The 144,179-nt window shown below is 45.1% G+C and overlaps 3 protein-coding genes and 1 pseudogene across 15 annotated transcripts in view; 1 reads left to right on the top strand and 3 right to left on the bottom strand.

The window, feature by feature from the left end:
• Nucleotides 1-21,636: 21,636 nt before the first annotated feature.
• TEKT3 (tektin 3) lies at nt 21,637-84,438 on the bottom strand. Of its 10 annotated transcripts, XM_085880385.1 has the most exons (13): nt 84,304-84,438; nt 78,955-79,022; nt 78,741-78,864; nt 77,617-77,755; nt 73,770-73,930; nt 73,608-73,661; nt 68,238-68,483; nt 66,438-66,521; nt 66,239-66,309; nt 65,988-66,128; nt 61,080-61,302; nt 57,544-57,698; nt 21,637-22,042 (listed from the first exon to the last, which is right to left on the bottom strand). In XM_085880385.1, exons 5-13 carry the CDS (start codon nt 73,839-73,841, stop codon nt 21,826-21,828), a joined length of 1,263 nt encoding a protein of 420 aa, XP_085736511.1. In that variant the 5' UTR covers nt 73,842-73,930; nt 77,617-77,755; nt 78,741-78,864; nt 78,955-79,022; nt 84,304-84,438; the 3' UTR covers nt 21,637-21,825. The 10 variants fall into 10 exon arrangements, 9 of the variants coding, with proteins under 9 accessions (XP_085736511.1, XP_085736519.1, XP_085736490.1 ...); XM_085880393.1 differs by lacking the exon at nt 77,617-77,755; XM_085880364.1 differs by having other exon boundaries at nt 73,608-73,930; nt 77,617-77,679.
• On the bottom strand, nt 32,919-33,059 carry LOC147034306 (signal recognition particle RNA; annotated as a pseudogene).
• Nucleotides 84,349-86,515, top strand: LOC147034307 (uncharacterized). The gene has a single exon (XM_085880418.1). It carries the CDS (start codon nt 84,349-84,351, stop codon nt 85,453-85,455), a length of 1,107 nt encoding a protein of 368 aa, XP_085736544.1. The 3' UTR covers nt 85,456-86,515.
• Nucleotides 86,516-108,141: 21,626 nt separating this feature from the next.
• The window catches only part of SART3 (spliceosome associated factor 3, U4/U6 recycling protein), a 103,680-nt gene continuing 67,642 nt past the window's right edge, over nt 108,142-144,179 (bottom strand). For 2 of the 4 annotated variants that reach the window (XM_085880456.1, XM_085880429.1), the window contains exons 3-20: nt 126,370-126,489; nt 126,088-126,272; nt 125,901-125,997; nt 125,619-125,743; nt 124,738-124,893; nt 124,256-124,394; nt 122,862-122,969; nt 122,616-122,687; nt 122,401-122,450; nt 122,105-122,217; nt 120,668-120,780; nt 119,204-119,280; nt 115,281-115,413; nt 113,849-113,995; nt 113,450-113,742; nt 109,157-109,309; nt 108,737-108,888; nt 108,142-108,507 (exon numbers count right to left, since the gene is read on the bottom strand). In XM_085880456.1, coding sequence (XP_085736582.1) covers nt 108,318-108,507; nt 108,737-108,888; nt 109,157-109,309; nt 113,450-113,742; nt 113,849-113,995; nt 115,281-115,413; nt 119,204-119,280; nt 120,668-120,780; nt 122,105-122,217; nt 122,401-122,450; nt 122,616-122,687; nt 122,862-122,969; nt 124,256-124,394; nt 124,738-124,893; nt 125,619-125,743; nt 125,901-125,997; nt 126,088-126,272; nt 126,370-126,489 — 2,423 coding nt within the window. In that variant the 3' untranslated portion in view covers nt 108,142-108,317. Of the gene's footprint in view, nt 108,508-108,736; nt 108,889-109,156; nt 109,310-113,449; nt 113,743-113,848; nt 113,996-115,280; nt 115,414-119,203; nt 119,281-120,667; nt 120,781-122,104; nt 122,218-122,400; nt 122,451-122,615; nt 122,688-122,861; nt 122,970-124,255; nt 124,395-124,737; nt 124,894-125,618; nt 125,744-125,900; nt 125,998-126,087; nt 126,273-126,369; nt 126,490-138,853; nt 138,933-144,179 lie in introns of those variants that run through there. The other 2 variants (XM_085880446.1, XM_085880438.1) reach the window with 2 other exon arrangements.

The following is a 144,179-nucleotide window of genomic DNA, read 5'->3' on the forward strand; positions in this document are numbered from 1 at the left end:
ATTTGAGGGGCATCCCACACCCCTTGTGGGCAGAGCCATGCCCACTTGAACTTTTTATTTATTTTCTCGATTTATTTCTCGCAATTTCATTTCCCAGAAGCTGTGCGTAATGTCCATAAGTACAACATATAAAAAATCCAATTTGATTTGGTCAATTTTGACAGAAGAGATAGGTTTTTACGGTAGGGCTTCCTCTAAAGCTTCCACTAACTCAATTGTACCTATCGTGGCATTAATAATGCCCACGAACCATCGTCGCCTCCTGGCTTGTTATTAGTATTATTTTTATTAATATTATTCCGGAATCGTTTTGCTCTATTATTTACTTTTAATTTTTTTGTTCTCCAAAACCACTTAACCGATAGACGTGAAACTTACTCAAAAATGCTCGCTGATTGACTGAATATCCATGCGAAATAAACTTTGATAACTACAACATCATTGGTCACATGGTTTGGCAGCCATATTGGACTTTAGTGATATCCTTTAAAAAAATCTTCTTCTCTCAAACTGCCCAACCAAACGAACAGATCGACACAAAACTTTAAGTATGTCATTGAATACCCATGTGGATTAAAGTTTGATCACTAAAATGTCATCGGTCATGTGGATTTGGCAGCTATATTGCATTGAAAGGAAAAAAATTAACGTGTTTTTTTTTTCTGCCAGACCACATGACTGATGATGTCATCGTTCTAAAATTATGTTCCAAACAGGAAGTTGATCATATTTGTAAAGTATCACATCGATAGGTTAAGCGGTTTCAGAGAGAAATTTAGAAATATTTACCTTGAAACCAATGTGGCTGCCACACAACGTGACCAATGACATTTTAGCGATGAAAACTTTGATCTCCACGCCGAGTCGATGACATACTTAGTTTAGCATTCATAGGTTAAGCATGTTGCAGCTTGGGCCCTGTTCTTTATAACTTTAACTTTATAACTGCTAGCAGTTGTAAAGCGCTCTTCCAGTTAAATATTATTATTAAAGTACTAATTATTTACATCGTATTACTTATTAATTAATTTATTGTTGTTATTAGCATTGTTAATGTCACAATATTAATGAGTATAAGTAAAGCATTACTGTAGTTATTAGTATTACTTGTAACAAGCGTCCACAACCATCTTTGACCATGTTGTGGAACATCAGCCGAGCCCTCACTTTTTTTTTTCCACCCTAACTTTTTCACCTTCATTCGCTTTTAAATTCGTTTTCTCCATAACCGCTTGAGCGATTGACACAAAACATTCAACATAGGAGCACTCACGAATGTTTTACAACATCCCCCATCCCTCATGGATGTTTTACAACAAAGTTACATGATGATTGGACGGAAAATGTGGTCAGCGTTCCAAAACGTCTGCTTTCTGCAGGCATGGGATGCAGGATGTTTAACCAATCAGGAATAAACGGCTTTGACTTCACTTCACTTGGTCTCAGCCAAATTGTTACTAATATTATCAATACTAGTGCATGCCTGTAGTTGCTAACCAAGAAAAAAAAAAAAAAACTTTCAAATCGCATGCCAGAAACAACAACCACACAGGACGTTCCTTCGCTCTCACGTGCCCGTACGTGCAAAAAAAAAAAAAAAAAAAATATATATATATATATATATATATATATATATATATATATATATATATATATATATATATATATATATATATATATATTTTAAACCGCTTGCCAGAAACAACCACAGGCCGTTTTTTCGCTCTTGCGTGACAATACGTGCATGTCCATATGTGCATGGCCGTACGTGCAAAAAAAATATGTATATATATATATATGTACTTTAAAACCGCTTGCCAGAAACAACGACAGGCCGTTCCTTCACTCTCGCGTGACAGTACATGCGTGGCCATATGCGCGTGGCCGTACGTGCATGCCCGTACGCGCAAAAAAAACCCAAAAACTTTCAAACAACCACACAGGCCGTTCCTTCGCTCTCGTAAACGACGACTGGATTGGGGCAGTGTGTTTATCTATAAATGTGCATAAGAAATCGAGAAATTATTAGAATACAGTAAGTAATCACTATCCAGAAGTAGTGCGTGCCCGTACGTAAATGTTCACATCATTCCACAAATTATCGCTTTCATTGAAGTAACAACTGCTGTGATACTTACACACAGAGTTAATTAAAATCCAAATTAAAATCAAGTTTACCTCCGTCTTTGCAAGCCATGACATTCGCTGCCATTGACCATTGGCATTGCCACTCCAATGCCATGGTGAGGCGACAGGGTAGGATTTGTAGGAGACCTGAAAGTACAATATCATTAGGTATTCCATGTTTGAATTGTTTTAGTTTGAAAATAGTTAAAAAAAAATAGTTTGCAAAGCATACCACCAAATTGAGATGTATTTCGTTGGCAAGAATGTTGAGTAGAGCTGAATTCCTTAACACTCCCAAAGGCCACACCCTTTTGACAATTGGAAACAAAAAAAAGTTGTGCACTTTTTTTGATAAATTATTTTCGGAACAATTTTTCTTCAATAAATAAATAATAATAAAAATTGTCTACATGTACACACCTTTATCTCGTTAACACCTCTTCAAAAAACAACATTGCTGAGGAAACGGCGCTTCTTCTTTGTTTCCTCGTCCAGGTCAAGAATGTGGAGGCTGCTGGATCTGCCAACGTTTTGATAAATTATTAGTTTTAATGGCCAATTATTCAATTAGCGCCAACGTATTTTGCCTTTTCGCAAGGAAAAACACAAAGAGAAGAGAAAAATCCCGTAATGGCGGCTGAGGTTCTCTTCCTCATCGGCCACTCCTACGCAGCAATGTGTCCTGTCATTGGTTGGTAAATAAATGGCCGCAGCAACGTGTCCTGTGATTGGTTGGTAAATAAATGGCCATAACTTGGGAAGCACTTGTCCGATTAATATCAAACCTTGAAAAGGCACATCCTCAGGTCACCAGCATTATAGCTGACAAGTTTCAATTAGATCGGACCAGTGGTTGTCGAGAAACAGTGGACACGCAACGCACGCACGCACACACGCACGCACGCACGCACACTGCTGGAATTATAGATAGATGATGGCTTTAACTACATTGCTCTTTTGCTTGCTGGTATATTATTGTTATTACGGTTATAATTGTTGTCTTTATAAAACAGGACTGTATTGTTATTTACCTCCACCCACTGAAATTGGACAGAGGGATATGTTTTCACCCGTCTGTTTATATGTGTGCAAGATATCTCAAAAAGTTGCGAGTGGATTCGGAGGAAATTTTGTGGGCAGGTTGGTTGATTGACAAAGACGAATCAATTAGATTTTGGTGAAGATCCAGATCCCGATCCGGCTACTAGAATTTTAAGTGATTCTTCACCATTCAGAGATGGGGTTAAAATCTAGACATGCCACGATATCTCAAAAAGTTGTGGACGGATTCAAACAAAACTTGGTGGACACGTTGGGTATGTGACAAGGAAGAATCGATTCAATTTTGGTGAAGATCCAGATTCAGATCCGGATCCGATAAATTTTTTTTAAGTGATTCTTCACCATTGAGAGATTGAGTTAAACCGTTATCTCAAAAAGTTGTGGACAGATTCAGATGAAACTCGGTGGACATATTGGGTGTGTGACCACAACAAATCGATTCGATTTTGGTGAAGATCCAGATCCGGATCTGGAGCCGATAATTTTTCAAGTGATTTTTCACCATTGAGCGGTAGGGCCATAAACGAAATATAGCACGATATTTCAAAAATTTATTGGGCCTGATATGTTCGTGTGGGTCAGGCATGCTCCATGCTCCATGCTCCATGTGGCGGAGGTATGCACTCCACCGAGTGCCCTTCCAGTTACATACTGTGGTTACTCAATACTGATGGAGGATCACCATATGGCATGCCATGCGACCGACCACCAGGGAGTTATAGACCAGGAAAGCTGTTAATGAATAAGCAAAGTTGTCAAACATTGGTAAGAGCACTCAATGTCTGGGAGGACGCTGATTCAAACCCTGGCTGAGTCATACCAAAGACTTAAGAAATGGTACATGCTGCTTTCTTGCTTGGAGTTCAGCATTTAAAAGGATAGAGCATGGACAATTCCCTTCGGTTGGCATCCATGGGGAGGAGGAAATTCCTCCTGAGGAAATGCCCCACTAAGTGCCATGAGAAAGGCGGTGCCATTGTTGTGACGTCGCTGGTACCCAGATTGCCCTGAGAAGTGACGGCATTTCCACTAAGTCAGTGGCTGTGTGTGTCTCGTCTCAGTCGTTTGTCATGTCTTGTGTATTTGTCTGTATATCAAGCCTAGTGTTGGCTTAGTGGTTAAGGTGGCGGCTTGGGATCCGAGGGCCCTGAGTTCAAGCCCCGTTGGCTGCTGAATTAAAATACAACAGGAGGTTGACTCAGCCTGTCATCCTTCCGAGGTCGGCAAAATGAGCACCAGTGTATGGGTAAGAGGGACACTGCATCAGCGGCATAGCCACGTCCCAACCAATTAGGCAACCAGCAGCCAAAGGCTGCACTCGATAGAGGGAGTCTGTATGTCCATGGGTGTGAGATGTGTGTGGCAGCTCCACTACGAGCCTGTATACTGGAGGCTCAGGTAGGAAATTTGATACTGTCAAAAAGATCTATATATATATATATATATATATATATATATATATATATATATATATATACATATACATACATATATATGTATACATGAGGTGTGTTCAAAAAAGTATCCAACCTTCATTTTTCGTGCGTAAACAAATGAAGCTCGGGAGGTGTGGTTTGGTGCACGTTTGTAGGCGATCCTAATTCGTATGCGTTAATATTTTCCTGCCTGCAGAGCTGTCAGTCGCCGATGAGTGAGGAAGTGGAAGTGAGCGCCGTCGGATTTTCGTTTTTGACAAAATGACGGATCACTGTGGTCTCATCGCCAGTGATCACTGTGTTGAATAAGATGGGATCGCTGTTCACAGTCTCCAGCATGTCCTGTGCGATCTCCAAACGGAGTTGCTTCTGCTCGATCGTTAGCAGCTTTGGCACGAACTTCGCTGAGATTCTCCTTAAGCCCAAATCCTCAGTCACAATGGAATGAACGGATCCAATGCTGACGCCCGCCTCGTCTGCAAGTTCTCTGATAGTGATTCGACGATCCTGCATCAGCAGGGTCCTCACTTGGTCAATGACGATCTCATTTTGGGATGTTGAGGGCCGACCACAACGTGCTTCACTTTCCACTGATGTGCGACCATCTTTGAAGCGGTTGTACCACTCATTTATCTGTGTGGTGCCCATTTCTTCATTTCTGAAGGCCTGTTGAACCTTGCGGATCATTTCCACTTGGGAATCGCCAAGCTTTACACAAAATTTGATGCAGTGGCATTGTTCAAGTTTTTCCGTCATTTTGTCAAAAACGAAAATCCGACGGCGCTCACTTACACTTCCTCACTCATCGGCGGTCTGTCGGCGACTGACAGCATCTGCAGGCGGGAAAATATTCACGCATACGAATTAGGATCACCTACAAACGTGCACCAAACCACACCTCCCGAGCTTCATTTGTTTACGCACGAAAAATTAAGGTTGGATACTTTTTGAACACACCTCGTGTGTGTGTGTGTGTGTGTGTGTGTGTGTATATATATATATATATATATATATATATATATATATATATATATATATATATATATATATATATATATATATATATATATATATATATATATATATACATACATATATATATACATATACATATATATATATATACATATATATATATATATACATATATATATATATACATATACATATATATATACATATACATATATATATATATATACATATACATATATATATATATATATATATATATATATATATATACATATATATATATATATACATACATATATATATATATATACATACATATATATATATATATATATACATACATATATATACATACATACACAGTAGACTAGGTGTAAGTCGTCAGCATCGGGACCGAGAAAAAAGTGATGACTTAGACATGCGACGACTTACGCGGATGCAAACATTCATGATGACTGTGGGGTGAAGGATGAAGTCGCGCGTGGCCTGGACACGTACGTGTGAGAAGTCGCAACAATCTCTAAGCCGGCTATTGTACCAAAAGGGAAACACAATCCTCAGGGCATAGGTGGGGGTTCATTGGTTAGTTGGAAAGTGATCAAGCTAAGATGGAATTCATGAATGACTTTATCAAAAGTAAAGATAATGAACAACTGTAAGACAACTCGTATACCATCGGTGATAGTATATGCCCATCGACAAATGTGGAATGAATGGCTGTTAGAATTCATTCATTGGAATGAATGTAGAATGAGTTATCATATGGAATGAAACCTCATATACCATCGACAAATTACATGACACACAGTCATCGTGATGACGACCACTCAATACATATGTGAAAGTGAGTGTGGTGATGTACAAAACAAGCCAATATAAAACCATGATCAGACTTCAACACTAAGCTCGATCGATCCTTTACTCCTTCGCCAGAGACTGCATTGTGCAGCCTGTCTACCTCTTCAGATGCATGTGGGACGGCACGCTGACTGAGCTGAACACAGCGCAGTTATAAATAGCCCGCGCATCACGATTCCATGAAATCGGGCTTCTCACGAGGCAGCAGTTCCGTGTGACGAGTTAGGCGTGGTAATTTACTTGAGTTTGCATTACGCGGGAACGGACAACATCTGACGACTTAGACGAAGTGACGACTTAGAGATGACGACTTACAGACTTTATTCAAAGTCTGTAAGTCGATTTAACATTAGATAAATTTGGGACTTTTTGATGCTGCCGACTTAGGCAAAGTGACGAGTTACACGCTGCCGACCTACGCCTCATTATATATATATATATATATATATATATATATATATATATATATATATATATATATATATATATGTATATACGATAGTCAAAAAAAAAACCTGTATAAAATTAGTAATTTTTTTTAATTGTAAACAGTGTGGAGGCTCAGGTATGAGCTGGAACACAGAATAGACCAGGATGTAAGAAAACCAGAGAGTTGGTGTCAAAGCCACCCAATGCTCGCCTGTTTATACATTTATCGTTTTAAAAAGACTAGTCTAATAATATTTTTTGTAAAGCATTGCAGTGAAGTCTGATCCAAATAATTTTAAAGCAATATATGTATTTGTATATTGTAATCAGTAAAAAAAGTGTGGTAGATCGGGAACATTAACATTAAAAAAACATTTTGTCAAAAACGGGAAAAAAAAAAAACATTAGAAAGGAAAAAAAAAAAAACTTTAACGTTGATGTGCTACATAAAAGTTAAGTTCAAAACAGGTCAAAAATTTAAAACATTTGAAATTATTTAATTTCAACTTCACTACATCAATAATATACCCCAAAGGAACCTCCATGTCAAATATCAGCATCCTAGTACACATAGTAAATGAATGGCAAGTTTCTAAATAACTTGCACCAAAAACTTTAACATTTTCATGCTCATGCTGACGCTGGGGGTATTGCTATAGCTCTTTGTTCTTCGAACAGGCGAGCTAACAAAAGGAACAGGTGAAAGAGAGTGAGGAAACACACCAACAGCAGGGATGAGGAACAAAATAGAGGGAGACTTGGAGAAATGAGGTCTAGTGGAGGACACGGTGGGGGGACAAGATGGATACAGTCGTAAACTCTGAACCACAGAAATGGAAAGAAAAACTGGAAAAAATGGAGAGAGGTAGTCTTGGGTGGGAGAGGGTGTTAGTGTGGGTAAAAAGATCATGGTTGTGGTCTGTGGGTGGGGGAAGATCTGATATGGTGGAGAAAAGCTGTCTTGAAGACCTAGAGGAAAGAAAGCTTTCATCTGCAGCTTGATGGAGTACTGCTGTCCCCTCTGGGCTGGCTCCCTCCCTCACATCTTGCTCACCTTGACACTGTGGAAACCAAGGCCTTAAGACTTCCGGTTCTGGATTTGGAGAATCGGCAGGGTCTTTCAGGTCTCTCTGCGAGTCGTTATCTGTCCCGTTTTAACTGTTTATTTTCTCACCTACATGTTTACTGTGTGTTCCGAGTTCGGTTTTGTTTCAAAAATCGTGCTATTTTGTGAGTTTTCGTCGACCTCGTCTTACCGGGTTCCTTGAGGCCTACCCACATCCTTCCCCTCTCAGTGTACGATCGTTTTTATTTCTATTCTCTCCCGATTACCTTCAATTCCTATTTTCCCAACGTCCCCCATCCCTCTGAACTAAACACTCTGTTTCTTGTCTTAAATCTAAAACAAAAAACAACAAAAAAAGAAACTACCTTTCTCCTTGCATTCACACGAGTCCAAATCCTCCTCCTCCTCCTCCTCCTCCTCCTCCTCCTCCTCCTCCTCCTTCTCCTTCTCCTTCTTCTTCTTCTTCTTCTCCTTCTTCTTCTTCTTCTTCTCCTCCTTCTGGCACACCATCTTTATTGTACTTGAACTGACCCTCTCTCGCCATTACCTTCACAATTTCTTCCTACAACCTTCCATTCCCGAATGTTACCTGTTCTTCAAAAATGCATCAAAAATTAATAATCTTCCTTGTATCCTTTCGATCTATACACCTCCATTCACCACGGGTCTGTCTCCACCCTCTTCCTGATATTTTTCATCAACCCAGCAGCTCCACACAACGTTTACCATTCCAAATTCACCACACACCTCCACGATTTTACTTCAACCTTCCCTTTTCCGAATGTCATGCAATCCTTAGTTTAAATAAATAAATAAATAAATTCACGTTTTACTATACACCTCCCAAAGTCACGTGCTTCTCCCGTAACCATGTGATCTGTTTACACCACTTGCGTTTTCCGATCCAAATTCACCATTCACCTCACAATTTTTTTTCTACAACCTTTCCATGACCTAATCTGTTGAAAACTCTCTCAACCAATAATAATAATAATAATAATAATAATAATAATAATAATAAAAACTATCTCTTATAATGATTCATCTTCATCTTTCACACGTGTGGTACACATAACTGTATCATAATTCACTACTCTTCCACTATTTCAACAAACTGCTCTCATTTCGACCTTTCCCTCATACCTTGCCTAAAAAAATCCAACTGTTACAGCGTTTCTTCTCTCCATTCTCTGAATTCGCCTTTATTGCCTCCATCAAGAAACGTGTTAAATCGCATCTATAACCTAAAAATTAAAAAACCCCAGTTTACTATGAGTGTTCACTTTCCATCAACCATTCTTTATTTCCAAATTCAGTGCCAACTCACTCCTCTCACCCCTCACTCTCAAGGCAACCATCACACTCTTCTCCCTCCAAACTTCCCTCTCACCTCTCTCAAAAACTCCCCCCTCACCTTTCTCCCTTAACTCTCCCCACTCACCTTTCTCCCACCATTCACCCCCCTCACTCACCCTTCACAAAGTTGCCCCCCCTCCTCTCATCCACAAAGCTGCCTCCTTCCACTGCCCTCTCACCTCCATCTCATCACTCCACCTCCTCAAATCCTCAACTGCCTTCTGCCCTTTTCTTGTCCCCCCTCTCCCCCAGCACCACAGAGCCTTTTCTCCTCCTCATCCAGTCCCCTCCCTGAGCTATTCTGCAATCCCACACACTCTTTCAACAACACTCAACTAACACACAACTCAACTTCCGGTTCCGGTTTTGAGCGGCAAGAGGTCTCCTTCGGGGCTCCCTGCTGACATTCTCAAAGTTAAGTTCCGGTTGTTATTTGTCCCGTTTTAACTGTTTAATTTTCTCACCTACATGTTAATGTGTGTTCCTAGTTCGGTTTTGTTTCAAAAATCGTGCTATTTTGTGAATATTTATGTCGACGTTCTTACTTGGTGTTTGAGGCCTCGTCCTAGGCTTGAGGCCTACCGGTTCCACTCGGTGTTCGATCGTTTTTTTTTGTTTGTTTGTTTTTTGTCCCCATTACCTTCAATTTCTATCCTCCCCATTACCTTCAATTTTCATCCTCCCCACTTTCCAAACATCCCCCATTCTCCCAACTAATCTCTTTCTTATCTCAAAAAAAAAAAAAAAAAATATATATATATATATATATATATATATATATATATATATATATATATATATATATATATATATATATATATATATACGCAACAACAACAACAACAACACGCTCACCTTCTCCCGATTCTGCTACTTCTTCTTCCTCTTAACTTCCTCCTCGTCTTCCTCGATTTCTTTTTTTACACTTCCATGACCTAATCTGTTGAACTCTCTCATACATTAATATTAACAACAAAAACGATCTTATAATGCTTCATCTTCCTCTCTCACACATGTGGTACTCTTTACTGTTTCACAATGCACTTCTCTTCTGCTATTTTAACAGACTGCTCTCATTTCGACCTCTCCTTCATTCCTTGCCTAAAAATCCAACTATTACAGCGCTTCTTCTCTCCATGCTCTGAATTCGCCTTCATTGCATCCATCAAGAATTGTGTTAAATCGCATCTCTGACCTAAAACTTTTAAAAACCACAGTTTGCCATGGATGCTCGCTTTCCATCAACCATTCTTTTTTCCAACTTCAGTGCCAACTCACCCCCTCACCCCTCACTCTCACTCTCAAAGCAACCATCCCACTCTTCTCCCTCCAAGCCTCCCTCTCACCTCTTTCAAAAATTCCCCCTCACCTTTCTCCCACCTTTCATCCCCCTCACTCTTCCTTCTCTAAGTTGCCCCCCTCTCATCCACCAACCTGCCTCCCTCCACTGCCCTCTCACCTCCATCTCTTCACTCCACCTCCTCAAATCCTCAACTGCCATCTTCCTTGTCTCTTGTCCCCCCTCTCTCCCAGCACCACAGAGCCTTTTCTCCTCCTCATTCGGCCCCCTCCCCTCGCTATTCTGCAATACCCCACACTCCTTCAGCAACCCTCCTTACCTCCCCCCTCGTCCCTCGTCCTACCCTCCCCCGCCCCTCCACCTCCTGCACCCAAAGCCTCCTCCCCTACCTCTTCATTAAAAGTGTGGACCTCAAATATCCGGGGCCTTCGCTCAAACCTTTCAGATCTTTCCATGCAGGTTGCCACTGACAAACCAGACATTATCTGCCTAACAGAAACTTTCCTCTCCCAAGACGTGTCTGACTCCCAAGTATCTCTCCCTGGTTACTCCCTCTTACGGTATGACAGACCTGAGCCTCGTCCTGGTGGAGGTGTTGCTCTCTTCATCAAAGACTCTATTCCTCACTCTCCCTGCACTGCTCTCACTCCCCCACACCCCCAGGAATACCTCTGGCTTCGGCTTCCCCTCCACTCCCACCTCATGTTTATATGTGTACTGTACCGCCCACCGAACAGTGATGACTCCATCTACACCTCACTCTCCGAAAACATGGACCATCTTCTATCTTCTCATCCAAACTCTCTCTTCCTCTTATGTGGCGACTTCAATTGTCATCACGCCAGTTGGCTAGGTGTGGGTACCTCTCTCACCTGCCATGGTACCTCAGCAAAAGCTTTCTGTGACTCATTGGGACTGACTCAATCGGTCAACTTCCCGACCCGGATCTCAACCAATGGTACTCCATCTCTTCTGGATCTGATTTTGACAAATTTCCCTGACAATATCTGCTGCTCTTCCTTCGCTCCAATTGGTTCTTCTGACCACGTCCTTGTTAAAGTGGACATCTCTCTGGCTGTTATCAGAGAACCACCTCACCGCCGTCGAGTCTGGCATTTCACTCAAGCCGACTGGCAGGGTCTCCGAGCAGCCATCAAACTTACAGACTGGTCTCCTATCACTACTTTCTCAAACATCAACTCATCCTGGGAATTCCTTCAAAGAAACTTGCTCTCCCTCATGCACAGATTTATCCCCTCTCGTGTTCAGTTGTCTTACCCTTCCTCCCGCCCTTGGTTTACTGAAGCTTGTGGCGAGGCAGTTGTCCTGAAACAACTTGCCTTTGCCTCATGGAAAGCAAACCCAACTGAGGGCAATCTCAGTTCTTTCCACAAAGCTCGGAACAAGTGTGTATCTACCCTCAGGAGAGCCAGAAAACAACATCTTTCTCATCTCAAGTCTGAACTCTCAAACCTCTCTCCCTCCTCAAAATCCTGGTGGCGTTTAATCAAATCTGTTTCTGGTGTATGTTCCCCCTCCATCCCCTCCCTTACCTCAAATGGCCGCACTGCTGATTCCACACGTGATAAAGCTGAATGTCTAAACTCGGTGTTTGCAGCTAAATCTTGTGTCCCAAACCCATCACTATCTCTACCCACTTTACCCAGTCGCACCCAACTGTCCCTGGACTCTGTATCCTTTTCTCCTGACAAGGTGGAGAGCTTGCTTTCAAACCTCGAGTCAGATTCTGCAACCGGTCCAGACGGCATCAGCCCACGTGTCCTCAAAGCCTGCTCTTCTGCTCTTGCTCACCCTCTCTCTGTTCTATTCACCCTCTCATTTGCCCAAGGTCATCTGCCATCTGCTTGGAAATCTGCTAACATCACTGCCCTGCATAAAAAGGTGCAAAAACAGATCCCTGTAACTACAGACCAATCAGCCTTCTCCCAATCATCAGCAAGGTTATGGAATCCATCATGGCTGCAGACATGAAATCCTTCCTCTTCTCCAATGGCTTGATTTCCAATCATCAATTTGGTTTCAGACCAGGTCACTCTACCCTGGATATGCTGCTACTGCTCTCCCATCAATGGATGGAGGTCCTCAATGCCAGATAGGAAATCCGAGCCGTATCCCTGGACATATCACGTGCTTTTGACACAGTCTGGCACCTTGCACTACTCACCAAACTCTCTTCCCATGGTATTCAAGGCCATCTCCACTCATGACTCGCAGACTTCCTCTCCTGTCGCAGTCAACGTGTGGCCCTAAATGGAGTTCTTTCATCCCCTCTTCCTGTGCAGGCTGGAGTTCCTCAAGGTAGCGTTCTGGGCCCTGTTCTTTTTCTGGTTTTCATCAATGATCTCTCGGACTCTCTGGAAAATCCTCTATATCTCTTTGCCGATGACTCCACCCTCTGCCGTACCATCTGTCATCCCTCAGACCGGCAAGCAGCAGCTTCTTCGCTCACTGCAGATCTGGATAAAATCACAAACTGGTCCAACACGTGGAACATGTCTTTCAATCCACACAAATCTCACACTCTCACTATGTCTCTTCGAAAGGACCGTTTACAAAACCCCAGCATCCACTTTCTCAACAATCCTCTGGAAGAAGTCTTTTCTTTCAAGCTTCTGGGTCTCACTATCTGCCATGACCTTTCCTGGGAAAGTCACATTTCCAACCTTGCCTCAAAAGCCAGTCGCCGACTGGGAATCCTCTGTCGTGCAAAGTCCTTCCTCGGCCCTCTTGAGCTCCTGACTACTTACAAAGCTTTTGTCCGTAGCCTGATGGAGTACTGCTCTCCCCTCTGGGCTGGTGCTCCTGCCTCCCACCTTTCTCGACTTCACGCTGTCGAAACCAGGGCTTTTAAGATCATTGGCATCTCCCGCAATGAAGCTGAGTCTTTGGGCCTCTCACTCAATCACCGCAGGTTGGTCGGTGGTCTTTCTGTCTTCTACCGACTCCTCTCCAGCCTTGCCCCCCTGCTCTCTCTGCGATTTGTCCCAACCACATTTCCACAGGGCGCTCAAGGTCCGCCAACAACCCCCTTCTGGTAAAACTACCAAAATCACGAATCACTGCTCATCTTCACTCTTTCATTCCTCTTTTTTCCCGCCTTTGGAATAAACTTCCTCACTCTATTCTTTCCCATTCTTCCCTCCAGGCTTTCAAAACAGCTGTTCACCACCACCTCTTATCTTCCCCCATCCAAATCCTCGATCTTTTCTACCCCCGATAATCCACCCAAGCCCACTTCCTTCAATTCCCCTGCTTTCCTTCCTGAAAGTCCCTGTAATGTCCATCTTCTCCTCGCCATGTTCCCCGTCCCATCCCCATCCCTCTCCCTTCCACAGTTCACCTGTGTCTGTTCCCCAATGTTTTGTCCCTTCCACTCCCGCCCCTCTTGTCTCATGCCTCCTTGCTGTGAGTTGTGTGTTCGCTCTCATACGAGCCTCGACCAAGGTATACAAAAAAAAAAAAAAAAAAAAACACTCCTTACCTCCCCCCCCCTCCTCCCCCCTCCTACCCTCCCCCTCTCTCCCACCCCCTGCACCCAAAGCCTCCTCCCCGACCTCTTCATTAACAGTGTGGACCTCAAATATCTGGGGCCTTCGCTCAAACCTTTCAGATCTTTCCATGCAGGTTGCCACTGACAAACCAGACTTAATCTGCCTAACACAAACTTTCCTCTCCCAAGACGTGTCTGACTCCCAAGTATCTCTCCCTGGTTACTCCCTCCTCCAGTATGACAGACTTGAGCCTCATCCTGGTGGAGGAGTTGCTCTCTTCATCAAAGACTCTATTCCTCACTCTCCATGCACTGCCCTCCCTCCCCCAGGAATACCTCTGGCTATGGCTTCCCTCCACTCCCACCTCATGTTTATATGTGTACTGTACCGTCCACCTTACAGTGATAACTCCATCTACACCTCACCATCAGAAAACATGGACCATCTTCTATCTTCTCATCCAAACTCTCTCTTCCTCACATGTGGTGACTTCAATTATCACCATGCCAGTTTGCTAGGTGTGGGTACCTCTCTCACCTGTCATGGCACTTCAGTGAAAGCTTTCTGCGACTCATTAGGACCGACTCAATCGGTCAACTTGCCGACCCGGATCTCAACCAATGGTACTCCATCTCTTCTGGATCTGATTTTGACAAATTTCCCTGAAAATATCTGCTGTTCTCCCTCCGCTCCAATCGGTTCATCTGACCACATGCTTGACAAAGTGGACATCTCTGTGGCTGTTATCAAAGAACCACCTCACCGCCGTCGAGTCTGGCATTTCACTCAAGCCGACTGGCAGGGTCTCCAAGCAGCCATCAAATGTCTAGACTGGTCTCCTATCGCTACTTTCTCCAACATCAACCCGTCCTGGGAATTCTTTCAAAGAAACTTGCTCTCCCTCATGCACAGATTTATCCCCTCTCGTGTTCAGTTGTCCTACCCTTCCTCCCGCCCTTGGTTCACTGAAGCTTGTGGTGAGGCAGTTGTCCTGAAACAACTTGCCTTTGCCTCATGGAAAACAAACCCAACTGAGGGCAATCTCAGTTCCTTCCATAAAGCTCGGAACAAGTGTGTATCTACCCTCAGGAGAGCCAGAAAACAACATCTTTCCAATCTCAAGTGTGAACTCTCAAACCTCTCTCCCTCCTTCTGGTGGAGTCTAATCAAATCTGTTTCTGGTGTATGTTCCCCCTCCATCCCTCCCTTACCTCAAATGGCCGCACTGCTGATACCACATGTGAAAAAACTGAATGTCTAAACTCAGTGTTTGCAGCTAAATCTTGTGTCCAAAACCCATCACTTTCTGTACCCACCTTACCCATTCGCACCCAACTGTCCCTGGACTCTGTGTCCTTTTATCCTGACAAGGTGGAGAGCTTGCTGTCAAACCTCGACTCAGATTCTGGAACCGGTCCAGACGGCATCAGCCCATGTGTCCTAAAAACCTGCTCTTCTGCTCTTGCTCACCCTCTCTCTGTTCTATTCACCCTTTCATTTGCTCAAGGTCATCTGCCATCTGCTTGGAAATCTGCAAACATTACTGCCCTGCATAAAAAGGTGCAAAAACAGATCCCTGCAACTACAGACCAATCAGCCTTCTCCCAATCATCAGCAAGGTTATGGAATCCATCATCACTTCAGACATTAAATCCTTCCTCTTCTCCAATGGCTTGATTTCCAATCATCAATTTGGTTTCAGACCAGGTCACTCTAACCTGGATATGCTGCTTCTGCTCTCCCAACAATGGATGGAGATCCTCAATGCCAGACAGAAAATCCGAGCCGTATCCCTCGACATATCGTGGGCTTTGACACGGTCTGGCACCCTGCACTACTCACCAAACTCTCTTCCCATGGTATTCAAGGCCATCTCCACTCATGGTTTACAGAGTTCTTCTGTCGCAGTCAACGTGTGGCCCAAAATGGAGTTCTTTCATCCCCTCTTCCTGTCCAGCCTGGACTTCTTCAAGGCAGCGTTCTGGGCCCTGTTCTTTTTCTGGGTTTCATCAATGACTCTCCGACTCTCTGGAAAATCCTCTATATCTCTTTACTGATGACTCCACCCTCTGCCGTACCATCAGTCATCCCTCAGACTGACAAGCAGCAGCTTCTTCGCTCACTGCAGATCTGGGTAAAATCACAAACTGGTCCAACACGTGGAACACGTCTTTCAATCCGGACAAATCTCACTATGTCTCTCCGAAAGGACCATTTGGCAACCCCCCCACCCCCCAACAACCCTCTGGAAGAACTCCTTTCTCTCAAGCTTCTGGGTCTCACTATTTGCCATGATCTTTCCTGGGAAAGTCACATTTCCAACCTTGCCTCCAAAGCCAGTCGCCGACTGGGAATCCTCCGTCGTGCAAAGTCCTTCCTCGGTCCACCTGAGCTGCTGACCACATACAAAGCTTTAGTCCGCAGCCTGATGGAGTACTGCTCTCCCCTCTGGGCTGGTGCTCCTACCTCCCACCTTTCTCGGCTTCACACTGTGGAAACTAAGGCATTTCGGATCATTGGTATCTCCCACGATGAGGCTGAGTCTTTGGCTCTCTCACTGCAGGCAGGTCAGTGGTCTTTCTGTCTACCATCGCCTCTCCGGTCTCGCACCCCCTGCTGTGTCTGCAATTTGTTCCCACCATATTTCTGCAGGGCTGTTAGCTGTTAGGGTGAGACATGCGGGATTTTGACACGGTTTTTTGACAGGGCTTTTGACACGGTTGTCCGCCAACAACCCCCTTCTGGTAAAACTACCAAAATCACGAATCACTGCTCACCTTCACTCTTTCATTCTCCTTTTTCCCTACCTTTGGAATAAACTCCCTCACTCTGTTCAATCCCATTCTTCCCTCCAGGCCTTCAAAACAGCTGTTCACCACCACCTCTTATCGTCCCCCATCCAAATCCTCGATCTTTTCTACCCCCGTTAATCCACCCCAAGCCCACTTCCTTCAAATTCCCTGCTTTCCTTCCTGAAAGTCCCTGTAATATCCATCTTTTATACCCCAGATGCCAGAGATTGGGAGCTTTGGAGGCCAACTGAACAGTGTGGTTTGTCCAAGAAATATCATGGCTGATAGTGAGGCCCAAAAGTTTGAGAGACTGAACTACTTCAAAAGGATTGTTCAAAAAAAATAGATGGGAGGGTTCACCAAACAGTGCTTTCGGAGAGATGGAGTGAGGGTGTGAGATTTGTCAGGATTGAAAGACATATTCCAAGTGTTTGACCAGTTTGTGATTTTGTCCAGGTCTGAGAGAAGGGAAGGGGCTGGAGCCTGCTGATCTGAAGGATGAGGGATGTCACAGCAGAGGGTGGAGTCATCAGCAAAGAAATAAAGGAGGTTTTCCAGAGAAGGAGAGATCATTTCTGAAGATCAGGAATAGAACTAGACCCAGACTACTGCCTTGGGGCACTTCAGCCTTGACAGGGAGAGGGGATGAAAGGATTCCGTTGAGAGCCACACGTTGTCTATGGGAGTGGAGGAAGTCACGAATCCAAGAGTGGAGTTGGCCTTGGATTTCATCGGCAGACAGTTTGGAGAGTAAGGCAGGATGCCAGACTGTATCAAAAGCTCAAGATATGTCCAGAGAGACAGCCCTGATCTCATGTCTGACATTGAGGGACTCCATCATTGTTGTCAAAGTAGAAGCAACATGTCCAAAGTAAAGAGGCCCAAATGCAAATTGATGGTCTGAGATCAGGCTATTGTTAAAAAGGAAGGATTTGATGTCAGCTGCGATAATGGATTCCATGACCTTGCTGATGATTGCAAGTCGACTGATAGGTTTGTAGTTAAGGGGATCCATTTTTGCACCTTGTTCATGAAATGCAGTGATATCGGCTGGCTTCCAAGCAGATGGAAGATGACCTTAGGCAATTGATAGGGTGAGTTGACCTCGGGTAAATGATAATATTTGACCAGGGTTCCAACTCAGAGGCCTACCCTTTGTTAAATATTACATTTTAACATCATATTGTAAACCAGACAGTTGGCTTAACCCCCGATTCTAAAGGACCCGTCACTTTTCTTATGAAGACCACTTTAGGCAAGTTGGTCTGGCATTTGATCAGTCATAGGTCCAACGGTGGGAAACTCATATTGGCCCAAGGACATTTTGCTCATCAGCACAACCTTTACCCACCAGAAGTTTTGTGTATTAACAACCAATTAAATCTATTAAATTACCCAATTATGTCTTGTTATCTGACAATGGCACATTTCGTATGGTGTCCCAGGCCTAGCATGGTTCGGAAAGACACCATGCAATGAAAACCCTGCTTGGTCCATACGCAATGCGAGTCACAGAAACAAAGTTCCATCCACTCCGCAGAAGGAACCCATTAGGCCTAAATTATGACACTTGATGATTTAACAGTCATGATTATACATCAATGCAGAGTATGTGCCATCTCTGCTGTGTAACCCAAATTACGTTGTCCTGTCTCGATGCATAAAAGGACCCATGCATGCGTCTATGATTGCGTGCATGTGAGTTCCAGACCTCTCTGTACCTTTAGACCCCTTGACACCCTGAAGACCCCTTAAGATCCGAAGACCGTTTATAATCTTAAGACCCCTTAATACCCATAAAACCCCCCAAGACCATTAAGACTCCTAAGAGCTACACAACCCCTAAGACCCACTAGACACCAATACCGTTAAGACCCCAGAGACACTTTAAGACCCCATAAAACCATAAGACCCTTTAGACCCCCAAGGGCCTTAAGACCTCCAATACCCAAAGACCCTTAAGACAACAAGACTAAGACATTTAAGAACCCATAAGACCCATCAGACCCCCTTCATATTTAAAACCCTTTCGACCTTTATACCCTTTCGGTCCCTTGACTCCCTTTTGACCCCTTAGACCTGAATACTGTTTAGACCCCTTATACCTTTCAGACATGTCAGGCAGTTTGGACTGTTGACCATTTCGAGCATTAGACCATTTAGACCTTTTTTACATGTTTGAGAGATTAGACCCTTTCAACCCCAACAACTATTGGAACATACTTTTTCGAACTTTAGACCATCTAGAACCTTTTAGGTGCACACCCCCCAAAAATCTATCGTCTTCTTGAAAAGCACAGACTATATCCTTTTTTTTTCCAACAAGTAATGTGCAAACTCGACCCACCCAAGGGTGGCTACCGGCTACTCTGCTCGTGTCGATTAACCTAATTGATTGTGACTCCTCATCGGAGACGCTTTAATTAATGTACTCCACATTCGACTATCCAGCTCATTTGCACACCGTATCGGCCTCCTGTCCACCTTAATGGCCAACACGTCAACAATTATATAATGTTACCCATCAAGGGTTCTTCTTTCGAACCGTATGGTCACATAATGTTCGTTTAATCGAGTGAGTGCCAAATGGTGTTGGTTAAAATATCGCGGAATTTCATCGGATTCCCACATTCCAATTGCCCGACGCTGCGGAGCGGAAACGATTTCTTGTTGTAGATGCGTCATAAACGTAGTGATGCATAGTGACGTCATAAACGGTTCGACGGAAACACAATAGGGTGGACATCGAGCGTCCCTTTGTATATAGAGAATCGCTTGTTTGAAAAGGCGAAGCAAACTGCCATCTCATGGCCATCGATGTGGAATTGACAAGAGCTTTGACACTTTCTTGGGCTCGACGTGACTGTGTACCGGTTTGTTGACCAAGTTAAAAAAATTTGTTTTCGTTCAACATATCTCGTTTTATCTCCATCGCTCGATAAACCGAGCTGTTCAGCTTTCTGGGCCGGCAGGATGGCGTCCAGCGATCGATGTGTACTCTGCATGGGTTCGAGTCCCGATGTAGCTATAAGCAATCACCGTGGTGTTTGGCATGCTGGGCGAGGCATGGATGTGCGGACGCCGTCCTTCGGGAGAACGTTAGACAGGACAACTCGTTGACTTGCAACGTCGTTGTTTCGTGGATGCCAAAGATCTCCCGGTGGTTGCTCGCGAAGAGTAAGGCAGCTATCGCCGGCACCCTGAATAAAGTACAAATTCCTGCTCCGACTGACTGTTGGGAAGGTAGGTAATGGCAAACCATCCAGTATAACCACAACCAAGAAACTGCTTTGGCAGCACCTGCTCTCTCTCTCTCTAGACAATGATAATTAGGATCACATCTTTGCCCACTGGGTATCTGGATAGCACTCATACTCGCAATTGGCAATAAAAATCTTCCACGAGATACTAACGTTCGAAGCAAGGCTCGTCTGGGAGCACGGAGCTCTCTGTGGATTCATTCAACGGGTCACGATTTTGTCCTGTGAGCATGTCGTGGTACATGTGGTATGGTAGGGCAGGTTAGGTCTCAAACCAAACCGTGAGCTTTCAAGGAGCTCAGCACGGCGAGTCATGATCACGGAGGATCCAGGCGTCGTATGAACCATGTACGTGTTCACATGTGGGAGAAAAATGAACAATGCACGCAGTCACATGTGGGTCACACGCATGGACCACGCATGTGATGAGAAGCTGATGATGGAACAGAAAAATGCACTTCTGTAGCATCGGGGGTTTAAATCGCTGTGGTTTCAAATCCTGAATATGAATCTTCTTCGGGTTTGTGGTGAGTTGGAAAAAATAAAGCATTTTAACCATTTCTCTGTTCATGCTTCAGTTGGACGAAAGGAAAGCGAAACTCCTCCGATGTCATTCATCCCAGCTCAGACATCTATGTCACCGAGGAAATATGATTTGGTATGGACCAGGCTCCCATCGTGTGTACAGGGTAAATTGACATTAGAGGATGTAACTCAGAGCAAATGTTATTACGCACAGCTTAATCAAGTCATTGGCATCTTGTCAGTGGCCTGGGGTGGCTTGGTAGGGGGAGGGGGATGAGGGATGGAGGAGGAGGTGATGTGGAAGGGGGGGAGGGTGTTGGTGTGTCTACAGTGTTGAAAGGCAAATTATTTTCAGGGTTATTATAATTTTAGAACAGCGAGTTTTGGCATTTTCACACCAACTTTTGCTCGAAAATATTTCAAACAGGTGTTTATCCCCCACTCTCTCTACCCCCTCCCCCACTCCCCATTTCAATTCAAATTCTTGCACCATGATTCTCACTCATCCCACACACCCAGTCCCTTTCAGAACACTCGTCTCCCTCTCCCACCATACCCATTACAACCCTCCTCCATCCTCCCCATCCCTTGTCTGGGAACCATTCATTGTGTGTTCTCTCTCTCTCTCTCTCTCTCTCTGCAAATGCAGAAACAGAAATGGTAAGGAATTGCCTTTAGAAAATGGACACCTGAAGGACGAGGCGGTGCAACAAGTGGAAGCAGCCATTGCGGTCATGCGTATTGATCAGGGGATGTGATGAATAGTCATGGTGATGGTTTTATACGGGAGCATCCTTGCGGCTGGTTGCACATCACAAGCTAATCGGTGCAGCTCCCGGTAAGCTGGCTGTCAACCTGCTCTGCAATCCTTCCCAAGATAGCTGACGGGATACTGGCCAATATATTTTACTCTGTCGCTCTTCCCTTCAAATCAAAACTTTGCACCGTGAAGTCATTTAATCCATGGTATTATCTCACATCAGGGCTGCACAGCTCAACAGAATGCACACTATTATTTATTAAAGCCTCTTATTGTAGTGTGAGGTAGTGAAGGTGTCAGGCTGTAGGTCATAGCAAAGTATGGGATGTGGTACAGGGATTCTGATTGCTGTCCGTGGTGTGTCGCTCTAAGGGTGGCCTTCAAGGGCTTGGCAGCTCGGATAGCTCCGCCGAAGGCCCATGCAGCGTTCCCGGTCGATGAACAGCGAATTGGCCTTGACCATGAGGTCACGTTCAAGGCTCGTCTTCGTACGGACTAGTTGAGCTAAAGTCTCTTCAGTACGCTTGAGGTCGTACTCCAGGCGATGCACCGTCCCCTGGATTTCTTGAACCTCGTTCATCAGCCTGGATGAGTAGTCGGGGGGGGGGGGGGGAGGAGAACACAGTGGACATCATCATCTGGGTGTTCATCAACATCTATCCAACAGAACAAGTCGATTAAATAAATAATTTATTACAGTCATGGATTTTCCTTTGGAAGGATCATCTTTCTGAAGTCTGCACCAAAGTGCCCTACAATGTAGTGCCCATACTTGGCACTACGATTTCACAGAAGTTCAACCCTGAATCAAATAGCTTAAACGAGGTAACCATCCCTCCGCCAACACGACCCATTATATTGTTATACACCTGTGTTCGTGGCTTGTCTTCACAATTATTTTACTCTTGAAGAATTTCATTCACTTGCTTGCTACAAAGATGTCTCAACTGCATTATTCAGTGTGATTCCGAGTTGCATCGTCCCTTAAGGCTTCTCCAAATATTGTGAAAATAAGCTTCTAGAACAACCTGGTGCAAACTCGGAGGTTGCATCCTGTAGCTTAACTCAAATGTGAAGCTTCTGAAGACAATACTGTCCTATACGCTGGCTAATAAGCCATGATTTCATCCTGTCAGCTGGATTAGGGGCCATTATGTCATCCTGTTGGCTGGATTAAGGATCATGATGTCACCTGCAGATTAGAAGTGGGTTGAAGTTTTGGATCGTCCCTCATCCCTACCCCCTTTCATGGAGTAAGCCTTACACATTTCTTTTCCTCCCAACCCCCTTTCCCTTATCTCCCCTTTCCTTTCCACTTGATCCCCACTCCTTCCTCTATTATCCTTGCTGCAAGACATGGTACCTTCCTCAAATATATTATTCTCAATTTTACAATCCCCACCCATTTCTTTTTGCATGAGTAATATATAGACGACCCTTTTTCCCATGAAACTGGCACATCGTGATGTTATGCTGTGAGGCATCTTGGGGAAGGTGACGATGAGGCAGAAGGACAGCGATATGGCAGGCAATCAGGGTGGCCAGGGCTTCCAACTCTGGGAAATGTCCAGAAATTTCTTTCAAAGGATTTTAAAATTTCCACAGGGAGATTGTTCTCCTGGAATGAGACAGCTGATGGAGAAAGGGCAAGAGACTCCTGGGGAGGAATTGCCGAGGCCGTCGCTACGAAGTGCATTGGTGGCTCTCATTGTCCATTACCTTGTGAGGGGCTAGCAGAATAACTTAGAGGTAGGTACACTCATCTCTCAGCTGTATAACGTAGGTGTGAATCCCAACCCAGGTACAAGTTGGCACCCTGGTGTTTTGCATGCAGGGCAAGGCATCAATGTGTGCGCCGTCCCTCGGATGGATGTTAAGCTGGGCGTCCTGTCTGCCGGCATTAGTTGGTTGACGTTAAAGGTTCCACGGTGTCCTTTGCGAAGAATAGGCGAGGTATCACCAGCACCCTGAACAAATTACAAATTCCTCCTCGAACTTACACGGGGCACTGCATCAGCAGCACAACCGAGCAAGCAACAAATCATGCTACCCACAGCCATGCACTGCATACGAACAAAAGAATAAGAAGAAGATTGCTTTGTGAAATTAATCTCACCACCACCGAGCACGAGTATTCATTCATTTCTGATGTATTTGTGCACTCGGTTTTCAGTGAGTTATTGCAACTTGACTAAGTTAATCAATTATATCCGTTTCTTCAATTCCTGGATATATTGTGAACAATTTTGGGAACAAATGGGTTTGAGTAACCAGGATACAATCAGTGCTCGGGCACCATATTTGTTGGTAAGCTGAACAACCGAGAAATGGTAAACAAGACCGAACAAGGCCAAATAATCGGCGTAACCTTCCATTGCAACAAGTCAGAATAACAAGATAAACGTGCTCGATTGTCGAGCTACCATGCTAATGTTGTCAAGGAAGTGAGCACAACCAATATGGCGGCACGGCATTATGGAATAGCTCTGAAAACCCTCTATACATAACAGCATTAAAATAATTTGTACTGTTGGAAGCTCATCATACAAAATGGCCGCCCATATATGATGAAGCGTCAACCCGACTCTTACTATCACAATGTACAGTATTATTGTCTACTAGTACGTGCCCGTACGTGCGTGGCCGTACGTGCAAAAAAAAAAACTTTCAAACCGCGTGCCAGAAACAACCACACAGGCCGTTCCTTCGCTCTTGCGTGCCCGTATGTGCGTGGCCGTACATGCGTGCCCCGTACGTGCAAACCAAAAAAAATAAACCAATGTCACCCTGGTGACCACGTGTGACTTCTTTAAGGTCACACTGAGGTGAACAGAGCTGCTATCCACCAGGAGCGACTCCTTGAGGAATATCTGCCTACGAGAGATTCCGATGAGAATCGTTCTACAGAGTAACCATGAAAAATATGCTTTTGCCTCATAACGTCACCAAATGATGTCATAATGTCTCAAGCTTGACATATCTAGAAAACACTCATCGAGGTGTTCAATTTGAGGTATGACACGATATGGTTCCTAAAACTTGAAAATTTGACCTTGGGGTTAAATATGTTTGACCTCAGGCGCTAACCATGAAGGTCAAGGCCAATCGCCACCAAAAATTAATCAGCTGAGCGCCAGACCATGAACTATATTCCCATGAAGTTTGAAGACGATCCAATCAAAATTACTCAAAAAATAAGGGTTTCGTCGACTCCCCTGATTTGTGATAAAGTGACCTTGACCTTCGACCTTGACCGTCAAAATTTTGTGCGCTGATAGGGACCTCTATCGTCCTCTGATATGCGAAGTTACAAAAATTTCCAATGATAACTGTGCTCTGCAGAATTTTTTTTATATGTGATTACAGACAAACAAACAAACAAAAAAAACAAAAAATAAAAAAACATACAAGCTGACTAACATATCTTGCAAAAACTTCATTTTGGCAAGATAAAAAAAGTTTCAAACAACCACACAGGCCGTTCCTTCGCTCTCGTAAACGACACCTGGATTGGGGCATTGTGTTTATCTATAAATGCACATAAGAAATCGAGAAATTATTAGAATACAGTAAGTCATCACTATCCAGAAGCGGTGTGCGCCGTACAGAATGTTCACATGCATTCCACTAATTATCGCTTGCATTGAAGTAACAACTGCTGTGATACTTACACACACAGAGTTAATTAAAATCCAAATTAAAATCAAGTTTACCTCCCTGTCTTTGCTTGCCTTGACATTCGCTGCCATTGACCATTGCCACTCCGATGCCACGGTAACTAAATGGCGCCCTTTCCCCATCAGCCACGCCTACGCAGCAACGAGTCTTGTCATTGTCAGGTCAGGTCAGGTATGGGAGCATGTGCCAGAACAGCACGTCGCTGCGTCCACTTTCCGCCGGTACTCCAGGGGCCTCCGTCTGGCCATCCCCCAGGCAGATGCCAGGCCCATCCCCATCTCCTTGAGATGATGGTCAACCTGTTGCAACCATGAGGCACGTGGTCGACCCACTGGCCTCCTCCACTCATGAGACTCCCTCGCTGAGAGAATCTGGTGAGCAGGATCAGAGTCAGTAAAACGAGCCACATGTCCATACAGCCGCAACTGACGCTCACGGACCATGCAGGTAACAAATCTCATCCGAGTCTCTCTCAGCAACCGCTCGTTGGACACAAAATCCGACCAGCGATAGCCAAGGATTCTCCGAAGAGACCTGGTACCAAAGGAATTAAGTCTCCGTCTCAGATCCTTGGTCAGAGTCCAAGTCTCACACCCATAGAGCAAGACTGGAAGTACCAAGGACCTGAAGACTCGGACTTTCGTCCTCCCGCACAGGTACCGGCAGCGCCACACCCCATGATCCAGTGAATCCATGACTCCCCAGGCCCGACCCAGACGTCTATTGACCTCTGACTCACAGCCAGCAGAGACATGAATATCACTGCCAAGGTAAGTGAATCTCTCCACGACCTCAACATCCTCACCACAAACAGACACAGACAGGACAGCAGCATCCAAGATGTCACCGAAAGCCTGGATCTTAGTTTTTACCCAAGAAACCCGTAATGCCAACGGCTCCGACTCCTCATTCAGCACCTCGAGGGCCCCCAAGAGGATGTCTAAAGTCTCTGCAAAGATGACTGCATCATCTGCAAAGTCAAGGTCCGAGATCTTGACATTCCCAAATGACGCACTGCAACTTGATCTCTCCGACATCCTCCCTAAAATCCAGTCCATACAAGTGCTGAAAAGTGTGGGGGCAAGTACACATCCCTGACGAACTCCAGTAACAACTGGAAATAAGTCAGAGGTGGTACCACCACACTTCACAGCACTCTCAGTACCAGAGTAGAGTTCAGACATCAGATAGATCAGTTTTGGTGGCACCCCACGAAGACCAAGAATCCTCCAGAGGACATCCCGATTCACTGAATCGAACGCTTAACAGAGATCAACATAGGCTGCAAGCAGCCCCTGCCGAAACTCTCGTCTGCGTTCGTTGAGGACACGAAGTGCAAGGATACGGTCAATCGTTGACCTCTTTGGTGTAAAGCCTGACTGCTCTGGACGCTGGTGCCCAAGCAGATGGTGGCGAACCCTATCGAGAATTATCCGAGCAAAGACCTTGCCCGGCACTGAGAGCAGCGTCACCCCTCGATAGTTGTTGCAGTCTTGGCGATCACCCTTCCCTTTCCAGAGAGGGACAACAAGGCCCCTCTTCCAGTCAGTTGGGATGATGCCTGTGTTCCAGGCAGAGCACAAAACTGCATGCAACGACACGAGTGCAGCATTTCCACCAGCCTTGAGAAGTTCGGCATGGATGCCACAGATCCCTGGAGCTTTGCCCCGTTTCAACTGGTTCACCGCAGCCCGTGTTTCCACAAGCGTAGGTGGACCACAGTTGATTCGAGGGTCAGCAACAGGGATTGTAACACTCTTGACGTCCAACTCGACATTTGGGGGATCAGCCTGGTACAACCGCTCAAAGTAACCGGCCCAGCGGGCCTTCACTTCAGACTCCTCTGTCAAGAGCCAACCACTCTCTGCTCGAACTGTAGTGCTCCGAGGGATGGGCTTGGATGAACGCAATGCGCGAATTCCCCTGTAAGTGGGACGAGAATCACCTGTACACAGGTGATGCTCTACCCCCTCACAGATTCCTCGCACATAGGCCTCCTTGTCCACCCTCAGTGCACGTACAGTTTTACGCCTCAGCTCCCTGAACAGCTCAGCTCTGCCATTCAGCCTGGCCCTGCGACTCTGGTCAATGGTATCCAGTGTCCCTTGAGAGACAAAATTCTTCTTTGCCCTGCGGTGAGCTCCAAGGCATCCACCGGCAACATCAAGGACGGTGGTCTTGAAGGCGCTCCACAACTCTTCAGGACCCCCCAAAGTACCCAGACCCCCCAAGTGTCCACTCAGCCTGTTCGCAAACTCCTCAGCTACTCTCTCATCCCTGAGCTTGGCAACATCCAGTCTCAGCTGGGATGGTACCATTCTCCAGGATTTAAGGTGCAGCTTTAGAGTTGCTACAACAAGCCTGTGGTCAGTATTGAGGAACTGAGCACTCTGGTAGACCCTGCAGTTCTGGATCATCCTCCAACGACCGTCAATGAGGACATGGTCAATCTCCTTTGCCACACCGCCAGCGTTGGAATACCAAGTCCAGCGATGAGCTTGTGGGCGCTGAAACCATGAACCAGCCACCCTAAGTCCATGACTTCTTGCAAAGTCAAGGAACTTAGTGCTATTCTGGTTCATAGTTCCTGACCCATGGGGACCAACATACACCTCATAACTGTCCCTATCAGTTCCAGTCGATGCATTGAAATCCCCCAAGACTAGAAGTGTATCTCGTCTGGGGCACTGATCAACCACAGACTCGAGTGTGGCGTAGAATGCATCCTTCACGGTGAGATCACTCGCCTCAGTCGGAGCATAAACAGAGACCAGGGAAATGACACCTAAGGAGTGACGAATCCTTAATCTCATAATACGCTCGTTGACCGGTGTTACCTCAATTATCATTGGGGTCAGCTTATTGGACACAGCTACAGCAACTCCTTGGGTATGGTTACCATCAGAGCGACCAGACCAATAGTAGGTGTAACCACCCACCATTATCTCGCCGCAATCTTGTCTCCGAACCTCAGAGAGAGCTGCAATCCCGATGTCCAAACGCTTGAGCTCAGATGATAACAGAGACAGGTGATCATCCTCTCTTAGGGATAGGACATTCCAGGCACCCACCCGAAGGGACCGCCTCAGGTTAACCCAAGGAGACCGCCGTCTGGTGGACGACACCTCAGCACCACTCCGACACACTCTCCCGCAATCTGACCCAGGGATGTTACCCCGTGGTTTCCCTCCTATCAAAGATTGGGGGTCCCGAAGGCTTTGCCCCAATCCCGTCATCCGGTGAGCTGCCCTACGAAGGGAAGCTGCACAGGAGGTACTCCCACGGAGTGGGTTTTCAGATTTTTTTGCGTTTTTGCGTTTTGCGGAATGAAGGGTTTTACGGTGGCCGGAGTGCAAATCCTGCCACCAACCTCCTAATAAGAAGTGACCCAACTGCAGGAGGATGTCCGCAGACACAGTTGGGCACTAGATATGGATGGCCGTTGACTCACAAGGAGCTCCTCCGCCCTTTGACAGGTTTTGTTTTTAATCCTGCTGGGTGTCCATATCCAAACACCCTCCTCACCAGAAAACCTGGTGGGGGAGACGGTTTAGTCGCCGACAACCCGACCATGGAACAGGTTAGTACAGGTTTACATGGTACCTGTAGCAGGTCACAGATTGAACCTGACCTGACACCTCCCTGTCTTTGCTTGCCTTGACATTCGCTGCCATTGACCATTGCCACTCCGACGCCACGGTAACTAAATGGCGCCCTTTCCCCATCAGCCACGCCTACGCAGCAACGAGTCTTGTCATTGGTTTGGTAAATAAATGGCCGCAGCAACGTGTCTTGTCATTGGTTTGGTAAATAAATGGCCATAACTTGGGAAGCACTTGTTTGATTAATATCAAACCTTGAAAAGGCACATCCACAGGACCCCAGCAATATTCCTGGCAAGTTTCAATTACATCGGACCAGTGGTTGTCGAGAAACAGTGGTCGCACGCACGCACGCACGCACGCACGCACGCACGCACGCACGCACGCACGCACGCACGCACGCACGCACGCACGCACGCACGCACACACACACACACACACACACACACACACACACACACAGTTTGCTGGAATTATAGATAGATGAGGTCCTGCTCAATGCGTGCCTGTACTCAACATGAAGTTCTTCTCGGAATAAATCGGTATCATCGTATCGAGCAAGGTTGCGATTCTCACGGTGAGCCTGCTCTAGTCTCGCACGGTGTACGTCCTGATGGTGCAGGGCATCCCTTACTTGCCGGTCTTCTCGCTGGTGAGGGATTTCTTCTGCACGACGCCTTGCCTCGTGTTCAGTGTTGTCTGCCAAGCGAGCAGCTCGTTCTTCATCCGTTTCAGTTGCACAACGCCTTGTCACACGCATAGCGTCACGTGTCAAGCGAGCAGCTCGTGCTTCGTCAGATTCCATTGCGCGTGCACGACGCGCAGCTTTGTTCCTTCATTCTCGTAAAAGACGACTGTATTGGGGCATTGTGTTTATCTCTTTATAATTAATCGAGAATTTATCGAGAAAATCGAGAAAGGACAGAAATCGAGAAAGTAAAGAAATTGAGAAAGTACAGAATACAGTAAGTCGAGAAATCGAGAAAAAAAATCGAGAAAGAATACAGTAAGTCGTCACTATCCGGAAGTACGGAAGTTAAGTCCTCACTGTTTCGGAAGTTCGCATATCGCAGTTACGATTATTTGCAATTTAGTTTTAATGGCCAATTATTCAATGAGCGCCAACGTATTTTGCCTCTTCGCAATGTCGTCGCAAGGAAAAACACAAAAGCCTGTATCTCACTGGGCTGCGAAAGCTCGCGACAAAATGCGAACGGGATTCTCCAAAATGTCTGGAAACGTTCGCGGTGGTTCTCAATTTCCTCGCGTGCGTTGCAGGACGTCGCTCTGGTGTCGCTGGAATTTTGAACATGTTCAAAAAATTCGTGCGACAAATTTTATCTCAAAATAGTCAGAGTCATCGCGGCTGTCTCGAACCGGTCTCGAACCCTTCTCAATTTAGTTTCCGTGAGTCAGAAGGTGCGACAAATGTGACATGCAATGTAATGTAGATAGATTTACAATAGTTCAATCCAGATACGACTAAAAACAAACAAACAAAAAAGTCATAGTCCATATTGTAAAACCAGCATTGTCTGTCCTCTTTCTCTCCTGTTCTGAGTAATGGCCTTCAATGCAAACTTTTCACCTTCCCTTCATTCCTAAATCACGTCACACATACTTTTACATAAATTAGGTCACACAAAATATGGTCACACCCACAAGCCCCTATCAAGGCAGATGAACAATTGGGTCACACACAATGTTTGTGGGTGCAACGTTGACAAGTAACAGAACACTTTGAACAATCAGGCTTGGTCAGCATTCTCCTGTAATCCCACCATCCTGTTCTGCCAGGGCACAGCTCCCACACTATTGTAGTACTCAGTCAGGTACTCTCTTACTCGTTTCCCAACTGACAATATGATTGCTGGAAGGGAGAGGCCTCATATATATATATATATATATATATATATATATATATATATATATATATATATATATATATATATATATATATATATATATATATATATATATATATATATATATATATAGTCCCGATTTCTCAATTGTCACGCACAGTTGTCGTGCGACTGTTGCACGACATTTGCGCGATGGTCACATGACCGTAGTGTGACCGTCGCGTGAAAGTTGCATGTGCCAAAAAAATCTCAGTTTTGTCACCTGAACGTCGCGCGAATGTTGTGCGACATGTATGTGAACTCCAGGCGAAGTTCATCCCAAATTTCGCCGGGAGTTTGTGGGACATTCGTGCGATATTCGTGAGACATAGGCAAATGTGTTTTAGGATAAATTCAGTGCGACTCCAAATGAAAATTATTGCTGCTTTATCGCAATTTGGTGTCTCCACCTAGTCGCGAGCTGTCGCAGCCCAGTGAGATACAGGCTAAAGAGAAGAGAAGCCGTGGTTGAACGTGCAAAAAAAAAAAAAAAATCCAAACCGCGTGCCACAAAAAACCACACAGGCCACGCCTACGCAGCAACGTGTCCTGTCATTGGTAACTAAGGCGCCCTTTCCCCATCGGCCACGCCTACGCAGCAACGTGTCCTGTTATTGCTTTGGTAAATAAATGGCCATAAACTTGGGAACCACTTGTCCGATGAATATCAAACCTTGAAAAGGCACATACTCAGGTCCCCAGCAATAAAGCTGGCAAGTTTCAATTAGATCGGACCAGTGGTTGTCGAGAAACAGCGGTCACAGACACACAGACACACAGACACACACAGAGATTGCTGGAATTATAGATAGATAATAGTTTGAATAAAAATAATTATATGAAAGAAACTGAGCTTCAGAGAGAATTTTTAGTTATATATTATATTACAATCGATTTTACATACCCCATCGCACAGAGTATTACATTTACAGGGTGCCTCATCATCGACTACACGCATGACCAATACCATTTACACACACAAATGATGCGCCACTTCAAATAATTGCCTGACCAATGAATTATGACAGCTGAAGAAGAGCTTTGCCTCTTGTCTGGAACCTTCAAATCAAAAAGGCATTTGTGATGATCATGAATATTTAATTAGAATAAGTGACAGGTGATGTTCATACAAATAAAGTGCGGAAAAAACACCGGTCGAGGTGTGTTATGAATGGGTTTGTGACCGAAACGCTGAGATTTATTCACAGCAAGTTGAAGCACACCTACGAGCCGGTGGTGTGTGAGTTGTGCATCGAACCCTTTCATAACCGGACACGGTGGTGTGATGGTGAGAGCGTTCACTCAGAGTCTGAGGTCGACAGTTCGAACCCGACCCCGGCCGAGTCACACCAGAGACTTTAAAAATGGTCCGTGCTGCTTCCTTACTTGACGCTCAGCGCTTATAAAGGATAGAGCATGGACAAACAACTAGAGGTTAGCAATTATAGAGCAGACTTTGATGGGCCTCATGGCCTTCTCCCGTGTTTGGGAATATATATATATCAATCAATCAATCAATCAATCAATCAATATGTCCCCCTCATTTATGACGATGGGTGACACTGGAGCTATCTGTGCTGTCTCTCGTGCTGCTGGGCTGCCGTTGCAGCAACAGCAGCCTCTGCAATTAATGCACCCTTTCTAATAGCTGCTCTCCAGCTTTGCCTTATTTGTGTCAATTCATGCCAGTTCCCCTCAATATTGAAGATATTTCAGTCTTCCTTGATGACATCCTTCCAACGTCGACAGGACCTGCCACATGGGCGAGTTCCAGTGGCTAGTTCACAAAAAAGTACTCTCTTTGGGAGACAATGGTCTGGCATATGGCACATGTAACCCAGCCATCTCAGTCTTGACATCTTCACCATCATGCTTATGGTTGCTATATTGGAATGGGCTAGGACTTCCATATTGGTGATCTTTTGCCACCAGCGAATGTGCATGATGTGGCATAAGCATCTCTGGTGGAACATCTCCAGCTGGTGTAGGTGTTTATTTCGGGTAGCCCAGGTCTAGCTACCATACAGCAGTATTGCCAAGATGACACGGCGGTATACAATCGATTTAGTGTTGAGGGAAAGACCTGAACGACGCCACACTCCACTTTGGAGTGAATAGAACATGTATGTTGCACTGGCTAATGTTCGTCTTTCGGCTGCTCCCGTTAGGGGTCGCCACAGCGGATCATCCGTTATGATCCGCATACTGATTTGGCACAGGTTTTACGCCGGATGCCCTTCCTGACGCAACCCTGGTCGCCTCTTACGACACAGGGATATGGATTGGGTTTCGCCATGATTCCGGGCTGCCCTACACCCTCTCATAGCGCGGCCCAGTGCAGAGCACCCGTCCTCAAGCGATCCTCCAACCCAAGCCTCCGAGTAGCCGGATTACAGGCGCACGCCACTACGCCCGGTATGTTGCACTGGCTAATCTCTTCTTGATTTCACGATCCAGGTTTCCATCACTGGTGACCATGCTTCCCAAGTACACAAACTTGTCCATTATTTTGAATGGGGTGTCTCCAAGAATAATAGGTATCACGCCAGCCAATTGTGATGTTGGTGTAGTATCTCTGTTTTTTCTTTACTGATTGCCAGTCCCCACCCTGGGCATCAATAATTTTCTGCAATTCCTCCACCTTCGTACAGGCGAATGCAGCATCATCTGCATAAAGGAGTTCTCCGATGATGTCTCGCAGAGACTTTCTATTTCTTAGCCTATGCAAGCTAAACAGGTTGCCATCCAACTGGTAATGAATACCAAACCCATAGTCAGCCAAATTCTCAAGTGCCATTCCAATCACGTAGTTGAATACGATGGTGAAGCAGGCGGGAGTTAGAATGCAGCCTTGGCAGAAACCTGTCACGATGTCAAACTTTGAAGCTGTTTCACCATTGATGGATACCTTTGCTTGCATACCCACATGGAAGCTGTGAATCAAGTTGATGAGTATTGATGGAACACCACTTTTTTCCAGCAATCTCCATGCAAGGTCTCAGTCTACTGAATCAAAGGCCTTAACGAGATGAATGAAAACAAGGTGCAAGTCCTGCCTCTGCTCCCTACATTTTTCTTGGAGTTGTCTCAAAACAAACATCATATCAAATGTAGACTGACCTAAGCGGAATCCACTTTTGGTCTTTGGAAGGAGCTTTTCTTTTAGGGGCTTTAGGTGATTGAGTACCACTCTGGCAAGAACCTTTCCAGCAACCGAGAGCAGGGTAATACCTCTGTAGCTTCCACATGTAAAAAAAACACCTCTTTTTATACAAGGTAATGATGGTGCTATCTTTCCATTCCTGAGGAACACATTCACTTTGCAAGATAAACTGAATGAGGTGATGGAGACTTGTGAATAGGGCAGGTCCACCGTTCTTCAGGACCTCGGGTGGAATGACATCTACTCCTGGGGCTTTCCCATTGGCGATCTGCTGGATGGCTTTAACTACCTCATAAACATCTGGATCTACTGCCAGTTCATATTGGATGGGTCTCTGTGGGACCCAAATGATGACTGACCTGTCAACATCTCTGTGTTGATTAAGTAAGGTCATAAAATGTTCTTCCCAGTGGTTGAGAATGTCTTCTCATTGGGTCAGGCAGTCGCCGGTGGTAGAGTTTATGGGTTGAAGCCCAAGAGGTTTCCTCTTTGATTGGAACTCGATGGCTTTGAAGAAGTTTTGAGAGTCATGCTTCCCTGAAAATTCATTTATTTATTTGGCCTTGTTTCTCTACCACTGATTCTGCATTCTTCTGATTCTGCATTCAGCACAGCATATACTGTAGCTGTGCTGTATATCATGGTTTTAAAGGATTCCCATTGTTCAGTGTAGTTACATGTCAAGTTTTTTGGGAGAGCCTCACTTAGAGTTGAAGAAAGTTTTTGCTGCTTGGCTGATGATTGCAGTAGAGCCACATCAAGACGTGGGCTGCATGGTTTTAAATGCTACCTGGTTGAGCGATGGACTCTAAGCTTGTGGTCTGTCCAATAGTCAGCACTTATACGGACTTAGCAATCATTGACGACAGTCACATAATGTCTCCTTATGATGATGTAATCAATCATGCGCCCTACTTTTGTACATATATATATATATATATATATATATTGTTACGAATTTGGAAACCATGCGCACTCAACATTCAGGTCCCAAAATTAGTTATGCCGGTAAGTACGTGTGAGACAGGTCCCTTCCTTTTGTCTAGTGGGAGAGTCGAATATGTGCGTTGCGATGTTTTTTTATAGTTAGGTTATTACATCTCACCACCTGCCCATCAAGCTCCATCACCACCGTTGGCTACTCGTACCTCGACTTGCCGAGAGGGGGGGGGGCCTCGCGGGCCCAGTCCTCAGCTTCCACGAACATTCCACACGCAATCGTGGCTTCACCACCATCCACCTTCCTCAAACACGCATGGAGGGGAGGGGCGGCTTTCTCCGGGCATGGCCGAAATTCCGCCCAGGAAGGCTGTGCCTGTAGGATCCTGGCCAATTAGGGACGGACTGCGAGATGATTCTCGCCAAGGCCCCACCCCGTGTGGGAGGAGATATTGTTGCGAATCTGGAAGCCAGGAGCACTCAACATACAGGTCCTATAGAACAGTTATATCGGAAAGTATGTGTTTTTAGTTAGGGTCCCATCCCTCGTTTAATGGGTGAATAAATGTACATGCGCTGTGAGTAATTTTAATAGTTCGGATTTTTACATCACTCACAACTACGGCTACTACATCTCCAACTACAACAACAATGCCATCTTCGCTCTCACAGCGACAACCCTCTGCTCCCGGCATGCTCCACGCGCTCGCTGGAATGTGGACGTGTTTGGAATTTGTTTGGGGATGGAATTCCATTCCCAAATATGGTGATGAACCGATTCGCTTGGCTGCGCGCCAAGTAAGGGAATGCGTCGTGTCCCACCCAACGATAAGCGGACTGAATTCCATTCCCAAATATGGTCATGAACCGGTTCGCTTGGCCACGCGCCCGAGAGGGGGCCCCGCCTGAGAAAGCCGCGCCCGAGAGCGATAAAAGGAATGGAGAGGAAATATTCGGGGGGATCTGCTCGAGCGAGAGAGGAAGAATTCACGCCCGTTCAAAACGCATCTCTCGAGGCTGGGCGAAAGGCATCTCGTCGCTGGCGTGCTCTGGTTCCTGGGTCATCTCGTCTTGTGGCCGGCGTGGTCTGCGTCTGGCTGCCCTGGTTCCTTCTTGGCCGACTGGTGCTCTGGGAAGGTGCGGACGTCGAGCCACGCGGCGCGGCCAGGTAGCCTGCGACTTTCTCGTCCTTCAGCTCGACTTCCCTCCGAGCTGAAGGGATAATAAAGACCATTTTGGGTCTGTTTCTTTGGGTGTGCGTCTGTGTTTGGGCCCGTCTGTAAGTTGGAATTGTTTAAGTGCTCTTTGCTGTACATACTCACTTCTCTATTAGTCGTGATAACTCTGCTTCTTGCGTGCTCCCCCATTTCCCCCATTATAAATAAATACATTTGTTAAATGTATCAGTTTGTTGCTGTGTTTCTTCCATTGGCTTAGCATGGCACTTGTTGGTGAAATATAAAGGCTGTTTGCCGCTGTAAATGTACATTTGGACCGACGGAACTTCGGCAACCGTCCGCTCGGATTGCGCGTGGGTCGGACACGCTAACGGCTCGACTCGTACGAGGGCCGTTGAGGGTGTGAATACTCGGTAACTCGCCACATGGATCTCTAGGTATTTTGAAGATTGGAAAATAACCCTTTAGCACGTGGTGGAATTATTGACGATTCACGGTCCGGTAAGGGACCCGTACCTGTGGGAGTTTTCCAAAAGGTAGGATCTAGATTCCAGGTGTTCGGTAGAGTCGACCCTGCCGCTCCACCTAGCGGTCGTGCTCGCAGCCGATACCCCGGTCCGCAACAATATATCCCCAAGCACGCTCTGAGAGGGTGTGGAGATCTGGAGTTCCTGAGCGATTTCGAGTTGGTTGACGGTGGTTGGGCTAGAAGGGGAGTGAACCGGCCTATTCGTGGAGCCTTGGTGGGTCCCGTCCGTGACCCTGATCTCCGCCCCGGAGCTCCGATTGCTCCAGGCGGCTGCCGCCACGAGCCACGAGTCCCACACGTGCGACTGGGACCAGGCCGACGCCCTGTGGCAGGTGCTGCATTACTGAGTACTCCCTTCCCTCTGACGACCAGGTACAAGCCGAACTCTGACCCCCAGCTCGTCTCACTCATCGGCTGGAGGGTCGAATAAAGAACCTTTGGTTTTCTTTTCATTTGTATGTGCGTGTGTGTGTCTGAGTGTGTTGGGCCTGTCTTGTAAGTAGAACTGCCTAAGTGTTTTTGCTCATTGTAAATACGAGCATTGAATATTCGCTTTAAGTCTCGTTTCTCGTGTCTTTTATTTACTGTTAATAAATTTATTAGAAATGTTCCCAGTCCGTTTATGTCCCTTCTTGTATTGGTCCAGCATGGTTCGTATCCGAGTTGAGACGGGGTTTCATCCACGGTAATCGGTGCATCGTAGCCGGAACGTCCTGGGCAGGCCCGCTCGACTGCATCAGAGCCGGAGTTGGTAGGTGGAAGTTGATACTCTACTATAGGTGGTAGAGTGATCCGGTTCGGCCAGACGTTCCGAGGGCGTGAATCCCCGGTAGCCAAGACTGCGTGGTTACTTAGGTATATTGGATCTGGACAATTAACCCTATGCCACGGGGTCGAGATATTGGTGTTTCATGGTCGATTAATCGACCCGCCAGCTTCGGAGTTATCCGGAGTGACGGCCTATAATTCTGGAGAGACCGGTGGGAGACGGCGTAAACTTCCCCACCGAGCGGTCATTCTCGCCAACGACCCCAGGCCCACAACAAATTGGTAGTCAGGAGTGGGACCACGAACTCCATGCCTCCACAAGAAATTTACAGGGTTCGAATCCACAACAAATTGGTGTCAGGAGCGGGGTACGAACCCCTCCGCCTCCATAGAAAATTTACGGGACTCGGACCAGGGGTGTACTTGACAACCCCCCCCCTTCCCTCCAAATTAAGAGCAGTAAAATTTTATTTTCTTCTCAGCACGGACCATGGCAGACCAAGACGGGCTGGTACAGGTGGGGTCTAATACAATGTTAAAAGAATCCATGGCTCAGGTCGACACCTTGCAGGAAGACCCTCCCCTGCAATTAAACCCAGAGGTTGCATTGGGGGCAGCAGCGGCGGTGCATGAGACTCCGCCAAAGCCATTTGACTTGAGCCAGTTGATGGCGATGTTAACACAAATGAATGCAAATGCGCAAAACATGAAAAACGAAATGAATGGAAATATGCAAACACCGAGAGGTGATTCGCAGAGCATGGGGATACACTTGCAAACCCAAATGAAGGCAGGCCAGGAGGAAATGAAGGCGGAGCTGGCAAAGGTGAAGGGTGAAGTGCAGACCATGGGTCGGAATTTTGCAAATAAGATCAGGACGGAACATGGAGGAACGACCGAGTCGAGGGGGAGTGTAACGGCTGTTCAGACCGCGATGGAGACGGGTAAGGTCGAGGGGCTGAGTGACGCCGTAATAATTAAGGGAGAAATGTGTAAACCCGGACAGGGGATGACGGAATTAACAGAGACACGAAGGGAGATAAATCAGGTAAAAGAGATGCAGAAATTAGAGGAGGTAAAGGACGAGTTACACGAAATTAAAGAGGAGCACACACAAGTAGAACTGGTAAGGGACATTGGGATTGAGCGGGTGGAATGTGTTGAGACCCAATGGGAGGGTCAGGTTAACCGCCCACAGGAACGAGGGGAGACGGTATGCTCCCTCGAGGCAGGCCGTGACCAGGTGAGTCCGGTAAGGTCGTGCGAGGTCGAGTGGGTGCATGGTGCGAATGAGCACATGCCAAGCTTGGGGGGTATAGAAACCCCGGGATCTTTTGGGCTATCATGAGCCCCTGATGTGAATGTCCCAGAGTGTGTGTTGAAATGTGTGCAGAATGCGAATGACATGGCATGTGAGAAGATGGGACGCTGACCGATCCAGACGGGAGACGTGGGTTGTGTAACGGACGGGAACGGTGAGCCTAATGGGCCGCACGGAATTGTTTTGGAAACCATGCCGGCTCCGCGGGATGCTGCGTGCGAGGTCCATTCCGTGTTTTGCGGGCGGCCCAAGCGCGCACGACTCTGTGGTCAGGAGCCGGCGTTGAAACTTCCTGTGATTGGTACGAAACCACCACGTGGACGGCTAAAATGGCGGCAATGGTGTGAATTTGGAAAGCACGTGGCCCCATGTGACCACATGCACGGTGGCCGACGTGACGCACGGAGCAAGTCCCGGGAACGTCACGGCAAGCTTCGCAGAGTCCGTGTGCGAGTGACGTCATCAGCGGGGACCGCGCGGCACGAAGGCCACATGAGCAACACGTGGATTGCATGGGGAACACCGCGAAAGCGAGCGGTTGATGCGATCGACGGGGCGACATTACGCTTTCGATTATAAATTATCGCCCAAACGGAAGGGACGTGCGAACTGCAGACCACCGCCCTGGCGAAGCAAGGTTCGGAGGGCCTTGCTCCGAGTACACGATGTCTGGCCAGGATGTAGCAAACGTCCTTGGCTTGGGCAAAGGAGCACTAGTTAGTGGATGGGTTTAGCGTTAGATAGACCAGCCTCATGGGGCATGAGCAGTCCTCCATGGGGCCTGGTGGGATCAGATAGAGGCAATTTAGGATATAATTTAGAATGAATTGGAGACATGGACAGACATGGAACGAGAAGTGGGGACGTAGCTTAGTAATATAATTAAATGGAACGTGCATTAGAATAAGGGATGACGGGGAGCATGAATTAGTGAGGGGAACGTAGTTGTTAGAGTGTGATGTGAAGAATAAAAATAAAACCAAGAAGAAAGATAAATAAATACACAGGGGTCAATACAATACCTTCGTCAAACGAAGTTTGCGAAGGTAAACATGATGAATGAATGTGGGTCAGCGGGCCCGAGTGTGAATGGAGTGAATATGGAATGCATGGTGCGAACGAATGATTGGGGGGAGGAGTGAATCCCACCAAAGGGAACCTGGGGTTAGTGTAACATTAGTTAGCAGGTTAGCTAAATTAACCAAACGGATGTCGTTTTGCTGTTGGTGTGAACGAAGGCACGAAACCTTTTTGTAGGATGCAGGAGTCTATTGACCGGCTGGTCAAATTAATAACGAACACCAACACAGGCGACGGGAATCGTGGTTGCTAGAACCGATAGTTTAAAGAGACAGGCGTGTCGAAAAGCCCCGGGGATAGATTAACGTTTAATAAAATGCTAGGGGAGATAGAAAACGTGTACCCCTTCGCACCATCCATCCCTTCGCTGTTCATAGGCCGCTGGACTCACCTTGGAAAATTGCTGAAATCTGTGAGAGTTATTCTGAGGCTACATTGGGCCTCGAGACAGATTCACTTGTCTCTTCCTCAATCCCCTCAAAAGGGATCTTGGGGATTTGGAATAGACAGTTTGGACAGGTTAGCCGAACAAAGACAATAGGGGGGTTAGGCACACGCGTAATTATAAAATTATAAACAAATAAAAAAGTACATTTTTTTTTGTTGCAAGCTAATGGGGGTGGGTATGGACAAGGACAGGCATGGGCGATAGGTTGGGGGGAGACCGTAGGGTAGGTCCGAGCCCGTCGTCGGACTGGCCAGCGCCACCACACTCCCTCCACAACCTCACGAGACCACGCCTAAGCTGGCCAGCTTCATGTGCCGACCTGTTGCACCTTACCTGGTCTGCATTTTGTCATGCCTTTTCTGCCTTTGCCTTGACTCCGTTTGCCATACCTGCCATTTCTTTGTTTGCATTTCCATGTCACCACCTCACCATGTGCTCCAGGACCATCTTTGAAAGTGTTTGCAAGGACTGCCCTGCAGGCAGCCGCATTATCGGGGACTGCATTTGCACATCCCGTACATCCATCTCCTTGTTGTTACATAGAAGGTCAGTTCAAATGGCTTGTGAAATGGTGTATGGCCTGCCATGTTAGGGCGAGTTGCCTTCAGCAGCCAGGAATGAAATGGAAAAAAAAAATAAAGAGAAAAAATAATTCAGCGACAAACAAGGGACCATTGAAGGCCCTGAAGACGCCCGATCGTCGATTGCCTGCTGTGCATTCATCCACAAATGTTGCCTTTGTTGTGTTTTCTCTCCTCAAATCACAGGTCCTGAGCCATGGGTAGTGTAAATTGAAGAAATGTATATAATCCTAACCCACCTGTTGTTTGTTTAGCGCCGACAAAGTAGTTCAGTTGTCTGAATGAGTCAGTTAGTTTAATTACGCAATGCACTAGGTTATTTATTTTTGGGACATTATTCAAAATGTCGCACTCAGGGATCCTGAGGTTAAACGTACGAGGGGAAACCTCCACCTGCATGCCACACGGATGTTAACGACTCGGGTCGAGTCTAGCAAAAGGGAGGGGGGTGGTGTTACGGTTCTAGGAACCGTATGCATACAACATACAGGTGTCTCAAGTCAGTTATTCCATTAAGTATATGTGTCGACAGATCCCTTCCTTGTGTTTAGTGGGAAATTAAAGGGGTGTGTTGCGATGTTTTTTTAGTTAGATTAATAAATCTTTATATCCTCACTCCATTTCATTGCAAAGGCAAATATATGACAACCCACGGTACCATCTGCCTGCTTCTGTTGCCCCTCCTCTCGCTTGCTACCGCGTGTTCACCTACTCGCCTAACCGGCGACTCGCTGTCCGAGGAAAAATCCTCTTACAGTAGTTCCTTTTTGGCGAGTCCGCACGTGTGGAGGGGGTGGGCTTCCCGGTATGGCCGAACCATACCCAGAAAGGGCGGACCCATGGAAGCCCCGTCCAATCAAGGCAGACAGTGACGTCAGCTTCACCAAGGCCCTCCCCGCTGAGGGAGATGGATAAATTACGACACCATCCTCAGGGTGGAGTGCTTGGAGTTCGGAGAGTTCGTGAAGTGCTGAGACAGTTCGTTCTGTGCTAGAGTCTTGAGTTCTTTGGGGGTCTGAAAAAGAAGCGAAACTGCAACAGACGCTTAGAAGCCCGAATCCTGTCCCAGACCAGGATCGTTTAAAGAAAGATCTGTGGAGGATCCAAGGAGTTCTTTGGGGGTCGTTCGTTGAGAGTGAGAGACCCAAAGACTCAGCCTCATCGCGAGAGATACCCAATGATCCTGGCTGGCTTGGATTCCACACACACACACACACACACACACACACACACACACACACACACACACACACACACACACACACACACACACACACACACACACACACACACACACACACACACACACACACACAAACTCCACACGTGCGGCTGTGGGCCGAGCTGCATGACCATTGTTAGGTGCCGCACCACGGAGCATCCCTTTCCCCGGAACTCAGGTACTGAGAACTGTGACCTCAACTCCCTCCCTCCCTGGCTACAAAAGTCCTTTGCCTTCAACTGGGTTTATTTTGTCCGAGTGTGTGTGTGTGTGTGTGTGTCTGAGTGTGTGGTGTCGTCCATTAAGTAGAACTGTATAAGTTATTCGAACCTTGTAAATCTTGCCTGTATTATTCTTGCGACAAGTCTGCTCTGTGTCTGCATATTCAGTTGCTGTAAAATTGTCACACTACATCTTTCTCTCGTCTTTCCCTGCATAACACCCCCAATAAACCTGTTACCTGTACCACATAACTTTCCTCGCTTTATTGTAAATAAATTATTATTAGAAATGTTCCCAGTTCGTTTTCGTCTCTTCCTTCATTGGTCCAGCATGGTTCGGATCTGAGTTTAGCCGGGTCTTTATCCCCGATAATCTGTTCATCCTAGCCGGTACGTTCTTGGTGGGTCCGCTCGGCTGCATCCGAACCGGAAAGGTAGTTGGTAGTTGGTAGAGTGATCCGGTTCAGGCAAGACGTACTGAGGGCGTGGTTTCTTGGTAGACGACACCGCGTGGTTAATTAGGTAAATTGGTTCTCGACAAAAAGACCCTACGCTACACGATGGAGGTATTGGCGTCCACGGTCGGTTCAGGATCCGCCGCCTCACGGAGTTATCCGTGAGCGACGGCCTGCAATTCCGGGAGTCTGGTAGGAGATGACGTAACTTCCCCCACCTAGCAGTCGTTCTCGCCACCGGTCCCCGGCCCGCAACAATATATATATATATATATATATATATATATATATATATATATATATATATATATATATATATATATATATATATATATATATATATATATATACATACATACATATACATAATCTTGAACAGTACACTAACATGGATAAGGTCAGCAAAACATGTTCTGCCTTCACAGATAGTATTCCTACACACCACACTAAATCACCGCCACCACAAGGTAATTCCTCACCACACTGAACAACTATGGTGTACACTGTACAGGGTACCCCCTCACCACACTGCAGTAACTTTGGGTACCTCTTCATTACATGGCAATGCCATGGTATTTCTACACACCACACTAAACTACCACATGATACCTCCTCACCACACTGCACCACCACAAGGTACCTTCTGACCACACTGTACAACCACAAGGTACCTCCTCACCATACTGAACCACTGCAGTCCACAGGGTACCCCCTCACCACAATGTACCACCACAGAGTAACTCTTTACCACACTGCAGTAACTTCGCATACCTCCTCATCACATGGCAGTACCACAGTAACCTTCCTCACCAGACGGAATAACCAATGTGCCTCCTCACTACACGGATGCAATACAATGCATCTCATCCCATGGCAGCACCACAGTGGACCTCCTCACCACAAGGGGGCACTACATTGTCTCTCCATGCAATATGTACATTATAATATCCTTATTTATGGTACGAGTACGTGCCCGTACGTGCATGGCCGTACGTGCAAAAAAATAAATTAATTAATAAATAAATAATAAACTTTCAAACCACGAGCCAGAAACAACAACCACTCAGGCCGTTCCTTCGCTCTCACGTGCCCGTACGTGCGTGGCCATACGTGTAAACCAGAAAAAAAACTTTCAAATTGTGAGCCAGAAACAACCACACAGGCCGTTCCTTCGCTCGTGCGTGCCTGTACGTGCGTGGCCATACGTGTAAACCAGAAAAAAAACTTTCAAATTGTGAGCCAGAAACAACCACACAGGCCGTTCCTTCGCTCGTGCGTGCAAGTACGTGCAAGCCCCCCCAAAAAACAAACAAACAAAAAACTTTCAAACCGCGAGCCAGAAACAACCACACAGGCCTTTCCTTCGCTCTCGTAAACGACGACTGGATTGGGGCATTGTGTTTATCTATAAATGCGCATAAGAAATCGAGAAATTATTAGAATACAGTAAGTCATCACTATGCGGAAGTGGTGTGTGCCCGTACGGAATGTTCACATCATTCCACAAATTATCGCTTGCATTGAAGTAACTGCTGTGATACTTACACACAGAGTTAATTAAAATCCAAATTAAAATCAAGTTTACCTCCCTGTCTTTGCTTGCCATGACATCCACTGCCAGTGACCATTGCCACTCCTTCCCCACGGTAACTAAGGCACCGATCGATCCCCATCGTAACCGGCATGGCACGTGACGTCATCGTCGGCCGGCCTACGCAGCAACGTGTCCTGTCATTGGTTGGTAAATAAATGGCCATAACTTGGGAAGCACTTGTCCGATTAATAACAAACCTTGAAAAGGCACATCCTCAGGTCCCCAGCAATATACCTGGCAAGTTTCAATTAGATCGGACCAGCGGTTGTCGAGAAACAGCACGCACACACACACACACACACACACACACACACACACACACACACACACACACACACACACACACACACACACACACACACACACACACACACACACACACACACACACACACACACACACACACACACACACACACACACACACACACACACACACTGCTGGAATTATAGATAGATAATATAGGCACACCTGTCCGTTTCGTATACTGTATTGCCTTCAACAGGATAAACAAGAAAGAGCAATCAGAGATTACAGACCCTCGCCAGGACTTGTTTTGCATGGTGCGTTTTGTGCGGCAAATGGAAGGATGTACTAAATGAAAGTCGTTGATTGCAAATGAAAGGTCTAAATGGTCAAGTTGAAAACGTGTAAAGGTCAATGGTCTAAAAAGTTGTGAAGGTCAAATGGTCTGAAGGTCCAAAGGTGGACGATCTGAAAAGGTCTAAATGGGTCTAAAAGAGTTAAAATGGTCGAGATGGTCTAAAGGGTCTTAAAAGGTCAAAGGGGTCTTAGCCTTTCAGGTGTAATTTAATGTCGAAAGGGTCAGAACTGTCTGAAGGGGTCTAAAGGGTCTTAAAACGTCTAAAAAGGGTCTAAAGGTCAAAGGGGTCTACAGCGTATTAAAAAGTCTGAAATGTATGAATGACTAAAGGAAAGAAAGGAGTCGAAGGGTCTCCGGGGTTCTCAAGGGTCGAAACGGTCTTTGAGGTGTCAGGGTTCGAAAGGATGTAACGGGATCTGTCGGGTCTTAAGGGTCTAAGGGGTCGACAGGGTTTTAAGGGTCAAAGAGTTCTTAAGGGTAGTAGAGGTCTATAGGTTTTAACAGGGGTCTTTGGGGTCTACAGGGCCTTAAAGAGTGTGGTATGGTCCTAAAATGGCCTGAGGGGTCTAAAGTGTTTTAGGGGTCTTAAAGGGTGTCAGGGTTACAAAAGGTCTTAGGGTTATAAATGGTCGAACATGTCTTGGGTTATAAATGGTTGAAAGGGTCTTAGGGTCTAAAGGGTCTTGGAGGGTCTAAGAGGTCTCAATACTCTTAAGAGTCTTAGGGGTCCAAAGTGTCTGAGGCGTATTAAAGGGTGTTAGGGTCCTAAATGGTCTGAGGGTTATAAAGGGTCTGGAGGCTTTTTTTTTGTATACATTGTCGAGGCTCGTGTGAGAGCTAACACACAAAGCACAGAAAGGGGGGCATGAGACAAGAGGGGTGGGAGGGGGAAGGACAAAACAGTGGGGAACGGAGACATTAGGAGATCTGTGGAAGGGAGAGGGATGGGGCGGGGAACAAGGGGAATACAAGATGGACATTACAGGGACATTCAGAAAGGAAAGCAGGGAATTTGAAGGAGGTGGGCTTGGGGTGGATTATCAGGGGTAGAAAAGATCAAGAATTTGGATGGGGGATGATAAGAGGTGGTGGTGAACAGCTGTTTTGAAGGCCTGGGGGGAAACATGGGATTGAATAGAGTGAGGGGGTTTATTCCAAAGGCAGGAAAAAAAGGAATGAAAGAGTGAAGGTGAGCAGTGATTTGTGATTTTCGTAGTTCTACCAGAAGGGGGTTGTTGGTGGATCTTGAGCGCCTTGCAGAAATGTGGTGGGGACAAATTGCAAAGAGAGCAGGGGGGGGCGAGGCTGGAGAGGAGACGGTAGAAGACAGAAAGACCACCGACCAACCTGCAGTGAGAGAGTGAGAGGCCCAAAGACTCAGCCTCACCGCGGAAGATGCCAATGATCCGAAATGCCTTGGTTTCCAAAGCGTGAGGCTGAGAATGGTGGAAGGCAGGAGCACCAGCCCAGAGGGGAGAGCAATACTCCATCAGGCTATGGACAAAAGCTTTGTAAGTGGTCAGGAGCTCAGGTGGGCCAAGGAAGGACTTTGCACGACGGAGGATTCCCAGTCGGCGACTGGCTTTGGAGGCAAGGTTTGAAATGTGGCTCTCCCAGGAAACGTCATGGCAGATAGTGAGACCTAGAAGCTTGAAAGAAAGGACTTCTTCCAGAGGATTGTTGAGAAAGTGGATTCTAAACGGTCCTTTCAGAGAGACATAGTGAGAGTGTGAGATTTGTCCAGATTGAAAGACATGTTCCATGTGTTGGACCAGTTTGTGATTTTATCCAGATCTGTAGTGAGTGAAGAAGCTGCTGCTTGCCGGTCTGAGGGATGATCGATGGTACGGCAGAGGGTGGAGTCATCAGAAAAGAGATATAGAGGATTTTCCAGAGAGTCGGAGAGTCATTGATGAAACCCAGAAAAAGAACAGGGCCCAGAACGCTACCTTGAGGAACTCCAGCCTGGACAGGAAGAGGGGATGAAAGAACTCCATTTAGAGCCACACGTTAACTCCGAAAGTAGAGGAAGTCTGTGAGCCACGAGTGGAGATGGCCTTGGATACCATAGGAAGAGAATTTGGTGAGTAGGGCAGGGTGCCAGACTGTGTCAAAAGCACGTGATATGTCCAGGGATACGGCTCGGATTTCCTGTCTGGCATTGAGGACCTCCATCCATTGATGGGAGAGCAGAAGCAGCATATCCAGGGTAGAGTGACCTGGTCTGAAACCAAATTGATGATCGGAAATCAAGCCATTGGAGAAGAGGAAGGATTTCATATCTGAAGCGATGATGGATTCCATAACCTTGCTGATGATTGGGAGAAGGCTGATTGGTCTGTAGTTGCAGGGATCTGTTTTTGCACCTTTTTTATGCAGGGCAGTAATGTTTGCAGATTTCCAAGCAGATGGCAGATGACCTTGAGCAAATGAGAGGGTGAATAGAACAGAGAGAGGGTGAGCAAGAGCAGAAGAGCAGGTTTTTAGGACACATGGGCTGATGCCGTCTGGACCGGTTCCAGAATCTGAGTCGAGGTTTGACAGCAAGCTCTCCACCTTGTCAGGAGAAAAGGACACAGAGTCCAGGGACAGTTGGGTGCGACGGGGTAAGGTGGGTATAGAAAGTGATGGGTTTTGGACACAAGATTTAGCTGCAAACACTGAGTTTAGGCATTCAGCCTTTTCACGTGTGGTATCAGCAGCGCGGCCATTTGAGGTGAGGGAGGGGATGGAGGGGGAACATACACCAGAAACAGATTTGATTAGATGCCACCAGGATTTTGAGGGAAAGAAGTTTGAGAGTTCAGACTTGAGATGAGAAAGATGTTGTTTTCTGGCTCTCCTGAGGGTAGATACACACTTGTTCCGAGTTTTATGGAAGGAACTGAGATTACCCTCAATTGGGTTTGCTTTCCATGAGGCAAAGGCAAGTTGTTTCAGGACAACTGCCTCGACATAAGCTTCAGTGAACCAAGGGCGGGAGGAAGTATAGGATAACTGAAGACGAGAGGGGATAAATCTGTGCATGAGGAAGAGCAAGTTTCTTTGAAGGAATTCCCAGGATGAGTTGATGTTGGAGAAAGTAGCAATGGGAGACCAGTCTATAAGTTTGATGGCTGCTTGGAGACCCTGCCAGTCGGCTTGAGTGAAATGCCAGACTCGACGGCGGTGAGGTGGTTCTCTGATAACAGCCAGAGAGATGTCCACTTTGACAAGGACGTGGTCAGAAGAACCGATTGGAGCGGAGGAAGAGCAGCAGATATTGTCAGGGAAATTTGTCAAAATCAGATCTAGAAGAGATGGAGTACCATTGGTTGAGATCCGGGTCGGGAAGTTGACCGATTGAGTCGGTCCCAATGAGTCACAGAAAGCTTTTGCTGAGGTACCATGACAGGTGAGAGAGGTACCCACACCTAGCCAACTGGCATGATGACAATTGAAGTCGCCACATGAGGAAGAGAGAGTTTGGATGAGAAGATAGAAGATGGTCCATGTTTTCCGATGGTGAGGTGTAGATGGAGTTATCACTGTTAGGTGGATGGTACAGTACACATATAAACATGAGGTGGGAGTGGAGGGAAGCCAAAGCCAGAGATATTCCTGGGGGAGGGAGGGCAGTGCATGGAGAGTGAGGAATAGAATCTTTGATGAAGAGAGCAACACCTCCACCAGGACGAGGCTCAGGTCTGTCTTACTGGAAGAGGGAGCAACCAAGGAGAGATACTTGGGAGTCAGACACGTCTTGGGGGAGGAAAGTTTCTGTTAAGCAGATTAAGTCTGGTTTGTCAGTGGCAACCTGTATGGAAAGATCTGAAAGGTTTTGAGCGAAGGCCCCAGATATTTGAGGTCCACACTTTTTATGAAGAGGAAGGGGAGGAGGCTTTGGGTGCAGGGGGTGGGAGGGGAGGGGGAGGGTAGGACAAGGGATGGGGGGGGGGGGGTAAGCAGGGTTGTTGAAAGAGTGTGGGGGATTGCAGAATAGCTAGGGGAGGGGCCGGATGAGGAGGAGAAAGGCTCTGTGGTACTGGTGAAGAGGGGGACAAGAGAGGGGGAAGAAGGCAGCTAAGGATTTGAGGAGGTGGAGTGAAGAGATGGAGGTGAGAGGGCAGTGAAGGAGGCAGCTTTGTGGATGAGAGGGGAGGGGGGCAACTTTGATAAGGATGAGAGAGGGGGTGAATGGTGGGAGAAAGGTGAGGGGGGAGTTTTTGAGAGAGGTGAGATCTTAAGACCTTTTCCAGGTCTTCAGGGTTTTCAAGGGTACTGGAGTTTTAATGGGGTGAATGTAGTTAATACACATACTCACTTCTCTGCAGACAAACAGGCAAACAAACAAATGAAAAAATCACTCATAGAGTGACACTTGTTGAAACGGAACGGCACTCAAAAGATCGCATACCTCGACCAGGCTGAACAGTTTACATTTTGTACCCCACTGATAGGTCGGATCTGAATCCGGACCTTAACCAAAATCGAATCTGCTTGTTATTGTCATCTCACCAACTCATCCACCTCGTTTTGTCATAACTCGTCCACAACATTTTGGGACACCATATCACGCTACATGAAAAATTCTCGTATCCCGATCCGGATTCGAATCTTCACCAAAATTGAATCAATTCATCCTTGTCACACGCTCAACCTGTCCACAAAGTTTCTGCGGAATCCATCCACAACGTTTTGAGATATTGTGCTGTGTATCGTTTTTGGCCCCATCTCTCAATGGTGACAAAGCACTTAAAAATGTAATAATTCTCGTATCCGGATACAGCTTCGGATCTTCACCAAAATTGAATTGATTCATCCTTGTCACACACCCAACCTGTCCACCAAGTTTGGTCCGAATCTGTCCACAACTTTTTGAGTTATCTTGTTCACAGATAAACATACAGACAGACAGTCAGGGGTGAAAACATAAACTCCATCCACCTTTGGTGGCAGAGGTAATTCAAGAGAATGCAAGATGTAAAAAAAAGTCTGCAAACTGCAAACTAGGTACTTGAGACTGTGTAAAGTTGAACTGAATTAAATTATCCAAAAATATAAAAATGCTGGTGACACGGAGAGAGAGGATGAGAGGAGAGTGGAGAGAAGGGGGAGAGAGGAGACAGAAGGGATAGAGGGGATAGAGTATTGGGACGAGAGTCAAGAGGGTGGGAGTAGAGAGGAGCGAGAGAGGGGAGAACACAAAGATATGCAAGACGTCAACAATAAATTAGAGAAAATTGGACAGCTGACAGATGGATGGACAGATGGACGGACAGATGCAGCACAGTTTGCGAGGAAACCTCCATCCATGGCAGAGATGATAGCATTGCGGGACAAAGACGTGCAATGAATTGTGGGAGAATATGTGTGAAACTTGCACGTTTGACACCAACAGACAAAAAAACAAAAACGTTTATTTTAGTGAAACAAATAAAAAAATTCAATTAAAAAAAAAAACAAATAAATTGAGATCTTTTACACGAACAAACAAAACAGTGCAATGTGCAGAAAAGGGTTCACGTTATAAAGATGTTTTATGTGTAAAATGATTGCCATGAGACATGAAGGAAGGAGGTTTTGGAAAGAATATTTTCTTTTCCACCCCTTTGTTGTTCCACTATTTTTGCTTTGCCTAATTTTGTGTCAGTTAACCCTTTCCCCTCTGTCATTTTAGTCTTCCCTGAGCCTCGATACTTGTATAAAAACTGTAATACTTCTCTTCTTTCCTGCCCAGCTATGTGGGATTCGTCCATTTCTTCCTTCCTTCTCAGTGTTTAGTCAAACAATCTTCCTTCCAGCTTTGTAATTACATCCTCTTTTCTTTCCAGCTCAGTAATTAGCCACATTCTTCCTTCCTGCTGAATAATTACATCCTCTTTTTCCTTCCTGCTCGGTAATTAGCCACATTCTTCCTTCTTGCCGAGTAATTAGCCACATTCTTCCTTTCTGCTGAATAATTACATCTTTTCCTTCCTGCTCAGTAATTAGCCACATTCTTCCTTCTTGCCGAGTAATTAGCCACATTCTTCCTTCTTGCCGAGTAATTAGCCACATTCTTCCTTCCTGCTGAATAATTACATCCTCTTTTTCCTTCCTGCTCGGTAATTAGCCACATTCTTCCTTCTTGCCGAGTAATTAGCCACATTCTTCCTTTCTGCTGAATAATTACATCTTTTCCTTCCTGCTCAGTAATTAGCCACATTCTTCCTTCTTGCCGAGTAATTAGCCACATTCTTCCTTCTTGCCGAGTAATTAGCCACAATCTTCCTTCCTGCTGAATAATTACATCCTCTTTTCCTTCCTGCTCAGTAATTAGCCACATTCTTCCTTCCTGCTGAATAATTACATCCTCTTTTTCCTTCCTGCTCAGTGATTAGCCACAATCTTCCTTCCTGCTGAATAATTACATCCTCTTTTCCTTCCTGCTCAGTAATTAGCCACATTCTTCCTTCCTGCTGAATAATTACATCCTCTTTTTCCTTCCTGCTCAGTGATTAGCCACAATCTTCCTTCCTGCTGAATAATTACATCCTCTTTTCCTTCCTGCTCAGTAATTAGCCACATTCTTCCTTCCTGCTGAATAATTACATCCTCTTTTTCCTTCCTGCTCGGTAATTAGCCACATTCTTCCTTCTTGCCGAGTAATTAGCCACAATCTTCCTTCCTGCTGAATAATTACATCCTCTTTTCCTTCCTGCTCAGTAATTAGCCACATTCTTCCTTCCTGCTGAATAATTACATCCTCTTTTTCCTTCCTGCTCAGTGATTAGCCACAATCTTCCTTCCTGCTGAATAATTACATCCTCTTTTCCTTCCTGCTCAGTAATTAGCCACATTCTTCCTTCCTGCTGAATAATTACATCCTCTTTTTCCTTCCTGCTCAGTGATTAGCCACAATCTTCCTTCCTGCTGAATAATTACATCCTCTTTTCCTTCCTGCTCAGTAATTAGCCACATTCTTCCTTCCTGCTGAATAATTACATCCTCTTTTTCCTTCCTGCTCGGTAATTAGCCACATTCTTCCTTCTTGCCGAGTAATTAGCCACATTCTTCCTTTCTGCTGAATAATTACATCCTCTTTTTCTTCCTGCTCAGTAATTAGCCACATTCTTCCTTCCTGCTGAATAATTACATCCTCTTTTTCCTTCCTGCTCAGTGATTAGCCACAATCTTCCTTCCTGCTGAATAATTACATCCTCTTTTCCTTCCTGCTCAGTAATTAGCCACATTCTTCCTTCTTGCCGAGTAATTAGCTCTTCTCTTCCTTCCAGCTCAGTAATTAGCCACATTCTTCCTTCTTGCCGAGTAATTAGCCACAATCTTCCTTCCTGCTGAATAATTACATCCTCTTTTCCTTCCACCTCAGTGATTAGTCACCTTCTTCCTTCCTGCCGAGTAATTAGCTCCTCTCTTCCTTCCTGCTCACCGATTAGCCATCTTCTTCATTCCTGCTGAGTAATTAGCTCCTATCTTCCTTGCAGCCAAGTGGTTAGCCACCTTCTTCATCCTGCCGAATAGTTAGCTCCTCTCTTCCTTCCTGCTCACCGATTAGCCATCTTCTTCATTCCTGCTGAGTAATTAGCTCCTCTCTTCCTTGCAGCCAAGTGGTTAGCCACCTTCTTCATCCTGCCGAGTAATTAGCTCCTCTCTTCCTTCCTGCTCACCGATTAGCCATCTTCTTCATTACTGCTGAGTAATTAGCTCCTCTCTTCCTTGCAGCCAAGTGATTAGCCACCTTCTTCCTTCCTGCCGAATAGTTAGCTCCTCTCTTCCTTCCTGCTCACCAATTCGCTACCTTCTTCCTTCCTGCTCATTGATTAACCACCTTCTTCCTTCCAGCAAGTAATTAGCTACTTTCTTCATTCCAGCCCAGTGATTAGCCACCTTATTCCTTCCTGCCAAGTAATTAGCCCTCTTTTCCTTCCTGCTCAGTGATTCGTTATCTCTTCCTTCCAGCCCAGTAATTAACCACCTTTATCATTCCGGCCAAGTGATTAACTCCCCTTTTCCTTCATGGCCAGTGATTAGCTCCCTTCACCCATTCCAGCTCGGTCATTAGCTCCCCTCTTCCAGCCTGTTCATTGACTGGTTCCACACGTTTTTTTCAGCTTTGGTGCATGTGGTGCGGTTGTTGCATCGCTGTTCTCTGCCTCCTTCCTGTCAAAGTTCTCCCCTACTGCCCCCACCCCTCCCCCGTATCTCGCCTTTCAGGCTTCTCCACTCCTCTTGCACCCACTCTTTTTCAGGCTTCCACCCCCCCACTGCCTACAGATTCACAAACCCCTCTCCTAACCCCCCCCCCACATTTTCAGGTTTACACCTCACCTGCCCTCTCTCCCTACATTGTCAGGCATCCACCTCACAAACCCTTTCCATTCTTACCCTCGCTTGAAGGGAAAGGCTTTTGTAATCAGTCTGTATCAGTGAGTGACTATGTCAGTGGATGAGTCCGCAGGCAGATTTACAGTATCGTACTTTAATAATACAGAGATAATTTATTATCAGATCCACTGCAACCTTCAGTACATACCTTGAGGAGGCTCTGCATTGTTAAAATCTCTGTCTTTTCTACCATCGCATTTATATTCCTGGACTTCTCTCCAACCTGCTTGGTGAGCTGATGGACGAGTGCTCCTGCTTGTGAGAAATATGCAGGATGCTGTATGTGTGCAGTTGCTGTCAGCTAATGTGCATATGCAACAACCTGCATTTAAAGCCTCACTTTGTGCTGCAGGCACACATTGCAGAGCTCTTGATCTTGCACAATGTCAAACCTCTCCTTCTATTCTCTCTCTCCCTCTCTAACATTCCCCCCTTCCCTTCTATGCTGTGCTTCCTTTCTCTTTCCTTACTCCTTTGCCCGAAGCTCACACATCATCTCGAGCTCTAACCTTATACAGTACGTCTCCAGAAAAAAAAAAAAATATATATATATATATATATATATATATATATATATATATATATATATATATATATATATATATATATATATGGACTTTAATATTTCAGAAAAATTGATTAAATATCATGGACAGGTGATGTTAAGTGTAACTAATATCTCACAGGTGGCATTCGTGTCATCAGTCCAATTCCACATCATCAGTCAGCTGTTATCCATAAGGCAGTGCAGAATGACAAGATTGTATACCATTTGATGTCTGTCTGTCTGTCTGTCTGTCTCTCTATCTCTCTATCTCTCTATCTCTCTCTCCCCCTGTCTCTGTCTCTGTCTCTGTCTCTGTCTCTGTCTCTGTCTCTGTCTCTGTCTCTGTCTCTGTCTCTGTCTCTGTCTCTGTCTCTGTCTCTGTCTCTGTCTCTCTCTCTCTCTCTCTCTCTCTCTCTCTCTCTCTCTCTCTCTCTCTCTCTCTCTCTCTCTCTCTCTTATATATCCAAGCTGGCTTCTATGGAAGGAATGCACCTTGAAATCCTCTGCAGAGACAAGTCATTGCCCAGCCACTCTCAGCTCCTAACAATGTATGAAGCCTTCATTCACAATGGCATGGCGTATTGATGTCCTTTATGGGCTGGTGCTGCAAGATCTCAAGAAAGGACCTGAGGCTAATTTGAGTTCCTTAACTGGAGGCTGATGTACAAGGCCCGCTCCCCTCCCGAATCCCACTGCAAACAGGTGAGAGGGCTAGCAGTTTTCTTTTGTCCCATTTCTAGTCTCGCCCCACCTGCCCTCAGCTATATTTGTACATCATGAGCGTCACCAGGTCACACTTGCTGAGCTAGCAAACCCAACCCTTGTTAGCCACATGAAATACAATCCAACTGTTAACCCCGACTCTTTGTCTCCCCTTTCTCTCGACTGTGGAAAGAATATTTACGTGGGGCTTTCAAAAAGATCCGTGAATTCAGATACTCAGAATAGTCCAAAAGTAAAACCTTAAAATATAAACCCATCAATTTATATGATTAATAAGAAAAACATTTTATAGCGAGATATTGCAAAAAAAAAAAAAAAATACATTGGCATGTCTCGGACTATTGCGATTATCTCATTCCAATCATATTTTGACCACTCTCGTACATTAATGACGACGACTTCATCAGTTGGGGAAACAGCTAGTGCCCAGTTCCCAATTAATCACACAGGATGATGTCGGCCAGAATGGTTAGCAGACAAGCTATGCCATTTGAGATGAAGGGAAGTAAGCCGTTTTACAGCAAAGGTTAATTAAAGAAGAAAAACACAAGCAAGCCACTTCTGCCCAAATGGCTTCATCCATAATCACAAAACAATGAAAGGACTTGCAATTCTGGCCAAGACCTCCACCTGAAGGATGGATCGGAGCTTAGCCCGTTTCTTGAGTCAGGGCACGAGTTTCATCCTGGGTGATGCTAATCCGGCTGCCCACGTCAAATTTCATATGGCACCGTTAAAATATGGCCAATTCAAAACGCAAGTTCAGGGTACGTCAAATGTTACAATGTTTTTCCTGCTTCATTTGGTCCTGTCCAAATGGTATCCACCTTGCGTCTTTGGTTGGTCAGACTAAATAGTTTTCTGTAATGATGGAGGATTCTGCATGGGAGGATAAGGAGGAGTGTGGAGTGGGAGAAAGGCAAAGAACAACAGGGATTTAGAAAGAGTAGAGGGACGACGGATGGGATGGTCATGCTGGGACAGTTGGTGGATAAGAGGTTGGAGATGCAAGATGAAATGGTATTGGGATTCGTGGATCTTGAGAAGGCCAACAACACTGTCCTGAGAGAGATGGTGATGGCGACACTGAGATGGATGGAGTGCCTGAAGCAGAAGTTTGGTTTGTGGAACAGATAGATGTACAAGGGAACAAAGAGAAGAGTTTTGGTTGGTCCTGGGATGTCGGAGGAGTTCAGCGTGAACATTGGGTTTAGGCAGAGAAGCTCTCTCGGCTCACTCATGTTTATCATGGTGATGGAGCTGCTGGGCAGGAATGTAAAAATGAAAGGTATTCTGGTTAGGATGTTGTATGTGGACGATCTGGCTGTTGTAGTGGAGAGTGAGCGGGAGAAGCAGGAGGTACTGGGGGAATGGAAGGCAGGAGGCATTCTGGAAACATGGATTGAAGATGAGTATGGAGAAGACGGAGGCAATGTGGGATGGGCATTGGAGAAAGGAAATGAATATCAGGTTAGAGGGAAAGGAAATCAGGCAGGGAAATAGGTTTGAGTATCTGGGAGGAACAGTGACCAGGGATAGTAGTTCATAGGCAGAGGTGTGAAGGAGGATTTAGGTGGGCGCGAATGCATGGAGGACGGAGGGAGTAATGGCAGACAGAAAAATATCAAGGAAATTGAAAGGGAAAGTTCTGGTATCTTATGTAACACCGGCCTGCCTTTACAGTCTGGAGAAGGTGGCACTGACAGGGAGACAACAACAGAGGTTGCAGGTTTGCGAGAACAACTGGGTCAGGAGAATTGCGTGAGTGAAGAGGGTGGATAAAAGGAAGATGGATGAACTGAGGGAGGAGATTGGTGTGCAGATGAGATTGACAGAGAGATTCATAAAGAGCCAGCTGAAGTGGGCTGGACACTTGATGCGGATGGAGGAAGAGAGAATGGCAAAGAAAGTGGAAAGGTGGAAGGAGTAAGGAAGGAGGAAAAGAGATAGACTGTGGTTGAGATGTGAAGACTGTATGAGGAGGGATATCAATAAGGTGGGAGTGGTTGAAAAATGGAGACGGTTGGCTGAGGCCAGAGGGAAGTGGAAGAGTACAGTGTTCTTGGCAGGGCAGAAGCTTGGTACCATTCGGCCTCACCCCATATAAAGGGAAGCGAGGAAGAAGAAGAAGAAGAAGAAGAAGAAGAAGAAGAAGAAGAAGAAGAAGAAGAAGAAGAAGAAGAAGAAGAAGAAGAAGAAGAAGAAGAAGAAGAAGAAGAAGAAGAAGAAGAAGAAGAAGAAGAAGAAGAAGAAGAAGAAGAAGAAGAAGAAGAAGAAGAAGAAGAAGAAGAAGAAGAAGAAGAAGAAGAAGAAGAAGAAGAAGAAGAAGAAGAAGAAGAAGAAGAAGAAGAAGAAGAAGAAGAAGAAGAAGAAGAAGGATGCTTTAATGGGAAATGAATGGATTATTGATATACTGTCGGACCCCGCTAGTTGCAAGGGATACGTTCCGAGAAAATGCCACGACTCGCGGACATTGTTTCAATGGGAAAAAGGGGAACAGGTTCCCGGCGGTTAGTGATTCATGAGGGAAAATCAAAAATCCCATGAAAAAGTGCGGCTACACCGACAAAAAAAAACCGTGAATACGTGAAGCACAGGGCCGCGAATGTTGAAGCAGGTCGCATTTTATAAACCGCGAATACGCGGGGTCTACGACTAGCGGGATCTGACGGTACATACGAAAACACATCCAAACGAACGACCCGACGGGAAAATAAAATCCCACATATACACTTTCTTTTGTTATCCTTTCACAATTTTTTTTTAGGTTTCACAGACTTTTGAGTTAATCTGCCGAAGAAATAAAAACTTTTGGCTGACCGATGTTTGTTGATGCTCGGGTGGGTTGCTGTGCATGCTGGTTTTGCAGAGTTGCCTATTCCTGCATCTATATACTGTATTTCCCTTCATTTCGAGAGCGTCACATGGTAGCTTATTATGAACAACATCAAGTTGAACTGTAGTTACAACCTGTTGATTATTTTATAGATTGAAAAAAAAAAAACATAGAAAAGCATGTGTGAGCAGATGGGACCGCCATCTTTATGCAGCCCTTCCCCCTCCATGCTCCTGAGACAGCACTACACCTGCACATATACCAATACAGCTTTAAGCTGGCAGTGAATGCACAAGGAATATGGTAACAACAAACGGATCCTCACTTGATCTGAGAATTGTCGTGACACAGCTCTGGCCTGGGTCTATGGGTGCGATCCCTCAGCCGAAACTGTGCGACCTGCAGAGGAGACCTCTTTGCCCACAGCGCCGCTCGGATCTTCTCAATCAACATCTCCGTGTGGAAGATTTCCTGCTGGGTCTGTCACACAGTTAAAAATGCATCGTCAATGACATGCACTTTACAGCAGGCAGCTGCTGAATCATAGCCAAATACAATCACATGGCTGGGCCTTTTCTGTACCATCCCTGGTGGGCCAGGTTCCTGTGCACCATATGAGACGGACTCGCGGACCGGTATTCAAGTGGCACTTGGCTGCTTCGATCGATGGGGAAACATAACGATGTGGATATACCAAAGTTGCTGATATAGTGGACTATCATCCAAGCTTTTGTTCCTAAGGATTGTCTGCGATTGAACTGAAAAAAATCTCACAGATTGAAAAAGGAATAATTAATAATTTAATGGATCTAACTCCGATAACATCTGTCTGCATATTACATAAACGAGAAGGGCACTCGGTAAAGCGCGTACCTCCGCCACGCAATACCTGATCCACGAGAACATATCGGGCCCAATACATTTTTGAAACATCATGCTATAAAGTACTATATCGTTTTTGGCCCTCTCTCTCAATGGTGAAGAGTCACTTTGAAAATTAAATAATTCTCGTATCCAGATCCGGATTCGGATCTTCACCAAAACTAAATCAGTTCTTCCTTGTCACACACCGAATCTGTCCACAAAATTTCATCCGGATCCGTCCTCAACTTTTTGAGATATCCTGTACACAGACAAACAAACAAACAAACAAGCAAAGAGACAGAAAGGGATGAAAACATAACCTCCTTCACCCTCGTTGGTGGAGGTAACCAGCATGTAGCTTGGTGTTTCAGAAAGACCTTGCCTCAAAGGTTCAAACAGCACAAAAGGATCAGGTTCAGTTCCCAAATTATTTTTATAATGTCTCTACCTCTTTTTCTGCCTTTGTTCTTGATAAACAGCCAAGTTGGTGATAAATGAGCATTGGTGATGAGAAAATTTATATTGTAATATTTTGGTAATTCAACAAATCCGATTTACTTCATAAAAGGCCCCATTGTATGTTCCTCTGAAAACAACAGAACGACAGGTGACATTTTACTCAAGGAAACTTAGGCACAGGAGGTCATTTGGCCCATCATACCGGTGCCATATCCACACAGTGCAAATTCTACAGAAAATTCAAGCAGAAAAGTTGTGCAGGATACTGGAACACAATGATCCACTTATTATTTAGAAACACTGCAAGTTCTTCAACAATCTAAATGCAAAAAGGACAGCCAGATTTACTTTCCCATCCAAACGATGGCGTGTTCCGAGACGCAGCATGTCCTGATGGCAGACCGACAGCTTTGATTGACGTTTGAGCTCATCGGGGATCAAATTCATGCCAAAGAGATGGATATAGTGAGCAGTTGTGCTGTTATCCGCACCAACTGTGTTTATGGCCATCAAAGTCTGCAGATTAATTGGCATCCCAGCAAAAGCTCTAAACATTGTTGCAATCTCCCATGATGAAGCCAGAGCACAAGGCCCGTCGAGTCAGGATGATTGCCTCTATGCTTTACCACCTCTCCTCCGGTCTTTCTCTGAATTCTCAGTTCACCAAGCCCTCCCCAGATCCTCCAGAACACACGTGTTTTTCCATTAACTCCAAAATGTCAGGCTTTCCACCCACCTGCATTATTTTGTTCCTCTTTATTCTCCAAGGTGGAACTGCTTTCCTGAGGTTGTTCAATTGCCTCTTCCCATTCAAAGCTTCAAGCAGGCAGTACATCACCACCTTGTGTCATTTCCACCATATCCACAATCTTTTCCACCACCATTAACCCGGCATAAATCAACACTCTTACTTGCAAGTGACCATTTCATCTATCTCTATATCTCTATATCTCTATATCTCTATATCTCTATATCTCTATATCTCTATATCTCTATATCTCTATCTCTATCTCTATCTCTATCTCTATCTCTATCTCTATCTCTATCTCTATCTCTATCTCTATCTCTATCTCTATCTCTATCTCTCTCTCTCTCTCTCTCCATTTCCTGTTCATCAATTCCCTTATTTTTGTGCAACTGTGGCTCCACTGCCCCACTCAAGGTGTAAAATAAACTTGGGGTTTAATTAGCCGTAAGATTGTTCCAGTTAATTTAAACATCTTTGTCAAACTGCACAAAACGCTGCTCAGGCACACAAGTCAAGGCCGTAGGCCTTTCAGTGCATCCCAGACCACGGTCTCAAAGAGCCAGCTTGAAATGCGACGAAGGCAGCCTGGGCACACCAGTCGAGCTTGCGGTCGAAGGTGTTTGCTGCAAGGCCCAAGAGAAATGCCACGAATATTATGGTGAAACAGTTTGTTGTGGCTGCAGATGCTGCACAGAATATGTACTGTACATCCTTCACTTGTTATGGTTACATTAAAAACTTTGTTCCAATTTCATGACTTAAAAAATAACTCCAAGGGCCTTCGAACTGCAGAATATTTGCTGGGGTGCATAGATTACGTTAGATCCAATAAGGAATGATCTATATTAAAGTAGAGCAACGTGTGGACACACACACACACACAGACACACACCCACCACATAGACCCCATGGGAAATGATGAGGCTCACGATACTAGGATGTGAACAGATCATCACGAAAACAGATTTCCCTTGGGGCATCAAAGTTTCCCAGGCCATGACAAAAAGAAGGGCCTAGTTTGTAGGTTAATGAGCTAGAAAACGAGGAGGCCATCATCTGAAGACCCTTGTAATTTGGTAGCCACAATATGACTGAATTGATGAATTACCTGGAAGTGCTGGTGAAGACTTGAGGATTAGTCTGAACTCTGAAGAGGATGGATATTTTGCAGAGCAATGTGTTGGATGGTTATTATAGAACACCGGTAGCACAATCATCAAAACAACATGGTAATTATTAATTGTGACAGTTTTTAAAATAAGGAACTACTTTTTAACACAACAAATTATATTGATTAATTTCCATCTACCGTCAACGTAACATGATGTGACAACACCAGTAACACTCAATGGCTGGCGTAGCATCTCCATAGGGAGAATCTATTTATAAAACTTACACATGGAGGTTGTGGAGGGGGATGGATGAAATTCAGGCCAGTGCATATAGGGGGCGGCGTGGAGTGGAGTGGGATGGTGGAGCTTATACTTCTTCCATATATGCGTGTGGAATGAATAGATTGGCCCAAACTGAGGCACTGGACATGCGAAGTCCAGTGGTGTTTAAGTGTGCCAATAGTGCCACCTGTTGGTGTGGATGATACAATTCATGTAGCTTTTGCCATCTTGGCAACAAGTAACAAATGACAACAACAACAACAACAACAACAACAAAAAAGTTACCTTTGGAGAACATGGAGATATACCTGTGGTTTTATGTGTCAATGGTTGTTGTTCATTGTAGCTACTATAGTGTTTGTAACAAGTATATTACGTTGTTATGAATGTCCTCACCTGAGACATGTTCACCTGGAGCTTATCACGTGCCTCCATCACATCCCTAATCCGAGCTTTGAATGTGGCGTTCACCGTGATGAACTTCCGCCAGAGGTCTTCAGGTGTGAATTTGAGGAGCCCCTCGGCTGCTCGGCGTTGCTGCAAAGACGCTGCACGTTCACTTTGCGAGCGAGTTATGTTTTGCTCCGTAGACTTTGCCCATGATTCTGGAGTCATTGTTCTAAGGGAGGGGAGGTGGATGATCAAAGGACAAAGGATTGAAAATCCCCCCCCCAAGTTACATCACCGATGTTGTAAAGCCCCTTCCAAAAATAATATAAAATAAAATACACCTCAGTCATAAAACCCCATAACTTTTTCACTTTTGAAAACTCTCAAGGAAGACTCAGATTCCATCACACACCCAAACACCCTTGAACCTCAAGATTTTTATCACCTGACTATCAAACACACAAGAAACAGTATGTAGTACTAAAAGGGCACTCGGTGGAGCGCATATCTCCGCCACACAATGGCTGATCCACGAGAACATATCGGCCCAATACATTTTTGAAATATCATGTCATATAGTACGATATCGTTTTTGGCTCCATCTCTCAATGGTGAAGAATCACTTTTAAAATTAAATAATTCTCTTACCAGATACAGATTCGGATCTTCATCAAAATCGAATCAATTCTTCCTCGTCACACACCCAACGTGTCCACCAACTTTCGTCTGAATCCGTCCACAACTTTTTGAGATATCGTGCTATATATCGGTTTTGGCCCCATCTCTCATTGGTGAAGAATCACTTTTAAAATCCTAGTAGTCGGATCCGGATCCGGATCTTCACCAACATCTAATCAGTTCGTCCTTGTCACACACTGAACCCGTTCACAAATTTCATCTGAATCCATCCATAACTTTTTGAGATATCCTGCACACAGACATACAAACAAACAAACAAACAGACAGGTCAGGTCAGATATGGGAGCATGTGTCGGAGCAGCGCGTTGCTGCGCCCACTTTCTGCCGATACTCGAGGGGCCTCCGTCTGGCCACCCCCCAAGCCGATGCCTGGTCCATCCCCATCTCCTTGAGATGCTTAAGGGGTGAAAACATAACCTCCTTCACCTTTGGTGGCAGATGTAATAAAAACGTTTTTATATTCATATGCAGCCTATTGCTGGTGGCTGCATCATTTTCTGGGAGCACATCTGCACCAGTGATGAAATGCCCCTGTTACCAGTAAGCTGGTACTCATTTTGCCCATCTCAGAAGGATGACAGGCTGAGTTAATCCACCTGGTGTTAATTCAACAGCACAACAGGGGCTTGACCTGACGACCCATTCAAGAGCCTAAGATCTTAAGCCAGCCACATATATCTATATATTACTAAAACTCCCATCTTGTATGCATGTATGTATGTTCCTGAAATACAGCTAAAACGGTACATGATAGCACAATTTTTTTAGGGCCACCTTACTCACCATTCTCCTGCGGTGTGCAGTATCAAGTTTCATTCAAATTGGGCAACGAAAAAAATTATTAAAAAATCAATTCCCGATTCAGTCAAGTACTCTTTGGGAGAATTTGATCAATGTAAACAACCTCAGTGGTATAGTTCTCTGGAGATATCTTTTGTTTTTTTGTTTTTTGTTTTTTCTTGAAATTGTTTTTTTATCAACCGCTCTCACAACCGGAACCCAACGGGTTCACGGGTCGTCAAGTTAACCATAAAACCAACACCAGACTTTGTTAAAAATCAAACGTAGCAGCAGCAGCAGCAGCAGCAGCGACTATGACTGTAGGATAGTCTGGAAGTACACACACTCACCTCTAAGGTATTTAGCTTGGGTTCAAAATCTCGGTCCAGCTATAAACTGCCATCTTGGGGTTTCACACGCACGACGATCCATGGATGTGCGCGCCGTCCCTCGGATGAATATTAAACTGGGTGTCCCATATGGCAGAATTAGTTGGTGGTGGTTGAAGATCCTACAGTATCCTTCGCGGAGAGTTGGCGAGCTATCACCCAAACTCTGAACAAATTACAAATCCTTCATCTCACCTACAGGGGGTGCAACAGCTGTATTAGCAACACAACTGCCCTACCCAGTCAATGATGCTACCTCCAGTCTGGTGCTATATACACAAGAAAAAGCAGAACAGATTCAAATAGTCCCACTTTATTGTGGAGTTAGCTGGGAGAACGTTATTTTGGGAAGGGGAGGGGGGAGGGGGGACAAGTCCTTCACGAACTCGCTGGTGAGGCCTGACCCTTCACTGCAAGTGGTAGGAGTTTGATATTTGTCCAGGGTTCTAGTGATAACGTGCCTACTCTTTACAAAGGATACCAGGGATCTCCCACATCCACCACGAAGCAGGGCTTGCTGATCTCCCTGAATGCGAAACACCAGGGTGACAGATTTTAGCTGGATCGAGGTCAAACCCAGGCTTGATGGCTCAGAAGGGAGTGTGCATACCTTTAGGCTATCCTCACAGCCCTTAAACACACACGACCTAAAATTAACATTTGTGACCTGAAGCCGTCGCTCGACTGTCACCCCCAGATTAAAGGCAATTGTAGCATTTACTCTCCTTTCTGCCTCTGAACCTGGATTCCAATGCCACGGAGTGATTCAATCTGAAGGGTGAATACCAATTGCAGTATGGTCATTAAGAGATGTGAAAGTTCAAATTCCATTTGCCTTAAATACATGTACATTGCACTACCTTCACCCACCGATATCACCCTCACCTTCATTGGACATCTCTGTGACTCATTGTTACATCAAGACTGATCGTTTGTGCAAATTATGTAAAGGCAATCCTCATCTCATTTCATCTTGACATGTTACTTTAAAGCAAATATCTCAAATTATTTGCATTGTTATTTTGGAGCAGTCAATCGGGTTACTATTTCATTGATCAATGAGTCAGAGTGAAATGAAAAATTGTTTAACCGACACAAACGTGTAAAAGCATTGTGATGCAGCTATATGGCAGGTGAGACGTCATTACATAGTGGACGCGTAATGCAGAGGAAAGCCGTAATTGGCCAGATGCTTGTGAAATTGCTGGTTGCCAGCTCGTTGCCAATTTCAAGCGAGCAACTGCTAGGTTTACTTGGAATTCCACAATGCTATGCCACTAATAAACGTGCAAATGGAAAACCTTTTTTTGGAAAATGGCATTATAGAAAAGTTGATTCACTTTAACTTTATGTCGAGGATAAATGATTGGTGAAACAGAACCAACTAGGGAGGCACTCGGTAGAGCGCATACCTCCGCCAGGCTGAACAGTTCACGTTTTGAATCCCACTGATAGGCCGCATCTGGATCCGGAGCTGAACCCGAAATCTAATCAGGTTGCTCTTGTCACAAACCCAACATGTCCACCAAGTTTCGTCCAAATCCGTCCACAATTTTTTGAGACAACATGCTATACAGTATATCGTTTTTGGCCCTATCTCTCAATGGTTAAGAATCACTTAAGAAATTCTAGTAACCAGATCCGGATCTTCACCAAAATACAAGCAATTTGTCCTTGCCACAAACCCAATCTGCCCACCAAGTTCCGTCCTAATCCGTCAATAACTCTTTGAGATATCCTGCTCACAAACATGGGTGAAAACATAACCTCCGTCCGCCTTCCGTGGCAGAGGTAACTATGGCAGGTGGTTTGATGACGTCACAATGGCTAGTCCTTTGATAACAGCCAATGAAAGAAAACCCATGCCTACTTTGGTCACATTATCCAAAAAACAAATTATACTGCCATGTGCCCTGTTTTGTAACATTATTATGAAAGCAAGGCATAATATAACAGTACTACTGGTTGAACTCTATTTAATAACATTTATATACTCAACAGCAATATTTGTGCAATGGAGTAATTTATACAAACTTGGGGAGAAAAAAAATCATTTGATATGGTGTGGAGTGTATCTGAAGTTTTAAGAGTTGAGGTTTGTATGAACACAAGTTATTGCGTTGAAGTTTTGGATTATGTAATCCGTCTGCACCATGGATTTATTAAGATGGAGAAAGTTTTTGTGAACAGGTCCAGAGTGACACGCTCTCCGAGGACGTGACTCGCTATCCATGGGTGTGTCTCACTATTCTGAGTGGCACTCACTATCTGAGGGTGACACTCCGTATTTAAGGGTGTGACTCGCTCAACACGGTGAGACCAACATGCTGAGGGGGGTGAGATTCGCTCTTCTAAGGGGACAATTCGCTCTCCCATGGTGTCATTTGCTATCTGAGGACGTAACGTGAACTGAGGATGCTATCTGCAGCAATGGACCCCTGACCTATTGATGTCATGACATGTTTACCAGAAATAATTCTGAGGAAAAGAAAGTAAATGTGGTTTGATTGGCCATCTTGATTTCCAGATGATGTCTGCAATACTTACTCAACAGACAGTGACGATATTTACTCTTTTACTCAAGCTCACCCATAACCTCTGCCTCTTCGGTTTGTATGGCAACAGCATCTAGAAACTGATCCGGTGAATCAAACCCCTGAGTGTTCCCTAGAATTTCTCAATGTGTAAACATGTCTTCAATAAGTTATAGATCCAGTCTAGCATCAAACCCCTGATTATTCCCCAGAATTTCTCAATGTGTAAACATGTCTTCAATAAGCGAGAGGGCCAGTCTCGCAGCAACATGCATCACAAGATGCACTGCCACACCGTCCCGTGCCGCCAACATATTCCCTATTTGCCGCATGGCCCGTATTCCATATTTTGATGTGAACGCTAAAATTTTACTGCGGATCAAAATTACTGGGAGTTAGTACGGACTAGTTACGACGGATGATCTGTGTGAACACAACTCAAGAGGTGAAGGAGAAAGGAAAGCAAGTTGTGTGAATGATTGAAGAAATGTAGAATACGGTGTGACACAAACATATTGTTGCTCAAGGTGTCATTGGGGAAGCAGGAGAGGTTCCCCATCATCCGCAGCTTGTAACACTTTTCATCAATGTATTGGGCCTCCCACTTGTTGTCCAAATCCTTCCCGAGGTTGCGCAAAACCAAGCGGTTCTCTCTGAAAAAAAAAAAAAAAAACAAAGGAAAAGGGATGGTGAAGATGGAACGCGTGAGCCCAGTTTGGTTTCGATGAATGGAAAGATCAAGCAAAGCAAAATGGCTGCTTACGCAAGCTGGGCGTTGCATTTCTCAATTTGCTCTTTCATTTTCAGCTGGTAGCACCTCACAAGCTCTTCCTCCTTGGATGGGAAATAGACAATTAATGGAGGTGGTCAAAGGCCCATTCACTCATATTTAACAATTTGTTTAAGTGAACCCTCTAGTGCAATGATCCCAAAAGCCGGTAAGGACTCTATGACAATGTAACCTGAAGCAATTGCTTCTCCACTTCATCGTTGACGAGATCGTTGTCCAAACGTCTTTCGCGGTGGTACAAGCACTGCTGTACAACCTGTTGGAAACACGACGACGGCTCAAACATTTCAGAACAACAGCCATTCAGGCAGGACCTACATATGCATGACTCATTCAATTTCCTGCTTAATATGGTCATGAAACCCAAGGAGGACTTATCACCCGACCCAGGTTTGGCATTTCAAAGATAACCAGGTCACCAGGGTTTATAATCGTGCGACCACATGACAACAACAGGCAGTTACAGCCTGTTATCTGAATGAATATATTTCCTAACAAAGTGTTGAACTGTACCACGATTGCATACTTTTTCCAAGGGCCATCTTAACATGTTTGGGGTGTGGTTGTGCTGGTGGAGAGAACGAATGCCACGTACAGTAAGTGGCCCCACTTAAGCAACCTTCAAATAGCCAAAAAAAAAAAAAACATAAAACACCAACCACAACTACGACCACTACTATTCCATTAATGAGCCCAATTATTCCCACGTTCTTGTGGGTTCGGCCAGGGAACGTTTTAGCCTGAAGACTTTCACGAACCAGCTGGCCAGGCTTTCCGTTCAACTTAAGGTGGCATGAGTTTGTAATTCGTCCAGGGTGCCGACGATAACTTGTCTGTGGGATCGTTAACATCCACCAATGATCGGTGCTTCCAGACAGGTCCTCCGGCTTAATGTCGGTCCAATGAATGGCACACACATTGACGAATCGCCCTGCCTGTGAAACACTAGGGTGACAGTTTATGGCTGGGTTGAGATTCGAACCTAGGCTAGACAGCTCAAAAGGCACATGCGCACAATGCATACTTCACTCGAGGATATCCTGCCAGCCCTGATCAGTCAAAAAGTGATTTATAATAAATTACAAAATTTGTTCAGACATCATGTACCACGCAAGGCCATGACATTAATTACACTGGAAGCCTTACTTGCCACACTTAAGTGGGATGTCACAGAAGTCGAGATTTTGCAAAACATAATTTTGGATCTTCATTATCGACGGATATCTTATCCCTTCCTGGGTCATAGAACTTTGCAGTAAATTGCTGATCATTTTCATCCTGGAAAATGATCTTTCATCCATGAAGTGCAACTTCAACGGCAGGAAAAGCTGACTTTTAATTTTCCGTTTAAAACAGGGAAAACATCTCAGGAGCCACGTACGATCCCATCACCGAACCAACACTGTAGACTGCACAGAGTGATACCATACACTGGAGATGTGCAATCAGGCGACATGGGCCATGTACTAATATTTGCCATTGGCCTAGAATTGTAATTTTAGAATGTTAGGGTTTGGTGGTATTATTTTTATATCCAAGGAATTCAATCGGAGGGATTAATTAAACCTCTTGAGTCTTTCTCTAATGAAGGAGTGCATAATATGCACTGCACTAGATAGTTTTGGGTTGATGGGTGATTGTATACACGTCTATTATGTAGTGATTGTGACGTATTGAATTCTGAAGTATTGAATTGTGATGTATTGAAAGCGAAAATGCTGTTTGTGTTTGTTCACTCCTCCATCCATCCTACAACCCTCTGCAGGCTGACAGGATGGCATTAAGGCACGCACACTACTTCCACGCCATCCTATGCATATGACGTCACTGAAAAACAATGTAACAATTGCTTTGGGTTACATAGTTAGGAGAGCAAACTATAAGAGAGAGGCCAAGCGGTGCAAGAGCAAAACCCAAAATGAAATGAGAAGGTAGGCACGATCCAATATAATGTGTAAATAAATATGTTCACCCGCAGCGGACGTTGCAGTTCAACTAACGACCTCTCGAGTCGTTTCTTCATGGAGTTGAGGGCGGTGGTTTCAGCAAACATGTCGTCAGTCTCACTTCTCAGCTTGTTTCGCCAGAAGGAGATGTCTTTCACCCGCTCAGCGAGAGAGTGGTTGGTCGAACACTGCGTTTGATAGGTCTGCTGGTCGGTCGCTTGCAGGTACTTCAATGTTTCGAACCGCTGACGTTCTGAGGTGTGCAGGGAATTCTGGACAGGACATGGGAAAGAAAGCCCAATAAGCACAGACCATGCAGGGAATTCCTTCCTAATCGCTTGAATTTCAGACCGTGCGTGACGTACTTACCCAAGTGGTTGTTGTCGAGATAAGCGCACAGGGGGGCTGGGGGACACCCTGAGAGTTCACAGATTAGTCGGGGTTAAATAGAGGTCATGGTGGTGCTGTGTTCAGGGAGAGACGGAGAGTGTATGTGTCCTTCAACAGCTATGACCAGTATTCATGCCATCATGGATCTTTTATCAAACGACATCACTAGATTTGATGGTTTACAATGGTCAGGAGCGTCCACTCCGAATCTGGGAGGTCGGTGGTTCAAACCCGACCAGATTGAGTCATAACAAAGACTTAAAAATGGAGCGTGCTGCTTCCTTGCTTGACAGGATCAGCAATTTTACGAGGATAGAGTATGCATGGACAAACAACCATAGGTTGATAACCATTGCATATGCTTGATGGGACAGGATGGGACTAATGGGTAATGGCATCCTGCTTTGAAAGTTCCTTGCAAAGGAACTCATATAATTCAAACGAGGTCTATGATTGGCTTAAAAGGCCGAATCCATTGTGACTCAGGAAATTTGCCAAGCAGGTTTGTAGGCCAAAATAGAGAGAGACCCGGAAAAACAATGGGGGTAGGGAAGAATGAGGGGTGGATAAGACCGATGGACACACGACCAAATTCTCAGAGATGAAAAAAACAGTACTGCGCGTCTTGAGGCTCACCTGGATCAGGAGCAACAGTCACTCAACCCCCCCCCCCCCCCGCAGACCTTGATTTTTTTAATGCCGAGAATAAACTTCGGAACATCATAGGTGATGAAGGTTGTGGTCAAGTTTCTTCAAAATTGTGTGTGTATTTTCGGAGAAGAGAGCAAATACCTATTTTGGGGGGGGGGGTCAACCCCCCCTATTAAACCCCATTGATGAGGGCAGATTTTGGTGCCATCAATACAACTTCGTTGGGCATCAGATATGAAGGTTGTGGTCAAGTTTCATCAAAATTATGTGTTTGGTTTTTGTGATAATGACTGCTTACAGACTCACTCACTCACTCACTCACGGACACTGCTCCATCGCATAAGCTCACCGGACTAAATCCCAGGTGAGAACATAATGGAAATTTAGAAGATAGTCCTCGGGGTGAAGGTGGGGGTTGATGTGTGGTTGAGGGGGGGGGATGGGAGGTGAGCGAGTGGATGGGGGGAAGTCAACAGGTGTAGAAAAGATCATGGTTTTGGATGGAGGACGATAAGAGATGGTGGTGAACAGCTGTTTTGAAGACCTGGAGGGAAGAATGAGATGGAAGAGGATGTGGAAGTTTATTCCTCAGGTGGAATAATAGAGGAACGAATGAGTGGAGGTAGCAATGATCATGGATGAACGTCGTTTCACCAGAAGGGGCGGTTGATTGTGGACCGTGTGTGCAGAGGGGACAAGACCAGAAAGGAGGTGGAAGACGACAAAGACCACCGACCTATCTGCGACGGTGAAGTGATAAGCCCATATATTCAGATGCATCACGGGAGATTCCAATGATCTTGAATCCTTGGTTTCCATGGCGTCAAGCTGAGAAAGGAGTGAGGCAGGGGAGCCAGCCCAGAGGGGAGAGTAGAACTACATCAAGCTGTGGATGAAGGCATTCCAGGTGTATATAAGTTCAGGTGTTCCAAGGAAGGACTGTATACGACAGAGGATGCCCAGTCAGCGATTGGCTTTGGAGGCCAATGTTGAAGTGAGGTTTGTTCAAGAATGATGTTTGACTGATACTGAGACCCAGGAGTTTGAATGACTGAACTTCTCAAGAGGGTTTTCCAGACTGACCTTGACGAGAGAGAGTGAGAGTGAGAGTGAGAGTGAGAGTGAGAGACAGAGCGGGAGAGAGGGAGGGAGGGAGAGAGTGGGAGAGCGGGAGAGAGAGGGAGGGAGGGAGAGAGTGGGAGAGTGGGAGAGCGGGAGAGAGAGGGAGGGAGGGAGAGAGTGGGAGAGCGGGAGAGAGAGGGAGGAAGAGAGAGGGAGAGAGGGAGGGAGAGAGAGGGAGAGAGGGAAGGAGGAAGAGAGACGGAGGGAGGGAGAGAGGGAGAGAGAGGGAGGGAGAGGGAGAGAGAGGGAGAGAGAGGGAGAGAGAGCGGGAGAGAGAGGGAGAGAGCGGGAGAGAGAGGGAGAGAGCGGGAGAGAGGGAGGGAGGAAGAGAGAGGGAGAGAGAGGGAGGGAGGGGGAGAGAGACTGAGGGAGAGAGACTGAGGGAGAGAGAGGGAGGGAGAGAGAGGGGGGGAGAGAGACTGAGGGAGAGAGACTGAGGGAGAGAGACTGAGGGAGAGAGACTGAGGGAGAGAGACTGAGGGAGAGAGACTGAGGGAGAGAGACTGAGGGAGAGAGACTGAGGGAGAGAGACTGAGGGAGAGAGACGGAGGGAGAGAGACGGAGGGAGAGAGACGGAGGGAGAGAGACGGAGGGAGAGAGACGGAGGGAGAGAGACGGAGGGAGAGAGACGGAGGGAGAGAGACGGAGGGAGAGAGACGGAGGGAGAGAGACGGAGGGAGAGAGACGGAGGGAGAGAGACGGGGAGGGAGAGAGGGAGAGAGTGAAAGAGAGAGAGGGAGAGGGAGAGAGGGAGGGAGGGAGAGAGTGGGAGAGAGGGAGAGGGAAAGGGAGAGAGGGAGGGAGGGAGAGATTGAGGGAAAGAGAGAGGGAGAGAGGGAGGGAGAGAGTGGGAGAGAGGGAGAGGGAGAGAGGGAGGGAGAGAGTGGGAGAGAGGGAGAGGGAAAGGGAGAGAGGGAGGGAGGGAGAGATTGAGGGAAAGAGAGAGGGAGAGGGAGGGAGGGAGAGAGTGGGAGAGAGGGAGAGGGAAAGGGAGAGAGGGAGGGAGGGAGAGAGGGAGGGAGAGAGGGAGGGAGAGAGAGGGAGGGAGAGAGAGGGAGGGAGAGAGAGGGAGGGAGAGAGAGGGAGGGAGGGAGGGATTTCTCATGCTTGAAAGATATATTCCAAGTGTTTAACGATTTTGTGATTTTGTCACTATCTAGGAAGAAGAGGCTGCTGCCTGTCTGTCAGAAGGATGAGGAAGGTCACAGCAGGGAGTGGAGTTTTCAGCAAAAAAGATAAAGAGGATTTTCCAGAGGGTCAGAGAGATCATTGATGAAGATTAGGGATAAGATGTGGCCTCGAACACCAGCCCGGGGTCCTCCAACCTTGACATGGAGAGGAGGAGATGAAAAGGTTCCGTTGACAGAGCCACACGTTGTCCACGAGAGTGGAGCAAGTCACGAATCCAAGACACGTGACGAAAATGACCATTTTGTGTGCACGTGCATATCCATGGATGTTACATGTTGTTGGTCCAATGTCAGGTCACGACCACGGAGGTTGTTCCAATGGATATGAAGGTGGAGAAAGGATCCCAAGTCTGACACAGGGCGCTGATCCTCTCGCTCCCTGATGACGGACTAAGTATTACTCATTCAGATATACATTACATCCTCATTCTTGTTCCTTAATTCCCACGAAAACGATGCCAATTGTACAAAATCCCCACATGGAGACGAATTATCGGGATTGACAATGGACGAGGCGGACAAACGAGCTCGCGGTGACAAACAGGATGGAGAAAGGTGTTCAAACACGGCCTTGTAATGTGGTGTCAACAAACACCCGCACTCCCAGCACTCACTCTCCGCTGAACAATCAAATGGTTCACTTATTACTTCGTTTCCGTTCCGAGGTGATGTCGCTTTACCCCTTGTACAAACGAACGTCCCAATGGAAACGAATTGAGTTGTGGTTAATGTATATTTGTGGTTAACAAGTGAGGAACGGCTTGCTCCAAGCATACAACACGTTCTTCTGACACGTACCTTTATTTGGGCGGTGTATAGGCAACTCACAGCTGTCTCAATCGCTCCCGAAAATAAAATAAATATAACCCGGGTGACGTGCATGAAGCAAAAACACACCGACTGCTTATAATTAAAAACACATCACAGCACTGGAAAACGTGGGGACAGGAATACACTGTACACACTGTAAATGGTGGGGACTTGTAATACCCTCCACCACCTGGAGACGGCGCTACACGATACACATTTACATAGAGAATATGTGTCTCCTCCCCCCTCACCCCCAAGATCACCGGCAAAGATAAAAACACACAGATACATGAATTGGGGTCATGATAATCCAATGTAGCAAGTCTGGATGGAATCAGCCCAGAACTGTAGGAATCGCACAACACACACACACACACACACACACACACACACACACACACACACACACACACACACACACACACACACACACACACACACACACACACACACACACACAGACACAGACACAGACACAGACACAGACACACACACACACACTTATATGGTGAATTTACCCTCTCTCACCACGACGAGGTGACGTCACATGACATGACACATTTACATGGTGAATCTTCGTCGACCTTCCCTCCCGAACCCACGTTGACTACATGTAAAACCAAGGAGTCCATGTTCACCACCAGGTCCAACTTGGTCCATGTGCCAAGACCGGTGGTGATTGGCCGAGACCAGTTTTGGCGGGATTGGTGTTACACACAAAAAGAGATAAGCCGGTAGGCGACGTGGGTGGTCGCTACATAATTGCATACTCGTCATTCAGTTTTTGACGGATCGGGCTGAAATTTTTTGACAAAGAGGTTGATGAGAGTGCACATAAAAGCGCGGAAGCCGATTTTTGATTTTCGAAAAAAATATTTTTCGGATTTTTTTCAAAAATTTCAAAGTCCCCGTTGCTAGGCAACGGTGGCATCCATCGCAACGGTGCTCAAAAACGTACAACTGGATCCTGGTATGAACCTACCAGTAAAGTTTCATCCAAATCGGATTACTCCTCTGGCCTCCAGAGCTGTCCATTACAAACATACAGACAGACAGACGGACGGAAAACCTGAGAATAACGGAAGTCCAGCAACCACCCAACAATCACATTTATTTATTTATGAGATAACCACTCGATCACGGATTGGCTGCTTAAATACACGTGATCCTTCACTGCCTGGTACAGTACACAATTGAGTGTGAGTGAGTGATACGGTTGACGAGGGAGCACACCTGGCACCGGGTGTGTAGATGCTCATTGCGCCGCCTCCAGTCGTCGGGAGTGAACTGAGTGAGAGAAGGGAAACGTAGAGGGCTCACTGCGTTGGGACGAGGCTCAAAGCAGGTATCCCAGGTATCCCAGGTGTCCGAGGGTAGCCACGGCAGCTCGTTCACCTTGGTGGGTCGCGAGAGCATGTACTTGCGAATGTACGCAGGGGCAGAGTCAGGTGGAAAGGACGAGTCCATCGTGAGCCGATATCACCCGCGATGCCCGAACCCGTATCTGCGTTGCGGCGTTCCAAAGTGACGTCACAATGGGAATGGGCGTGGCTTTCCTGGTGAGCAACAAATCGAACGAGAACGGTGTCATGGTGATACCGGAGGTTCGAATGAGTGAAGCTCATTGGTCATAAATGTTACCTTGAAGGTGTAAACATTCACTCGTTCGTCTTATTGTGATCCTTTGTGATTATGACGTCACACCTACACATTTCTTTGCATAATTACTTGTACTATCAATTAACATGAGTGTGCTATATAAACACAAGTATAGGACAACAAACTCCCCAATAACGACATGAATAGGTAAAAATAATAATAATTTTTTATAACACACTTGGGACAATGACCTTAATCAGGAGTGTAAATAACCGTGACGTCAGAACCACCGCATAATGTGTTTGAGCAGGTATTCACAATGTGTAATTAAATAAATAAATGCTCGTTTGTAAAATCCGTTCCATTGATCCTGAGAAACCTTGGAGTACGGTCATTGGTCCACATGATGTGATAAACATCACAGGTAAGGATACCTCCACCTGGCTTATGGTGGGGAGGGTTACCTGGCGGACTGGGTGACGGTCCAACTCGAGGTAGGCTGGGTGTTCTTCGTCGTCCTACACCTTGTACCTGGTACGAGACGAACTGAATTGCTCAAGCATGAACCCGATGGCCGCTCCAGCCTTCACTTCCATCCTCCAGGTACAGGGTCTTGATGGTTGTAAATGGAGTGGATCTGTGACGACATCTCACTTTGTCCTGTTCTCAGGTTTCACAGGTGTGTGGGCGCACACACACACACACACACACTCCGACCCCCCCCCCCCCCCCCACTGCTGCACCCATCACTCAGTGCCTGAAATTTGATCAATGATGCAAAATGCATGGACCTTCTAAATGGTGGAAATAACCCTAACCCTAACCCTAACTCTAATCAGCCATGCATTACGAGGGTCCACTACAAAACGACTACGGTACCGTACGTACCTCTTTAGAGAGGGGGGGGCAATTATTCCCACCTTTTAATGCGGTTAGCAAGGGAACGTTTTGTGTCCAAGTCTTTCACGAACTGGCTGACCAGGCTTGACTTTGGACTGAAGCATAGGTATTTGAAATATGACGAGGCTGCCGGCGATGACTAGTCCACTACTCTACACGAAAGACCCCGTGCGATCTTTTCAGTGCACCAACTAGTGCGAGCACACAGGACACCCGGCTTAACGTCCATCTGCGGAATGGCATGCTTTGCGATGCAACGCCAGGCCTTGCGGACCACCAATCTGACAGTTTAACATCTGGTCGGGAATCGAACCCAGATTAGACTCAACTCCAAGTTGAGCTCTTCCTCCGCACCCCCCCACTGTGTCAGATACATTGGGGATGAGAAAAGGACTACATGTGTTTTGAGTTGGTTGTTGGAGCATCGAGTTGAGGAACACAAAAAGTTTGTAAAACCTTCACACAAACAACTGTAGGTGCAGTTTCAGATCAAAGCTTGATTTTCAGAAAATATATATATTTATTAAAATTTTTAACATCACTCCTCCAATCCAAGCCTTCAGATCCTCCACAGCTGCTCCAGCTTGCCTCGTGTGGTCCTCGGGTAACTCCCTCCTGGTCCAATTCCCCAAATCAAACCTTTCCACTCTTTTGTGGAACTGGCTTTTAACACCAATTACAAGGGCATTGCTTCGAGAGTTCACAATGGAGAAATCGACAAAAGTATCTGGAATTTGAATCGAGGATCCCACTCGACGTGCTCAGATGGTTCAACCTTGATCTTCCCACCAGAGCTTCACCCAAGCGGTGCACCACCATCTCATATCATCACCCACCCATACCCATACACAATTGTACTCAAATTAACTCCACCTAACCGAACCAACTACCTTAGTTTCAGGTTATTGGCCTTCCTCTCTATTCCTGTCCTGTTCGTTCACATTCCCAACGGTGTCCCAAGCGCCCAAATGTCACTGCGTTGCCTTTTTACCTCCACCACAGAAGGTGCACGGAGGTCATGTTTTCACCCTTGTCTGTCCATTTGTTTATTTGTGAACAGGACATGTCAAAAAGTTGCGGACGGATTTGGACGAAATTTGGTGGAGACCTTGGGAATGAGACACGGACAAAGTCATGAGATCCGAATCTGCATCTCTATCTGAGAATTTTTCCACTGATTCTTCACCATCGAGTGATTGGGCTACAACGATATATCGCACGATATCTGAAAAAAATTATGGACCGATTCAGACGAAACTTGCAGGATGAGTTAGTTGGTTTAGGTGACAAGAACAAGGTGATTAAATTTTAGTTCAAGCCGACAAAAACAAGCGAATTCAATTTTCAGACAGGTCCGAATCCTGATTCACCACATACAAAGCTTTCATCCGCAGCCTGATGGAGTACTGCTCTCTCCTCCGGGCTGGTGCTCCTGCCTCACACCTTTCTCGGCTTCACGCTGTAGAAACCAGGGCTTTTAGGATCATTGGTATCTCATGAAATGAAGCCGAGTCTTTGCGTATCTCACTCTCTCGCCGCGGGAAGGTCGGTGATCTTTCTGTCTTCAACAGTCTCCTCTCTGGCCTTGTACCCCCTGATCTGTCTGTGATCTGTCCCCCCCCACCCCTCATCTTTCTGCAGGGCACTCAAGTTCCGCTAGCAACCCCCTTCTGGTGAAACTACCAAAAATCAAGAATCGCTGCTGACCTTCATTCTTTCATTCCTCTCTTTTCCCACCTCTGGGACAAACTTCCACACTCTCTTCAATCCCACTCTTCCCTCCAGGTCTTCAAAACAGCTGTTCACCACCATCTCTTATCTTCCCCCATCCAAAACCATAATCTTTTATACCCCCGTTAATCCATCCCAAACCCACCTCCTTCAAATTCCCTGCTTTCCTTCCCGAAAGCCCCTGCGGTGTCCATCTTGTTGACCACATGTATCCACCGCTCTCCCTTCCACAGATCTCATGTCTCTGTTCCCCACTGTTTTGTGCTTCCCTCTCCTGCCCCTCTTGTTTCCTGCTCTCGTTGTTATACGTTCTGTGTGTTAGCTCTTATATGAGCCACGACATCGTATACAAAAAATAAAAAAATAAAATCCAGATCCGGACTATCAGTGGGATACAAAATGTAAACTAATCAGTCTGGCGGCGGTGGACGTTCTACCTGAGCGGCCGTTCTCGTCACCTTCTGTTGCGTCACTCTTCCATGAGCCGAGCTAGATCTTGTAAATAAAAAAGAAAAACTCCTCCATTTTACCAAGTGAAGAATTTTACTGATCTGTTGTGAAATGCTATTTGGAAAAAAAAAACCAGCTCGTTTCCTTCTGTGTGATCACCAGACACTGGAAAGTTTCATGAGCACATTGGTAACGGTCTTCGGTCCTATCCAGGATGTCATACGAAAAGCAGAACAAGGAGGTATTCCTTAGTCACAGCATGTACAGTGGAATGGTGCAGGAAGCAAAAAGGGATGTTTGGATAACGACCAGAAAATGATGATTATCGAGTTTAGAGATACTCCAACCAACAAATTGCAACCCAACTGTTGACAGTATCATGGAATCAGGCATGAGGAAGTTGATGACATGAAAAGAAGGTGAAGGCAGATAAGAGTAGATGGTTAGAATTGCCAAATAAAGCGTACTAGACATTTATACCCATCGCTTTGTTGACAGATTTAAACAAAAGACGGCGTGTTGTACTTCACAAACATTCTGCTCTATTCACTCCATAATTTACCCGAGGTTATCTTCCATCTGCTTGGAAGTCAGCCGACATCACCTTCGTCAGCCATCCTTGCTGCTGAAATATGGCGTGAGTCAAAAAAATCACCTACGCTTCACTGCGAAGCTCCGTGTGTATGGTTTGGTTTGAACCTCTGCTTAAAATGAGTGAAATGAAACATTTTGAAAACTTTGAATTATTCTCACTCAGATTTCAACATCACCGTAATGCAAATCTTATCAAGTTGTTTAAACTTTATTTATATATATAAAAAAGATGATTTGTAATACCAGATACCACCAGGTGGCACTGTACCATAAACATTTACATCGAGAGAATTGGGGTCTTCCCCCCCTACCCTCACACCCTCCCCCAGATATGCTACCCAGACAGAAACCGCACTTGGAGTACCCTTAGGAAACATGCAAAAGTTGGTTGGATTTGGTTCAGGAGTTTTAAATTTTTAGAAACATATATAAAGAAATAAACACTAATTGAGTTCTATAGTCGAGAAGTATAAATTAGTAGGAAAAGAACCCGAAAGCCAAATCCAGTCTGTTGCAAATGACCAAACAATGGTCGAACTGATGAAGTCGATCAAAAGGAATTGATGAAATTGGTTCGGCTGATGAAGCTCGTCCAAGATTCAACTGATGTAGACTATCGTTGTCATCTGAGTACTTACAGTCGCTCATGATGCTGGGATCCTAAGGTTCAACCTCGATTTAACCTGAAACTGGAGTGGCACTTGTTTCAGTAACCTGAAACTTGTTTCTCATCTCCCAATGTCCTTGTAAATCACGTAAAAGTACACCGATGTTTTCGTCTAATGAACTCGACCGACGCGAGATGCATCTGCAAACTCATCCATGGGCATTGGATTAAAGAGAGAAAAAGAAAAATGCACAACAACAATATACGACCCCAGCACGAGTCCGAGTTCACCCTTTGAACCCCCTGAAGGCAAATCAAGTGGAAGTTCATTTCTACGGGCACATGTCGAGGAATTAGCTTCACCAAATCTAAGCGAAGATGCTGTAAGTGACAACCAATAGCTCCAACCTGTACAAGGTGCTTTGTCGATCTCTAATCAAGACTAATGAAGAAGAAAAAAAAAAGAAGTCTTTGGTATGACTCACCCAGGATTTGAACCACTGGCCGAGACTCAGAGCGGACGCTCTAATCATTACGCCACTGAGTCTGGTCTTTTACCAAGGTGTCACTCCAGTTTCAGGTGTATGGTCTCAATGGTCTCATCACCTGCTGTTAATTGAAGAGGAAGAGCAGGGTGGAGATTGAAGCAAACTTTTTCCTGTACCCTCTGTGAAAAGGAAAAGTTGTGTTATAACTCACCAAGCCTCAGACAGGCAACCGTGGTCGTTTCACAATCGCAATCATGTCTTCATGGGAAAGAGGAAGGTCTGTCGGCACAAGATACGGAGAGGCAGACCGCGGGGTCAGCCCACAACCGTATGGTTCATAGTGAGTGAGTAATGGTAAATGCAAACTAACATCCTTGGTTAAATGTTGAGAGATCTAACTACTGGCCCAAGTCAATGTAGGTGACCCATGTTGGCATACTCTACTCCCTGAAACACTTCAACCGTACCTAATGGAGTACTTTTTACATTAACCCAAAGTGTTCAAATCTTCTTTTCAACCATTTCTTTCTTTTCTGTTTGTCATTCCCTTCTCCCCTCCCATCAGTGTCCACCCTTAAGCTTCCTCTTTACATTTTCATTGCAGTACTTTGATGGTGCCTGTGCTGCTTGCTGAAAAGGTATTGTCAGTGTTTGTGATTACCACCATTGCTATACTTGCTTTCCATGGATATACTAAATACAAGGAGATCAAAAAACATTTTTTTTTAAACATATTTTATCCTTAGTAAGTGATTGTACTGCATTAAAGTCAGAGAGTTAGAGTATGGATTATACCAATTCGAGTAAAATCTATATTTTGCAATTGTGAGGACATTTCATGCTCTGGGTCGTCTATCTGGTGCACGGTGAGTTGGCGCAAAGACAAGATAGCTGTGGAACTCTTATTATTACAAGACATGCGTCAGACAGGATGGTGCAGAGATAGGGAACTTGCCTTTGAGCTGCCTAGTCTGGGTTAGATTCCTGCGCTGACGGTAAAATCTCAGATTGGAGCTGACCAGTTACAGGGGTCACGCGCACAAAGCGCACTGTCCATCAGATGGCCGTTAAGCCTGCTGTCCCATCTGTTAGCATTGGTTGGCGAACATTAAAAAAAAAGTCCCACGGTGTCTTTTGACAAGGAGTAGGTGAATTACGAGGTAGCCAAAGCTGCCAGATGGAATCAGATACCTAGGTTACCGTCAACATACTGGCTAAGTTCCAAATTTCTGTCCAAATCAGCTCGAGTTGAAGGTCGTGCCAGGTCTGGCTAGGTGGTTCTTTAAAGACATGGGCCAAAGTCTCCTTCCCCACCCAGCTCTCCCTCACTTCAGTTGACCCCACAACGTGGAATTGATTGGGCTCATTGAAGTCGAGTATTATTGCACGTTTGTGTGTGCGCACGCGCGTGCGTGTTTTTGGTGCGTGTCCAGCGCACGTCAAGTTTTGTCGATTATTACATTTAATTTGTCAGCTCATGGGTCTGATTAATTTACTTTATTTCAAATGAGAAAAGGGAAAATTTAACAATCAAAATAAAAAACCCTCAGTCTTTTTAATTTACTCCAAGGTTGGATGCAAATACTTCTGGTTGATCGGTGGAGCCGAAACAAACATTTGGATATTAAGATTGATTGTCGTACAACCTTCCAATGAGTAGGTGTAGGTAGGTATACATTCCAAATCTATATAAGATTCGCCAAACTCAATCCCTTGCATAGCTCCACTTGCTTTAACTTATCGGATGTACAACTGGCTCGATGCGCCACGTACACAGAAATTGGTAACATTTTCAGGGATAATGCAGGATAAGCAGTTTCACCCCAATATCTACAGGTATGTCATCACCTAATATTAGAGGGAAATTTTCACATCCTTTTGTTTTTTTTTTTTTGTCTGTGCTGTCTCAGGTTTACAGACACCGAGGTCAGACTCCAAACCTTATTTTCCCAGACTCTGACTAAATGTAAGTATTTAGATTGGAGACTTCATAACTTGCAATGATTTATAGGGCTGACAGGATGGCCGAGAAGTACGCACACTCACCTCTAAGCTGTCTAGCCTGGGTTTGAATCCCGACCCAGCTATGAACTGTCATCCCGGTGTTTCACAGGCAGGTTGATTCGTCAATGTGTGTGCTATCCCTCGGATGGACGTTAAACTGTCGACATCAATTGGTGGACATTAAAGATCCCACGGTGTCCCTCGTGAAGAGTCGGCAAGCACCCTTACCAAATTCCAAATCCTTAACGTTACTACTGCTGGGAAGGCAATGGCAAACCACCCAATATAACCCTTGCTCAGAAACTGCATTGGCAGCACCACCGCTCTGTACCAGAGTATGGTGTACCAGAATCAGATATGGGATTTGAACTTGGGATCTCAGCATAATGGGGAAATTGTTGTACAACCTTGGAAAGAGATGGCAACACAAACCAGACTGAGCATTATGATGTAATGCTTCTTGTTGTCTCTTTCAACCATTATGTTCAATGGTTTATGGTACTTATGCTCCATTCACTTTGGTTTCCATGATCTCTTCATTCCCTTTGTGTACTTTTTTTGTCCTTTTGTTTTGCTCTCAATGTACTATGACTTACTCCCAACCAAAAATTATACAATGAAAGCAACCAAAGGTCTAAAATGACCACAAATTCCCTGATGGTTCATATTCCCCAAGGCTCCATATTATCCTTCTCCCCCATCTTGCGTTTCTTTTGGCAATGATACGAGTTCCATTACAAGGAACTTCAAAGCAGGAGGCCATAAGGCCTACCAAGCTTGTACAATGATTTCCAACCTATGGTTGTTATCCTTTCAAATTGTGAGAGGCAAACAACAAAGCAGTACGTACCATTTTTAGCTCGCCTGTTCGAAGAACAGAGAGCTATAGCGATACCCCCGGCGTGAGCGAGTGTGAAAATTTTAAGTTTTTGATGCAAGTTATTTTTTTCCTTTCTAATGTTTTCATACATACATACATACATACATACATACATACATACATACATACATATATATATATATATATATATATATATATATATATATATCGGGGCGAGCCTGGTGTTGGCACAGTGGTCAGGGCAGTGGCTTGGGATCCAAAAGGTCCTGAGTTCAAGCCCCGTTGGGTCACTGAATTAATACACCAGGGGGTTGACTCAGCCTGTCATCCTTCCGAGGTTGGCGAAATGAGTACGAGTATACTGGACGGTGTATACCCGGGTTAAAATAGGTGTACCATATCCCTGTGTCGTAAGAGGCGACCAGGGTTGCGTCAGGAAGGGGCATCCGGCGTAAAACATGTGTCAAATCACTATGCGGATCATATGGATGATCCGCTGTGGCGACCCCTAACAGGATCAGCTGAAAGAAGAAGAAGAAGATATATATCGGGGCGTATTATGTGATAACGGTCGTCCGTCCTGTCCGTCCGTCCGTTCCTGTCCGCACTCTAACTCCCAAAGTTTTCAACTTTCACGTTTCATATTTGGTACATAGGTACAGACTGTGGAGACGGTGTGTCGCGACATACGTTCGTCAACTAAAGTGGTTGCCATGGCAACCAGGATGCTGTTTTCCACGTAGTAGCACAATTCTGTATATACCTTCTTGTTCGGGCGTATATTGTGCTCACTTGCGCTCTTGTTACTGATTACGATATACAAATACATATATTGCTTTATAATTATACTTCACTGCAATGCTTTATAAAAAAAAATATTAATTATTAGACGAGTCTTTTAAAAACGATAAATGTATAAACAGGCGAGCATTGGGTGGCTTTGACACCAACTCTCTGGTTAAAGTCTTCGCTACAGCCGGACCGGGGTTCAAACCGCTGACCTACCAGACTCAGAGCAGACACTTCAACCATTATGCCACCGCGTCCGATTAAACGATGTGGAGGATGAGGGAATCAAACCCACTACTTGCATGCTAAGCAAGTGCTCTACCACGCGACATCATTTCCCTTGCACAAAATTGTGCATTTGCTTCGTCGGGGTCAGCCCGTTTCCCCTTACTCCGGTGAGTAAAGTCTCGGTCGGCAGCAGTTTTGAGGACCGTTTACTTGCTGGTTTATTGTCATGATATCCAGCTAATAATGCTCGGTCATTGAAACCCTGGTAACGCAAACTCAGATTATACTTCGCTTTTGCTCTCCAATTGGTTTGTATTTCTCAGATCAGTTGTGATCTATGGAGGAATTTTCTGTATTTTGCGACCCATTCTCTTTTCAAATTAAGAACAGCCTCAGGACAAGTGGGAATTTTTTGATATAAACAAAGATATCAATACAATCATGCACCTACATCGAACTTAAACTTCCTGTTTGATCAAGAAGACAACATATTCACAAAAAGTGGTAAATGTCTCCTTTGTCTTCTTATCCTACATTCCAATGAGTTCAGGGATTACATGGAAACACTAGTCCATGCATTTTTACCTTTGCCACCTAAGGTGGACGCAGGTGATATATTCACCCGTGTTTGTCTGTGTGAGTACGATATCTCAAAAAGATTTGGACGGGTTATGAGAAAACTAGGTTGATGAGTTGGTTCGGTGACGAACAAGCTGATTCGATTTTGGTTCAGGTCCGGATGCAGATCCGGCCTTTCAGTGGGATACAAAAACGTAAACTGTTCAGCCTGGCGGAGGTATGCGCTCTACCGAGTGCCATTCCAGTTGTTTCCTCTTTGAAATAGAAGTCATTTCAAATTAATGAATTGGAAAAAAAAAAGTTTTAGAGAATTGAATTTGTACAGAAATTTTCTGTAAGGTTCACTTGACTGCACCTGGATGGGTTTGAGGGTTGTGGAGTAGCGGCTGAAACCCAAATCCTGTCCAGGTTCCCTCTGATGACTCGAATGCAGTGTTTGGTCGTCTGTTTGATGACAGGATCTGATTATTATCATGTTTTCACTTTGTATTCAATGCAAATTTGCACCAATTTGGCAACAATTACAACTTCAGTGAATTTCCCAATCATTTCTCGTAAAGACAGCCATGCATTGTCCCCGATTGGGCACAACCTATGTGATGTCACAAGTGCGTTTCACAGCCAATCGTGGACAAGATGTGGTGGTTTCTAAAGAAAACAGGGAAATTCTCTAAAGTTGCAGTTGCATGCAATTATCGTATTACTGGACGACCCGTGAACCCGTTGGGTTCCCGTTGTGACAGCGGTTGACGAAAAAAATCATTTCAAGGAAAAAAAAACAAGAAAGCTCCAGCGAACTTTACCGCTGAGGTTGTTTGCATTGATCAAATACTCCCAAAGAGGACTTGACTGAATCGGGAATTGATTTTTTAATAATTTTTTTCATTGCCCAATTTGAACGAAACTTGATAGTGCACACCGCAGTAGAATGGTGAGTAAGGTGGCCCTAAAATTTTTGCGCTATCGTGTACCGTTTTGGCTGTATTTCTGGAACATACATACATACATACATACATACAAGATGAGAGTTTTAGTAATATATAGATATTTGAAAATTTGAAACGCATGACATCAAATAAAGTAAATTGTTTTTTTTTTGTTTTCTTTAAAATTTCTGACCGTTAACCAGTATTTGCACATCTTGCAGGCTGTTGTCTCGTTGTAATGGCACTTCCTCATCCGGACATCTTCCTCTGCCTCTTTGCATGCTGCTTGTTTGCTCACTCATGCTCTGCTCCGGTAACTTCTGCCACCACCATTGCTTCCACCACCGACGTTGCGTTCGAGGTTGAGAGTAACAACACCAACGGCAATTCCTTGCCAACATCTGCCCTCGAGGAAGAAACGACCACATCTGCATCCGTGATCACATCTTCATCCGTGAAAGACGTGACATCTGCATCCAAGGAAAAAACGACCACATCCGCATCTGAGGAAGACACGACCACAGCTGTTTACACAACACAAACACCATCAATAAAAATTGCCAATGAAACAGCAACAAGTGTTTCCAACGTGACAGCAACAACGTTCACCTCAATAGAAATTGTAACAACAGAAACAGAAACATTAGGCAACACAACAACTGCAAATGGCATAAATCCACCATCCAGCTCTTTGAAACCAAAATGGCAGCAAACAACAACCCCTGCAACCACCTCTATCACCATCACTCCTGGAAGTTCATTTTGGTCAAATTTGTTGAGAACGCACTGGTTGTTAGCATTAGCAATAGTTGTAGTAATTATAGTGTTCAGTATTATGGTTATCATCATCTCACTGTGGTGTAGAAAGAAGAGGAGGATGGAAGGGGACTATAAGGTGGCACATGGTTCAGACATGTGGGCTGGAGAGCTGAGCACGCAGCACAGGGAGATGGCAGAGCAAGATATTTTGAACAAAGAAGACAGAGTGGAGAGAACCGAGGAAGGTTTAGGAAATAGTGACGATAGAAATGGTGGACAGGAAAAAGTGCAGGGGGGTTTGGGAGACGATGTAGAAATAAAAATCTGCAACATGGATTTCCAGACGTTTTCAAAGCATAAACATTCGGAACCCCAGCAGGGTCAAAAGAAAGCGGACGAAGAACGGAACAAGCCTGGCAGCACGGAGAATGTGGTGGAAATGGAATTGGAATCAGCCATGGGATCTATGGGGTCAAATTTCCAGTTTCTCGGGATATATAATGGGATGAAAGACACAGCGTCCACAGACACTTTAACTTCGGCGCTAACACGTGACGAAGAATCCATTGCGAAGACCGAACTATGAGATGATGGAGGTAATCAATGAGAATAAGTTACTGCCGATAACCATGTACGGGTTGCGAGCGATGCTTGAATACATGGAAGATAACGAGATAGGAATTTTTATGGAGAAATTATGTTGGGTTGGGTTGTCAAATATTCTCCTTTTCGAATACATCAATAATATAAAGATGACCCCAAACAGAGATTATATGAGCTTTGCTATTTCCTGGCAGAAAAGTGAAAGTGCAGAGATACCCCACTGGCAAAGAATGTAGCTTCTCCTTCTCTTCCGCAGCTTTCAGAATATCCACTACTGTAATTTCACAGCAAATGGAACACAAAAAGGATTATGCTTAGATGTGATAATCTGGCGAAGGGAACCCTTGATATCTCATGACGTGCGTACAGATTCTTACCCTGAAGACACTCAAACTGATGGATCAAGGTTGCTCATTCGGGGCTTCACCGAGAATGTTCCTCAAGTTCAGAAACGAATGAGCGAAACATCACATTGCCAACTTGCACCAGTTTGAGACTGGAACAAGACCCTTGATTTGGCAATGTCCCAGCATGGACAAGAGCTTTCCGTCGCTCGCCGTACCTTGACATGCAGAAGTATACGAGAAGCGACGAGTCTGCGTGTCCGGTGGAAAAGATTTGGCCAAAAGCAACTTTCATTCCAATGGCATCAGGAAACCCACTCAACACCAACGAGAACATGCGACTCTTGTGGGAAACATCATCGTCCGGCACCATCGTCTGCACCGAGCTTCACCAGCAAAGGACGGACGCACGTCCGCACGCACATCTACTTTCACATAGATTGTTCATTCACAGATCCACCATAATATGTACACCCTGGAAAGGATGTGCATTCTCAATTGCTCAGTTCCATTACAATTGTGATATAAACTGTTACAATCATTCATTGTTCATGAAATTAATACACGTGTTAATTACCGGACACATTTGTAAGAATATTCAACATTTATCATACCGCTTGTTAATAACTCCATGAAAAAAAAACAAAACAACAATAAAAACCATTTAATTTGTGCAAAATAAACCAAACTTGAGTACGATTCCAGATTCGAGTCCTGCTTTAAAAATGTGAATCTCATACGTCATGAGAACTGTCGAGAAAGTTAAAATGACCCACAAATAATGTAGTTAGAGGGAACGAGCTTGTGCGTTTGTATGACATTCACATCAAAGCATGAATTTGGATATCTCATGTGTTCTGGGATCCTGAGTTCAAATTTCCCTTTGCTGTTGAATTAACAGCAGGTGGGGTTGACTCTGCCTGTCATCCTTCCGAGGTTGGCAAAATGAGTGCCAGCTTGCTGGTATCCTGTGTCGGAGTGGTGACACGTCCAGGATCGTGTCCAATAGCCAAGGAGACTGCTTCGGCAGCACCAACGCTCTGCACAGAGTATGGTCCCGATGGATGGATGGATGGATGGATGGATGGATGGATGTGTTTCTGGGTTTAACAGCGAGTTCGAAACTGTGTACGAAGTGAATTAAAATATCATGTCCATCATTTCGACATCAAACATGTCATCACTCCGTGATTCGTTTCAACCTTCAATTGTAGGTTAATGTACCGCAAGGGCAATGAACCCAAAAAGAGCACAATATTATATTAGTATGTGGGGGAAACCTCGTGTCGTATGTATGTGACGTCACAATACAACGGATTCTCAGTGGTATATTGAGACTTCCACACTCTTACTGGGCTTCTCTGTTCAAACGATGCTACTTACTTAATATGAGAAAGGAGCTACACAAGGCCTGAACTGCTGCACATGATGTCACAATTAAAATTCTGCTTCTTCTCATTTTCCTCAAAATGGTATAAGGTCTCATGCTAAGTCAGACGTGCTATCAAGTGCAGCTCAACGTGGTCTCATTAACCGTAACAAAGCAAATGAGATGAAAATCAGTCTGGGAGGTTGGCAGTTTGAACCCAGGCCGAATCATGAAAAAGACTTAAAAAATCAAAATGGTGCGTGATGCTTCCTCACTTGAGGCTCAGCATTTAGATACAAGACAAACCCTGTGTGTTGGCATCCCATGAGGGGACCGGTGAAGGAGGAGGTTCCTCCTTAATTGTTCTGCTGGCTGGAAAGAAAATAAACAGCATAAGATGGTGTCGCCAATACTCTCAAGCATCCTCAGAGGTGACATCACTTCCCCTCAAGATCACCTGCTGTGTTTGTCTGAAGTCAAGTCTGTGTGTACACATGCATGTGTCCAATTTGCATTAACAGCAGTTCCATGAGCCTTCACACAATGTTCACACACACACACACACACACACACACACACACACACACACACACACACACACACACACACACACACACACACACACACACACACACACACACACACACACACTTTCATGTGCAGCCTGTGGTTGCTGGTTGCACCATTGGTGAGGGACACAGCTATGCCGCTGATGCTATGCCCCTCTTACCAGGTACTCATTTCGCTGATTCCAGAAGGATGACAGGCTGAGTCAACCCCACCTGCTATTAATTCAGCAGCCAACAGGGCTTGAACTCAGGACCCGAGGATCCAAAGCCAGACACCCTCACCACTAAGCCAACGCCAGGCTTCATAAGACAATGTTTTTTTTTGTTTTTTTAAAATCAATTTGCTCAGTGCATTAATCAAGTATATTTTTTTAGTTTTGTTGTACATGTTGAATTAACTAATTTGCATAACATGTCATTCCACATCATCCATTTACCGATCTACTTTTACATACCAGTGGTACATGCTTGCAGATAAAAAGCAGATATTGAGGAGCATCCTACATGCAAACAAAGCAAATATAAACATTTTATATTTCATTAAGTGGATTATGGTTGCAATCTGCAAGTAGCTAAATTATTATTTATTATTTCATATGCAGCCTGTGGCTGCTGGTTGCATCATTGCTGGGATTGCAGCTGAGCCGCTGATGCAGTGCCCATTTCCTGGAAGTTGGTACTTATTTTGTGGACCTCGGAAGGATGACAGCCTGAGTCAGCACCCCTGGTGTTATTTAACGGAAAAAAACAGGGGCTCAAACTCAAGACCCGAAGATCTGAAGCCAACCAACTACTTTTAACTGTTAAGCCAAAACCACACTTCGTAGCTAAATTAATCAAGTAAATAAAACAAGCTCAAATGAGCTAAGATCCTCGTCCTCTTGATGATGACGTCATAAAAACGAATATGACGTCATTGTGATGTATCAGGTTTGCGATAAATTATCTGTGCTAATGCCCGGCTTGATTCCTGCAAACAGAATTCAAAAAGCTTGCCCAGTTTCGGAGATAATTTTTTAGGCTATTTCCATTAGCGGAGATGTTTTGACGTCATAACTTTTTTCCAGGAGGAATTTTCAAAATCGGAGATGGTTACTGTCTGCGCAGGGTATTTTTACATATATATGCCAAGTTTCAGGAAGTTTCGATGAAAACTGTAGGCTGTGAAACAAAAAAGTCCACAAGAAGAAGATGAAGAACAACAACGTGAGTAAGAATTAGAGATCCTCCACGAGGATCTAAAAATTTCAAATTAAAATTTTTTTTTTTTAACATGGTCTAGGCTCGTGGAGGAGAGATTACACAGAACAAATCAGGACATAACATATAAAGGGGAACAGCAGGAGAAAGGGGAAACACCAACAACAGGGTGGAGGACCAAAGTAGTCGGAGACGGACAAACAAGGAATGCAGGTAAGAATGATGGGTAAAGGAAAACGCAAATCGTGGACAATATGGATATGTCAGCAAAATTGTGTTTGACCAGTTTGTGATTTTGTCAAGATCTGAGGAGAGGAAAGAGGCTGCTGCCTGTCCATGAAAAGGATGAGGGATGTCACGGCAGAGAGTGGAGTCATCAGCAAAGAGATAAAGAGGATTTTCCTGGGTCAGTGAGATCATCGATGAAGATTAGGAAAAATATGGGGCCGAGAACACGACCTTGGGGTACTCCAGCCTTCACAGGGAGAGGACATGAAAAGGTTCCGTTGAGAGCCACACGTTGTCTACGAGAGTGGAGGAAGTCAGTAATGCAAGAGTGGAGTTAACCTTGGATTCCATAGGCAGACAGTTTGGAGAGCAGGGCAGGATGCCAGACCATCAAAAGCTCGAGATACACCACATGGCCAAAGGTCTGTGGACACACCTTCTAATTAGTGGATTAGGTTATTTCATCCACACCCATTGCTGACAGGTGTATAAAAATCAAGCACACGGCCATGCAATCTCCATGGACAAACATTGGCAGTAGAATGGGCCGCACTGAAGAGCTCAGTGACTTTCAACATGGCATCGTCATAGGATGCCACCTTTCCAACAAGTCAGTTCATCAAATTTCTGCCCTGCTAGTGCTGCGCCGGTCAACTGTAAGTGCTGTTATTGTGAAGTGGAAACGTCGAGGAGCAACAACAGCTCAGCCGTGAAGTGGAAGATCACACAAGCTCACAGAATGGGACTGCTGAGTCCTTTAGCGCGTAGCGCAGAAAAATCATCCGTCGGTTGTAACGCCCACGACCGAGTTCCAAACTGCCTCTGGAAGCAATGTCAGTACAAACACTGTTTGTCAAGAGCTTCATGAAATGGGTTTCCATGGCCGAGCAACCACACATAAGCCTAAGATCACCATGTGTAATGCCAAGTGTCAGTGGGAGTGGTGTAAATCTCACCGCCATTGGACTCTGGAGCATTGGAAATGTGTTCTCTGGAGTCATGAATCACGCTTCACCATCTGGCAGTCTGATGGACGAATCTGGGTTTGGCAGATGCCAGGAGAACGCTACCTGCCCAAATGCATAGTGCCAACTGTAAAGTTTGGTGGAGGAGGAATAATGGTCTGGGGCTGTTTTTCATGGTTCAGGCTCAGCCCCTGAGTTCCAGTGAAGAGAAATCTTAACACTACAGCATACAATGTCATTCGAGACGATTCTGTGCTTCCAACTTTGTGGCAACAGTTTGAGGAAGGCCCTTTCCTGTTTCAGCATGACAATTCCCCATGCACAAGGCGAGGTCCATACAGAGATGGTTTGTCGAGATCGGTTTGGAAGAACTTTACTGGTCTGCACAGAGCACTGGCCTCAACCCCATCGAACGCCTTCGGGATGAATTGGAACGTCGACTGCGAGCCAGGCCTAATCGCCCAACATCAGTGCCCGATCTCACGAATGCCCTTTTGGCTGAATGGAAGCAAATCCCCACAGCAATGTTCCAAAATATATTGGAAAGCCTTCCCAGAAGAGTGGGGGCTGTTATAGCAGAAAAGAGGGGGGGGGGACCAACTCAAAATTAATACCCATGATTTTGGAATGAGAAGTTGGACGAGCAGGTGTCCACAAACTTTTGCCCATGTCGTGTATGTCCAGAGAGACAGCCCTGATCTCACGTTTGATATTGAGGGCCTCCACCATTGTTGGTAGAGTAAAGCAGCATGTCCAAGGTAGGTATGAATCCAAATTCATAATTTTAGATGAGACTTGGACAAAAGGAATGATTTTACAGCAACTGTAATGATGGATTCCATGACTTTGCTGATAATTGGAAGAGCAGTAAGCTAATCGGTCTGTAGTTAAGGGGATCCATTTTTGCACCTTTATATGAAATGCTGTGATGTTGGCTGATTATGTTTTTGCGAAACCTCGTTTGTGGGCAGGGCTAGGTGTGGACTCCCATTGCAGAGACACATGCAGAGGCACATGTGACATGTGCACAAAATGCTAATTATGATCTCTCTGGCCAGTGTGTGCCAACCATGGTGGCACAGTGGGCTGAAGAGCCAAGACGAAAAGATGCACATATATTTTTGTAGGGACCGCCTCCGTGGGCAGGACTTGAGAGGAAGACACCGCCCAGAACAAGGAGTATGAGGGTCAAGACTGGAGAGTCTACCAGAGAGGACAAGGAGAGGCTTGTGAGAGAACTCAGTCCATGAAGAGGAGGACTAGAGTCGATCAGTAGAGTCCACCTGGAGAGCACCAGGAGAGGCTCATGTGAAAATGACGGAGACCTCGCTTGGAGAAGCCTCATGTGGAATCAACCCATGGTGGGATCACACTGTATTTGGAGGGCCTGGAGGAAATAGGACAAAAGGGGACCATGTAGCCAAGTTGAAGGCCTACCTATCGCTGACCCTGCCCGTAACTGGCTCTAGTCTCCCTCCTGGTCTCTACAGCGGACACCATCGAGTCCTCTGCCCACCCTGTGCGTCAGAGAAAAGGGAAGTCCCACCTGCATTATTGTTTTATGTTGGAAAAGTGTGATCTGTGGCACCCAGTGGGTTATGTTTCGTGGTTTATGAGTATTTCTCACTCATTGTATCCAGGTTTGTGTATTCCCATTCTCCTTTTTGTGTCTTTTGACTCGTTTGGTTTGTTCCATTGATCAGTGTCCTGTTGACCCTCTTCCCGATGCTTTTCATTATAAAAAATAAATCCTTTAAAAGGTAAGCGTGCGTTTCAGCCATTTGCTTTCCGTGTGTGATTTTCTGTTGTTTCGGCTCATTTGGGCAACCTTGAGGAATGGTAAGTGGAGTAATATTGAACGCAGTTCATTATAAAAGTCGGCAAAATGAGTGCCAGATTGCTGGTATCCTGTGTTCGAGTAGCGACCAGTCCAGGATTGTGCCCAATAGCCAGAGACTGCTTTGGCTGCACCAACGCTCTGTACAGAGTATGGTCCCAATGGATGGATGGATGGACGTGACATCTGGTGTCAGAAGTGGGATATTTTCGAACTCCCTGACTTTGACATCTGTTGTCAGGTCTTGCGATGCACAAACCAATTTAGTTCCCCCCCCCCCTCCCCAAAGGAAAATTTGAAATCAAATTTGAGTGTTAATTTTTCTATTCCATTGGAACACACACAGGAAACATGGACAAAATGGCACATGTCCATGTTGGAACAGATGGTGAGGAACAAGTGCTTGAAGGCAAGCCAAGGGTGTGGCCTAGTGAGGAGGAGCAGAGTATAGGAACGTCGCTCGTTCACAATGTCACTCAAAGCCTTTCTCCTACGGGTGTGAGGGGCCGTCGGGAGTCTGGCGTGATGTCTATCCAGGGCATGTTGCAACAATTAATGGAACAAATGAAAGATCTTGATGAGTTAAGGGCACAGATAAAAAGTGGAAAGGCAGGTTGGTTTAACTTTGGGGGGAACAAAGGAAAATTCCACGGGGCATGGTTATTGCGTAATGGTCTGGAAGAACATTGCGCCGGTGTGGATGTCTCTTTGCCCCAGAAAGAGACCGTCCATGAGACGAAAAATATTTGATTTTAGATTTTCCTTTAGCAAAGGATATTGTAAATAAATCGGCTCAGATTGATTCTCCTGCATGTACTCTTTTTGAATGTCTTCACAGCTGTGGAGGAATTCTGGGAAGGGTTTGTAACAGCAAAGGGCTTACCTTGGGAAGCCTTTCTCAGTTGCTTTATGTAGTTTATTTGGACAGAAGAGCATGGGAGGAGTCAATTTATTTAAATAATCCTAGCCACCTGGATTTAATTGATAAGGTGAGAGCTAATTGGTTATTCCCTCCGTTCACAAGTTAGAGATGTGAGCGAGTTTGTTTTACACACACACACACACACACACACACACACACACACACACACACACACACACACACACACACACACACACACACACACACACACACACACACACACACACACACACATCTCACTTGTATATCTTGTATATTAAGAACATAATGAAGCTGCATGTGTAAGAAGCCTTCAAACTCATATTGGCTGGAGAGCTGACTTGACTCCACCCACAGTGTTAAGGGGACAAAAAAATCCTGCATCTGCCATGTTGGTTTTCTGGTAAGTCTAATATGTTTTCAAAAGTTTCATATTCAAAATTTGAATTATTCGAGCTAGAAAACCACAATGTACTATATATTCTGCACAGAAGCAGTAGGCATGATTTTGCTTTGTGTACGTAAGCCAGGTTTTTTTTGGGAGGGGGGGGGCAACTATCGAGCTAGCAGTCTGGCCAATGCACCACCCAAATAAATGGATGAGCAATTTGTTTCATGAATGAAGGTTTTTTGTACGTAATTATCCAGAGTTGTCAAGGTTGAATAGTATGAAAAGACAGAATTGTCACCGTTGTCAACGAATGGTTACTGCAGGGGTGTGTTCCATTACCACGCAGATTGTAGAGCGCTCGCTAAGTGGCTTAAGCACTCAAGTACTCTACTGAAACGGTTGATAAGGAATAGCTTGCTTGGCAAGTGATAGCAAGCTTAATGGTCGTGGAACACACCCCAGGCAACAATTTCAACATAAAACAAAACAGTGTTAATTCCCGGCATGGCAATCCAGGGTGTGTTCAGTTACAAAGCAGCTAGCTAGTGCTTGCCAAGCCAGCTGTTCCTTATCAATGGTTTCAAATGGAATGCTTGCTTGAGTGCTTAAGCACTCTCCAAGAAACTATGTATAATGTATGCACATAAGCAGTAAGAATGTTTACGTTTTATGGACGTAAAAGCTTGATGTTGGCTTTACGGTCAGGGTAGCTGGCTTAAGATCTTCGGGTCTCGAGTCCAAGCCCCTGCCATTTCGTTGAATCAACACCAGGCGGGTTAACTCAGCCTGCCATTCTTCCAAGGTTGGCGAAATGATTACCAATGTGCTGGTAACAGGGGGCATTGCATCAGCAGCACAGCTGCACACCCAGAAAAAAATTATGCATCCAAGCAGCCACAGACTGCACATGAATAAATAACAAGTGGAAGTCCATGCATTGCGTGTCGAGTCATTGTGTAATTATGATGGAACATAGATGCGAAAACAGGAATCCGTATCTTAGATAAGGTTTTGACAAAATAGTGTGGTGGGATTAATTAAGATCAGAGAGTGAGTGGCATGTGAGTGAGTCGAACATCGATGCGACGTAACGCTGTGACGTAGGGTAGACGGACAATGAAAAGGAGACTGTGACGTAGGGTAGACAGACAGGACACCAAAATTTTGCCCCTCATCCCAGTGCTTAGTCGATACTCGACACGCAAAAAGTATGCAAGCCAGGTTATTCGTATTTAGCAATTGAGGCAATGGACTGTTGCCATTTTACACCAACCAAATAAAGAGATGAACGATTTACACAATAAATTAAGATTTTTGTCCGAGTTGTCAGTGCTTCATGCATGTAAACCGGGTTATTTGTATTTAGCAATTGGTTGTCAATTTACTTTTCTCAAATAAAAGGATGAGCTCTTTGTATAATAAATAAAGGTTTTTGTATGTAACATCAACAAACGACTATTGCAGGTAACAATTGCAGAATCACACAAACACTGATAATACCCGCCATGACAATACAGCCCCATGACGAGTCCTTCCACTTTGTCATTCAACAAAACTAAAAACGTTGTAACATAAAGAAGTGCTTTGAAAACCAAAAACGTTGTATATAAAGAAGTGCTTTTCCATATAAATCTCAACAAGCAACGCTGCAATGGGCAGTCTAGTGGATACGTATATATCTGCAACAGCCCCAATTTACAAAGAGTCTCAAAAAGCCCAAATCAATTCTTGCTTTGAAAATATTTTCTTTTATAAAGTCTTTGGAAAGCCCCTGTGTATCCTTGTGTTTTCAATTCCATCAAATCGTACAAGAATGCTCTTAAACCTCTGCTTTACGTGCGTAAATAAAAGCATTTTCGACACGAGTCAGAGTGCAATGTGAAAGTCTACAGCAGCACTTAAAGTATGATGTCCAACTGACGGAAAAAGCATGCACTTCACTTTGTTGCAGATTTTGGGTTGTGAGAGCTTTGTTGTGACTGAGTTTTTATTTATAGTTGTGGTATGATCAATAAAAATACACACAAGAGGTGTGGGTTACAAAGAAAGATTACTTGTTGATTCCGCCTGAAGTTTGTTAACAACAAAGCTTAATATTTTTACGAGAAAAGCTTTTACATGTGGGGACAAAAAGAGAACTTGGACACAAGGAAAGTATTCATAGCAATTGAGTTATACTTGGACTGTATCGATATTCAGGCAGTTACTGAAGAAAGTAGTGAAGGGGTGGAGGTGGAGGGGGTTGAAGGAGGGTGAGGAGCGAGGGAGGGTTTTGGAAGTTGAAAAGTTTTTGAAAGTGTATTTTTAATACAATACTGCAAAATAACGGGGAAGGTAGCATAGCCTAAGAGTAATGTACACTCACCTCTAAGTTGTTTAATTTGAGTTTGAATCTATAAACTGTCATCCTGGTGTTTCACAGGCAGGGCAACATATTGTTACGGCTGTGGAAATTCGCATTACACCATGAAGGGCCCGTAGGTGAGATATCTCTAAGTACATGTGTAGTTAGCCCCAAATCCGTTGTCGAGAGGGAATTTATGTGATTCATTCGGGCTGCGACGCTTTGAGATAGCCGTTTTTCTGTTCTATCTTTATTTTGAACCAACCACGTCTCAACCGCCATCACACAACCACCTTAAACCACCACGCCAGCCATCGTCACCAACTACAACCACGCTCCAACCCTCAGACAACAACAACAACAACAACAACAACATCACCAACAGCCATGACCTTTACCTTCACAACTCAATCCCGCAAACATCGCATCACCGTCATTCCCAAACGGCACCATCACCATCAAACCACCACCGATAAACCCTCCACCACCCTCACCTCTCTCCTTCTACGGCCATTCCCGCACCACCTGTGAACACTGAGCGTCGGGCTGTCTTGGGCTCGTTCAGCGATACGCACCGAGCCGCGAGCGCAAATAGCGGCCTTTCCGAGGGAGAATTCGGATCAGGAATGCTACACGCCCACTTCTGATCCGTCCAATTAGCAAGCACGGAGCGGCTTGGCCCTGCCTCCAGGCGCGTCTGTGTGAAATCGATATATGCAAATTCTAGGATCAGGGCAGGTTCACGCCCACTTTTCCTCCGTCCAATTGGCGAGCGTGGCTCCACCCCCGAGGTCATCCTGATCCGGATATTTGCATATTGTTTTCTTCTGCCGGCCTATAAAACGGCGAGCGCAAGGCGAATCGTGGCAGAGTGTGGCAGTATCAGTGTGTGTCAGCAGGGCAGAGTGAGTCGAGTCATCGGTGTGGCAGCGAGTTGGGTTCTGCAGTCAGCTGAGGAGAGTTGCGGGAAGAGGTAAAGGAGCTCGGGTCCGAGGCGAGAAGGACGGCGGTCGGCGACGAAGTCACGGTGTGAGATCGCTCGTCGTGGGACCCAAGCCAGCCAGCCATTCTCCTCCCCAAGGGCATCAACAATTCCCCCTTTCCCCCGCGCTGAGATAGTGCAAAAAGGGGGCCCCGTTCCCACCCTACTCCAAACGTCGTGCCAACGAAACCTGCCAAGGAGCACGGAGTTCGGGGCACAGTCACGCGGCCACATCTGCGGCTCGTCCGCCAACGCGTCACGAGGACGCGGGTAGGACCCCCCCCCCCGGTCTCGCGGACCTGGCCGCTCCTCCAGGTCACGCGCACATATTGGCCTCCAGGCCTGTCTGCCCCCTTGTCTATGAGGGTGGCTTCTTTCCTTTTGAGTGAATGTGTGTTGGCACCGTCTGTAAAGTAGAACTGCATAAGTGTTGCCGTGTGTACGCGTATTCGGTAGTAACTCTGCGTCATCGTTTCTTTTGTTTTAACTGCTATATGTGCATTTTGACTGTATGGCTGTATATGTGTGCTTTCCGTGTGCCGGGTAATAAATGTGCATTGTGTGAACAGTTTTCCCGTTTCACTTAGTCTTTTCTTTATTGACCCTCCATCCTGCTTCACGTAAAGGGTTCGTAGTGGGCTTAATACGCCCGCTAATTAATCTGAACCGTCCAGGTCGGCGATAACACCGCTCGGTTATCCCAATAGCACGGAACGGGCCGCCCAAGCGGCCCGTGTCCGGAGTCGTTCCTGCGGCGAGGTGCGATCGCACGGTCGACCATTTGCGCAGGTACTTGGGTAGATCGAATTTGGCGAGCAACCCTATCCTGCGCGGGTGGGCAATTGGCACGATCGTGGTGAGTTTAAACCCCCACCGGTGACTAGCTCCCAGCGTTGGTCCGAGAGGGTCACGACTGAATTGTCCATCCGGTGGGCGACGTGCCGCGATTCGAGTCACGTGGCCGTCCGCACGCTGGCGGGCGCGAATTCGCAACACTGGCGTCAGAAGTGGGATTCGAATCCCTCCCGCCTCCAAGCTAAATTCACGGGGAATGGGTCCAGGGGTGAGAGGAGCGACCCCCGATTCCCTCCAAATTATGAGCAGGCCAAATTAAACCCCTTATGAGAAATAAGATGGCGTCAAGGCGAGCGGGAGCCGGGGGTAGTAGAAATGGATGTGGAATTGTTAGAATCCATGGCCCAGGATGGAGACCCCGAGCAGGAAATGTTGGTTGTGCAGGAACAAGAACTCCCCCAACCGAACTCAGAGCCCGAAATGGGCACGGCAGCGGCCGCGGTGTATGACACCCCCCCTCCCCACCTCCGTCAAGTTTCCTCCCCGGCCCCCAGTGAAACCACGACCGACCGAGGCGATTCGGCTTCGTCGGAGTCGGCTGAAATCAACAGAGTGGGGGAAATGTTGATGCGGATGATGCAACAAATGAACGAAATAAAAAATGGAATGAAGGAAGAAATGAGAGAAATGCGGGGTGAGACGCAGAGCATGGGAATGAGCCTAAAAGGAAAAAGTTGGTAGAGCCCCCGGGCAAATGGCTCGGACCCTGCGGGAGTGAGGCACCATTGGGACTGGGGAGGTACACCCCTCCAGGAGTCCCTGGGAAACTGGAGGGGGGGGGGGGGACCTCGAAAGGACCGAGGGTGCCGCTACCCCCGTACGATGGCAAGACGGACTTGAGGGCGTACATGGCCCAGTTCCAGTGTGTTGCCAGAAGCAATGGCTGGAACGAGGTGCAGGGTGTGGCACAACTCACGGCGGCCCTGCGTGGCGCGGCCTTGGAAGTCCTGACCACGGTACCCAGTGAGGGGGTGACCCTGGAGGATCTCCATTCGGCCCTAAAAAACTGATTTGTCATGGACCAGCAGAGCAAGCTTGTTAAAGCTCAGCTCAATGGGCACAAACGACGCTCCCAGGAACCACTGGGAGAATTGGCACACGACATTCGCCGCTTGGTGGGGATAGCGCACACCAGCATGCCGACGGAGTACCGGGAGGAGATTGCCCTGGACCATTTTCTCCGAGTGATAGGGGGCACCGATGTCGGAGCATTGCTGACCGTATGGCGCCCGGACAACCTCCAGAAGGCGGCTGATACTGCCGCCTGCTGGGAGGCAGCCAGAACGCCATTGGGAGGGCTGGGCGGTATGCAGTTGCAGTCCGACAGGTGGGCCCCGTGAACGACAGTGCGCTGGGAGCCGGGGCAACCCTGGGCGACCAAGCGCGAATGGAAAAGATGGTGCAGGGCATGTTCGACCGCCGGTTCGGGAGACCTGGGGAGAGGTGGTCGGGCCCAGGAAGGGCGGGGGATGGGCCATCAGGGGGTACCCCAATTCGGAACGGAGGGGGTATAATTCGGCGTACCGGAGGCAAACACCTTACCAGAGGAGGTGATATAATTGTGGCGCAAGGGACCGCCTGCAGCGGGAGTGCAACGCCCCGCGCAGGGAAAGGCCCTCGCGAAGGGAAGGGCCACGGCCCCCCAGACCACCAACTCCGCCCTGGGTCAATAGGGATAGCCAGGCCCAACCATCACCCCCCCCCCCTACGATTCCCCGAGAAAATAAGAAGTGCTGAACATGTAGGGCCGTGTTCGGCAGACTCGGACGGAGAAGAGCCCTCAGAACTGCGACAGGCCATCAATTGTGGCCAAATTGGCAATGTTAGCTTAACAATTCGGTGCAAAGTTGCCGGCGTAAGGGTAGACGCCGTTGTGGACACAGGAGCAAGCGCCACGATCATTGGCCCTGTGGTCCTTGATTCGAGTGTAGACGGTTGGGATGAGATCCACTGTCTGCAAAACCATAGTTTGCAGCGAGCTACCGGGGAAACGGCCCCCATCATAGGACATGGTTTCGTCGTTAAATTGGGCACCGTGAAAACAAGGATAGAGGTTTGGGTGGCGAAGGTGTGCGACCCATGTCTAATAGGGTTGGATGTGCTAACGGCCGGTGGTTGTAAGATCGACTTGGGCCGGGGGGTCATGCAGTTGGGTGGTGAGGAGTTGCAGTTGGGTGGTGAGGAGTTGGCATTAGGGGGCGTGAGCACGGATGAGAGGGTGGAGCTGGAGGCTCCTGACTGTGGTCATTCCCCCGGGTGCCGAGGCGGTGGTCCCGGCCCGGTGGCGAGCACACCCAACGTGGCAGGGCTCCTGCGGCCTGGCGGAACTACCGGCAGGGCCATCAACCCCTGGTTTAGTCGTGGGCCGCACCCTGGTAAGTACCGACGGGCCAATAGTGCCCGTTCGGGTGATAAATGTTAGCACAGAACGACGCACCATCAGGAAGGGCACGAAGGTGGCAGATTGCACCCCAGTAAAAGAGGTCGCAGAGCTGAGGGACGATAACGTCGAGCCGGACGCGCCCCAGAGGGAGTCTCCAGACTTGATTAGGAATTGGCCCGGTCCCATTTGCGAGATGGTAAATCGGAGTAGTGTAGATTTGGAGGATGCCCAGCGGGAGGCCTTATACAAACTGGTCGACCGACACATGGGGATCTTCTCCTTGTCACCCGAGGATATTGGACGTACGGGCCTGGTGCAACATCAGATCCACACCGATGGGGCCCGGCCTGTCCGTCAGCCTGCTCGAAGGCTCCCATGGAGCAAAAGAGAGGAGGCTGATGAACAGGTTGAAAAGATGCTCAATGCAGGTGTCATTGAGCCCTTGGGAAGTCCTTGGATGTCACCGGTTGTGCTGGTCAAAAAGAAGGATGGGACCACGCGTTTCTGCGTGGACTATCGCCAGCTGAACAACGTGACACTCAAAGACTCCTATCCCCTGCCTAGAATTGACGATACCCTCGACGCCGTTGCAGGCTCTAAATGGTTCTCAACTTTGGACCTCAAGAGTGTTTATTGGCAGGTGGAGATGGATAAGACGGGGAAGGAGAAAACGGCATTTTCCACAGTGAAGGGACTGTATCAGTTCACTGTGATGCCGTTCGGTTTGTGTGACGCCCCCGCCACCTTTGTGAGACTGATGGAGCGTGTACTAGGCGGCATGCCGTGGCAGTCATGCCTGGTGTATCTGGATGACGTCCTGGTACACGCTAAAACATTCACCCAGGAGATAGCCAATTTGGACCAGGTGTTTGGGCGCCTCAGGCAGGCAGGGCTAAAGTTGAGCCCGGAGAAATGCACTTTGTTCGCGACAGAGGTGGCCTATCTCGGACACGTGATAGGCCGCGAGGAGGTGAAGACCGACCCCGGAAAAAATTACAGCGGTAGAGGAGTGGCCCGTACCTACAACTGTCAAACAGGTACGGGGCTTTTTGGGACTTTTCTCCTACTACCGGCGCTTCGTGGAAAACTTTGCGGAGATAGCCAGGCCCCTTCACCGGTTGACGGAGAAGGGGTTGAGATTTAATTGGACAGGGGAGTGCCAGAAGGCCTTCCTCAAATTAAAGGGGTATTTGACATCCACACCAGTGTTTGCGTACCCCACCGATGACGGGAAGTATACCCTGGACACGGATGCAAGCCAGGAAGGATTGGGAGCAGTCTTGTCTCAGACACAGGGGGGCATGGAAAGAGTGATCGTGTATTACAGTCGGGCCATGAGTAGGCTCGAACAAAATTATTGTGCAACTCGCAAGGAGCTATTGGCTATGCTGTCTGCAGTGAGCCATTTCCACCCGTACTTGTACAGGAGGAAATTTTTGGTTTGAACTGACCATTCCTCCTTGCAATGGCTCTTACGGTTCAAGGAACCGGATGGCCAGATTGCAAGGTGGTTGGAAAAGTTGCAGCAGTACGATTTCAGTGTGGTCCATAGAGCCGGTAAGGCTCATGGGAATGCCGATGCGCTCTCTCGACGCCCCTGTCTGGGAGAAAACTGCAGATATTGCACGAGACATGAGGAGAGGGACCAATTGGCAGACACCTCCCCAAAACTCCCAGTCTGTGCGGCCCGGGTGGTAGGCCCAACTTTGCCACTAACCGCGGGAGAGGAATTTGGTGGATTGGCATGGAGCACGGTCCAGCGGGAAGACCCCGTGCTAGGGCCAGTGTACAAATGGGTCCAGGAAAACAGGAGGCCCAGTGGGGAGGAGATCGCCCCATTCGGAGCGCGAACAAAAGCATACTGGGCTCAGTGGAAGACCCTAGAAATGAGGGACATCTTATATCGCAAGTGGGTGGAGATTCCTTCCGAACAAACTTCTTGGCTGGTGATAGTCCCTGATGGGTTTAAGACCCAAATTTTGAAACAGGTGCACGGTACCCGCACCGGCGGCCATTTGGGCAGGACCAAAACAAAATCTCGGGTCCGCCGGCGGTTCTATTGGGTTAACATGGGGCGCGATGTACAGAACTGGTGTCGAGCATGCGACGCCTGTACTGCGAAAAAGGGACCGCCACAGAGGATGAGGGCCCCACTCCAACTACATCAGGTTGGGGCCCCCCTTGAGCGAGTGGCCATGGACATTTTGGGACCACTGCCCCCCACTCGCCAGGGTAATAAGTACATCCTCGTAATTATGGACTATTTCACCAAATGGCCGGAGGCTTTTGCCCTCCCCAACCAGGAAGCAGGGGTCGTGGCAAAGGCCTTCATAGAAGGATTTACATGCCGGAATGGGATTCCGCAGGAGCTGCACACGGATCAGGGATGAAATTTTGAGAGCGAATTACTCAAAGAGATGTGCAGGCTCCTGGAAATTCGAAAGACACGGACAACGCCCCCGAGACCACAGTCTGATGGCATGGTGGAGAGGTTCAACAGGACCCTGGTCCAACAGTTGGCCCTCTTCACCGCCACTAACCAGGAGGACTGGGACGAACATCTCCCGTACCTCCTGATGGCCTATCGCGCGTCCCAGCACGGGTCTACCGCGTGTAGTCCGGCGCTGTTGATGTATGGACGGGAGCTGAGAAGCCCGTCGATTTATTGTGCGGTCCGACGCCTGAGCGGCTTGATAGGCCCCCAGGGGAGGGCTATGCCCGTCGGTTGGAGGAAGGCATGGAGAAGGTCCATGCCTTCGCATGACACCAGCTCCAACAGGCGGGCATAAAGATGAAGTGCAGGTATGACCACCGGAGCCAGGTGAGCAAATACCCACCGGGAGCGAAGATTTGGTTCTTTAACCCCCGGCGGAGGAAGGGCAGATGCCCGAAGCTCACCTCACCTTGGCAGGGCCCAGGGGTCGTCCTGGCGCAAATCAGTGACGTGGTCCTAAAAATTAAAATGGGACCACAGGCCCTTCCCCGGATCGTCCACGCGGACCGCCTGAGACCTTACAAGGGCGACCTTATGCCCTCATGGATATGTCTTGCCGGAGGAGTCGGTGCTGGAACAGCCGCTCCCGCAGAGGCGCAAGGCTCGCAAGAGCCTTGCAACGAGTTCACGAGCCCAGTAGGGAGGGATGAAGTCCCCCCTGCGAATAAGGATTTGAAGACAGAGACAGACTTTGGATGTGTAGAAGGGACGTAGTTTAGCTACATAGTGTTAAAAGGAACGTGCTGTAGTGCAAGGGACGACGTGGGAGCACGAGGTAGTTAGGGGAGGTAGTTAGAAGGATGGCAGAGTTCAGTAGTGTGTGTGTTGAAGAGTTGGTGAGTTGAGTGGAAACATGTGCTTGGTGAGTGAGTGAGGCCAGCGGGTCTGTGTGTATGGAGCGAATGTGGAATGCATGGTGCGATGAGTGATTGGGGGGGAGGAGTGACTCCCGTCCAAGGGACCCTGTGGTCAGTGTAGAGCGAGTTAGCTGGGTTAGTTAAATTTACCAAATGGAGGTCGTTTTGCTGTTGGTGGGAGTGTAGGCTCGAAACCCATTTGGAGGGGTGCAGGAGCCCTGTTGACGGGCTGGGAGCGTGGCTGCGAAAGGTGAGTATCGCTGAGTGGGTACCCCGGGCACCGGGCTAGTCGGCCGCGGTAGGCCAAGGGCCCATGGGGGGCCGGGATAGCGTAGTGGGCACGGGTGCGTCCGCATGGTGCGGGGGCCCGGGGCGCCATTAGCCGCGTGGGCAGTGTTGTGGGCACGGGTGACCCTCGGAAAGGGGCTCGGGAAGCCAGCCTGCCACGTGAGCGTTTCAGGGGAGTCGCCAGGGAGGGCACTCCCCGGTGTTTAGGGAGCTGGTAGGCTCGGAGGCAGTGTAGTGTCCGGGGGTGCCATCGTCGGAGAATCGGCAGAGGGTCGTGCCTGCCAAGGGGAGCCACGCGTCCCAGCCATGAAACCGGTGAGGGCACGGAAAGAAAATTGGGGGGCGAGGCCCGAAATTGTGAGGACACCAACACAGGCGACGGGAATCTGGGTTGTTAGAACCAATAGTTTAAGCGTGAGGCGCTTGTTGAAAGCCCCGGGGTAGTTTAAGAGATAATGGTGAGGGTAGATTAGGAGATGTATCCCTCCGCACCATCCATCCCTTCGCTCTCGTTGTGGGCTGCTGGACCCACTTTGGGTTAGATCGCTGAAGTCTGGGGAGGCCATCCTGAGGCTTCGTTGAGCCTCGACACAGGACACCAGCTCTCCCTTGTTCCCCTCTGGGAAGGGAACGTAGGGGTTGGGAGTAGGCTAGGTGACGAGATAGGTTAGCCGAACATGGACAGTAAAGGGGGTTAGGGGACGATTTATAGTGGGGAAGTAAAAATAAAAACAACAAAAAAATAAGTTGGGGCTAAATTGGTTTTGACAAATTAAGGGAGTGGGTATAGATAGTGACAAGCAAAGGCGATAGGTGGGAGGGAGACAGTAGGCAGGTCCGAGCCCGCCTTCTGAGTGGCCAGCACCACCGCACTCCCTCCATCAAACTGCACTGCAAGGCAAAGGCCGGCCAACTTCATCGGCAGCTGTTGTTTTGCTGCGAGGCCTGTACCGGCCGGATCGTCTGCAGCTGCTGTGCTTCAAGGCCTGTGCCGGTCGGATTGTCCGCAGGCTGTGTTCGCCTGCAGCGGCCCTGTTCTGCCGGCTTTGTATGCCTGCTGCTTTTGCCATGCCATGCCCACTGCCCACATCATCAGTTTGCCCCCGTTCAATTTTGCTTTGCCCCCCCCCCCCCTTGTTCATTGCCATGTGCGCCAGGATCGTCGCAACAGTTTGCAAGCTGCAGGGACTGCCCTGTAGGCAGCCGCATCACGGGACCGCGTTGGCGGCCCGTGCAACGTTGTTTGCTGCGTCAGATCGTCGCGCGTACTGCAGGGACTGCCCTGTAGGCAGCCGCATCACGGGACCGCATTGGCGGCCCATGCAACGTTGTTTGCTGCGTCAGATCGTCGCGCGTACTGCAGGGACTGCCCTGTAGGCAGCCGCGCAAGGAGACTGCATTTGCGCAGCCCATGCGCCGTTGTTCGCTGCGCCCATTTAAAAGGGGGAGGCCTAGGACTGCGTGTGAGCAGCCGGCCATGTTCCCTGCCACCTGCATTGCATGAGCCGGAGACTGCCTGCGAGCAGCCTGGCTCCCTGCTAACTGCTTTTCTCTTTGCAGAGTCCATTGATCCTGGGCCATGGTTTAGTGTAAAATTTGTAAGTTAAGGTTAAGATGTACTGTACATACGAGTGCGCCCCCGGCATGTCTGTCTCGCGCTGGCAATTTTATTTAAGTCGTCCGTATGAGTGGGTTTGTTTAGTTAGTTACTCAGCCCTCAGGTTATTTATTTTGGGGACACGAATACCATGAATGTCGCACTCAGGGATCCGAAGGTAAAACGTTCTCGGGGAGAACGACACATGATGGCACACGAGAATTTGACGACTCGGGACGAGTCTGTAAAAAGGGGAGGGGGTAGTGTTATGGCTGTGGAAATTCGCAAACCACCATTCAGGGCCCGTAGGTGAGATATCTCAAAGTACATGTGTAGTTAGCCCCAAATCTGTTGTATAGAGGGAATTTATGTGATTCATTCGGGCTGCGACGCTTTGAGATAGCCGTTTTTCTGTTCTATCTTTATTTTGAACCAACCACGTCTCAACCGCCATCACACAACAACCACCTTAACCACCACGCCAGCCATCGTCACCAACTACAACCACGCTCCAACCTTCAGACAACAACAACAACAACAACACCAACAGCCATGACCTTTACCTTCACAACTCAATCCCGCAAACATCGCATCACCGTCATTCCCAAACGGCACCATAACCATCAAACCACCACCGATAAACCCTCCACCACCCTCACCTCTCTCCTTCTACGGCCATTCCCACACCACCTGTGAACACTGAGCGTCGGGCTGTCTTGGGCTCGTTCAGCGATACGCACCGAGCCGCGAGCGCAAATAGCGGCCTTTCCGGGGGAGAATTCGGATCAGGAACGCTACACGCCCACTTCTGATCTGTCCAATTAGCAAGCACGGAGCAGCTTGGCCCCGCCTCCAGGCGCGTCTGTGTGAAATCGATATATGCAAATTCTAGGATCAGGGGAGGTTCACGCCCACTTTTCCTCCGTCCAATTGGCGAGCGTGGCTCCGCCCCCGAGGTCATCCTGATCCGGATATTTGCATATTGTTTTCTCCTGCCGGCCTATAAAACGGCGAGCGCAAGGCGAATCGTGGCAGAGTGTGGCAGTCAGCGATACGCACCGAGCCGCGAGCGCAAATAGCGGCCTTTCCGGGGGAGAATTCGGATCAGGAACGCTACACGCCCACTTCTGATCTGTCCAATTAGCAAGCACGGAGCAGCTTGGCCCCGCCTCCAGGCGCGTCTGTGTGAAATCGATATATGCAAATTCTAGGATCAGGGGAGGTTCACGCCCACTTTTCCTCCGTCCAATTGGCGAGCGTGGCTCCGCCCCCAAGGTCATCCTGATCCGGATATTTGCATATTGTTTTCTCCTGCCGGCCTATAAAACGGCGAGCGCAAGGCGAATCGTGGCAGAGTGTGGCAGTAGCAGTGTGTGTCGGCAGGGCAGAGTGAGTCGAGTCATCGGTGTGGCAGCGAGTTGGGTTCTGCAGTCAGCTGAGGAGAGTTGCGGGAAGAGGCAAAGGAGCTCGGGTCCGAGGCGAGAAGGACGGCGGTCAGCGACGAGGTCGCGGTGTGAGATCGCTCGTCGCGGGATCCAAGCCAGCCAGCCATTCTCCTACCCCAGGGCATCAACAATTCCCCCTTTCCCCCACGCTGAGATAGTGCAAAAAGGGGGCCCCGTTCCCACCCCACTCCAAACGTCGTGCCAACGAAACCCGCCAAGGAGCACGGAGTTCGGGGCACAGCCACGCGGCCACATCTGCGGCTCGTCCGCCAACGCGTCACGAGGACGCGGGTAGGACCCCCCCGGTCTCGCGGACCTGGCCGCTCCTCCAGGTCATGCGCACATATTGGCCTCCAGGCCTGTCTGCCCCCTTGTCTATGAGGGTGGCTTCTTTCCTTTGCTTTTGAGTAAATGTGTGTTGGAGCCGTCTGTAAAGTAGAACTGTATAAGTGTTGCCGTGTGTACGCGTATTCGGTAGTAACTCTGCGTCATTGTTTCTTTTGTTTTAACTGCTATATGTGCATTTTGACTGTATGACTGTATATGTGTGCTTTCCGTGTGCCGTGTAATAAATGTGCATTGTGTGAACTGTTTTCCCGTTTCGCTTCGTCTTTTCTTTATTGACCCTCCATCCTGCTTCACGTAAAGGGTTCGTAGTGGGCTTAATACGCCCGCTAATTAATCTGAACCGTCCAGGTCGGCGATAACACCGCTCGGTTATCCCGATAGCACGGAACGGGCCACCCAAGCGGCCCGTGTCCGGAGTCGACCTGCGGCGAGGTGTGATCGCCCGTTCGACCATTTGCGCAGGTACTTAGGTAGATTGAATTTGGCGAGCAACCCTATCCTGCGCGGGTGGGCAATTGGCACGATCGTGGTGAGGTTAAACCCCCACCCGTGACTCGCTCCCGGCGTTGGTCCTAGAGGGTCACGACTGAATTGTCCGTCCGGTGGGCGACGTGCCGCGATTCAAGTCACGTGGCCGTCCGCACGCCGGCAGGCGCGAATTCGCAACAGTATAAATGTGTGTCCCCATCCCTTCGATAGATGTGACACTGAGCGTCTCATCTGCCATTATTAGTTGGTAGACATTAAAGATCCCATGGTGCCTTTCATGAAGCATCGACATGTTATCGCCGGCACCCTGAAACAATTTACAAATTCCTGCCTAAACTGTGGGTAGCAAGTGCTTTGGTCTTCTTGGACACTCCGTGACACGAGGTTACGCTGATTACGTCCTCCATGAATGTGGTTGCTGTGTGGTCAAGCTACTCCTCACGATAAATAAATTCAAGTTCCCAGGCGTTTCGCATGTCACATGTAAATGGTGGTCTTCCGCTACGAATGGCAAAACATGTACAAATGAAGATGCTATTGAACATGACAAATAGTTTGTATAAATTAAGTGATAAACCAAAGATTTCAATTGTTTTTTTTAAAAAGTTCTATTAGAGAACTATTTGAATGTATTCTTTGCATTCCTGCCCACATGAGTTGTTTTTCAAACAAATGAATTTTTTTAACTTCAATCAATGCAAAAACAGAAACCTTTTCAAAGTCAGAAGCCGATCGCAAATATTGTCCATATTTCGAGCGTTTGAACAAAAGCTGAAGTGCAGATGACGATAAAGTACAAATGTTTATTTAGAAACAAGAACCAGCAAAAACAGTTCAAGTGAATGAATAAGCAATGACATGATAATTTTTTTTTATCATTCACAATAAACTTCTACTGGTTTTGAACCATAACCCCAGTCCAGATTAGGGATCTCCATCCCCTATTTATCAGAAATTAATCACTTCTTGAGTAGCATTCGAGAGAAGTCTGCATTTGTTAAACCTTTTGGTTTCTCATTCGTATTTCCTTCCACCTGGCTGGAAGAAGCTGGCTCTGAATTTGGGGTCTTTTTCTGTTCCACTTTCTCCCCGACTTGACGGTGGAGGGAGCGGGGAATGAGAGCGAGCTGGGTTCTAGCACGGCCACGCCTGTGAGAAAGACAGAGACAAACAACTATAGTACTTTCTGATGTTTCCTTTGAACAAGCTGTATAATTTCAAGGATAGTCACAAGTAAGAGCCAGAGTCAAATCTCATCATTTAGTTTAAACTGCCAGGACTGAATGGTGTGACAGAACGGCAGATTGATAATAAAATTGTGCTGAGCAATATGCATGTACGGCATTGCATGATAATGATAAGTTGCTTTCGAGCTTACGGAGCTATTAGTGGAGCAGATTGTTTGGGCCGACGAGCTGGCGGCTGGCTGATTGCGACAGAGATGTGCCGCCCTCCAACTTCCTGATCATTCAAGGCCAATACGAGTCGAGAGGCATCGGCTGCAGTTGCTAGCTCTACATATGCCAAACCCTGTGGTGTACATGAAGGGAATCTGATGGTACAATTGTGTTAAAGCAGAAATACAAAAGACGAACAGACAAGGCCGAGAAGAAAGACCATTTGCGGGGGATGTTTTGAAAGACCATTTGCGGGGGAAAGACCATTTGCGGGGAGGGGGGGGAAGAAGGGTGGGAGGCAGCATAATGAGAGGTGGGAAATGGGAGGACGAGACCACATTTGAGGGGTCAGGGGCCATGGGGAAAAAGGAATCTGATGAGGGTGAAAGAACTGTTATTACCTTTGATTTTCCAGCCCGGTTTGTGACAATCCTGGTCTTGGAGACCTCACTGTGTTTGGTACAGAGTTTGTGTAACTCAGACTCAGTGAGCGAAAAAGGCAGCCCAGATATGAATACTTTGTCTGGCTCCATCCCCAAATTATACTTGAATGACTGCAGCACATAGGACAGCACTGATTAATGGACTACATCAAAGCGAGGGCCAAATATTGTGAAGCCATGTACAGTTGAACTGGAACAAACATCATGGAATCTACATTTCAAAGAAACATCAAATGGCTGTGAAAATCATCGTACTGCAAACACAAATATGTGAACAAAAGGGGAAAAAAAGAAAAACTTTACAAGTAAAATATGTCATTCAAAAAAAAAAAAATCATATACAGTATTCAAAATGGATATTGAACTGCGTAAAAACTTTCCATCGATCTGCTTCAAGCATTATTTGCGACTCGGAGATTTGCAATTCAGTGATCTTTATAGTTTTGTTTTGAAATTAGCATTTCCGAGAATAATCATGCCACTTTTCAAAACACGGCTCACAGTCCTTATTAAAAGGATACGTTTGATCTTCCGTAAACAGTCATTTGCTTGCCAAGGGTTTGTCAGGTGCTATTATCTCATGCCACCCTGTTAAAAGCATGATTGCTGACGTAGTGGAGATGTTCCACTTGTATAAATATACCATCAGAGATGGGGAATCCCCCACCATTGAATGAAAAAGGTCATACATATTCCAGATAATGAGGGAAGTGAATTGGAAACAAGACACCATTTGGTCATCATCTCAAAAAAGTTCCCCAGGGGGGTGAGGAACGTAGTAACCAAAAATAATTGAAATCAGATAAGCGGTTTTCCATTTATTACAAAAAACATGTTTTTCAAGATTGCCACCCCAGTCGGCAATCTTGGATCCGGCCACACCCAAAATCAATAGGGTTCTTCCTTTCCAGGTGGTACATGTGTGACCCAAATTTCAAATCGATATGGCGAACAGTTTATGAGTTATCGCACTCACAGCTATAAATGTTGACGCCTGGACAGCCGGACGACCTGGGTGACAACAATACCCCCCTTCCGCCATGCGGCGGGAGATAAAAAACATTAATAAAAGTCAGAAAAGAAAACTTATTTATGACCAGCAGAATTCCTCCTCTGCAGGACTCCGCCACTGTGGAGGTGGGGTAGGGGAAAATCAGACTAATTAATGGTTGTTTTCTTTTCTGACCGATAAGAATATATATATATATATATATATATATATATATATATATATATATATATATATATATATATATATATATATATATATATATATGTTCTGATGTACCATACTCTGTTGAAGAGTGTCGGCACTGCCGAAGCAGTTTCTTGGCAAGGGTTATAGTGGGTGGTTTGCCATTGCCTTCCCAGTAGTCAAAGTTAGGGCAGGAATTTGCGATTTGGCCATGGTGCCAGCGATTAAAAAAAAGACAGAGTTAAAAGGTCAAATGTAAAAACAAAAAAAAAGCGGTGCCGCTGACCAGGTTTCACCCTTATTTGGACTCATCAGGATGGCATACCACACAATTGTTTATTAATGACATCATGATATATATATATATATATATATATATATATATATATATATATATATATATATATATATATATATATATTAACATGAGCAATCAATCTTCAATAGGAAATTTTTGGAGGCAATGAGTCTTCACTTAATGCCTGATGTTGGCCTAATGGTTAAGACCCTGTCACACCCTGACGATTTAGCTAGTGTATGCCGACGTATGAAAAATTTGTCTAAAACGCTGGCACATGTCGAATACGTTATGGGTAAGTTTTGTATATGTCGTAGTATGCCGAGCTCGTCGACAAATTTTAACAAGCTTGAAATTTTTCAACGTATGCCAGCGTATGACTCACACGTTCCGCATACGCTGGCCATAAGTTGTAGGCATGCTATGCGATCGTTGACACACATCGACACACGTTACTTGTAAGTTACTCATAAATCGAAACACGTCGAGGTAATGTTTAGCATACCCGAAACTTGTTTCTAACCTATGAGTAACGTGTTGTAGGCACGTTACTCGATCGTTGACACACATCGACACACGTTACTTGTGAGTTACTCATAAGTCGAAACACGTCGAGGTAATGTTTAGCGTCAGTGTTCCAGACTCCCTGGTTTTTTGTTTTTTTCTTCGGTATGACGGTGATGTTGACACTTCGATTTCTAGTGCGGTTATAATATAATATAATTAATAGGCTGCTGCTCAACGATTTAAATCATAACTGCACGAGAAATTGAAGTGTCAACATCACCGTCATGCCGAAGAAAAATAAAAATAAAAACCATGGAGTCTGGAACACTGACGGGTTCCTCTTGTGTGAACCCCATTTTTATATACCAATTCCCCTAAACACTGCCAATACGCCATTATACGGTAGCTGTAAGCTAGTCAGTAAGTTCTGTGGTCGTCCGGAAGACGTCAAATAAATCTACATACATCAATATGCGTTGGAGATACGTAACACATAGGTTCAAAGCACATTACTCATCGATTCAAAGCACGTTACTCATAGGTTAGAAATAAGTTTTGGGTACGCTAAACATTACCTCGACGTGTTTCGACTTATGAGCAACTTACAAGTAACGTGTGTCGACGTGTGTCAACGATCGCGTAACATGCCTTCAACTTATGGCCAGCGTATGCAGAACGTGTGCGTCATACGCTGGCATACGTCAAAAAAATTTCAACATGCTGAAAATTTGTCGACGTACTACGACCTATGCCAGCGTGCTCTTAACATATACAAAACTTACCCATAACGTATTTGACGTGTGCCAGCGTATTCGGCAAATTTTTCATACGTCGGCATACGCTGGCTAAAACGTCAAGGTGTGACAGCGGCTTGACACTTCGATGTCTAGTGCGGTTATGATTTGAATCGTCGAGCCGCAGCCTTTCAATAGGCTACACCACGTGATCGTCGGCGATAGGCTGCCGCGCTATGCATAAGTTAGACTATCGTTGGGCATAGGTTGTGAACGCCGACAACACGCTCAGCATTCGTTGATATAAGTTATCTATATGTTATCAAAACGTTCTATGTACATTACTAATACGTTATGCATACGTCCAACTCGTTATGAATACGTCCAAAACTGGAAAAAAACATCTATAGTTCAGCGTACGCCAGCGTTTTACATCCATTTTGATACCTTGCCATACGCTGGCTAAAACGTCAAGGTGTGACGGGGCCTTTAAGGTGGCAGGCTTGAGATCCGAGGTTCCTGAGTTCAAATCCCTATTTTCCGTTGAATTAATACCAGGTAGGGGTGGCTCAGCCTGTCATCCATCTGAGATTGGCAAAATGAGTACCAGTTTGCTGGGATGATTGAGCCATTCGAGTGTCCAACGTCGGTATGGTCCCGATGGTAATGTTTATATATATATATATAATATATATATATATATATAATATATATATATATATATATATATATATATATATATATATATATAATATATATATATATATATATATATATATATTGATGATGTCATAAATAAACAATTGTGTGGTCTGCCATCCTGATGAGTCCCGACACTCTGTGCAAAGTATGGTCCCGATGGATGGATGGATGGATGGATGGATGGATGGAGTCTTCACTTCCACTCATGTACAGGAAAATGGAGCGATTTAGAACCCTGAGAGCTGCCATCACATTTTGAAACACAGAATGAAGATAAGATACAAATCCTGGTTGCCCCTGACAGGAACTGTGACACTTGCTGGAAGCCAAATTAAAAGTTTATTGCTTGGAAAACCTCCTTCATTAAATGGTGCCAATCTCCAAGGTCCTGGAAACTTTGAATGTATTTTCCCCAAGTTCTAGCTGTGGAACATGGAGCTTTCTCATTAACATCTGGCCACAGTACTGATAAGTGATAATCGAGCAAGATTAAATGAACTCCACGTATAACAATAATGCAATCTCTCGGGGGCTGCTATGTGGAGAACAAAAACAGCAGGACAACCTGAATGTATCAGCTCGACCTGATTGCAGGTGATGTCCTAATGCAAAGTTATCCCGAGAGATTACACCTCCAAAAAACAATGGTTCAATATCAAGCAAACAAAGTGAGAATATCTTGCTTTGTAGCGTGTAATATATCCTCCTAGCCAGGAGGATAAGTTAAACACCAAGTTCCAGTTTGATAAATCATAATTCAGAAAAGTGGTCATTTGAAGATAGATTGCTTACACAGCCTTACACATTCAACTCACCCTTTCCCTTTTCTCCCCAGGTGGCCGGCATCGTGAAAGGAACATGGGCCGACCATCCAGAGGCATGCGGTCATGCTTAAGGACCTCCTTAACACTCTCTTCATCATGGAACATCACATAAGCAAACCCTCTGAACTGCCTCCCATGGTTACTGCTCTCTCCAGCACTCTTGTCCTCTTTTCCTCCAAGTTTTATACCAGTAATCGACCCAAAAGGGCCAAGAGCAGAGTGCAGCTGTTGAACTGGGTCAGAGAGGTTCAGACTCAGGTTGGACACAAAGACAGTCCGAGAGGCTGGGAAAGAGGAAAAAAAACAAAGCACATGCCAGAAATGGGCTGAGATCAATTAGGGGGGGGAGGGGGATAGAGAAAATAAATAAATAAATAAAGATATTCTCACCACTATTACTATCTACAACCCCCTTTTCCACTGCTGTGTCCATCCTGTTTTCCCCTTCATTAAACTTCTTCACCTCTCCCGGACTATGAGAGGGCACCTCTTCAGGGAGTGCTGCTCCATAAACACCACGCTGTTTCTTTGTTGGAGCTGAGGATGGAAGAAATTGATAACGACAAACATATTAGCACCATGATCATCTGCTAAATGACAAAACAGCATCCCTCGTGATAAGAAAATCCAACCGGGTTTATGGCACCAAATAATTTCACCAAATTTGTAAACTTGCAGCCATGATGGGTACAAGTAATGTGATCCGAACTTTGCTTCAACATCAGATATAAAGGAGTGATTTATTTATTTACTTCAACCTTCAGAAATAACAAATCATGCATTAGTCAATTGGAGGTTAATAAAATTTCATTAACGCCTTCAGAGCAGTGCTTGCTTGTAAGTTGTGGAAGAACACTTTCATTTTGAAACATGTTGATTAACTTCTATTTACAAGCCGAGCGTTGTGACATTTTCAGTCATGACATATATATATATATATACATATATATATATATATATATATATATATATATATACATATATATATATACATATATATATATACATATATATATATATATATATATATATATATATATATATATATATACATATATACATATATATATATATATATATATATATATATATATATATATATATATATATATATATATATACATATATATATATATATACATATATATATATACATATATATATATATATATATATATATATATATATATATATATATATATATATATATATATATATATATATACACACTATTGTAAATATAAATAAATAAAAAACAAATGCCTGGAAGAAAGTATGATTTCACAAAACGAACACACACACCATCAAAAAAAGTTAGAGGTGGCATTGTCAAAAAGATGTATGCACATCTCGGTGCATTGGAAATAATTGTTTCGGGGCTCAGAGGGTTTTGGCTTTCGTCTTTATTAAAATGGTAATTTTTGACAATATATTTCCTGGCCGGTGACAGATGCATTCAGCACATTAAGCTATACACAATAAATGTCTCGTGCGTCACTACAAGTCAAGGTTTGCCCTTTGGCATGTGCAGGTTTTAAATGCACACCATGCACGAGTTACATAAGGAGGTTGAGAATCCAGAGAATTGCTTACATAAGGAAGGTAAGAATCCAAATCCACGATTAAAGCACCTTCACGTGAATATGAGCAAAATTACAATTCGATTTTTATAAAATAAATCTCTCCCTCTTCCCCCTCCCTCTCCCGTCTTGTTTCATCTTCCTGAGGATGCCTTAAAGCATAAATGCGTGTTTGAGACTGAAGCATAAAAAATGTCCCCAAGGGCTTGTTGTTCTTAATTATTTCTATAGATCTGTCTCACCTGATCCTTCTCCTTGCTCTCCCCCTCTCTTACGTGCAGATCTCTGTTCAGATTTCTTTGCTTTATCCCTAATCGTTTTCTCCCTCTCACGCTCCATCTGCAGCTCCTTCTTCTGCCTCATTCTCTCTTCCTCCTGAAAATAAAATAATCAGAGATAAATAATAAAGACAAATGAAGCGAGGCAGAATGTAAAAAAGGAGGAAGAGCTGGGAAGACTCATCACTATGGGACTTTTGAAATGACGCATGAATGCTAAACGAGGCCGTGTTTGTGTGTTCGAAACCTCGAGGAAGAACAGTGCCCAGCTGATGATCCATGCGGTCGGGGAAGTGTGTGTATGTTTTTGTGTGTGTGTGTTTGTGAGTGTTTGTATGAGTGCGTGTTTGTGAGTGTTTGTATGAATGCGTGTGAGTAGTGTTTGTATGAGCGTGTGTGTTTGTGAGTGCTTGTATGAGTGTGTGTGTGTTTGTGAGTGTTTGTATGAGCGTGTGTGAGTAGTGTTTGTATGAGTGTGTGTGAGTGAGTAGAGTTTGTATGAGTGTGTGTGTGTGTGTGAGTAGTGTTTGTATGAGTGTGTTTGTGAGTGTTTGTATGAGTGTGTGTGTTTGTGAGTGTTTGTAAGAATGCGTGTGAGTAGTGTTTGTATGAGCGTGTGTGAGTAGTGTTTGTATGAGCGTGTGTGTGTGTTTGTGAGTGTTTGTATGAGTGTGTGTTTGTGAGTATTTGTATGTGTGCGTATGTGATAGAGCGTGTTTGTATGAGTGTGTGTGTGTGTGAGTTTTTGTATGAGTGTGTGTGTTTGTGAGTATTTGTATGAGTGTGTGTGTTTGTGTGTATTTGTATGAGTGCGTGTGTGTCTGTGAGTATTTGTATGAGTGCGTGTGTGTTTGTGAGTGTTTGTATGAGTGTGTGTGTTTGTGAGTGTTTGTATGAGTGTGTGTGTTTGTGAGTATTTGTATGAGTGTGTGTGTTTGTGAGTATTTGTATGAGTGTGTGTGTTTGTGAGTATTTGTATGAGTGTGTGTGTTTGTGAGTATTTGTATGAGTGTGTGTGTTTGTGAGTATTTGTATGAGTGCGTGTGTGTTTGTGAGTATTTGTATGAGTGTGTGTGTTTGTGAGTATTTGTATGAGTGTGTGTGTTTGTGAGTATTTGTATGAGTGTGTGTGTTTGTGAGTATTTGTATGAGTGCGTGTGTGTTTGTATGAGTGTGTGTGTTTGTGAGTGTTTGTATGAGTGTGTGTGTATTTGTGAGTGTTTGCATGAGAGTGTGTGTATGTGTGAGTAGTGTTTGTATCAGCGTGTGTGTTTGTATGAGTGTGTGTTTGTGAGTGCTTGTATGAGTGTGTGTGTTTGTGAGTGTTTGTATGAGCATGTGTGTGTGAGTAGTGTTTGTATGAGTGTGTGTGTGTGTGTGTGTGTGAGTAGTGTTTGTATGAGTGTGTTTGTGAGTGTTTGTATGAGTGTGTATGTTTGTGAGTGTTTGTATGAGTGCGTGTGTTTGTGAGTGTTTGTATGAGTGCGTGTGTTTGTGAGTGTTTGTATGAGTGCGTGTGTTTGTATGAGTGCGTGTGTGTTCGTGAGTGTTTGTATGAGTGTGTGTGTGTGTGTGTGTTTGTGAGTGCTTGTATGAGTGCGTGTGTTTGTGTGTGTTTGTATGAGTGTGTGTGTTTGTGTGTGTTTGTCTGAGTGTGTGTGTGTGTGTGTGTTTGTGAGTGTTTGTATGAGTGTGTGTGTTTGTGCGAGTGTGTGTGTGTGTGTGTGTGTGTGTGTGTGTGTGTGTGTGTGTGTGTGTGTTTGCATGAGTGTGTGTTTGCATGAGTGTGTGTTTGCATGAGTGTGTGTTTGCATGAGTGTGTGTTTGTGAGTGTTTCTATGAGTGCGTGTGTTTGTGAGTGTTTCTATGAGTGTGTGTTTGTGAGTGTGTTGTATGAGTGTTTCCATGAATGTGTGTTTCTATGAGTGTGTGTGTGTTTGTGAGTGTGTTGTATGAGTGTTTCTATGAGTGTGTGTTTGTGAGTGTGTTGTATGAGTGTTTCTATGAGTGTGTGTTTGTGAGTGTGTTGTATGAGTGTTTCTATGAGTGTGTGTTTGTGAATGTGTTGTATGAGTGTGTGTGTGTGTTTACTCTGACTCAGTTTGGATCATTGCCAGTATAAAATCTTATTCAAATAGTCTTTTAAACATAATTTTCAGCATTTAAATGAAAGACTGGCCATTTCAAGATGGTTAACCATAATTGTCCTGTTCCTGAATGCAAACTGGACTCACGGAAATGGAGAAACATGAGAAATCTCCATGGATGAGAGGATCGGATTCGTCCCATGTACCATTTTCTTTTAATACAATTAGCTAGCAGTGGCCATGGTTATAGCACTAACACACACACACACACACACACACACACACACACACACACACACACACACACACACACACACACACACACACACACACACACACACACACACACACACACACACTTCACCAAGAGATGCAAAAATCCGAGTATAATTACTCGATCCTAGAACGGCCGACATGTCCCAATTCTTGAATAAGAATGCTCCAGGCACTTTAACCAACACTTGCAGAGGTAAAAACGAATCGCTTCTTTTTTATTTCAAACACTCCAAATGCGTCGGTAAAAATGGTGCCATTTCCAACAGATACATGCACATGTCCTGCCAGACAGGGCAACACAGTCTCCCCGCTTGCAGTGATGACGCGACACATGGACGGAGCATAAATATGCATGAAACAAAACATGAATATGCATGAGGCAAAACATGGGTGGAGCCATAAATATACGTTTTACATCCAAATATGATTACATCACAGCCCCAGAACCAAACAAATAATATATACAGTACCTACAGAAAGTCTACACCCCCTTTCAAAATGCAAATAAGTTTTATCCCCATCCCCTGGTCTGTGCCTTTCCGCAACTTATCTCAGAGGTCTTTTGAAAGCTCCTTGGTACTCTAGATTGAGTCTTTACTGTGAAATGCACTACCCAGGAGAGGAAACATACAGGAACAGCTGATTTTATTCTGAAATAATCAGAATCACTACAATTTAACACAGGTGGAAGCCAATTAACTTGATGTGTGATTTTGAAGGTGAATGGTCACACCTGAGCCAATTTACAATTGCTATTATAAGTGGGGTGGAAATTTATCCAACCAAGATATTCTAGTTTTGTACTTTTAATAAATTTTCTGAAATTTGTAGAATCTGTTTTTCACTTGGAAGTTGTGGGTTACGATGTGTAAAGATGGAAGAGCCTGATTTAATCAAATTTAATTCTAGGCTATGAGGCACCAAAAGATTAAAATTTTTAAATGGGGTGTACACTTTCTATAGGCACTGTATTTACAAAGGCAGTGACAGCCCATGCAACCCCCACTCCATCTCCCTTCCTCCTCCCAAACATGAATAGAGGTAAATATCATCTTAAACTTACCCTGTGCATTGACAAGCCCCAGATATGCGCTTCCCATCGGATTTCATTACTACATGAAGGATTGGTTTGAACGCACCATCTTTGGCCTTTCAAGGGCACACATTGTCAGCGGGTATTTGCAATCCGAACTGCAACATATCAACTCCTTGGACAAGTTGATCAGGAAGTTCTCCAACTGCTTCATTGTGCAGAGGCACAGTCCTTTCTCGCAGGTACGCTTACAAGTACTTCCGGGCTTCTTTAAAAGTTTTTTAGTCGTTACTTTCCAAAATTCTTATCTGGAAGGCATGAAAGATGCCCAGGCCACCCTGATTTACTTTGTTACCAGGGGTTTCTGTGCAAGCACACCGAGCAATTGCAGCAGAAATATGTCATTTCCAAAGTCCTGTATTGGGAGGCAAATGTACCCACTACTGTGTTTGTGCAATATTTGTCGTGGTACAATATGTACGAGCCCCAACCTTTTGGTACTGTTCTCCGATTCGTCTGAGACGAGCTTGGACGCGCTCCCTTGCAACATCCCATTGGACGAGCGAACCTAGGGGTGGAAGGTAGTCACACCATACAGAGAGAGCAGGTTACATTAAAAGGTATCAGGGATGTACGAATGATGAGAATACTACACTGTGTCAGTCTGTGCAAGGAGGATATCTCAAAAAGGTATGGACAGATTCGGACAAAATTTGGTGGCATGTTGGGTGTGTGGAAAAAGGATGAATTGATTAGATTTTGGTGAAGATCTGGATCCATATCCAGATACTAGAATTCTTTTTTTTATTTTCGGAGTGATTCTTCATCAAGAGATTGGGCCAAAACCGATATATAGCATGATATTTAAAAACGTTGTGGACAGGTTGGTGAGATGACAAGAACAAGCCAATTAGATTTTGTTTTGGGTCAGCAGATCTGACCTATTAGGTCAGGTATTGGAGTATGCACTGGAGCAGCGCGCCGCTGCGTCCACTCTCTGCTGGTACTCCAGGGGCCTCCGTCTGGCCATCCCCCAGGAACATGCCTGATGGGCTCATCCCCATCAAATTGAGATTCTGTCCTATCAGTGGGATACAAAATGTAAACTGTTCAGCCTGGTGGAGGTATGCGCTCTACTGAATGCTATTCTAGTATGAACACCGTAGAACACCAATCAGAACACGTATCTGCAGCTTAGCAGTATGTTGGCTGTGAATTTGTCAAATTGTACTGAATCCTGTCCCGACCCCACATGCGCACAGAGGAGTAAAGCAATTACTTCAGAATGTCTGCCTGTCTGGCAGTCAAACAAAATTGAAAATTTTTCCAAAGAGGAAACTTACTGCTTTTGGGGACATCGTAAAAGACACACAAAAGAGGCACGAGAAACTAATGTAACATATTAAATAAGGTGGTGGAAAAAGATGCTGCATCAGTGACAGCAAACTTCCGAATAAATGTTTTAGTTTTTTCTACAGTGTTTAAAGCTTTCATTTTATTTCAGTTAAATTATATATTTGAACACTGCAGAACACAAATCACCTTGTTGGCATTTCCAAAAGCTTTCAATTCAGCAGTCCTCGGCAAAACTTTACGACGTCTCAACCAATAAAAAATTTCCGCGTGCTCTAAGAGCAGAGCAAGAGCAAGATTCATATAAAAATGACAGCTCTTGCTTGGAAAACGCAAAGCAAGAGTTGAAAAGGCCCTTCCCATGTCCTTTTCTCAAGACTGCATGGGGTAAGGTGTTCTATGAACTCTCTAGTTTCAAGACTTGAAAAGACCCTTCCCATGTCCTTTTTCTCAAGACTGTATGGGGTAAGGTGTTCTATGAACTCTCTAGGTTACTTTTGTTGGGGTGTCGCATGTTTATCTTTAAGCCGTCGAGTGTGAGGGAGTGGTTTGGGATGAAGGGGAGCGATTCAGCAGAGGTCTCAGGAGCTGTTTGCACTGACCATGCTCTCGTTCGAAGAGAAGAAGCTGGTTGCACACAAGATGGGTGTTTACGGTTGTACTCTGAACTCCCCTGTGTAAAACTCGCCTGCACCCTTCCAAAGAACCACACTCCCTGCACCCAAACATAAATAACAGTTGGTCAATGTAAATGTAAACCATGGTGTAGACATCTACAGAATCTGCGCACCTTTACATTTGAACTTCTGCAACACACTACGATAAATCTACATCATTGCTTTAATCTGTAGTACCACACACGCCATGTAAGACAATGCCGATGTGATTCTGAAAACAAGACATGTTGAATATCTATAAACATTCTTGTGGGTGTAAAAATAAATTGTCAAAGGGTAAAATAAAGTGTAAGTACTGTATGTCTATTTCCCTTTGTATAAACCTTCTGCACGATTGACTATGTTCATCTTCGCAAAGCTCGTATTATTACAACGGTTAATTACACAGCTGCACAATCGATCTTGCACAAGTCTATGGACTATGGTGCTGTTAGATGGTTGCTGGTATGGTTATCACTCTCATCAGCTGTGCACCACTGTTGATACGTATCTTACATTTAAACACATTAAAAAAAAAAATAATCCCGACCTACCTACCCCATTCATTGAGGAACATGTTTATTCCTGGAAACCCAACAAGTTTTTTTTATTTTGGCCTTATTTGTGGAAGTGTGACAAGAAGTGTATCTTAATAATCACTTACAATTGCTACATTGTACGATGGCATTGTGTAAAGAAGAGCATACTTTTTTTTCAGAATAACAATGAAGAAGTGAAAGAGTAGTAGTCGCCTTTGAACGACTCATTGTTAAAACCATTTCCCAGAATGCGATAACACATCATATTGGACTTAGCCATACCAGAGCTGTCGATGGAATCAATGAACAAACAGCATCTGTGCAATGAGTAATTTCAGGTTAAAGAACGATTACATTGTAAGCGAATATTTTTTGTCTTTCCCAGTATCACATCTCATCATCAATTTTTTGTCCAACAGGATGGTGCCGAAATAACGAACTTGCCTTCGAGCTGTCCGGTCTCTCGTTCGATTACTGACACAACTATAAAATCTCAGATAGGTGATTCCCAAGCAGAGTGTTGCATAAATGAGTGCGCCGTGCCTCGGATGGACCTTAAACTGGGAGTCCCATTTGCTGGCATTGTTTGGCAGATGTAAAAGATCCCACTGTGTTTCAAAGTAGACAAGTTATCGTTGGCCCCTGAACAAGTGACATATTCTTGCTTTAACCTAAAGGGGCACTGTATCAGTGGAACAACTGCACTCAGAGCAATGTTGCAACTAACAGCTACATAGTGCACATGAATGAATGAAATCAAATCTTTGCTACCATGTCCCATTCTTAGATGTTGTGTATATATTTTAATAATGAGCTATAATAGCAGATGAAGCAAGTACAGTGCCTCTCAAGTTGATAAAATTCAAGCCACGATGACGAGTCTGCCCGTGCCGTGTTGTCCTTGAGCACTTCTTCCCATAATTCCCGTGCCTTTGACAGGTTTCCACAAAGGTGTGCCTAAGTGGGGCGCATTGTACCAAGTCAATTAGATATTTCAAATTATAATATAATTTTTACCAAGATATACGTTTTTACTCACTGCCCTATTATGAAAGGGAGGGAGAGAGAGAGAGAGAGAAAGAAGGAGAGAGAAAGAAAGAAAGAGAGAGAAAGAAAGAGAGAGAAAGAAAGAGAGAGTACCTCAATCCTTGCCCAGTGTTTAAGTAAAGGAATGGCAGGATTAGGGAGTCCTGGTGCAAGGTGCGAGAAGGTAAGACAAGGATGTCACTGGGGCATTACAAAATATGGCAGAATGTAACAAAAGCATCAAGGACGTACAGCATAGGTGAGCAATGAATGATGTGTTGGTGATGAATAAAAGAAGAGCAAAATGTCGGTTTCAGGAAATGTTTTACCTGATCCTGTTTGACACAAGGCCTGCACTGCCTTTGTGTACCACTCTCTTAATTCTTCCAACTCTTTACTCCCTGTACCATTCAATGAGTATACATAGCGAAATAAAGATACGTTGTAAGCAGTGTCTTCAATTACTTAATGAGGTATACCAAATGCAAACAGGATTGGGCACAGAAACTTGGTCGAGGGATTGATACAAAGTATAACTGAGAATGGCAACACGTGTGGATCTGCACAAGTCTGACCATTGGGAAAAGTTGTCCTCCTTCTGAGGAAGTCCAAGAATGTTTCCCACAATGCAATGTGTTCTTCAGGCTGAACAAACCCGACTTCCAGTGCACGAGAAAACACATCTGCACCATTCACAGACACGGTTCATTCTCGGCTCATTATATTGCTTCCATCACTAGTTGCTTCATTAAATTCCTTACAGTGTCAATTACTTTCATGTGAATTATTTCCATCAACAACCTTAATTGTAACTTCCTTGCCAATAAATAACAGCACCAGCAAGAAAAAAAAATAAGAGAGAGAGAGAGAAAGAGAGATAAATAGTTTAAAAGGCAGAGGGATTCAATGATTACATTTGTCCCTACAAATCATGGTAAGACCTTAAATTATTATTTTCTCAAATGCATATGTGAGCGACATGAATGAATGAAATAAAATCTTAGCTACCATGCCCCATTCTTATATGTTGTGTATAAATATGAATAATGAGCTATAATAGCAGATGAAGCAAGTCCAGTGCCTCTGTGACTGTGCTATGTACAAACCACCAAACTTCAACCTCAAACAACCGACAGAGGAGCGATTTTAGAAACAATTTGATCGTCCTCCAAACTAACGTATGGAAACGTCCACTTTTGAAGATATCAGCGATGTACTGGAATCATTTTCACAGTTGATGTACAAAAGCAAAGACATGTTTAAAAGGAGAATGGCTGCAGATTTGGTGGAAACATACAGGTAAATTACTAATCTATGGTGCATAGCATGTGGCTGTGCAGGAACAAACTATATACTGTACAGATTCAGTGGAAACCTACAATTCCTTGCGATCCCTCAATAAAGTCTCTGCTGTATGAAATAAAACGTAGACTAAGCCTCACTGAATAAATAATTACAATTTTGAAACGATACAGGAGATAGACGTATTACTACATAGTATAAAGTCATCTTTCGCAATAAATATTACAGCCGCTCGGGCATGTCAACCGTGAAGAACAGCCGTGCTGCCCGGGCGTGCCAGCCATGCCACCGGGGCGCTCTGGCATGCCTGCCATGACACTGGCCCACTCAGGCATGCCTACCATAGTTAGAGCTGTCAGACATACCTGTCACTATTAGAGCTTTCTTTAATTTCTCTACTTACAATGTACCTCATTTATGAATATCTGCACATTAGTCTGGCATCATCAAATGTAATTACATTAAATATCATTACAGAAATCAAATCATTGTCTGGATTGATATCCTAGATTAATGAAATATCAGACAATCTGTTTGCCTGTCATGTAATAATGTTTGCCTGCACCAAATGTAAAGATGTAATAAAATGTCCATGAACTGTTGTTGAAATTAGCTTTGGCAATCACAACAGTGCCCCCATTTGGTTTTAACTTTGCTCTTTGCCTACCTTTCATAGTGTCTAAGTCTGTACGTCCCCTCTCATGTGCACGAAGACAGCCCTGCCAAAGTGCAGACACCCACGGACAGTTTCGAGTGGCACGATGATGAGCTGATATAACCTGTTCTCCTGTCTGCAGACAACCATCCTGAATAAAGTATCAGAGACCATTCCTTGAGAATTGTGTTTTATAAGAGTGGACCAAAGGGAAATGTTTGAAGTTGTGGGTCAAGGAGAAGGGGGGGGGGACTGGTGGGGGGGGGACTGGTGGGGGGGGACTGGTGGGGGGGACTGGTGGGGGGGGACTGGTGGGGGGGGACTGGTGGGGGGACTGGTGGGGGGGGGACTGGTGGGGGGGGACTGGTGCACATCACGATTTTGTGCGATGTAGTGTTGAAGATGACCAAGGACCTTCAAATCAAACGGAATACATACACTGACTCTTTACGAACAGCGCTGTAATCACAACACCATCCCACTTGTCTCTTTACCAGCCATTCGGTGTACTGTATCCAAAGGTCATAGTTCAGACAGTTGTCAACCAGGGCACGTTCATATGTTGTGATGATTCTGGCTGGGTCATTGCGATCATGAAGGAATGCCAAGTAAGCTTGCCATTCAGTCAGTTTGGATGAGGTGGTGGAGAGCTGGAAGTGGGGAGGGAGAAAGGGAAGGGTGGGGGGGGTTATGGCTAAGGGTTTGATTGAGCAATTAGATAAACGAAAAAATAATCGAGAGAAAACATCAGGAATGTGGAAATTGAATATGCACATTGGATATTGTGGAACACCTTCAAGAAACTTGTTATCCATAGATTAAAAACTAATCATCATTCCAGGAGGATTTCAATCAACAAACAATTTAGTTATGCTTGGCCACACAAAGAGAACTTCAACCCTTTGAAACCACAATTTTAAGAACAAACCCCACCGAAGAAGCGGAAAGGTGGAACATCAGATTAACTCAACAGGACGCTTGAGGTATAAACGAGGAGCCGACGTTTCAGGAATTAACCCTTAATCGGAGCAAATTAGGTCGATGTTTCAGGCATTAGTTTGTTCCAAGGGTGAACACTAGAAACGCCAACTTCTCCTTACTTCTCATGTCGGTTAGCATGCCTCAATCAACATCCTGATTTCATCCCTCATGTTAGGTGGGAATACATAAAGATTTTATCAAAAAGGCGAAAAGTTTATACAGCGTTTATCGAATTGCCTTAAGCTACTTTTTTGAAGAATAAAGAAGAAGAAAAAAATTGCATTATAAACTTTAAATGGGATCAGTTGTGTTGAAAGATATGAGTTGGGACAGCCTGACAAATGTAATTCAGGAAACATTCCTTTTGACATATATGTCATTGTTAGTGCTTCACCAAAGCCTCCTCAAAAGGCTGAAATTCTTGCAGCTCTTTCCACGCTCTGTCGTACGCTTTTCGAACATCCGGGTCTACCGGATGTCCAAGCCAAGACTCGTATTCGGCCAATGTCGAATCCATGTCTGCATACAAGGCATCGAAATAATGAGCAGTATTGGAAGAGAGGTATGCAGGTAAAACACAAGTTCCACCATCCTCACCAAGGTGTGTCCTAATGAATCATGGCAAAGTGTTTCAGTCATTCAAACGGGCAGCAATAAGCAAACGAAAAAAGCATACTTTGAAGAGGCAAGCCCAGCTGTCTGCGATACAAAGAGTCGACCCTCTCCCTCTGTTCCCTCACCGCTTTGTGGCTCTCCGGGTGTCCACAAGTCCCCTGCAGTAAGAGATGTATTGAGATGTTCTGCAGTATTTAATGTTTTGCGATTGTACTGTGGGTGCTTCATATGAGGGATGGGATCATAACCTCAAGCGTGGATAGCAGTGCTTGTTCGAGCTCCCGGCATGCATCCCAAACAGACTTCCCCGCTGGAGGGTGCAAGCTGAGTGCAGTTAAAGCTCTGTCGCACACCGCCCGTGCAACAGCCAGCCCTCCTGGATCTCCGAGACCGGACACCATGAACCCAACATACTCGATCCACAGATCAGGGGCTGGGAAAGAAGTATGAAGCAAAGATTCAAGGAAACACTTCATTTACAAAGGAATGAATCAAAACAGCACAAACGAATGTTTGGAGGATACACTCACATAGGTAGTCAGACACAGCTCTGTCAAAAAGCTTTTTCACTTGCTCCCTCTCTCCCTTTTCTTCTTCTTCAATCTCCTCAAGCTCTGCAATGGCGTCTCGTAGCCACGGCAACCAGAGCTCTTCAGGACCAGAGATGAGGAACAATTCGTTATTATGTTTAAAAGTAATGCAGCATTTCGGGTTCGTGTTTTGCATGGAATTTCGATCAATATATTGTTAATAACTGATAAAATTTGCACGGTGCATGCATTGCATTGTCCTCTAAATGATACAATCCCTACACGAATGTTGCTGCCACAAACTCATCCGCCACCACCCTGTCCTTATTCAATGGCAGAGGAAAAGCCTTTGCAACACGGTGGAGGCTTTTCCTCCTCCATTCAACAAGGGCAGGGCAGTGGCGGCTGAGTGGGTCATGATTCGTGCCCGCCTGAAGCATGTTCTTCTCAGTGACCCAGGATGCAGTGGACTAATCGTGAGGCTTAAAACCAAGACCGAGCTGTTTGCTGTAGGTTAGGGGGGGTTACAGTGACAACCTATATATTGCTGAACATTCCACAGTTTTTTGCCTTTCGACTTTAATCAGTATTTGAGCTGTGGACTGGGACCTCAGCTCGATGAGGGGTGAGTCATAATTCATCCCCTTTCGCCAATTCACATCAAAATGGTAAACTTTTTTTTCCACACCCGAAGTCTTGGATTTCCTCGTCGTAGTCTGATTTCCATTCATAATGTGAAGCCACTTCAATGTCCCTACTTCTCCTCATGGACATGGACTGGGCTACTGATGGTGATGATCTCGCCATTGTCTGGATGATCGAAGTTCCCGCTCCGAGATAGATTCTAGAGGTGGTTAGCTGCACCTGCAAGTAGTCAAAGTGTCTTTCTGGACGATGTTCATGCCGGAACTCCAGACTTTCCTGCACTGACATTTGTTCTTGGCGGGACAGCACTTAATCTGATGTAATTGATTGATCCAGTGCCCAATTACTGCACTGTCCAAGCTGAATGCATTACACTGTGTACATGGTCTGATGTTCGTTTTGATGAATTTACAATGCATTTTTGTCCATGACATTAGCGTGTCCAATGACACACATACTATTAACGTCCTAATTCATATTTTATGACCTCGGTGCTTCACCCAATGGTGGATAGTAGTGGGTTTCACTGACGTGAGCATTTAGACTTGTTTCATTGTCAAAGATTATGAACACTTTGAAACGTGGCAAATATGACATCTCAGTGCAGTCGTGTCTAATTACAGTCTTAGTTATTCCTCTTTAAATTATAGTAATGACGTGGACACATCACTTCTACCACAGTGTGCAATTACAATTGTCAATTTGCATTACTGAGGAAGATATAATCTTTTCAAAATGATGACAATCACTAGTTTCTCACCAGGAATTTTTTCGTAATGGTGAAGATGGTGGGCTTGGGATTTTAGGATTTAGAGTTCAAATCCCACTCGGCTGTTGAATTAATACCAGGTGGGGTTGACTCTGCCTGTCATCCTTCCGAGGTTGGCAAAATGAGTGCCAGCATGCTGGTATCCTGTGTTGGAGTGGCGACCTGTCCAGGATTGTGCCCAACAGCCAAGGAGACTGCTGAGGCAGCACCAACGCTCTGCACAGAGTATGGTCCCAATAGACGGATCGATGGAATTGCTCAATCTCAAATGCTGAAGTGCCTAATGATTGTCATTATTCCATCATGAATGATCAATGTACGGCTTCAGTAGTTCATCCAGAAGAGGATCACAGTGGGTTCTGATACCGTGTGCATTTCCATCTGTCTGTGCGCATTATTGAGGAAGCTGTGATCACTTCAACCCGACAAGAAATTACTTGGATATTGTATTTTTCGATAAATCACCAAGTTTCAGTTGTGATCATTTTTCAAATAAAGCATTGGCAACCACAATACTTCTGGGTGGAAACTATGTTCTGATATCTAATTGTTCCGTAAGTTTTGTAGCTTCAAGATAAGTAATCATGGAGCATGGAGTCCATGGAAATGGACAAAATGCCAAAAAAGCAGCTTTTTGGACCCTTGTGGTCAACGTCAACACCCCATAGTGCCATGTTGGGCCGATATCTCATGGAGAACATTTTACCCAGAGTCCACCATATACAGTCTATTGGTGCCCAAAAGTTCAAGTAGCAACTTGGTCACAAAACAAAAACTGATATCTATCCGCTTTTCCAGAGCCTGTCTACGTAGTGGGGCAGATTAAGTCAGTATCCCACAAGAATCTTTCAGTTGATGGTACAAGCTCCAAATTTGGTATACATGTGCTCCAGGACCCATTCTCTCAGAAAAGTACGTTACCCACATTGAAAAACAAAATGGCCGCCATTTTTCAAGATGGCTGTCTCATAAAATAGGAAAAAGGGTTTTCAGTGCTAAGCGTCTATAAATAGGAACATGCTATTGATCCAAATGTTATGTTACGTTTAAGGGGGGGGGTATGCATTCAAAGGGTAATTAGGATGTTTAATTAGGTATGCCATGCTGTTCGAGTTTACCAGGATCTCGATGTAATAAGTAGCAATTCAGTGGTGATAAGTTGTCTAGTAAATGTCCATTTCTTAAAGGGGGAAATGATAATTGTCACGTAATTAGACAGGGAGACGGGATAGGGTAAGTGTGTCTGCGTAAACCCTGTTAGTATTCCCTGGAGGCTTGCCGTGACGTCACAGGACAGTGCTGCGGATGGCTCCGCTCCGTGATCACGATTGGCGGAAGGCGACGGCGGAGGGCCAATAAAACGGCTCGATTGGAAGTGACGAGGACTCGAGGATAAAAAGGTTCTGTTCGGGAAAAAGGGGGGGAGGAAGAAGATCGGTAAAGAAAAACCGTTTTGGTGGAGGCTGTTGTGCTGGGGGCGTGCTATTTTGTTGCGCTGATTCGATCCTGGATTCATCGAGTCTCATGGCCTTGCTGTGCCTCGTGCCTCATCTCGGTTGGCTCTGGGGTTCTGCTGGCTCGGAGTACGGGGTCGAACGGCGGGCGGACCTGCCTCCCTCTCCTGCTCGCAATCGGCGCCAGAACTGGCTCCTTGGCGGCTGTGAGCGGACTTGCGCCGACACCAAGGAGGTCGACAGCACCACGGTGTCTCCTGCCCCTGACGAGCGCATCGCCAGCTCGTCCGACGCCAATCCAGGGACTGTTGCGTCTACACCACGGGCCAGCCTGACCACCAGGACCAGCTACGTTTTGTGTGTGTGTGTGCGTGTGCGTGTGCGTGTGCGTGTGCGTGTGCGTGTGCGTGTGCGTGTGCGTGTGTGTGTGTACCTGGCGCCTTAGAGGGTTTGAGATTTGTATATCCATTGGAATTGTTTGTGTTTTCCCCACGCCCGAACCCACACCACCATCCCGTCGAATCGCCCTGGATCCCTCCTCTTGCCGAGTCTGATTATTTCTGGTTAGAGAAATAAACGTTATTAACTCAGTGAAAAGCGACTCGTGCCACCTTCCTCGTCCCGTTTGCGGTAGAGCGATTAAAACCGCCATCTTTGGGTTATAAAAGAATAAACCGCCTCCATCGTTTCGGCTCATTCTACGTTGGCGGGACTGTTCAAGTCCCGTGGACGTCACAGTTAAATAGATTGTATTTTGACTGGAGAAATATATTTTGGCACTAATATTTGAAAATGGTTACCAGTTTTCAAGATGGTGGCCATTGCATGACTTAAAATCAGTACTTTTGTAGCTGTCTTACAAAATTATAACAAATATTGCTGGGCAACATCTGTGATCATGTATTGAGGTGATGCGGTCAAGCTCTATTACATTATGTGAACAAGAGTGATGTTAAAGCACAATCAGGGCACACTGGTGACATCACTGCTGTGAGACTCAGCATGGGGTTCAGTGTCGGCTTATAGTGTACTACTTGTAGCTGGAGTTTACTAACCTAAACTGTAGTTTGTAGTATACTTGAGTGTCCCAAATGCTATCTAATAAGCCCCTGTATATATTTCAGCTAGAAGTATAGCTAGTTGTAGTATTACACTATTAGATAGCCACGCCTGAATTGACAAGATGTGCCAGCGCTGGAGAGCCGAGCCAAGGGTAACGGGGCTTCAGTTACCCGGAAGGTGTACAGATCGCATGGTACTTAAATGGCAATGGATGAACGATCGGGCTAGGTGTAGGGCATTTGCATGTATGAACCGAGTGGTATCCCATATCTCAATGTGCTTATGTATTTTGTACGGTGAGGTGGTAAAAGGATAAACCCTCAGCTTTAACCTGTTCAATATGTCCACTAATAATCCGTTGAGTTGTACTCCTAAAACTGACTGGAGGAAGTGTTGCCTCTGTCAGACTGATACAAAAGAAGAGTTGAAGTCTCCCCCAACCCGTTATGAGTGTAGTTCTGATGGTTATTCCATGATAGCAAAAACCTACCACAATTTCAGGCAATCCACGAGTTACCGATCAGGTTAGACCCATCCAGATTGGATGAAGGAGGTGGTATTGAGGATACACTGAGGCAAAATAGTGCCAAGTACCACCAAAATTGTCGCAAAATGTTTGACAGCTATAAACTTAAGCATGCCAATAAAAGAGCAGCTGAAATTCAAAATGATCCAGGAGAAGGGCACTCAAAAATGTGAAGAACTAGCATGGAAGTGTAACGGTGTTTCCTATGTGAAAAGATACAACCAAAGTCAAAGATGCGACAAGCCATGACCATGCAGCAAAATGAGAGGCTTAATGAACGTGCTCGCAATCTTAATGATGGCGAGCTTTTGGCTGTCTTGAGCGGTGGAGATGTGGTTGCCCTGGAACTGAAATACCACTACTCTTGCTTAACAGCTCTGTATCATATAGAGAGGGCACACATTGCAGCCAAGGAAGTTAAGTCAGTACCCACCAGTCGTGGAAAATGCAGAATGCAACGTCCTTGAGAAGTTTGTCATCACCATGTATGACAAGAACAGCACTATGGACAAAGTTGATGAGGCAAGACTGGACTTGTTCGCTCGGAAGCAAAGGTCTTATGATGCCATTCCACCGACAAGCGCAGCTCTCATACAGCATGTCAAACGGTCTGCCTACCAAGCAGGCTGCATATGGGGCCAGGCAACAGTGTGCAAAATGCAAACTGAAAGCCCTGCTAACTGGGGGTGGCAGAAAGATGGTGAGGTCTGGCCAGTCTTTTGGACGACCCTTCCACCCATTGCCCAGAGTTGTCAGCAGTTAACAAAATGTGGCTGCAAAACGGAATGCCGAGGGCGATGTAAATGCTATCGCTTCAGTCTCAAGTGTACACAGTTGTGTGCATGCAAATGTGAGGACTAAATGATTGACTAATCCACCACGTGAATCAAAAGATAATAATTTCCTGCTGTATATGCTATATTATTCTTCATTTTTTTATTTTTGTAAAATGTAGTGCTAAAAGAGGCTGTCGTCATTTAATTCCGGCCATATCATCTTAGTTTTCAATAATTACGATTTTGTAAGTACAGAAATGGATTTTTCTAACTCAAAAACATATATTTTGATGCATAGAACGTTAAAATAGCATTATTCCATCAAAATTTAGCTCAAACACAGATTCAAACCACTTCAAATGGTGGTCATCTTGAAAAATGGCGGCCATTTTATTTTTCAACGTGGGTAACGTACTTTTCTGAGAGAATAGGTCCTGGAGCACATGTATACCAAATTTGGTGCTTGTACCACCAAGTGAAAGATTATTTCAGTCATCTGCTGCACTTATGGCCGAAATGGGGAAAGTGCAATTGAGCAAACTGCCACCAAGTTAGTTTGATGTCTGTGGTCTCTAAAAGGATGGAGAGAACTATCAGAGATGTACTTGTGAACCATCTAAAGCAAAGTGATCTTCTAAGTGATGATCAGCACAGATTAATGAATGGAGGTTCTTGCATCATAAGTTTACACTCTGCCTCCAAATGGGTAGGGGATCACGTTTTTGAAGTTTCATGTTAATCGGTTAAAGTGCATTTTTCTATCAAACATGACTGCCAAACCAAATGACCTATGACATCATCCTTTTGACACATGATCCCCTACCCAATTCTATATGTGGGAGAATTGTGTGCTCAGCTGATAGGTCACCCAGATAGCTGAGATAGCAGAGCATTGGTATGGTTCACCAGAGGACCTGGGTTTCATTCCCCGTCTTGGTGCGTAATTTTTTCTCACATATACATATGATGTTTTGACACTATATTCAGCAATGGTGTGAGATGATATTTGTGAAGTTTCAGATCGATTGATGAAGCATTTCAAGAGAGGATTTAAAAAAATGTTTTCCTTGGATCCAATATGGCTGCCAAACCACCTGACCTATCATTTATTTGTGAACACCATGGTATCCCCAAGGCTTGGGGAACATGTGTGTGAAATTTCCCCTTAATCTGTCCAGCCATTCTGGAAAAGGTTTTTTAAAGGTTTTTGGGTAAATCCAACATGGCTGCCAAACCATGTGACCTGTTGTGATGTTATTGGAGGGTAAAGTTTTATTCCTCAAGGATAGGCAGTCATACATGTTTAGTTTCGTCTTGATCTGTTCAGCTGTTTGAGATTTTTGAAGGTTTTTTTTTTTAATCCTTATTTTTAAATGGCTGCCAAACCACATGACCGATTACGTCATCAATTTTTTTCTGTGAACCATGTTATCCCGTGATGATTCTCAAAATTTTTTCATACTGATCGGATGTGGCGTTCTACATGTGCAATGTTGATGTCATAAGGAAGGCACCTGTTATATGTCATAAAAAAATCACATCCATTACCCATGAGGAGTACTTGCTGTGTGCTAAGTTTTAATTTTTTCCTTGGTGCGGTTTGAGAGATAAAGAGGTCCAAAATTTTTCCGTTTTTCCAAAATGGCTGCCACACCACGTGACCTATGATGTCATAATTATTAATAAAGCATTCTACATGAGAGGTCACACCAATGTTGAAAATTTTGTCTCAATCCAACAAGCGGTTGCGGAGAAAAACACAAAAGTTCTTTGCAGACAAACAAACAAACGGACCCAAATGCAATCAACTCTCTTTCGGTGAGGGTAACAACAAAATGCAGACACGTACGCACGTATGTCCGTGACTGAATGCTTAACCCTGCTTTTTGCTTTGCACGCATGGGGTAGGTTATAAGGCGATGTCATCGACAAAGTCGAGATCAGTAAGGGCCTCCGATTTAACGCTTTCACTGTTTTTTTCGTTCTAGTTGTAACCCCAATTCCTTGTCCTTGCCTTCGATAACGTTTCTGAGTGCATAATCAAACACTATCGCAAACAGGTAAGGGGCAAGGGTGTCTCCCTGTAGTAATCCAGGTAGAATTTTAAAAAGCTATGTTTTTCCATGGGGTGAGAGTATCTTGGTATATGTGTCCCTAAACATATTTGAAATTGCGTTCACAAGTTGATCAGGAATTCCATATGCTCTTCATCATCTCACCATGACGAATGGAGTCAGAGGCTTTTCGAACGTCAATGAATGTCATTATTGAAGGAAGGTTGTGAGGACAAATTCGTTATGTTAGCCTTCACAGTGCAATAATGTGTCCAACTGTTGTTTTTTTTCAACCAAAAATCCACTTTTTTGGCGTCAGGTGTTGATCAAGAGCAGGACAGATTTGGTTCATAATCAATTGATTGTAGATCTTGACAACTATTGAGATTAGGCTCATACTACGATAGATTGCTGCCAAGATTGGGAATGGGAACTACAGTAAACCCTCGAGTATCACGGGTTTTTACTATTCGCAGGCAACCTATTATGTTCCGATTCCGTTGTTGCGGGATTTCATTTCGACTGATCACGGTATTTGAGCTGAGATGAATCATCGTTTGCGTCTGTGTGTGAACGATTACCTCCCATTACAAGCCTTGTGGAGTTTCTCACGCATCCTTTTTAACGAGCCCAAATGTAAAGCAATGGACAACGTTAGTTGTACTAAAAGGCAGAGCAAGGTTATGACATTGGGTGAAAATATCGAGTTGTTAAATGGGTTGGCTCAAGGAGAAACTGCAGCATCTGTATGGGCCGCCATTACGGGGTCAATGATTGCAGATAGTACCTTCCCCATTGTACTCTTCCTCATTCATAAACCTTCATTATCCTTCAAACCTAACTCCCAAACGTTCATTTCCCAACGCCGTATTCAAACCTTATTGCCAAAACACTTAATTTCCGACACTCGGATTTGAGCCCCCGTTCTCAAACACACATTTTCATGCGCAGCTCATGAAAGAAATTGAGGCAAAAGGTTTTATTAAGTTTTTAACACCGACGTGACGCGATTATTCTGGAAGACGTCATCTCGTAGCTTGCTCTCCAAGCAGGGAAGATTTACGTCCCGTCCTGTGCTGAACGATTATCTCCCATTACGAGCCTTGTGGTGTTTCTCGCGCACCCTTTTTAATGAGCCCAACTGTAAAGTGATGGACAAAGTAAAGTGTATAGTGATGGACAAAAATTAGAGAAAGGTTATGACGTTGGGCGAAAAAAAAAAAAAAAAAATCGACCTGTGACATCGGTTGGTTCGAGGAGAAACTGTGGCATCTGTAAAGGCTGCCATTACGGGGTCGATGATTGCAGGTGGAACTTTCCCCATTGTACTCTTCCTCATTCCCAAACCTTCATTATCCTACAAACCGAATTCCCAAAACGTTCATTTTCCAACTCCGAATTCGAACCTTATTGCAAAATGCTTAATCTCCGATACCCGGATTCGAACCCCGTTCTCAAACACAGCTCATGAAACAAATCAAGGCGAAGGGATTTACAACGGAACAGGTTTTTAACATTGACGAGATGGGATTAATCTGGAAGACGATGTCGTCTCATACCTTGGTCCACAAACAGGTAAGATTGTAGTTCAAGGTAAGGTGATTCAAGGATCGTGTTACCCTTATCTGTTTTGGGGTGTGGAAATGCTACAGGCGCCTTCGTCAGAAAGCTTATGCTGCTTTTCCCTTCGCTGAATCACCTTCCCCACTCACCCTTTCCCCGATCACCCTTCCACTGCTCCACTCCGCCCTCCCCCCTCTAACAGCATCATCCCAAGCTTAGTCTTGTGTTTTATATTTACGGCAGAGTACAGTACGAGTATGTAATATGTTTACCATCCCCCACCTCGCTGTGTTGTAATAAATTAAAAAGGTAAAAGTCGTGTTTTTGTTTAATTTACACCGTAGTTATTGTATCTACATGTTTATATCACTGTTTTGCATGTTTATTTCAATAGCAATGTGCCTATTTATGGCTGCCGACGATCTTCCTCAATATTTTCTCAAAGTCCAGAAACCGAACCTCTGCTTTCCCATTGGTCCTTGGTTTCCATGATCGCGGTTTCAACTACTGTGGCATTTTTCCAGGAGCCTAACTCCTGCGATATTGGAGGGTTTTCTGCATATTTAAGATCGACCATCGTTTAGGCCAAACTTCGTCCATCGGGGCTGGATTACAAAAGTCAAGAATTATAGTGCTGATGTCACACCGCTTAAGAAGTTCTGGTGGTATACCATCTTCACGACAACTCTTTCCTTCTGCTAAAACGCCTGTGCTATATTTTATTATTCAATGTTCATCTGACCTATCTTGATGGCATATATCGAGATTAATGAAAGACATTCGAACGTGTTCCTCATCATCGCCTGGCACACAAACTTGAGTCACATGTGATGGTGGTCAGCTGCTTAAATGGACAACGTCTTATCGAAGATGAGTGCTATTCCACAGTCAGGGGTTTCCTTATTTTTTTGGAGTAGGAGGCTACCATTAAAAGTAGCAGGTTACCATCACCACGAGCGAAGCGAGCACAGCTGTATGGCCGGGGTCCAGGGCCCGCCTAGGGCCCTGGAAGCCGGAGGATCCGAGATGGCTGGAGATGCATTCTAGCATGATTTCTGACATGAAATAGTTCTCATATTATCATGCTGTTGGGGTGGAAAACTCCACAAAAACAGATGGTTAGGCCTATACTAGATGTAGTTGCATTAACATACTGACTGGTTGACTGAAATTCAGCTATACTGTATAGTTAGTTCAAGCAGCTTTTAAACAGGGTTCATTAATTTAAGGCCATGGTTTAGGGCAAACCAAGGTGTCTGGAAGATGGAGTATCGAAGCACTTTAAAAGAGAGGCATTTTAGCAACATTTGGGCCATACCTTAGTTCTTAATAGGTTGATGATACTGCACATGGTGGAGTACAGTGAGCAATCTGAAGTAAGTGTGTTACATAATAATAGTGTAGATGAACTAGCATTCATTAAGGAAACCACATTCCATTTATATTTCAGTATTAGTCTTTCAGTCTTTCTATTTCAGTCTTACTTAATTTTCAACATTGCAACTGTTGGCATTTGTAAACTGTGTGGATACGTTCTGCTTCTGAGAATAATTCTCCCAACAATTTATTGATTACATCCTGGCCAGGACCTTCATTAGGTGAAGATGTATCAAGATCTTTTACACTACACATAGAGATATCATGATATAGATTAATGGGGGAGCTACATGTTAAAGTTTCTTCTACCATTAAAGAACTAGATGATTCAGACTGTATGCCAGAGTTGATTAGTTCAGAGAATGTTAATGAGTTGGCTGCAGTAGATGGTGTCACTGGATCAGGAACTGCAAGTTGATTTTCTTGCAGAGAGGGTGACAAAGTCCTGGCAGATTCAGAAAGTGAGAAAGAGTTCGCCGGTTGATTTACAGTGGGATGGTTGACAGATTCAGGAGAGGGATAGCAGACTGGTCCAGAAACAGGGAGAGGTTCAGGTGCAGGGACAGGGAGAGATTCAGGTCCAGAGACTGGGAGAGGTTCAGGGAATTCTGCAAATAGCAAATAATGAAAATGTACATGTGCTGTATACTTGAGAATGAAAAATTGTGAAATGATGTTTCCCATGCTATCATTTTTAATGTGGCCCACACCCCACTCACTAAATGTAATGAAAATTGCTTGGATGTTTAGCAGTGGAGTAACTGAAAATAGTCCAAATGCCATTCATCACTGTGAGAAAATGCTTTTCAAAAGGGCCTACCATAAGCCAGAAGTTGAGGGCCACCTCAAACAATGACAACACCTAAACTTCACAACTCCCTAAATATCTGATGAATTATTTAAGCATAGGGAAGCTTAGTATTATATTTGTAAATTTTCTTTCATTCATTTTATGCATATTTTCCCCCTTCGATTTCATTTTACTTTGTTAAATATTGTTTATTATTATTTTTATTTTGCCAAAACGAAGTTTTGGCAAGATATGTTAGTCAGCTTGTATGGTTTTTTTTTTGTTTGTCTGTAATCAGGTATAAAAAAATTCTGCAGAGCACAGTTATCATTGGAAATTTTTGTAACTTTGCATATCAGAGGCCTATAGAGGTCCCTTTCAGTGCACAAAATTTTGAAGGTCAAGGTCAAAGGTCAAGGTCACTTTGTCACAAATCAGGGGAGTCGACGAAACCCTTATTTTTTGAGTAATTTTGATCGGATCGTCTTCAAACTTCATGGGAATATAGTTCATGGTCTGGCGCTCAGCTGATTATTTTTTGGTGGCGATTGGCCTTGACCTTCATGGTTAGCGCCTAAGGTCAAATTTTCAAGTTTTAGGAACCATATCGTGAAGTACCTCAAATTGAACACCTCGATGAGTGCTTTCTAGATATGTCAAGCTTGAGACATTATGACGTCATTTGGTGACGTTATGAGGCAAACACATATTTTTCATGGTTACTCTGTAGAACGATTCTCATCAGAATCTCTCGTAGGCAGATATTCCTCAAGGAGTCGCACCTGGTGGATAGCAGCTCTGTTCACCTCAGTGTGACCTTAAAGAAGTCACACGTGGTCACCTTTTGGCAAGATACGGGTCACCCTGCGGGTGACATTGGTTTATTTTATATTGTGTTTTGTTTTGATTTAATAAACAGCTCAAACTAATAACTTTAGACAAGTTTATTGTTTGAAAATGAATGATAAACATGTATTTAACTTCACTCGTTTTCTGATAATTTCTTTATTTGATGTCAGCGAGCTTCAATCAGTCAACCAATCAAACAGTCTAAGTGTGAATACTGCGTCACAGTCACAATCCCAATTTTGTTAAACTATCACCTTACATTATCGTGTTGTTATACCGTCAAGAAAAGCTCGCAAGTCTATGATACGTGCATGTACCTGCGGTACCAGTATTCAGTTGGCCAGTTCACAGCTGCTCATACTTGGCCTTCACTTCAGTGAATAAACGGCGATTTTCAGTGCAAATAACCACGAATAATAACATGTACAAAAGCTGCTTTAAGCTTATAGGCTAATTACTTTATAAATTAAAAAGGCACAACGGGTGACCATGTATTTTGGAGCCGCATCACTTGACCAAAGCTCAAAATGGACTAGGTGAAACACGTGTTTCGTGAAACAACAACGTCGCACTCGCGAGAGTGCAACTTTAGACCAATTACTGATGGCCAGAAGCTTACCTCCCATGGCTTTGGACTTCTTCGAAAATCCAAAGTCAAACAGGGATTTTCGTTTGGATGCCATCCTTTCGGCACCGAAACTGCGAGGCCTACAAAGTTTATTTTCTTGAGGTCATTGCTGTATGGTATCAGGGTATCAGGCCAACAGTCCAAAACGAGGCTAAAGCAGAGAACTCTCTATTGCAGGAGGCGTGTTTTAGCTGCTTGTGTTATTTTTAGGTCAGCGTTATGCTAGACCTGGCGAGAGTACTAACAGTAAAAGTAAGCCCGCTTTTATCGAAATACGAATGTGTTTTCGTCTTGGATTTGAAAACAGGGGGTGTAGATATTTTGTGGTGAAAAAACAAAACAAAACAAAAACGAAAAATCGGTGCTGAAGTAGGCAGCGACCTTTCACATTTTTCTCTGAGTAGACGGCTGTGGGTCGCCGGTAACCGACTTCCAAGGACACCCCTGCACAGTGCAGCAATTTATGTCCGACATCTTCCTAAATGACCTCCACGAACCAGTGAAGTCAATTTTCAAGTTGTTTGCAGATGATACCAAACGATACAAAGTAGTAGACAGCGATACTGATGCAACAGAACTCCAGAAAGTACATATACCATGGGCAATGAGTGAAAGCCTTCCAATTGAGAGATCAAAGTGGTCAGCAAGGAGAAAGACAGAGAGAGAGAGAGCGCGAGAGAGAGAGAGTGCGAGAGAGAGAGAGAGCGCGAGAGAGAGAGAGAGCGCGCGAGAGAGAGAGAGAGAGAGAGCGCGAGAGAGAGAGAGAGAGAGAGCGCGAGAGAGAGAGAGAGAGCGCGAGCGCGAGAGAGAGAGAGAGAGCGCGAGCGCGAGAGAGAGAGAGAGCGCGAGCGCGAGAGAGAGAGAGAGCGCGAGAGAGCGCGAGAGAGCGCGAGAGAGAGAGAGAGCGCGAGCGCGAGAGAGAGAGAGAGAGCGCGAGAGAGAGAGAGAGAGCGCGAGAGAGAGCGAGAGAGAGAGAGAGAGAGCGCGAGAGAGAGAGAGAGAGCGCGAGCGCAAGAGAGCGCGAGAGAGAGAGCGCGAGAGAGAGAGAGAGAGCGAGAGAGAGAGAGAGCGCGAGAGAGAGAGCGCGAGAGAGAGAGAGAGCGCGGGAGAGAGAGAGAGAGCGCGGGAGAGAGAGAGCGCGAGAGAGAGAGAGCGCGGGAGAGAGAGAGCGCGAGAGAGAGAGAGCGCGAGAGAGAGAGAGCGCGAGAGAGAGAGAGAGAGAGAGCGCGAGAGAGAGAGAGAGAGAGAGAGAGCGAGAGAGAGAGAGAGAGAGAGCGCGAGAGAGAGAGAGAGAGAGAGCGAGAGAGAGAGAGAGAGAGAGAGCGCGTGAGAGAGCGAGAGAGAGAGAGAGAGAGCGCGTGAGAGAGAGAGAGAGAGAGCGCGTGAGAGAGAGAGAGAGCGCGCGTGAGAGAGCGAGAGAGAGAGAGAGAGAGAGAGAGAGAGAGAGAGAGAGCGAGAGAGAGAGAGAGAGAGAGAGCGCGAGAGAGAGAGAGAGAGAGCGCGAGAGAGAGAGAGAGAGAGAGAGAGAGAGAGAGAGAGAGCGCGAGAGAGAGAGAGAGAGAGAGAGAGAGAGAGAGAGAGAGAGAGAGAGAGAGAGAGGGAGAGCGCGAGAGAGAGAGCGAGAGAGAGAGAGAGAGAGAGAGAGAGAGAGAGAGAGAGAGAGAGAGAGAGAGAGAGAGAGAGAGAGAGAGAGAGAGAGAGAGAGAGAGAGAGAGAGAGAGAGAGAGAGAGAGAGAGAGAGAGAGAGAGAGAGAGAGAGAGAGAGAGAGAGAGAGAGAGAGAGCGAGAGAGCGAGAGAGCGAGAGAGCGAGAGAGAGGTGATGTGTGCCGCATGACGCCATGACGACTTCATACTTATTCCGGGCATAGTGGCGTGCGCCTGTAATCCGGCTACTTGGAGGATCGCTTGAGGACGGGAGCTCTGCACTGGGCCACGCTATGAGAGGGTGTAGGGCAACCTGGAATCATGGTGAAACCCAATCCTTATCCCTGTGTCTTAAGAGGCGACCAGGGTTGCGTCAGGAAGGGCATCCGGCGAGAGAGAGAGAGCGCGAGAGAGAGAGAGAGCGCTAGAGAGAGAGAAAAGAAAGCCTTCGAGAAAGAGAGCGCAGAAAAATGAAAGCCGAGAAGCGAAAGAAAGCCTTGAAAGCGAAGAAAAAGCGAAAGCGCGAAAGAGAGCCTTGAAGAAGAAAAGAGAGCGAGAGAAAATATGAAAGCGCGAAAAGCCTTGAAGAAGAAAATATGAAAAAGCCCTTGAAAATATGAAGAAGCCTTGAAGAAAAGCCTTGAAAGAAAGCCTTGAGAGAGAAATGAGAATATGAAATATGAAGAAGAAATATGAAGAAAATATGAAGAAGAAAATATGAAAATATGAAAAAAATAAGAAAATATGAAATATGAAGAAAATATGAAAGAAAATATGAAGAAAATATGAAAATATGAAAGAAGAAAATATGAAGAAAATATGAAAGAAAATATGAAAATGAAAGAGAAAATATGAAAAATGAGAAATATGAAATGAAAATATGAAGAAGAAAATATGAGAAAATATGAGAAGAAAATATGAAAATATGAAAGAAAATATGAAGAAAATATGAAAATATGAAGAGAATATGAGAGAAAATATGAAAGAGAAATATAATGAGAGAAAGAAAATATGAGAGAAATATGAAGAAGAAAATATGAAGAAAATATGAAGAAGAAGAATATGAAGAAATATGAAGAAAGAAAATATGAAGAAAATATAAGAAAATATGAAAGAAATGAGAAAATATGAAAAGAAATGAAGAAGAATGAAATATGAAAGAAAATATGAAGAAAATATGAGAGAAATATGAAAGAAAATATGAAAGAAGATATGAAAATATGAAGAAAATATGAAGAAAATGAAATGATAAGAGAGAAAATATAGAAAATATGAAGAAGAAAATATGAAGAAGAAAATATGAAAGAAAATATATGAAGAAAATATGAAAGAAAATATGAAGAGAAAATATGAAGAAAATATGAGAGAAAATATGAAGAAGAAAATGAGAAAATGAAGAAAATATGAAGAAAATATAGAGAAAATATGAAGAAATATAATGAAGAAGAAAATATGAAGAAGAAAATATGAAGAAAATGAAAATATAATGAAAATATGAAGAAATATAATGAGAAATATAATGAGAAATATGAGAAAGAAAATATGAAGAAAATATGAAGAAGAAATATGAAGAAAATATGAAGAAAATATGAAGAAAATATGAAGAAAATATATGAGAAGAAAATATGAAGAAGAAAATATGAAAGAAAATATGAAGAAAATATGAAGAAGAAAATATGAGAATATGAAGAAAATATGAAGAAAATATGAAAGAAAATATGAAAATATGAAAGAAAGAAAATATGAAGAAAATATGAAGAAAATATGAAGAAATATGAAAGAAATATGAGAGAAAATATGAAGAAAATATGAAGAAAATATGAAAGAAAATATGAGAGAGAAAATATGAGAGAAAATATGAAGAAAGAAAATATGAAGAAAATATGAGAGAAAATATGAAGAAGAAAATATGAAAGAAGAAGAAAATATGAAGAAGAAAATATATGAAAGAAGAAAATATGAAGAAAGAAAATATGAAGAAGAAAATATGAAGAAAGAAAATATGAAGAAATGAAAGAAAAATAAAGAAGAAAGAAAATATGAAAGAAAATGAAGAAAATATGAAGAAAAATATGAAAATATATGAAGAAGAGAAATATGAAGAGAGAAGAAAATGAAGAAGAAGAAAATGAAATATGAGAGAGAAAATGAAGAAATATGAAGAAAATATATGAAGAAAGATGAATATGAAGAAATATGAGAGAGAGAAAGAAATGAGAGAAAGAAAATATGAAGAAGAAAGAAAATATGAAGAGAAAATATGAAAGAAAATGAGAAATATGAGAGAAGAAAATATGAAAGAAAATATGAGAGAGAGAGAAATATGAGAGAGAGAGAGATATGAGAGAGAGAGAAATATGAGAGAGAGAGAGAGAGAGAGAGAGAGAGAGAGAGAGAGAGAGAAATGAGAGGAATGAAGGAATGAAGAGGAAGATGGTGATGTGTGCCGCATCATAGTGACTTCATACTTATTCCGGGCATAGTGGCGTGCGCCTGTAATCCGGCTACTTGGAGGATCGCTTGAGGACGGGAGCTCTGCACTGGGCCACGCTATGAGAGGGTGGAGGGCAACCTGGAATCATGGTGAAACCCAATCCTTATCCCTGTGTCGTAAGAGGCGACCAGGGTTGCGTCAGGAAGGGCATCCGGCAAGAGAGAGAGAGAGCGCGAGAGAGAGAGCGCGAGAGAGAGAGAGAGCGCGAGAGAGAGAGAGAGAGCGCGAGAGAGAGAGCGAGAGCGAGCGCGAGAGAGCGCGAGAGAGCGAGAGAGAGAGAGAGAGAGAGAGAGAGAGAGAGAGAGAGAGAGAGAGAGAGAGAGAGAGAGAGAGAGAGAGAGAGAGAGAGAGATATCGATCCAGACTGCATCTCTTATATAGCCAAGTCTCCCTCTATACTATTTTCGACCTCAACCCTGCTGTTGGTGTGTTTTCCTCCTCTTTCAACCGTTCCTTTTGTTCTGGTACATCCTGATCATACTAGCATCATTCGAATATTATTCTCATCACCAGACAGAACATGATTTGTTCTGCTGTTCAAATCAATTGTGTGTCCAATTGAAATAACTAATATAGTTTGCTTCCAATCCCATGAAAAAAAGGATGAAGATCATCTTGAGAAAGACCACAGAGTCACCAGACTAGTCCCAAAACTCCACAGACTAGAATACCTCAACAGTTTGAAGGAGCCTAGGATATCTACTCCAATGTATAGATGACAAAGAGCGGAGGTCAGCTAAATTTTCAATATTCGAGGGCTCGGCAACATCAACTATTATTAAAAATCTATATCCTGTATATAGCGAACATAGTGAGCTTCATACTTGAGAGATCAAAGTGGATCAAGAAGAAAGAAAGCCATGAGAGACAATGAAAAAGAAAGAAAGAAAATGCCTTCTTTGAAAATATGAAGAAAGAAAATATGAAAGCGAAGAAAGAAAATATGAAAGCCAAGAAAAGAAAAATATGAAAATGAAGAAAATATGAAGAAGAAAATATGAAGAAAATATGAAAGAAAATATGAAAGAAAAAGAAAATATGAAAGCGAAAGAAAATATGAAATGAAGAAGAAAATATGAAAGAGAAGAGAAATATGAAAATATGAAAGAAAAAATATGAAGAAAATATGAAAGAAAATATGAAGAAAATATGAAAATATGAAGAGAAGAAAATATGAA

The sequence above is a fragment of the Eptatretus burgeri genome, chromosome 1 (genome assembly GCF_056783735.1).
Source record: "Eptatretus burgeri isolate ZD-2024b chromosome 1, Ebu_testis_v1, whole genome shotgun sequence".
Classification (NCBI taxonomy): Eukaryota; Metazoa; Chordata; class Myxini; order Myxiniformes; family Myxinidae; genus Eptatretus; species Eptatretus burgeri.

Coding starts and splice junctions, on each gene's coding strand:
- LOC147034307 (XM_085880418.1), top strand. CDS start 84,349: ATGGCACTTCCTCATCCGGACATCTTCCTCTGCCTCTTTGCATGCTGC.
- TEKT3 (XM_085880356.1), bottom strand. CDS start 73,841: ATGGACTCGTCCTTTCCACCTGACTCTGCCCCTGCGTACATTCGCAAG. Junction 68,484..73,607: donor ATCTACACACCCGGTGCCAG/GTGTGCTCCCTC, acceptor TGTCCTGTCCAG/AATTCCCTGCACACCTCAGA. Junction 66,129..66,238: donor AAATGCAACGCCCAGCTTGC/GTAAGCAGCCAT, acceptor TTTTTTTTTCAG/AGAGAACCGCTTGGTTTTGC.